Source organism: Mus pahari, chromosome 5 (assembly GCF_900095145.1).
Source record: "Mus pahari chromosome 5, PAHARI_EIJ_v1.1, whole genome shotgun sequence".
Lineage (NCBI taxonomy): Eukaryota > Metazoa > Chordata > Mammalia > Rodentia > Muridae > Mus > Mus pahari.
The window spans coordinates 107,113,444-107,215,943 of record NC_034594.1 but is presented as its reverse complement, the minus strand read 5'-3'; the positions used below and the strand labels follow the sequence as shown (position 1 = coordinate 107,215,943).

At 49.8% G+C, this 102,500-nt stretch overlaps 1 protein-coding gene across 1 annotated transcript; it reads right to left on the bottom strand.

Annotated features, from left to right (window-relative positions):
* Positions 1 to 28,747: 28,747 nt before the first annotated feature.
* On the bottom strand, positions 28,748 to 88,296 carry Lrrn2 (leucine rich repeat neuronal 2). The gene is made up of 2 exons (XM_021197874.1): positions 87,976 to 88,296; positions 28,748 to 31,742 (listed from the first exon to the last, which is right to left on the bottom strand). The coding sequence occupies exon 2, from the start codon at positions 31,534 to 31,536 to the stop codon at positions 29,344 to 29,346; it is 2,193 nt and encodes a 730-aa protein (XP_021053533.1). The 5' UTR covers positions 31,537 to 31,742; positions 87,976 to 88,296; the 3' UTR covers positions 28,748 to 29,343.
* Between the last annotated feature and the right edge of the window lie 14,204 nt (positions 88,297 to 102,500).

The following is a 102,500-nucleotide window of genomic DNA, read 5'->3' as shown; positions in this document are numbered from 1 at the left end:
GGATCAGGGCAAAACAAAAGCAGAAAAGACAAACCACTGCATTTGTGGAGCGCAGAGAAAGGTCATGGGAGGTCCCATGAGGGATGAATCAGGGCCGGGTTTGTGAGTGAGGGGACCAGGAGAGAGCCTGGTGAAGGCCACCATGGACATCTGAGGAGGGGGGAAGGATGGATCTGTTTGCTAGTTGTTGCCAGGAGGGGGAGTGACAAAACACTTCTGATTCAAAGACAGAATGCTTTGAATTTTACACCCGTTATCTCAAATTACCCTAAAAACTGCAGCAGCAATGAATGAGCAAGAGCTAGCTATTTCCTAAAAAAAAAAAAAATTATTTCCGTTTTGTGTTCTTCCTGCACTACTCTCATGCAGTACCCATAAGTGACCACAAGAGGGCAGTGGATCCATAGAATTGATTTATTGTGAGCTGCCATAGCGGGGCTAGGAATTCAATGTAAGTCTTCTGTGCTCTTTAACCTCTGAGGCACCTCTCAAACCCTGAGCTGGCTATTCCTAAGAGGTCTGTTTACCTGTGTTGTCCTGACACCAGCTTTATGAACAGGGGAGGCCACAGGAGGAGGGAGGCCACCATCATGGTCACTTTCCAACTGAAGTGAAGATGTGGAATCTGGGATGTATGTGGGTGAAGGATATGTGTCTGGTCCTGTGACATTGACCCTGGCTCTGCGCTGCCTGTTTGGTGGTGTGTTTTCCCTGGAAGTTTTCTCTTTTCTTCCCCCCCCCACCTTTTTTTTGATTTCTTTCTTTCTGTCTTTCTTTTTTAAAAAGATTTATTTATTTATTTTATGTATGTGAGTACACTGTAGCTATCTTCAGACACACCAGAAGAGGGCATCAGATCCCATTACAGATGGTTGTGAGCCACCACCTGGTTGCTGTGAATCGATCTCAGGACCTCTGCAAGAGCAGTCTTAACTGCTGAGCCAGCCCCAGAAGTCTTCAGTCCAAGATATGCCCAAACCAAGCAAAGAAAGAGTAAAGCCAGCTCAGGCTGCCCTAGAACTTCTTCCCAATGAACTCATCTGTCACAGAAGGGACTAAAATGTCTCCAGCCATAGCTATTAACTTTCTTTGAGGGGAGCCTTTTAGCCAGCCACTGAAAAGTGCAAAACCCCAGCCCCTTCCAGGCAAAGCCACCCAGCTTATCTCACCACTGGCACCTTGAGGCTTAGCCCAGTGTGCATGGCCAGTTCTCAAGCCTGTCAGCTGTACTCTGGCTTTGTACCTTTGATAGCCAGCCAGGCTTCTTGGTCACCAAGGCAGAAGTCCCTCTGTTGTCCCACCAGGGAGGAGGCAGACACAGGAGCCTTTTACAGTTCCTGGCTCTCTCTGTCCTCCATGTCCCCAGGATTGGGTCTGTAGTGTTGTCACAGTTGTCTTTAGCCGTTTCCCATACTCTGCAGCCTCTAACATACTGGTTCCCAGGAAGGGAAGGCTCTCCTGGTGCAGCTGTGGCAGCCTGCAGTGAACATATTTTTTTTTTTTCCAAAACAATTTCTTCGATGATCGTTGCTTTCTCTTCTCTTCCTTTCTTCCTGTGGGCTATTCAGACTGAGTCTGGGACAGTGACTGTCCCTTTGACCCAGCCCTGGGTCCTTCCAGCTTTCATACTACAAAGAATCTCACTGTTGGTCTTGGTACTAGATGCCAACCTGTGGCCTAGCTGTCCCCTGTATGAACCCTCCTTTCTATCTGTGTGTCTTGACCCTACGATCCCACTGGGCGACTCCTGCCTTTCTACTTCATGGAAATGACTTGTCTACCAGCCCACCACAGTCACAGAGTCCTTTGCTGGCAACAGATGGAGTGGAATAGACAACCTATTGACTCTGGCAGGCCAAACATGGATCTTGATTGAGCTGAACAGTGCCCTCCACCGATACTCTAGACTAGGGCTTGTCTGACCACGATACTTACCCAATGAATCCTCAACACACACCATTACCTGCGAAATTACCTCTTTGAAAGCTTTTTAGGATTGTGAGTTTGCAAGTGGCTACAAACTCCCTAGTGTTCCTTCTTCACCACCCAAGGCCCTGTGCAGGCAGGCACCCGGATGCTCTGTTCCCAGTGTCTGGCACGTGCTTATTTTTGGATGAATCATTACATTTAGACTGCCCTCAGTTCTAGTGACATTCATATATATATATTTTTTCTATTTAGAAAAGAAATATATGGGGCTACAGAGATAACTCAGCAGTTAAGAGCACCGGTTGCTCTTCCGGAGGACCCAGGTCCAGTTGCCATAGATAATGTTTGATAAATTTCACTGTGCATGGAGGGCAATCACATGTGTATGTAGCTCGGCTGCAGGATGGGCATGGTAGCGTGCATCTGATCCAGATGAATGGATATTTGGGTCCCTTCTGTGGGATGTTTTATTTATTTATTTATTTTATATGTATGGATTTTTATCTACATGAATATATGCACCACATGGATGCCTGTGTCCACAAAAGTCAGAAGGGAGTGTTAGATCCTCTGGAACTGGAATTTCAAATGGTTGTATGCTACTATGTAGCTACTGGGAGTTGAACCCAGGTCCTCTGAAAGAACAAAAAATGCTCTAAAATTCGGGTCATTTCTTCAGTGTTTCGGTTCCTTACAATCTACATAAAACTGCATTAAACATCCTTCAGGACCCATCCTTGTGGGGGTCTTGGATGTAAGATTTTCTATCAAGGAGAATTTCTACCAGATAATTAATTCCTGGGTAGAATGTTAAGGACTTTATATAAAGTAACGACTCTTCAGAGCCTTGGCATTGATCTGCAGGGCTCTGCTCTTGAAGGTATGAGAATTCTCCCTGCTAGAACACTATCATTCAAGGTAAAAGAATCCTCAAAAAACTATGGAGAACATAAGGAGGCTCTTATTTTGCTTGTCTTTGGTGCTGGGGCAATGCGCATCCTGGCAGGTGTCTCACCGGGGAGGCAAGCATGGGGTCTCAAGTCACCAGGGGTCCCGGATGGCAGCACTGGGCAGTTCTTAATACCTTGAACCAGATGATTCCTAACTGTATGATCTGTCCTGCATTGTGAGGTGGCTCGGGAGATCTGGCTGTCTATTAGATGGTGACACCCTTCCTTCCTGTCTTTATAACCCCCAAATACCTGTAGATATCCCCAAATGTCCCCTGAGAACAAAACCACCCCTGGTTAAGAATATCTGACTTACTTTATTGGCTTTGAGTAACAGAACCAAGTCTAAAGAAACAGGAGGAACTTGTACAAAATTCTTTTTTCTTTCCTTTTTGAGACAGGGTTTCTCTGTCTATTCCTGGATCTTCTAGAACTCACTCTGTAGACCAGGCTGGTCTCAGACTCAGAGATGTGCCTACCTCCGCCTCCTGAGTGCTAGGCTTAAAGGCCTGGGTCACAACCCAGGGGCATGAATGGGATGGACCTTCTCTCTGTGGATCAGATTCATTTTTTTCTTCTTGCTGCAGACTAGCTTTTTGTCCATGCTTTGGGACGTGGAAGGAAAGGGCACTTCTAGCACATCTGAATCTGAGGCTAAGGAGAAGTCAAGACTACAACAGAATCTCTTGGCTCTTGTACTGGATAGCTTTGTGTCAGCTTGACACAGTTGGAGTTATCACAGAGAAAGGAGCTTCCGTTGGGGAAATGCCTCCATGAGATCCAGCTGTGGGGCATTTTCTCAGTGATCAAGGGGGAAGGGCCCCTTGTGGGTGGGACCATCTCTGGGCTGGTAGTCTTGGGTTCTATAAGAGAGCAGGCTGAGCAAGCCAGGGGAGGCAAGCCAGTAAAGAACATCCCTCCATGGCCTCTGTATCAGCTCCTGCTCCCTGACCTGCTTGAGTTCCAGTCCTGCATCCTTTGGTGATCAACAGCAGTATGGAAATGTAAGCCGAATAAACCCTTTCCTCCCCAACTTGCTTCTTGGTCATGATGTTTGTGCAGGAATAGAAACCCTGACTAAGACAGCTTGGTACCAGCATATTGAGGTATTCCTGTGACAACCTGACCATGTTTTGGGGAGGACTGTGGAATGACTTTGGAACTTTGGGCCAGAAGATCCATTCTGTGTTAAGAGCTTTTTGGAATTGTGTAGGAGCTTGGAAGATAATGTTGAGAACANTGCAGAAGATGGAGGCCTGGCTTGTGTAATTTCAGAGGGAAAATTAAAGACTTTTTTCAGGACCATTGTTATTTTGGATTGTGAAGACTCTGTGGTTCTGGTTAGTTGGGGCTGAAGAATCAGCTGTGATTAACAAGACACCAGAACCACTAAAGTGAAAACTTTTCCTTACTGGGACTATTGATGCTGGTTAGCTGGAGCTAAGAAATTAGCGGTGATTCAGAAGAGACCAGCATCATTGAGGTGACATCTTCTGGGAAGTGTTTTCTGAGAGCACAGAGGCTGTGTTCCAGAGATAGCCAAGGTTGTACCTTGTGCTGTGGCTGGACTTGGTAATGTGTAAGAGTTAACCATGTAGTACTGGTTTTGAAGGCATGAAGGGGTCATGCAGAGCAGCTGAGGCCATGGAAGCACTGTGAGAGGCCATGGAATTCCATTGGTGAAGGTGCAGTCTCAGTCGCAATTGATGGCCCGGGACTGAAGGGATCACAGCAGTGTTTTGGAGATACCAGTATCAGGAGATGACCACCAAGAACAGCAGCAGCAGTGAAGTACAGGCAGCTGGAGCTGGAGCCGAGAAGACAAGGTGTGTGCTACGAAGGACATGGCTGGAGAAGTGACCCAATCCCTTGGAGGAGCCCAGAAGATCATGAGTTGGATCCCAGACATTGGATGGTTGGAGACTGATTTTTGCTTTTGATTGTGACTGTGCCCTGATATTTTTCCCTCTTGAAGGAAGATTTTTAGTGAAGCCCACAGTTAAGAGACTTTGAATTTTAAAGTACTTTGTATTTTAAAATATACTGGATATTTTAAAGGGATTGAACTTTTAATATGTAAAGACTGTGGGATTTTTAAAGTTATTTAGATCTTGGGGATGAATAAGAACTAAGGGTTGAGGCTTACTAGTGATGTGTTTGTGTGTCAAGTTGACAAGGGGTCAATTGTACTGGCTAGTTTTGTGTCAACTTGACACAGCTGGAGTTATCACAGAGAAAGGAGCTTCAGTTGGGGAAATGCCTCCATGAGATCCAGCTGTGGGGCATTTTCTCAATTAGTGATCAAGGGGGAAGGGCCCCTTGTAGGTGGGACCATCTCTGGGCTGGTAGTCTTGGGTTCTATAAGAGAGCAGGCTGAGCAAGCCAGTGGAAGCAAGCCAGTAAAAAACATCCCTCCATGGCTTCTGCATCTGCTCCTGCTTTCTGACCTGCTTGAGTTCCAGTCCTGCATCCTTTGGTGATCAACAGTAGTATGGAAATGTAAGCCGAATAAACCCTTTCCTCCCCAACTTGCTTCTTGGTCATGATGTTTGTGCAGGAATAGAAACCCTGACTAAGACAGCTCTGAATCCAGATTTGTAGGGAGGGACTCTGATTGGCCCGGACTAGGTGGGTTGCGCATGGCTTATCTAGTCAGTGCTGCTGTTAGGGGAGTGCAGTACACAGGGCCTCTGGGTGTCTTGCTGTAATTGCTGTGTGGCTATGCAATTTCTGGGAAGGAAACAGCCGGATCACTGGTCCTAGGAGTCCCCAAGATAGTGTACATTTGAGGGAGGTTTAGCAAGCACACACACAACTGCAAGCTGCAAGCTTCAAGCTGTAAGCTGCACGCTGCACACTGCCTGAGAGACAGCAGGGGTTCTCTTCAAACAGGTATCTCAGACCCAGGTTCCTAGCCTTAAGGACAACAACTACCGTGCCACCCAGGCTTTGGTTTAGGAGTCTCTGTGGGGGCTGTGTAGCTTACTCAGGCAGGCCCTCTCTAGAGAGAGAGAACGTTAGAATCTGGCATTTGCAGGTCCATAAAAATGTTTTATGAAAGAAAGCACTGCAGTCTTTCTTCAGGAGGCTGGCTGGAGTGTGCAGACACCAAGGCACAGGCCAACACTGTGAGCCTGTGGGCTCAGGGATTCAGCCTCCAAGAAGAGGGGCAATTGGTGCTTGATTACTACTGCCTTGAGGCCCTGGCCTTGGGTAGCAAAAGTATTGCTGTAGAGGATCCTGCCCTAGAGCTGCTGGATCCCTGGCCGTTGTTTTGACACATTGCTTTATAAGAACTGGTCACGGGCTGGCGAGATGGTTCAGTGGGTAAGAGCACCCGACTGCTCTTCTGAAGGTGCAGAGTTCAAATCCCAGCAACCACATGGTGGCTCACAACCACCCATAACAAGATCTGACTCCCTCTTCTGGAGTGTCTGAAGACTTCTACAGTGTACTTACATATAATAAATAAATAATTTTTTTTTTTTTTTTAAAAAAAGAGCTGCTCACCTCCTCTGACAAGCCATAAATATCCCAAAGGCTTGTCGTGATCTTGTCATCTCTGTGCCCAGAACTTGGGCAGTTCGTTGTTTTAAAGACTTATTTCTGTTTATGTGGATACCTGTTTCCCCTGCATACATGTCTGAGCATCACATGTCTGGTGGTCATGGAGGCAGAAGAGAGCATCGGATCCCTTGGAACTGATTTACAGATGGTTGCGGGCTGCCATACGAGTGCTGGGAATTGAACTCAGGTCCTCTGGGAGAGCAGCCAGGGCTTCGAACTGCTGGGCCATCTCTCCAGATCCCCGCCTTGTGCTATGAAACAGCAGAGCAGTAAGTTAGCCTCCCCCTGTGCCAGGGTGTGTATGAACAGCTCACAAGTCAGACACTTTTATTATGGTCATTTCACAGATGTTGGAGCATAGAAAGGCTAACATGTCCATGATCATCCAGTAACAGAGCCACAACTCGTCAAAGGGCTCCTGGGTTTCTAGGGGAAACGTCCCAGAATCACTCTGGCTTGAGAAGGGCAGTGCAGAAGCAGCATGTTCCTGCTCTGCCCTGTTGGGCGATGGGTAGACTCACTGACTTGACAATATCTCCTAAGGAGAAGTGATGATCATAAATACCTTTATTGCAATAAGACGTGTGTAGCTTCTGCAACATTTGTTCTTCCTAAGACAGGATCTCACTAGGTAGTCCAGGCTGGCCCCAAACCGGTGACCCTCTGAGTACTGGGATTGCAGGGACATTCCACCATGCCTTGCTTGTACCATGCTGTTGAAGGGGTTGGTCTTTTTTTTTGGGGGGGGGGTTGTTGTTTGTCTTGACTTGTTTGAGGCAGGGTCTTACTATCTAGTCTGGGTGTTCAATTTACTATGCAGCCTACAGTGGCCTCGAGTTCGTGAAAAGTCCTCTTCTAATCCTAGCAATCAGGAGTTCGAAGCCAGCCTGGTCTACATAGTGAGTTTCAGGCCAGCTAGGGCTATGTAAATATACCGTCTCAAAACAAAAATAAAAACAAAGTCCAAGTACTTTCCTATTTGCTATCATCTTAGATTCTGTGCAGCAGAGGCCACCATCATTTCCACCCAAGGGAAGGAATTAAATTCTAAGAGAAGTGACCACCAAGATCCCCACAGCCTATGTGCTGGAACCTCACTCACTGTGGCAGCTCATGAGAGTATTGGATTGTTGCCAGTTTGACACAGTATGTGAGGCTCGATTTGCCCAAGAACTACTAAGTAGGAGGGTTGAGGTTCAAGACCTGACTCCGGGGCTCCTGAGCACTGACTTGATTCTCAAGAATGGGTCATCTTTGCTGAATGAATGTCATGGAAAGAGATTGGGGATGAAGATAGAGGGAAAGGGAGAGGAGGAGAAGGGAGGAAACTGTCTGTCTATCTATCTATCTATCTATCTATCTATCTATCTATCTATCTATCTATCTATCATCTATTTTTATCCATCCGTCTGTCTGTCCATCCGTCTGTCCATCCATCTATCTATCCATCCATCTATCCATCCATCATCTATCTAATCTGTCTGTCCGTCTGTCCATCTGTCCACCCGCCCATCTGTCTGTCCACCTGCCCGTCCGCCTGCCTGTTCATCCATCTGTCCATCCATCCATATACCATTTATCTTTTCTCTCTCTCTCTCTCCATCCATCTACCAATCTATCATACTAGGATATGGTAGGGGAGCAGAGTAGATGCGATCAGTGTTTTCCCTGAAGGGAACCTGAGTGGTTACTGACTGACTGATTGATACACCCTGGAGCTTAAATATCTACCCTGTCTCAGCCCCTGCTTTCTTCTGGAGAAAATAATTGGTAGGGCAGAGCCTGAGTCTTTTCTGGCAGTGTGTTGGGAGGATGCCACCGGGCACATTAGCTTTGAGCTGCCTGGAGAGGAGGAGCCTAAGCGTCAGATAGTCACTCGGAGATGCCTAGGGCATCAATTAAAAATATTCAATCAACCATTTCTAGTGGCTACAGCTCAGCTACATCATGTTTTAGGTGAGGACACTGGGATGTTCAGAAAAGCTGAGACCTGAGGTGCTCCTCTCCTGAATCCCTCCAGGCCGAGGCCACCTCAGCGGTTCCTGCTGTTACATACTCTTGGAGAGTCCCCGCAGCCTTCCCAGACACCCCGTGCCAGAAAACCTTGCTATATATTCCAATATACAAAGGTCACTTTCCCAGGTGGTGAAAATATAATTGAGCATTTGCTCTTCTCCCCGGGGAATGCCCGGATGTCCTGTCCTTGATCTACGAGGCTGGTTCTATGAGTCAAAGCATCGCAGGCATCCCCGCCCTCCCAAAGAACAGGGAGATCCTCTGTCGAAGCCTGCGGCTCCCTAGCGTAGCTGTAGCCATTTTGTTCCATGCCTGCAAACGATTTCATATTGTTGCTGTAATTGTTGCCAGTAGTTGCTGCAGAGAAATAACTTAGAGCACAGTCATGCTGACCATGTACCCTGTTATGTTCTGTATGTTATGAGGTTTGTTAATCTTAAGAAATTCTGCAGCCATAAGCTTCACTTAGGAACCATCACATTAAAGGTCACTATGAACGGTTATGTCTGAGACAGATTGAGTGGGGGCTGACTGCCGGGCAGCACTGCCAGCACCTGCCTGTGAACTCATTGTGGCTTTTGCACTTTTAGCCTTTAGAAGCTGGTCTTGTGAAATGTTCGGGGTTGTAGCTTCAGCTCCCGAAATCCGAGCTATGTCCCTGATTAATCAGTCTTGGGGTATGCATTCATAAACCGTCCCTGTCTGACTGAGATCAGGGCTTGTGTGGTTTGTGGGGTGACTCCTGAACCCCAACAACTCCACATAGGAAACAGGGGTGTGGGAGTGATGGCTTTGACAGAGACAAGGGTCTGATTCACACAGAAGCTGAACTGAAGCCAGAGACCAAGATGGTACCCAGAACTCTGAGGAAGAGGGTGGGCCTCCGTGGGCCAGTTCCGAATCCTTTCCCTGGAGTCGTGGTAAGACAAGTACAGGATAACCAGGAAGATGGGAGGAATTGTGAGGCCAAGGGGGAATGGGGCGTCTCTTGCTTGGGAGACTGGAGGGAGACCACCCAAGGCCCAGCCCAGCAAGTGAGCAGGTGGCCAGCGCAGGCTGAGGATGTCCTTTTCCCGTGAGGAGTGACAATAGGACAGGGCATGGAAGTTCAGCAGTCTTCCAGGCCCAGGGGTTGGGGAGTCTGAGCATCTTTGGGTAACAGAGTTGAGTGAGCCAGGAGGGTCTTGGGTGACCTGTAATCAGCAGTAAGCCAGAATGTGGTGGCTTGTCACCTCATTGTATTTAGAGATTTCTCAGGGACTGCCCTCTATGAAACCTGCTCTTAAAAGAGAGAAACGATGCATGCACTGAGTTCATTTGCATAAGTTCTAGAACCATCAGTGTGAATCCACGGTGGTGGAAATGGGAGCACTGTAGATCCAGTGAGAACTTTCTGAAGCGACGGGGACTTTTATTCTGCGTATCTTGGTTTATGTGCTGGTTATTTGCCTAAGCATATTAAACTGCTCACTTAAAATTCATTTTACTGAACATAAGTCATATATCAAATAGATAAGCAAAGGCATCTTGTCACACTATCCTTGGGAGGGGAAAGATTTCTTTATTTTACTATAGAGAGGTAGATGGCTGCCTGCCCCCAAGACAAGAAGCAGTTGAGTGAACTTGAAAAGTCTCTAGCTTTAATCTTGTTCTGCTGTGGTCTTAGATGTCTGGGTTTCCTGTGTTCTAGCTCCTAAAATGGGCTTGGGGGGGGGGGTTCTGATAACCGAATGAGTCAGGATTCTTCATTCACACCATAGAAAGCCTTCCCCGACGCCTCATGGCCTCTGCGAGTGCCGCCCTCCTCCCCACACACCAGCTCTGGAACCTGTGCGATCCCCGTGTCTGTGTGGACGACAGTGCACTCTGACAGTTACAGAGCCTTGCAGTGTTTGGCCAAGAGCCGAGCTGTAAATAAGGAATCTGCAAACATCCAGAGCCTGCTGTATTATATTTTATCCTGTGGTCCCTGTGACAGCTGAGCTCGGTTGTCAACTCGAGTACATCCAAAATCAACTAAAAAACCAGAGCTGCTGGGAACTCCTGTGAGGGGTCAGGTTACTTGAAGCAGGAAGATCCACCCTAAATCTGGGCCATGCCTTCTGGTGGCCCCGAGAAGGTAAAAGGGCGTGGAAGGAAGGGGACGACTTTGTCTTCTCCCTGCTTGCTTTCACATGCTTGCTAGCGAAGTCCTTTGTCCTGTCGTCGCTGCAGCTTGTACTAAGTCCTAACTTCTTCAGGATTCTGACAAGAGATCAAAGGCAAGTAGCTCTCCAGAAATCCTCCAGGACTGCAGGGCCCATTGGGACTGCCGAGATATCTATCGAGTATGGGATTCCTGGCCTTTCTGCTTTGAGGCAGCCATTGCAAACCTAGCCAGACCACAGCCTTTGAGCCACTGTAATAAGTCTCCTTTAAATATATAATTAACTAATGTAATTATTTAATATGTTATATGATCAGTTTTCTTTCTTAGTTTCTTTGCTTCTTTTCTTCCTTTTTTTGAGACAGAGTTTCTCTAGACTAGGCTGTCCTTGAACTCAGAGATTCACTGGCCTCTGCTTCCTGAATACTGTGATTAAAGGTGTGCCCCGCAGTTCTGTTTTGGAGAACCCTAACACAGCCTGCCTCCTGCTATTCTCTAAGACCTGTATGTCGACTCTCTTCTCAACTTCCAGATCTTGGCATGGAGGCCAAGGCTTTGCTCAGCTCTGCATTGTCCTTATTTGTTTGTTTGTTTGTTGTTGTTTGTTTTTCAAGGTGAGGTTTCTCTGTGTCACCTTGGCTGTCCTGGAGCTTACTCTTCAGACCAGGCCTTGAACCCAAAAGATTGGCCTGTCTCTGCCTCCCCTGTGCTGGGATTAAAGGTGTGGGTCATCACCACCAGGCTAAATTCCTATTTAGTATAAGATGTGTTCAATAGGTGCTTAGCCAGTGAGTAACTAGTGGGTAGATCAGAGCACAGGTGACAAGGACAAAGTGCTTGGCAGAATGGGGAGCCTAGTGACAGCATGAATTAGTGAGCTGGTACGAGAGCATAAGTGGGGAAAGGTGACTCGGTGAGCACAAATTGAAGCTGTTAATGGAGGGACACTGGTTTCCTGCCAAAGACTGTATGGTGGTGGCGACCAAATAGTCCAGAGATACGAGTCCAGAAGGGGCAGCCTGACAGACAGCATTAGGGAAGAGTCCAGTTGCCCCATGTGTACTCCTGCTGAGGTGTCCCTCTGTCCCTCCATTGCTCCTTCCTCTCTTCCCTTTCTCCAGCCCACTGTCTGCTGCACTTCCCAGGAGATAGTAGTGTAAGAAGACCGAGTCGGGAAATGCCTCTGAGGGCCAGTGACTGTCCCTTCTCCAGTCTCCTTGCCTCCCATGACACCTCACCCCAAGCAGATGCCTCCCCTGTCTTTCAGCCACAGAGCGGGAGTGTCTGTCAGGAGTTTGCATATTTATCTGCTCTGTAACGTTTACAGGGATTTAGTGTTTAATAACTGTCACTCCAATATATCTTTCCTTAATCCCTTCGGATCTGCCGCTGTAGCAGTTTTAAATATTTATCAACACTGTTTGTGTGTTTGCTGGTTGGGCTGCAATCTTCGTGTAATTAAAGATTTACAAGACTCAGTTTGAGATTTGTGCAGGCTTGGTGAGATGACGGGGAAGGGAGGGGAGGTCTGGCCTTGGAGTCTGCTGTTTGGAACCTGAGGCTGGAGTTGGCTTTCCTGAGGAAGGTTCCACAGACCCTCTCCTTCCCCTCTCTTCCACACAGGTATTCGGTGAGGCTGGCATGTGTGGTAAGATGCAGGCCACGCATCCGAGTTCTGCTTCTCTTCAGCGGGTGGCGGGCGGCAGAGCAGAAAAAGGCTCCTGCTGATTGGCAGTTTCCGTTTTAGCTGCAGAGACAGACAAAAACTATGGCAATGACTTGTTCGTTTGCTTTGTTTTTTTTTTTGAGATGAGACAGGGTTTCTCTATGTAGCCCTGGCTGTCCTGGAACTGAGTAGACCAGGCTGGCCTCGAACTCAAGAGATCTACCTGCCTCTCCCTCTCCAGTGGTGGGATTAAAGGCGTGCGCCACCACCACCCAGAGGGAAAGTTTTGGGTTTTTTTTTTTAAACATCATTTTAGATCTTAAAAGATAAAGGAACGAGTTCCTTGGTTTTGTTTCTGTTGTTTGTTTTTGTAGTGCTGGGAATGAGAGCCAGGGTCTTCTTCTCTCTAGGCAAGTCCTCTACCACTGCGCACATCCCTAGCCCCAGAGGGGCTAATAGAAACTGGCTATGGAAAACCTGGAAATTTCTGAAAGAATGAGGAGAGGTCATAGGATCGAAGGGAAGCCAAAAGGACAAAAGAAAACATGGGTGGGCACTGGGTTGTGTTGGGGTCTTTGTGACAGGAAACATCTGACAGACACTCTGTCATTCTTTGCAGAGGAGGCCAGTGGGTCTTGACTGAAAGTTCTATCAGGATTATATCGGAGCATGGTGACAGGCTTTTAATCTCAGCACTTGGGAGGCAGAGACAGGTGGATCTCTGTGAGTTCTGGGTTACCCTGAACTACACAAAGAGCTCCAGGCCAGCCAGGGCTATATACAGTGAGACCCTGACTCAAGAAAAAAAAAAAACAAAAAAACCCAAAAAAGATTGTACCCACTGGGGAGGAGTGGCCGCCTGGTTATTGATGGTGATGCCTCAGTGATGGTGATGTCAAAGCAGAAGCCATGAGCAGAGACTGCTGAACACAGTTGGTTGGAACCAGGCCTTTCCTAGTATGGCTGTGCTGGACCCAAGCCGAGCAAGGAGCCACAAACACACACAAAGCTAGGAGAAGAGAATGGCCGGTGCAAAGGGGTCACTAAGCTTTTATGGGCCAGAGCGACTGCCTCCTCTCACAGACTGGGCTTGAGAAATGGATTCCTCTTCAGCGCTCCCTCTCCCAGTACCACATAAACAGCCAGGATGTTGTTTCTTCCAAATGGAGTAGAGGGCTCGGATCCAGAGGGCGGCCTCCCGGCTGGGAACTTCAGTTATACTAACTTCGGGAGGCCAGCAGTGGATGAGAAGCTCTATTAGTTCTGGAGATTCGGGAGTGTTGAGGTAGGAAGTCCTCAGAACATGCATCGCCCTGTGTTGAGTTGAGGACACAGATCCTTACAGTAGGCCGGTGACAGAGGCAGGTTGGGCTGGGTTGAAAATATCTTCTCTAAAATAGGAATTTACCGATGGAAATTCCCCTACCTACATCAATGGTGTTCACCATTTTGATATACTTTGTTTTTAGCATTTCCATTGCTTTGGACCACGGATAGACTAAACCCTTGGTCATTGGGCAGGTCATCATCATACAATTCAAGCAGCCCATCATGGCTGACCTAGCTGTAAGTTCAGCCACTGAAACAGTGCTCCATAGGTTAGGGCAAGTGTTAAAGGAGGTGATGGCCGCATAGATGCCAATGGTACCTGTGAATGAGAGGAGCAGGTCACCGAAGCTGTAAGCACACCTGCTCCAGCGCTGCCATCTTTCCCTCCGTCTATACCTGTGACTACATGGAGAATGACGGAGGGGGATGGAGAGGGATGGAGAGGGTTTCGCAAAATTCTTTATGGCGTGTTGATATTCACTCAAAGTGAACAACTCTGGTGTTGTTTCTCCTCAGGAGTAGCCACAGGGTAGAAAACAAATCTTCCAGTTGACCAGAATGGTTTGATAATTCATTTATTTAAAAAGACATAGCCTGGGACAAAGATCTCACGGATTCCTGGGCATTGTTGATGATTCAGCCAGGTGGCCAGACATTTGGGAGGGGTAAGAGCAAGGCTTGCTGACAAGGAAGTTTAGGAAAAAAGGTTTTGTATATGGGCCTCTAGGAGTGGGCACAGGATTTGAGGATATTTGTATTCACGGCCCATGTCTACTAAAATCCTGTTGGAAACTGGGTAGACAAGATGACCCACTTCACAAATGCTCATTAATCTTCATCCCCAATGACACAGGGTTTGTTTAGTCCGCTGAGGCACAGTGGCCCTGTTGACACAGCTAGACTTAAGCACAAGGACTCACCAGGATATTGCCATTTTAAAATGTTCAATATTCTGAAGCAGAGCCTGCCTGGAACTCATGATTTGATGCCACCAGCCAACTGATGATTTGAGATCCCAGCCATGAGAGAGTTTCAATTTGACCTTTTTGAACAGACCTTTCTAGTGGAATGGGGTTCACCATCAACCAATGACTTTTATAGTGATGGGGGTCCACGGGTCTTTTTTATTTGCTTGCTTCTTTGCCAAAGGTTAGATTCCTGATGAACTAGGAAGAGAGACCTTACTAAAGCAGAATTAAGATGTGCTGTAGTCAAGACTAATGACTAAAATTGATCAAGAGTCCAGAGACAGGTCTGGAGAGATGGCTCAGCAATTAAGAGCACTGGCTGCTCTCCCAGAGGGCCTGAGTTCTATTCTGAGCACACACATGGTGATTTGCAACAAGCTATAACTCGTAACTCCATCTCCAGTGGATGCAGCACCCTCTTCTGGCTTTCACAGGCACCAGGCACATTTATGGTGCACAGATATACATGCAGGCAAAAAGCCCCTACACATTAGATATTATTTAAAAACAAAAAAAGGAGCCCAGAGACAACCTGTGAGTTGTAAACGAACCAGGAGCAGTGGCCAGAGTGCATGGAGAGCTACTCACTGCATTCATGCTTGGCACAGGGCTCAAGTGTTGCAGCGTGACAAAGTGTATTGGGGACAATGCGTATACTGTGCTGGGGAGGAGGAGGGTGGAGGTCAGGATCTTGTGTGTTTTCCACCGCAGCGGTTCATACATTGAGTGGAAAAAGGAAAGGAAGGAATTGGTCTAGATGTCCCTTGTCCTGGAAAGGGCTTCTGAGATTGTCTAGCCTGGCCCTAGGGCGGGCTCTCTTTGTTAGCATTTCCCAGCTAGAAGCCACGATAGCTGAGAGCTGTCAAGGCATCTTGCTTTCTGTGCACAAACCTCAGGTGAGCTCAGACCTGTCACACATGTGGACCAGTGGTTAGGATGAGCTTTAAGGACTTCCTTAAGGTCACAGAATTCGTAAACAACAGAACCAGGAACCAAGACCAGAAGATATGGACCCTGCGGCTTAAGTGCTGTCTCGACTGCTTGAGTACATACTCCAACAGCGCCTGTCACCTCGCGGGATCCCTCTGTTAGCTAGCTTTGTTAGATAACGTCCACACTGGGCTGAAAGATGGCTCAGTGGGTAAAGGCACCGATGACCCGAGTTCAGTCCTAGTACCTGGATGATAGAAAGTGAGAACTGACTCCCTAGGCTGTCCTGACCCCCACATGCCCACCACAGGCTTATGCACGTGCACACACACAAATGCAATACAAACTTTTAGAAAGAAAACATCCCCATGTTGTTGAGTGGAAACCTACCTCCTTAAATAAAACTCACACGCAGAGTTCTGAGTGTCATCTGAGAATTCTTTTTTTTTTTTTTAATAAAATATTTATTTATTTATTTATTATATGTAAGTACACTGTAGCTGTCCTCACACACTCCAGAAGAGGGCGTCAGATCTTGTTACGGATGGTTGTGAGCCACCATGTGGTTGCTGGGATTTGAACTCCAGACCTTCGTAAGAGCAGTTGGGTGCTCTTACCCACTGAGCCATCTCACCAGCCCATCTGAGAACTCTTTACCTCTCTCTCCCACAGCTTTTTGGGTCTCACAGGCCACCGTACTACATCCTCATCCTACCTAGCCCCACACTATACTGAGTTCAAATTCCCCAGTCTGCGGCTCTCCCACCAAGCAAGGTGAAGTTAGTGTGGTTTCAGGGTCATTATCTGCTGTCTAGACACTGCAGTCATTAATGTCCTTTCACCTCACATTAGCTTTTTTTTTTTTTTTTTTTTTTTTTTTCTTTTCTTTCTTTTTTTTTTTTTTTTTTTTTTTTTTTTTTTTTGGCAAGAGAAATTCTTTCACTGGTCTGGCCTTCTTGGCTGAGTCACAGCAGAGTGTGACTCAAACAGGAAGTCTTACGAGAAAGCAAGACCTGCACGCTTCCCCAGGTCATGTGTGATCCTGGAACCAGTATCTAAGTATGAGGGTGGGGCAGAGGGGGCAGGAGGAAGGGGAAGTGGGCTGCACATACCTGAGTGCTACCCTGGTGTGGGGGTAATGGGCAATTGTCTTTTCTGAGGAGTCTGCAGATGTTTGTATGCACACGTGCACATGGTGGAGCAGGGGAAGCCAGAACAGCCGCCGAGTCTCATCTGTCTGTGTGTCTGTCTGTTCTCCTTTCGGACATCACTTGAAAGCCAATGTTCAGAGTGAACTGAACCTGGGACCTGCATGGTTTTCTTCATGTTCATCTTATCCCTCAGGGAGATGAAGAGGGCTGTTCCCACCTGTTCCCACCTGCTCACACCTGCTCATGCCTGTTCCCACCTGCTCACACCTGCTCACACCAGGGCGCCACTGAACAGGCTCTGCCCAGCCTCTGACTGGAGGCTTCAGTTCTGAGGCACACGTCTCCTACGGACTCTATGCTCATTGATTTTGATTTTTCTTCTCATTGAGATTTCATGTGGCTCCTGGTGGGCAGCTCAAGCAGGCCTAGGTGACTCCATTCCGATGGGGGACTTCCAGGGAGCCCTGGTGGGTGTACCGAGGAAGGCCAGGTAGAGTTCAGCTCCCCTTCTTCCTGGTAGTTGCTCATCCTTTCTGCCCTGGGTGCTGTCTGGTCTCTGAGATGGCCGATGGGAGAGGGAGTCTGAGAAGCCTGACCCCCTCAGAGAACTTTAGAGCCCCTGTCCCTGAAGCCCCTCTTCCCGGAAGGAGAGGAAGACTGTTCTGTGCTTTTTCCCTTATCATACGTATTTGTGATCCCTCAGCAGCTCGGAGCGTTGCCAGGACTCAGAGAAAAGCTTCGTCAGCAGCAGAGAAGTCTTGTGTGTGCTAGGAGAAATGAGGTCTCGGTTTGAGTCTCAGCTGTGTGACCTTGAGTAAATCTGAGACCCATGTTTCCTAGCCATCTGCTTCTGGGGAGACAAAAGCTGCCTCGCCCTCCTGATCTGTGGATGGGGAAAGGGTCTATAATGGGAGGTGCTGAGCCGGTGAGGAGAATGGCTGGGGTGGGGTGGACATTAGCACCCGTGTCCTGGCACTGCTAGCCAGTGTAGGCTGGTGGCTTCCCTTCCCCATTCTAGCTTGTTGTGAGTTTTAAGGATTATGGTGGGAGTCAGTGATGCTTAGAGACCATGATAGTGTGGTTGGTACCCGGTAGGAAGGATCATAAGCCTGAGTTTATGAGTACCCAGAATTCCTTGGTGCCAGGCACACCAGCTTTCGGGATTCAGATGGAATTGGGACCTGAATTCAGCCCTGGCCAGGTCAGGTGGGCAGAGCTGTGTGTGACAGTGTGGGCTGGACCCTGTGCCCTCGTCTACACAGGCTTGTGGCATCTCATTCCCATCACAGTGATGCCTGCTGTGGTCCGCTGAGTCTGGACTTGGGGCCCTGCAGCCAGCAGTAGAGAAGACTTGGCGTCTCAAACCTGGCCCAGCTGAAAGGGGCCCGGGGTGGCAGGGTTTCCCCCTAAACTGAGGAAGAATTATGTTCTGACATTTCCGCCTGAATGAACCCAGGTTTTCTCACTGGCATCAAGAGCCTGGGGTTTCCACCAGGGCAGGGAAGCATCTTAGCCCCACCTTCCACACTGTCCCTGTGGGCTGTGGCTTGGGGATAGCTTTTACCACACACCACAGGAAAGGGGGTGTCTGAGGTCACAGCGGCCACAGCTCTAGAACCATTAGACTGGTTCACACTCTGGGCTTGAGACAGGGTAAGTCATGTGCCCTTTCTTTGTAAATGAGGTGAATGCTTTCCACCCCAGCACAGTGGGTATTTCAGGCTGTGAAACTGCTCGAGGCAACACTGTTGTGGTCCACGCCATCATACATTTGCTGAATGAAACCCAAGGAATGTACAGAAGCATTGAGAGTGAGCCCAAGTGGGAGCCAAGAGCACTGTGTGGCAATGATGTACCCCGAGGGTGGATAACTGGATCGCCCTGAAGCGGGATACTGAGGAGGACACTGTGCAGAGGGGAGGCTGTGTGAGAATTCCGGACCTTCTGCTCGGTTTTTCTGCCAGCCTAAAAGTTACACACACACACACACACACACACACACACACACACACACACACAAAAGAAGGAAGGAAGGAAGAAAGGAAGGAAGGAAGGGAAAAAAAGAAAATTGAGAGATATAGCTCAGTGGTCATGGGTAATTGTCTTTCTTGCAGAGGGCCAGATTTGGTTCCTAGAACTCATATGGAGGCTCACAACCACCTGTAACTCCAGTTCTAGGGACCAGTGTTCTCTTCAGCACTGGGGCATACAAATGGCACTTAAACATATATGTAGGCAAAATGCTCATATACATAAAAAAATTAATAAATAGAGTCAAGGAATCAGTCAAAACCAAAACAAAAAAGCCATCAACAATGATGACCAATAATTACTAAATTTAGGCTTGAATACTGCTTTATTACATTATTTATTTAGTGTGTATGTATGTCGTATGTATGTATATAGTATGTATGTATGTATGTATGTATGTATGAATGAATAAGTATGCACACAAGCCACAGCACACATGTGGAGGTTAGAGGACAACCTGCAGGAATTATTTCTCCCCATCCACTGTGTGGGTCCTGGGAATCGAACGCAGGTCTTCAGGCTTGGTGGCAAGCACCTTTGCGGGCTGAGAAATTTACAGGCCCCTACCTTTCCTCTTTCATCTCCTTATCTCACGCCTTGGGCTGCACAGTCCTGTGGAAAGTTCAGGAGGGAGTGAGTCCCATCTGTCTCCAGAATCTGTTTGTCTGCTGAACACAGGAGGGGGTGGGTGGTGGGTGTGGGTGGGGACCATGCTCTTGGGGACCATGCTCTCGGGTTTATTTTATTCATTGCCTTCAAGGTCATTATTTTCTTCATTTCTCCCAGGCCTGTTAGAAGGCATGGTAACTCAGCGACTGAGGAATGCTAGGATATGCCTCCAGGCATGTGTGTGGGTGGGGTGGGGGAAGTGGGGGTGGAGAGGTGGGCTCCCAAGGGAAGGCAGAGAAGGGCTAGGGCAGCAGCTGAGGTCCAGGGTTCCCATTGCAAGTCCAGAAGTCTGGGGAGTCCTTGGCACTCAACCATCTTTTCAGATGCAGTGCAGGTTAGAGCCATGGGAACCCCTGTGCACGGTGATAGGAGGCAACAGGGTGCCTGCTGGCAACCCTGCCCCTGTGTGCTCACCCTCTGAAACTGAAAACAGTCTTGAAGAGAAAGGAGGGCGGAGCCAAGAGACCAAAGCAGCCTGGCCTACTGATGGGCAGCAGATAAATGAGACCCCAAGAAACTGCGCAGGGGAATTGCCATCAGCCTTTAAAAGGAGGACAATTCTGGGACCTGCTACAGCACACATGAACCAGGGACACTGTGCTGAGTGAAATAAGCCAGCTGTAAAAGGAGATGTAGTGAGTCCATGGCTAAATCTACAGAAGGTAGAATGGTCGTTGCCCTGACCCCAGGAGACAGCAGAGATACTCTTTGAGGTTTTAGGATAAAGGGCGTTCTGGAAACTGGTTTATAGCATGCACATAGCACTGGCAAGGACCTTTGACAACATAGACTGGGTCAGGCAGAGGCTGGGTTAGGAGGAAAGTGTAGGCACAGGGTTCAGATTATGGGGACAACTGGTCCACTGGTTAAATATTACATACACTTAGAGTTCAGAATATATATATATATATATATATATATATATATATATATATATAATGTATATATAATCATACACACACACACACACACACATATATGTATGTATGTATGATTAGCCTGGGCTCATATGGAACTCCTGGTCTTCCTGTCTTCCTGACTTAGCTTCCTAGGTGCTGGGATTACAGATGCATCTCTCTCTCTCTCTCTCTCTCTCTCTCTCTCTCTCTCTCTCTCTCTCTCTGTGCGTGTGTGTGTGTGTGTGTGTGTGTGTGTATGTGTGTGTGTGACGTTTAACTGCAATTACAAATAAAATAAAATAGTTGGAAATGGAGGCACAGGAGGCAGTCAGGCAGATCTCTGAGTTTGAGGATAGCCGGGTCTACATAGTAAGTTTCAAGACAGTCCAGGTTACATAAGTAAGTAAACAAACAAACAAACAAACGGATCATTTTTAATAATGATGAAAGCAGAGGTGAAGGTGGGCTAGCCAAAGCTTCTTCATGGATCAGCAGGAAGCAAGAGATACTTCTACACCTGTGCTGCCTCACAAACTAGGGTCTGGACTTCTCAGCCCCCGTTGCTCACTGGGGACCAGTGAGGACTCAGAGAGGCATCTAAAGGAGAGAGCCGGGTGGTGCATGGATGGCCAGGGGTCATAGCTCCTATGACCCCAAACTGTACCCCTTTCTCTCTCGTGTACACATTCATAACTATTTCCCACTTAATTTTGATCTTGTTTTATTTCTTCTCTGGAAAAGTAGCAAGCCCCAAACCCAGCTAGGGATTTGTTAACTTGCTCTTCTGGAGTCCAGGTGGAGGCAGGGGACGGGTGGAGTGTTAGGAAATCTTTCTTCTCTGGGAACACTGGTGGGGAAGGCGGGTGCTACTGAATTTCTTCAGGCTCAAGTGTGATTTTTTTTTTTTTTTTTTGCCCCTTCCTGTTCTCTTCTGGTGAAAGATCTACTGAAGACCCTGGGCATGGGTCAGCTGGCAGCTCACTCCATGCCCCGGGCTAGAATTGCCAAGGGGCCTGCATGGTCTCCTGAATCACAGAGAGCTCCTTCGTCTCTCAGCCTTCCTCGGCTACAGCAGGATCGTTGCATGTTTGTTTTCTTGAGCTATTGACCGTACACAGTGCAATTTGAGGTTTGGTACACTTGGCATATAATTGGCACTGAGGCTGCCTGAACCTTTAGGGCATCCGTTGACTAGAATATAGTGTTGTCCACTGAGGAGAGAGAAGGGAGGTGGCAGTGGCCATGGTGTCTGTCATCCTCAAAGGTGAGCTTGCTCCGGCCTCATGGCAAATTCTTTCTGAACCTCTGGGTCCCCATTGGTTCTTTTCCCTCCAAATCATAACTCACATTCTCCTTCATCTAAGCATGGGTTATCACAGGTGCCCTGGACACAAGATAGAAGTTCCTCTACTGGTTAACAAACAGTAGACCCATTATTCCTTCTTGACTTTTGTAGCAGAATCTTATTTTCTAAATTATTTTATTTTAAATTACGTGTACGAGTGTGTGTCTGTGTGGGGTATATGTGTGAGTGCAGGTGCCTGCGGTGGCCAGAGGTGAAGATGACCTGAGACTGGAGTCAGTAAGGGGGTTGTGAGTTGCACTGTGGATGCTGGAGACTGAACTTAGATCATCTGCAAGAGCAGTATGCGCTCTTAACCACCGAGCCATCTCGCTAACCCCTGAGCAGGATTGGAGAGAAAGACTCCGAGTTACTAAGCTGCTGCATGCACGTCCCAAACTGCCATATACTTAGGGAATAGGAACCTTGGGCTTTGGAACCTTATAACATCTTCCAGAACCTTTTGATGACTGCTTGCTCAAGCCCCCAGGCTCCAGCCTGAGGTATGACCCACTCCTTCATCGATGACGTGGGAAGACTTAGATATTAGCTCAAGGAAACCTGGACAGTAAGGATCAGCACAGAGACCTGAATGTCCATGCCCAGACTGGCCTGTCCTCCCTCTTTACCCACAATCCTCACAGAACATAAACACTTCTCACTGTGGGTTACTGGGGTCTCTTTCTCCTGTCTTGGCTTTGCAGCAAAGTTTAGCTCCATTTGGAGCATAATTGCTCTTGCCTCCGGGGAAGCAAAGGGCAGATCACCCCAGGAATCTTTCTAAAATGGTTTTATTAGGAGCTTAAAATAGCTTCTGGCAGATGGAGTGTAGAGAGAGAGATTGGCTCACAGTCGCCTGTGACATTTACAAAGTGTGTGTGTGTTCATGGGAGCACATGGACGTGCATGTGTGCACACAGTTCACCCACCTGCATAGGAGTGAGTCAGAAAGCCTAGGAGTTGAGAGAGGGCATAAGGAGGACGGGGATGATGGCTTCTGATCTCTGGCTAAGAAGGAGAGCCTTGTGCTAGGTTTACATACGGTGTTGTGGTGGTTCCTCTGCCTTTCCTGGTGCATGCTGGTCACTCAGCTGCTGGGGACTGGAGAAGGAAGCCTCAATTGGAGAAGTACAGCAGAGCTCCAGGACGCTTGAGGGTTTCTGTGGATTAAAAGCTTGAACTTTGGTTTGCTAATAAACATGCTAAGGTTTCCCTCCGTTTTCCGTATTTTTAAGGAAATATGTAAGTGTAAGTTCCATTTTGGTGCAGAGGTGGCACAGAGAAACTTGTCAATCTAATCCTTCCTGACAGGCTCAAATCGCTGTGGGTGGCTTTGTTTCCCATGGCAGCTCACAGCCTGCAGCACCAAGTAAGATTCTCAAACCTCTAAGGCAGGCCTCCTTGACCTGCCTTAGTTCAGAATCCCACTAAATCCAAGATGCTCCCTATAGCACATTTCACGCGTCCGTGTCCACGGAAAGGTCTGTCAGTACTTCAGAGGCCCGTGGTTCAGCTGTGAAATCACTCCATGTCGTGGAGGGACTGTGAGGAATGAAAGGCCTTCCAGCTTCCCCTACCTCCAACCCTGCCCTGCCTCAAGTCTCATCACTATTAGGTGACGAGAGACAGAGGTACCCAGGTTATACAGCATAGACCTGCCCCAGAAGGTTCTCTGAGCTGTGGCCATTGGGAATTCATTCTGGGGGGTACCTCTCAGATACCTCCCCCGTGCTGTCTCTGCTCTGGCCAGCCCCATGCCTGTGATCACACCGTGGACACGTTTCCCTTGTAGCTAGCTGAGAACGGGTCTCTTTCTCCTCCATAGCCACCACCTGATTCTGAATCTTTTTTTTTTTTTTTTTTTTTTTTTTTTTGCCTGGTGCTGCAGTGCCCCACTCCCCAGCCTGCTTCCTGGATCTCCATGGAGAAGGAGCAAGAATAGGAGAGTGTGAACTCAGAAGACTCGGGCTTGATTCCGGTTTCACTCATTTTGGTAGCGCGTGACCTTGGTTAAGTTGCTTAAATGTTCTTAGGCCTCACCCTTCCTCACCTGTAAAGGGGAGATAATAATATCTGTTCTGCTGATTCACTGACATTTACTCAGCAAATGAGAATCGAGGTTTGAGATGATCCTACATGTCTGAGTCATAACTGACATGGCCTCGTGTTCCTCTTGGACGTGAGGATAGGCTGAGCTCAGCTTCTTACAGGTTGACACCCTGGTCCTGCTGGATCCCCGAGGGTGGCAACTAGATAACTAATAGCCCTTAGTAGTCCCTCAACCTACCAGTGTTCTGTGGCCAAGCAAGCTATCGTTGTTAAAGTCTAAGATATCCAGAAGAAGGACAAACTGTGGTCGACAAACCGTGCTCCTTCTGTGTGCACTGGTGCTGAAGGGTGCATATGTATATGTGTGTGTGCACACGTGTGTGTGTGTGTGTGTGTGTATGCGTGTGTGTATGCGTGTGTGCACATGCTTTGATGCTTGGAAGCTTCTACTAACAAGGTAGAGGGTTCTCCGGTGGAAGATGCAGAAAGGGGACCCTGGAGGAGCATAAAGGCTTGCAAGGTGGTGCAGGCAGGGATGGGGTCCTTACTCGTGACTAACAGCACAATGAAAGACCAGGTCCAAGCAGCAGCCCGTGGGTGGGGATGAAAGGGAATGGCTCCAGGAGCGTTGGAATGGTTAGCTACATGGAAAACTCTTTTCTTTTCTTTTCTTTTCTTTTTTTTAAGTTTATTTATTTTATTTATATGAGTACACTGTAGCTGTCCTCAGACACACCAGAAGAGGGCATTGGACCCCATTACAGATGGTTGTGAGCCACCACGTGGTTGCTGGGATTTGAACTCAGGACCTCTGGAAGAGCAATCAGTGCTCTTCCCCACTGAGCCATCTCTCCAGCCCCGGAAAAACTGTTTTCCAATGCATACTTTCAGCATCCCAGAGGAAACAGCGATAAGGACCGTTCCCCCATCTGGATGCACACTTGGTGTATAACCATGCTTAGACTCCAGCCTCTAATAAGATCAGAACCTACCTAGCTGAGCCCTGAGCTCAGATACAAGAATACCCCTCAACACACACACAGACACACACACAGACACACACACAGACACAGACACACACACACACACACACACATAGACACACACACGATAAAGGCCATCTAAACTGACCAATGGGGAAGCAAGAGCCCCTCTGGAGGAGCCAGGACATAGCCTTAGAGACTGATCAGATGAGAAGGTGAGGGGGTGTGGTTAAGACCTGCCAAAAGCGCAGCTCTGAACGTCAGGGGAAAGAGTCATCAGCTCTGGCTCTCAAGACACCACCATCCAAGGGGTTGAAAAACTAAAGTCCTGACAATAAAACTGCAAGTTATCCTGATTTTTCTTTTTCTAATGAGGGCAGTATCTAAAAATAAAGTGGCTGCACAGGGACCTCTCTAATGCACAGAGCTTTGCGAAGGGTTCATGTGCTCAAAAAACTTTTGACACACTTTAAAAATACGTGAATTTGAAGTCGGGCATGGTGATACATGCTTATAATTCCAGTAATGGGCATGTGGCCTTGGAGGACCCAAGATCATCCTCGGCTACAGAATGAGTCTGAGGCCAGCTTGGGCTTCATGAGATCCTGTCTCAAAAATAAAAATCAGAATTAAGGTGTATGGATTTGTTTTTGCGTCTTGAGGTGGGACTCTCACTGTGTAGACCGGGCTGGCCTTGAACTTAGAGAAATCTGCTTGCCTCTGCCTTGGGAAGTCCTAAGATTAGAGCTCTGCACCATAAAGCACAGCCAGAAGTACATGGATTTGAATGCAGTAGAGCAGACTCAGCCAGCATTTAAATCTGCCCCAGACACTTAGAAGCTATGTGACCGTGGAGATCTCATTTAACACTTCCTCAGCTCTCAGGTCTAAATCTGTAAAACGAGGGTGATAGAATCTACTTCATGGGACAGTGGAGAATAAAATGACCCTGTACATGGGACCTCCTGCTACTGGGACTAGCACTCAGAAAGTGCTCTATACCAGCCATTGCTGCCTTCCTACAAACACATGCAATACTCTTCAACAAAGAGAGGCTGCAAAAGAATAGCTCAAATGAGTGAGGGCCATGCAAGGTAGACTGAGGCAGGTGGACTGACCCTTGTGACTCCCCTGAGGAGCACCCACTGGTAAAGTCACCAGGGAGGAAGGCAGGTATCGCACTAGACCAGACACTGCATTGGTAGCGTTTGGTGGGAGAGCAGGTGTGACTTGCTCATGGTGGTGCCAACTCCCTGGTGATAACACTTTCACAGAGGACACAAGTGATGTAGAATTGAGGGCTGGTAAAGATCGTTCCCACCACCTTAGATGAACTTCTACCTGTTTTATGAGATCGGCAAAGCGCAGCCTACACATGCCATGTGAAGGCGTGGTTAACAAGAACTATTTTGGAGAGTTGTGGAGACATGGACTGGAGTCAGAAGACAGTAAAAGACCACTCGGGTTTCATCTCCAAATACAGGGAAAGGGTACATTTAGAAAACACAGTTTAATGTCTAGCCCTTGCCAAGTCCCAGAAGGATGACTAAGCAGGTCATTATTGGGTTCCCCACTTCCGACACGTAACCCTTGCTGTCAGTCTGGAAATCCAAGGTGTCTTCTGACGTCAAATCATGCCATGTCTGCACACCACTCTCCAATGGCTCCCATCTCACAGGAAAGGGATATCATGTTTTTATGGTGGCCTACGAGGCCCAACTGTACTGCAGCTGCTCAGACCTCAGGCTGCAGGGTTACCCTCCCCCTCCATCTTCTGCTCCACCTTGCTCTTCATTCTTGATGTTCTATTGACCTGAAACACTCGCCCAAAGGAAAGGGAGTAGCTCCCCCTCCCAAATCTTTGCTCAAATGTCACAACCTTCTAACTACTCGAAAGCCCTCAGTTTCTACTCATTCCTGACATGTTTTTCCCCAGTGTCCTCATTTTGATCATATTGATCATTTTTTATTTCATTGTCTGTGTCTCCAGTTCTGAGGACAGTACCCAGAGTCATTGTTGTCTGGGAGGGAGTAGATGGAGAGAGCTTATTGGCCTGTACTGGCCAACCATGCCAATGTGTTCAGAGCTGAGAGAGTCTCTCAAACATGGAACTTTTGGTGCAAAGACCAGCAAAGTGCCAAGAGCCCTCTGTGCTAGACCTACAATCTCATGTGCTGCTATTCAATGACCGGACTGAGTGGGAGGGACGCCACAAACTCATTTAATCCTGCTTTGGCATGGCCCCTGACCATGTCCGCACGGATAGGCCTACAAGTGGCATGTACACATGTGGGCTTCAAGACATGTTTGCTTAATGGACCAGTGAAGGAGGTGGGGAGGCTGTAGCATCATAAAGAAGGCAAAGGAAGGTCTCACTGCCTGTCTTCTGGTGGAAACACACCTGCCCCTGACTCATGTCTAGCTTGGTACCATCTTAGGCAGAGGCAGCTCATTCCCATCTTGGTGACACAGTGACCCACATGCTTTCTCTCCATGCTCCTAACTAGATGCCCCCGGAGAATGGGATTTCTCTTTCCAAGAAATCAGTCCCTAGTTACCTTTTGCTCTTCACCTCACCCTGCTTAGTTCTTTGGAGGCAGCCAACCAGTAAATCATCAGAAGGGCGGGGCTTTGTTTCTAAGGACCTGTGAAGCTGGGTATCGACAGTGCTGGCTTCAGGATCTCTGTGGCTGGGTAAATGTCTCCCCCGGGGATGACAAGTTCCCCTGCTCTTAACTGAGACAGGGGGCTCATCTCTCTCTTCACTATTTAACCCATGACACCCCCTTCTACATCATTCAACCTGGGACACCATCTAACGTGATGTTTTCATCTACAGATCTAAATTTAGTCCCGTGGGGGTCAGGTTTTAGGGTCTTCCCACCCAGTCTAGGGCTTCCAGTTTGAGAACGGCCTGACTATATAGGCTCTGCCTCCAAAACCAAGCATAAAACAGAGGGTGGAGGATGGCAGAGGCATGGAATAGGTATGAAAAGCTCCAGTCATCCCAGACTGGGATCCAGTGATTCCCAGTGTAGTGGCCAGACTGGCAGTCAACTGCTTTAGAACAGCACATGGGAAACACAAGGGTGGAGGCAGCCATCTGTATATAACCTGGTCTGCAGGGAAGCCTGCGGACTGGTGTAAGAGTTCCTACCATGGGGATGGTAGTTTCTGGGCGCCCTGCTATGGGGGGATGCTGTTCTCTGATTTGGGGGAATCATCTCAGTTTATATTCCTGAGACTCAGTGTGTAGATCCTGGTCTGGTGCCCACCTGTGTCTATGTTTTCGGTCTTTGTGATGGCTTGGGTGTGTTAACCATGTCTACCACAGTTCTGTAACACAGGGTGACTCTCACACCCTGTGAGATTTGATGAATCTCAGGAAACTCCGTCCCAGAGGCCTCTGGCATCACCCGTTGCTTGGCCCCCCCAGCAATCCCTTTAGCCTTGTCCCTGTTGGGTTTCCAACAGATGTTCCTTCTCACTCTTGGTTAGCAGAGTTAATCAGTTAAGAACAAACTACCAAAGCAAACCAGGCTCACTGTGAACCACAGCAGAAAGGAATGCAGAGAGAAACAGTGATTTCCTCAAGCATCACCGTCCCCTCCTCAGAGCCTTAATCGCCCATGCTCGATCCTGCCTGCGAGCCAGAGTTCTTGCCACCTTCGGATTTGCGATTAGCGGTTCTCTGCCCGATTCTACCCCTTGGGTTTGTTTAATTAGAAACAGGCTGGGAAGTGCATCCTATGCCATGTTAACTGCCTATCAGGGGAGAAAGAGGGACCAGGCTTGGGGATGGAAATTTCCACTCTCTCCCCACGCCTGCCTTTGTCTCCAGTTTTCTCTCCCACTCTGCTTCTCCTTGCCCCTCTTCCCGCCTGGCGGTTTCTCTTCTCCCAGCTCTTGTGCTCCCTGTTTGGGGAAACTTTGGATCTGGAGCAGACCTAGGGGCCGGAAATCAACATGAAAAGGGAAAACCGCAGGTCTCTCTCTTCTCCAAGCTCTTATGGTGTCCAACATCCCCCCCACCCCCTCCCAAAGTCACCTTCAGTGCCTGAAGAGACCCAAGGGATTTTCTTATACCCAGCACTCTAAGGATCATCTTCTCCCCGTCGTTAATTGGCATTGTTTATTTTTATTTTTTACAAAACAGGAGAAAAGAGTGAATTGGGTTGGGGACAGGTGACACATTTCTCCACAAAGATACAAAATTGCCTATAGAAAGTCAACTTCAGAGCCCAGGCTATGAGATGAGGCATCCCTGGATACCTCTCTCCCCAAATATCCTTCAGCTCCAGCTGGGGACACTCCCACTTTGGGGGCAAGGCTCCCAAGACAAGTAGGAGAAGCCTCTTTCAGCCCTTGCCCAGGAGGGGGACGAGCAAGCAACTGAGACTGTACAAAGAAAGAGAAGAGGAGGGGGCACTTCCTGTGGGCCAAGGGCCTAGGGACACAGGCAGGGGACAGCCAAGCTGAGGCCCAGAAGCCTCTGGGGCGGTAGGAGGCTCTAGGCAGAGTCCTTCCTGTTCCTTGGACATACTCCTCAGAATCACAGCTGAGGACCCCAGAAAGCAACAGCAACCATTTGGGGGCTGTGAGAACATCCCCAGGAGCTGCCGAACCCCATCTTTCTTGGTTAAGCTGCCAGGCCTCAAGCACGTGGATCAATCAACGCCACGTTCCTGGCAGGCATCTGGCCCAGATCACGTCCCGTTTAGTGTAGAGTTGTCCTAGTTATTTCTCTACTGCTGAGACCTGGCGGAACTTCGGCAATGTTGAGACAATGGTGGTGGCACCCTCTTCCCATCTGACATCTGGGCTGCTTCCTCCCTGGATTCCAGGGCAGGACAAGGGGTGCAGACACTACCCGGACAGAGGGGGCGCTCCAGCCCCAGAAAGCCCAGACCGGAAGAAGAGGCTTCTCACCCACCACCCCCTGCTTGGACTGGCCTCTGCCAAGGTGGGCTGCAAGCCCAGCTGCCAGCAGGAGGACCGCAAGAGCCAGGATGGCTATGAGCCCGGGCCGGTCCCCCAGGGCTCTGTGGCAAGGAGAGGCCTCTTTAGTCCTGGCCCAAACACAAGCCAACTGGGTGCGGGCATCAGCAAAGGCCACTTTCAGGCAGGCCCAGTACTCTGTGGCCGGAAGGAGGCGGGTAATGTTGTAGCGGTGGGTGCCCCGCGGCAGTCGGGCCAAAGCAGGAGCTTCATGGTCCCGGAGGGAGGAGGCGCTAGACCAGGTGAGGTTGGTGGAGACTATATTGGGTGGGGGTGCCCAAAACAGCAGGATGTGATATGGGTGTGTCTCCTGCACGTGGAGCTCCAGTCCTGGTCCTTTGTCCCTGCCTGGCTGGAAGGGAGCGTGGCCAACCACAACACTCACTGTCTTAGTGTCAGCCCCTACCAGGTTCTGGGCCACACAGGTATAAAGGCCCGCCTCTTCCGCTGTCACCCTCCGCAACTCTAGGGTCCCCTCAGGGAACACCCGGTACCTCCTGCCTGAGCGAGCAGGTGTCAGTCGAACTCCAGCTGGGGTGACCCAGTAGATCTCAGGTTCTGGTTCAGCCAGTGCCCGACAGTGAAGTACCGTGCTCTCTCCCCTAGCTACCTGCAGGCTGGAGGGGAAGCTTCGGGGAGAGATGAGAGGCAGGCAGTGGTCTGTCATCTCCCGGAAGGGCACCTCCCGGACTGGGCGGCGCTGGAGGTCTGGAGGCTCAGCACACAGGGTGGACTGTGGTTCGATGAAACGGACGTGGGTGCCTGTGGCGTTGGCCCAGCGGATGACACAGTCGCAGCGGATGGGGTTGCCGTGGAGCCCCACCTCCTGTAGGTTGGGCAGAGACTCCACTGTCTGCTGGTGCAAGGCACTGAGAGCATTGTTGTTGAGCATGAGAGTCTCCATCTGGGGCAGGTGGTGAAAGGCGCGAGGATGGATGAAAGAAAGCCGTGGGTTGTTGGTGATGTCCAGCTTGGTCAGCTCAGGGAGATTTACCAGAGCGAACTTGTCGATGGAGACCAGCTCCTCCATGTTGTTCAGTCCTAGTTCCTTGAGGTGCAGCATGTTGGCAAAGTCCCCCGGGCCTACCCGCTGCAGTGGGTTTTTGTTCAGGTCTAGGAACTTGAGCCCAGGCACCTGCTCCAATGCCCGCTTGGGCACCTGGGCCAGCTGATTGTCGTAGAAAGAGAGGCTCTCCAGACTTTGCAGTCCCTCCAGAGCGTAGTCTGAGATCTCCCTCAAGCTCATGCCTGCCAGCACCAGGCTGCGCAGGTTGGCCAGGGGCCGGAAGTTCATGTCCAAGATGGCATCCACCTTGTTGCCACCAATCATGAGGATTTCCAAGTTGGGCAGCATCTCGAACCAGCGACTGTCGATGGTCCTAAGCAGGTTGGAATTGAGGTGCAGTCTCAGCAGGTTGCCGAGCCCTGCAAAGGCCCCTGGAGAGATGCGGCACAGCTGGTTATGGTTGAGATAGAGCTCCTGCAGGCTGCTCAGCCCAGCGAAGCTGTGATCCTCCAGCCGGCTCAGCCGGTTCTCTTCTAGATGTAGGCTCAGCAGCTGAGGCAGGGCTTGGAAATCGCAGTCTCGGGCATCTGAGAAGCTGTTCTGGGACAGGTCCAGCTCTGTGAGGTTGGCCAAGTAGGCAAGCTCGGTCTGGTCTATCCGGCTGATGCTGTTACTCTGCAGGAGCAGGGTCTGTGTCCCCGCAGGGAGCCTAGGGGGCACTGCTGTCAGGAAGAGGTCATTGCAATCGACAGTGGTGGCTTCACGGTAGGACGAGCGGGGTGTGTACCAGGGCCGGATCTGGCAGGCACACTGAGGAGGGCAGGGCACACGCCAGGGTACCACCGGCGCTGCAGCGGTGGTACCAACCACCCAAGATAGCAAGAGGGCAGCCACGAGGAGCCTCATGGTGGAGCTGGAAGGCAGGGGAAAGTCCTGCCCTTCACGACTTGCAGGCGGAGGTTCAGCAGCCCTGCCAAGGTCTGGGGAACCACCCTCTCAGGGCAGTCATTCTACACAGCGTGGGTGGACATCACTTTGTGCCGTCCTGGGTTTGGGTCCTCATCTTTGTGCACCGGACTGGGACTGCCCACTCATTTTGTCATCAGGCGGCCCTGGAAAGGAGACAACAGAGTTACGGATACAGTACACAGGGATGAGGGGTGTAATCGGTCCCTCTAGCCTCCCCTGGTGGGCTCCAGAAACCAGAGGAGTAGCCCAGGAGTTGGATGGGAACCAGGCCTCCCAGACCCTATCCTGCAGTCCTCAAGGTTTCAGAGTCCTCTCCTACCACCCTCTCAGGGAGGGAGCGACTCTGAGTCTTTGAGGAAAGTCTTGGGAATAACTTGTGTGTGCGTGTGTGTGCGTGTGTGTGTGTGTGTGTGTGTGTGTGTGTGTGGGTTTGTGGTGGGAGGGTGGTATGGTGGTGATGGGTGGCAGTGAGGGTCATAGTAGGTTATGTGTGAGTGTTTGGGAGGGAAGAAAAAGGGATGGGCTGAAATGGTCAACAATGAAACCCAGATAAATGTGGAATAGATTTTTTGACCTTTCCTACTCTCCCTCCTTCCCTCCTTGGCTCACTGGTTAAGTGAGATAAATGATCGTTTCTAGACACTTCTTTGATGATGCAGGAAAAAGGAGGTTCATGGAAACAGTCCCAGCTCTAAAATATGGGATGGGCTTCCTGGAACTCTGGAACCGAGCAGTGGGTCTTATCCCACATTCACGTGGGTTGGGGTGATCCTACCCGGGTCTGCCTAGGCTCTTTGGGTGAGCTTTGGAATATGGCCGCTTATGAAGGCATAGACCTTCCCTTCTCAACAGCCTGTTAGAGTTGTCCAGCAGATGTTCAGGGACCGGAGTCTAATTGCCTCAACCCTGTAGGTGCGGTCTTCTGTAATCTGGCCTGGCCCTTTCCGGTTTCTCTCCCACTCAGGTTGTCCACACCCACTTCTGTCTCATTTCTCTCAGACAACTTTGACTTGTTCTTCAAGGCTGAAGTTCAGCCACTTCTTACAGAATTTCTTTTGGGCTGTAGGACTTCTGGGGACAACAGACTGGTAGCCAACAGGGGCTGGCACTGTCCCGCTGCAGCGGTGTGCTTGCTGAGGTCCCAGCCCTGACCAAGCCATCCAGAAAGCTTCCCCTGGCTAGAGCCCAGGCCTCTCAACACACCTGTAACACAGGGTATGGCTGGTGCTTACTGTAGGGTTCAAGTTCGGTGTCCTTAGGGCCCCTTCCCCAGAAAGGTCTCTTTTACCCAGGACCCAACCCAGGATGTCCTCTTTCCTGGGTGTAGAGAATCAACCTGTCTTCTCTCTCAGACCAAGCAGTACTACCGTGACGGTACATCAAACCTCGGCTTAGAACAGAACACTTTCACAACACTGGGCCAGATTCCGAGTTCTGCTCTTTGGCCCGGTCTGCCTCCTAAGTAGAGGTCTGATCTGGCAGATCTTCAGTGGCCGGTGTACAGAAAGTGCTTACTAAGACGCTGACCAGCTTCTTCCGTACATAACTGTACTAACGGGCCTGTGAGTGAAGCACTCACACCTCCAGCTTGTATAGGTCCAGAAGAACTCAAAAGAACTAGGCATCACTCTCCATGCTGGGAAGCAGCCCTGCCTTGGAGGAATGCTGCTTAGACGTCGCTGATCCCACCCCTGGTTTGGCCCGGCCTGCTTTAGCCTAGAGCTACGGTGCTCTGGCTGCCCAGAAACAGATTGGTGCCATTTCTGTCCTCTGGGTGAGATCTTGCCAGGAAGCTGCGGGAGGCTGAGTGGTGTTTACCAGCAACACCTCTAGCTGGCCACTTGGGGCTCTTTGCCTCCTCATCCTGCTCCAGGATGCTGGGTGGGGAGCAGTGGGGGGCAGGGCAGCCTCCACCAAGGAGGAGAGCGGCAAGCCTGTGTACATCTGACTGCGGCCCACTTTTCTCAGCAGCTATTTCGGAAGGTGGAAAAACAACGGTGACTTGAAAGGCACAGAGGTTTGCGTAGGGGTGTGTGTGTGCTGTCACATAGATCTCAGGGCAAACAAACACACGTGCACACATACACACGCACACACACACACACACACACACACACACACATGCCTGCCTGCATACATGTTCAGAGGAAGCCCCGGGAAACCAGCTGCCCTGTGGGTAACTGGGGCTCATGGAGGGGGAGGGGAGCACGTGGTGTACTTTGTGTGTGTGGGAAGATGCAGGAAACAAGCTGAGAAGCACCTGTCATTCAGATGGCTCTAAGTGCCATGCTCCATACCAGATGCCAGGACACCAAATGCAGCTCTACCTCTGCCCTGGGAAAACTGTTCAACCTCTCCCAAGCTTTATGTTTCCTTTATTTTCTTACAGAAGACCGTGATGAGACTGAAATGAGCCTGTTGCTCATGTGGAGAGTCATAGAAATGTTAGCATCTCCTTTTCCAGGGTTGGGAGGTGCTCCTGCCACATAAGACCTCTTTTCACTCCTTCCTCCCCTGCTTCCCTCCATCCTTTCTTCCTCCCTCCCTCTTATTTTATAGTTGAGGCTGTCCTTGAACTCAGGACCTCCTCCTTCCATCTCCCAAGTGCTCAGAGTATAGGCACGCAACACTGTGCTCAGCAACCATAGGACATCTAAAGGAATGACAGCAGACAGTAGGGAGCAATAAGCTCCCTCCCTACTAAGCTTAGCTCCTAGGAGCTACCCCAAGGTGTGGTGGAGAGCTGTGAGCTGGTAACAGCCATCCAGCAAAGAATGCCAGCGGATGAGGAAAACCCTGACAGTTCCCAGCTGGAGAGGAAGGTGGGTCTGAGTAGGTAGCAAGGGCTCTTTGGAGGGGACCCCAATGTGTCACTGACCTTCAGTGTGTCACCTGAACCCCTGGCTTTCCTCTCCTCCTACAATACCTTTGTTCTGAGTGCCAAGGCAGCATCCAGTTGTGCTCAGGGCATTAAGAAGCTACCAAAACCTACAAAGTTCCACCACAAATATTTCCACTGCTGGCCTTATCTGTCTATCTGCACATGAGCAGCAGAGTATATTATTCCTTGGTTAAGAAGCAGCTGAATCTGGGACCCCAAAGTGTGGCAAAATCTCAGACCAGTCCTTCCCTTGTGGCTTAGCACACAGCTCCTCACTGCCACACCTTCAATGACCCCCCCCCAAGCTCCTCCCTTCCTAACAGCTTCTCCACCCCCTAGCTTTTTACCACCACAACTCCCCCCCCACCGCATAGCTTTTCTCCCCACATACAGCTTCTCCCTCCCACACACAGCTACTCCTCCTATACACAGCTTCTCCCCCAACAGCTTCTCACCACCAAAGCTTCTCCTCCCCCACAGCTACTCCTCGCACACACAGCTGCTCTTCCCCACAGTTCTGTCTGTCCCCCACCAATGGAGCCCAGAGCTGCCATTCACTTGCCACCATCATTAAAGGCTGACATGGCCCTACTCATTCAAGATGATTAGTGAGCTCTACAGGAGCTGCAGAGAAAGCAAATTGACTTTTCTCTATAATGTCCCAGGTGACCAGGGGTTCATGAGCACACACACGCCTCCCAGAAACTCTCTGCAAGCTCTCTGTGTCCACAGAGAACCAAGCGATGCAGAGTACTTGTGGGTGAACATGAATAATACAACATGCAGAACATGGCACATTAAGTTTCATATTCCCACCAGCTCCATGTGTAGGCAACAAAGGGATTCTTTACTTTGCTTTGTCAGTAGCACAGCTGAGGCTCAGAAAGGTTATATTAGAGGTCACACAGATTTTTTTCTCTTTTCATTGTAACCTGCCCTGCCAGCCTGGTCAACAGGGATCAATACCTGCTTGAGAGGAGCTGCGTGTTGGGCTGGCTTAGAACACTTGCCTTGGTGGTAAGTTCTTTCAGAGGTGGACGTGGGTCCTTAGGAAATTTATCTTGTTCCCTGATGGGTCCAGCAGACCCCTTCCTTGACTCCTGGTAAGACTGACCCCCCTTTAAGAACATGCAGGAAGGACTTTAATGTTTGAGCAGGGATGGGTCTAGAACCACATAGTCAAACAAAGCCAACTGCTGCACACGGTTCTGACCCTAACCCTCTGCCTATGCAGCCGAGGCCAGAAACTCTTGGAGTCATCTTCCAGGCCCCATGGCTGGTGGCTCTTTCCAAAGGCATACCATTAGCTTGTTCTACAAATCCAAGTAGACCCATTTCCAGTTGGATTCCCTCCAGGAATCATCTTTGGTCTTGGCAGAATGGGTGGAATAGGGGACAGTGTCATCCCATCCTTCCTTCTCTGTCCCTATCTCCTGCAGCACAGAGGTGGAGCCTACTAGTGCTCCCTCCCCCCTCCTTACCACTGTCCTCTGCCTCCTTCCCTTGTCCCTGCCTAACCCCTGGCAGCAGACACTTGCAGCAAGAGGCCAGTAGGCAGGCAGCTACCAATGGCCTGGCCTTGGCTGCATTGGTACCAGGTCCCCCCAGAGCTATGGAAACAGAGGGGCAGCATAATTGAGTGTAGCATTGATAAACCCCGGCCTCCTTAGCAGCAGATAAGCGCTGGGCAGGGGCAGCAGAGGGTGGGAGGCAGGCCTCCATCTGTACATGTGGCCTCCAGTTTCCCTGGGAGGTGAATAGGTCCATCTACCACTCAATCTCACATAGCCAGAGCTTCTGAGTGGGGAACCACCACGTTTATCTAGTCTTCCAGAGCCTGAATTTCATAAATGACTCTGTGAAGGGGGGCGGGTAGGACAAAAGGGACTAGGCTTTGCCAGGATGTTTGAACCTGGCTCTGTACTTTTCGTGTGACCCTAGGCAAGGTACCTGGCTTCCTGAGCCTCATGTGCTGCAGCTGTGGAGACTGGGAGGCAATGCCTCTGTTTGTTCCTTTTATTTCTCCCTTTATCTCGGCTTCTTGTCTCATCTCTGTTCACCATCCTTTGTAATGCTTTTGAGTCACTGAGGTGTTAAGATACTGCACAGGTCTGTCTATAAGGCACCATGAACTTGGGCAGATCTAGATGTGACTACCCCAGCACTCTAGAAGGTTCCCATGTACCCTTGCACCACACCCGTTACCCACTGTCCCGACCTCTAGGCTTACTAGTCAGTTTCATCTTTAAGCCCAGCATCCTATTTCTTTTCCATCCTAAGTTGAAAACCAAGTCTTTGGACCTGGGCAATTCACAGAATGCTTCCTCCACTTCTAAGTGGTCCAGAACTTCTCAGCCTCCTTCTGATGTTGTCGAGTGGGGCTTCTTTGTTGTTCTTACACCTAGAGATAGTTCTATGCCTCAGGCTCCCAGCTCTGGTGAGAACTCTCAGGGCCTGGGTCTGACTGTTCTGTTCCATGTCCCTTTGAGGCAGGACGATAGCTTGGTGACCTCCTGGCACCCATGTTGCTAGGGCTTCTCATCATGGAGTCCTGGGACAGTAGACATAGGATACATGGGAGTTACCCTGAACTCTTCGCTTCCCCTATAGTTCTCTACCCGGTAGTCCCAGAGCCCTTCACATTCTTGTCCCCAAGCTGACATCTCCCTCTCACCAACCTGCTGTTGCTCCTCTGGTCACATCTTTGTCAGCTTCAGCACCCTGCTGTGCCTAAGATTAGAAGATATCACCATTTTGAACTGCCCCTTCTCCCTTGGCAAATGTGCCTACCTTTTGTCTTTATTTCCAGTCTTGGCCCTTATGGTGGCCTCTCCTATGAACATCAGAAGGGCCCTCCATTCCCAGATCTGCCACACCCAACCTGTCCCCAGCACTGCAGGTTCTCTCCCTGACTGTAATGTCCTGCTTCCTTAGACTCTCAAACTCTTCTTCAACCATAAAACCCATCCCAAATACCACTTCAACTGCAGGAAGATGTGTGCCACTCCTGAGTAGTCATGAACCAGATTTCCTATATGCAAGCTGTAAAGGAATTCTTTATGGGATTCTTAGATGAGAAATGTAGCTCAGAGAAACTAAGGTACAAGATTGAGGTTTCACAGCTGGTTCACGAATGGCCAGGAGAGACCCGGGAGACTTCATTCACAGCTCTGGTGATTTCTGGGGTTTTGGTGCCAGAGCTCAGCTGTAGGGTGACAGGGTGGGGAGGGTAAGAGTCCTTTGTTTAACCTTGTTCTTTCCTTCTCCCAGGAATTTTAGAGGCCAAGGTTCCGGTAAAACCCCTTCATGGGTGGGGAGGAAAGGGTCTTGTTGTCAGGCTTGTCCATGCAGAGGGTATGAGAGCTCCAGGCTTGGAAGAGCCTGTCTCATTATTCCTTAATTGCAATGGAGTGTGCCAGTAGGTAGCACGTAATGTCATTTCTGTCTGATTGCACTGCACCAAAACAAGCTGCAGGGGAACGGGGCCAGCAAGCCCAGGCAGAGAGTGGCTCCGGCTGGGCCTACCTCTTCTTGCTACTTGGGCTTCTGCAACGCCCCAGGGACTGCTTCTCTGACCAAAGCTTCTCTCCTGAGCTCCTGGGGTGCCCTGCATCCCTGCGTGAGAGCCTGACTATTCTCCTGAAAAAGACTGAAAAGTCCACAGTGGCAGGAGCCTTGCTCAAGCTGCCAGCTCCAACAGTCCAGCACAGTAGGTACTTGGAACATATGTGGACAAGGGCCAGACCAGGCAGGGGAGTCCATCTGTCTGTCTGTCTGTCTGTCTGTCTGTCTGTCTCTCTGTGTGTGTGTGTGTGTGTGTGTGTGTGTTAGAGATCAGAAGCAACAGGGACCAATTGCCCAGAGGAGAGGCCTTTGTGTGGGTGATTCTTTCTGCCTCCATCCCATAGTCTGTTCCCCTCACCCTACCCCTTCAAGACTGTGTGGCTCTTTTGTCTTCCTGGTTACTACTCCTGGGTGGAGGTTACTTTGTTCTCATTCAAGTTTCTGCCTGGTTTAACCGGAATTTTTTTTTTTTTTTAAGATTTATTTTATGTATATGATTACACTGTAGCTGTCTTCAGACACACCAGAAGAGGGCATCAGATCCTATTACAGATGGTTGTGACCCACCACGCGGTTGCTGGGATTTGAACTCAGGACCTCTGGAAGAACAGTTGATGCTCTTAACCACTGAGCCATCTCTCCAGCCCCTGGTTTAACTGGATCTTACACTGGCCTCCCTTCACCCTTCTGGAGCTTTCTCCGGATCTCTCTAGAAATTCTCCAGACTCCACTGGATTCTGCTCTGAGCCAGTAGTTCAAACACTGCTTTGGAGGGGGCTCTGCAGTTGGATCCTGTTTCTGGCTGTCCCTGTGCTCTTGGGCCTTCTCGTCTGTTAGATGGAGAGGAATGTGCCCCTGGTAGAGTTACCACATTTCTTTGGCCGGGCTGTACCTTGACTTCTAGATCTCCTGTGTTTTAGGATCTAGGGCTCTTTCCTCTGCAGGTTGGCACCCTTTCCAAGAGAATCAGCCCTCTTCTAAGTCACTAAAAATACTCCCCGGGGCCTTTAACAGGGGTCCTTGGCTCTATGTTTCAGGACAGCTCAAGGACACTGTCCACCAGATCACAGGTCTCTAACGAAATAGTTACCCAATAAACAGGTCAGAGGCAGGTGGTGAGCAGCAACTTCTCCTTGGGTGCTCCCTGCTAGGGTCCAGGGGTGCTCCTAGGACAGGTCTGACAGCGTTCTACAGACATTGCACTGTCCCAGACACATGCCAGATGGGCAGTCTAGACCAGCTGCTGCCCAGGTAGAGGTGCCAGGCAGATTCTGCAGCCTTCTCCAGCTGCCTCCTGAGCCAGGGCCCCAAGATGGCCCTTAGCCACAGGGAACTAGGAACAGGGGCAAGGAAGGCACCAGAGAGGGATACAGGCAATGCTGTTCGATTGTCCATTCCTCACTACACAGCTAGGAAAGCCTAAAGTCTCGGTAACCCTGTGCCTCTGTGGAGCACTTACTCGGGGATGAGCACCCCTGCTCCCTCCATGCGCCACAGCCTGCGATCCTGTGGGGCTCTTGTCTCCTCTCTGTTCACTGAGTCCCCAGCTGATAGGAGTCCCTAAGTCCCCAGGTTATAGAAAGGCATGAAGAGGAAGGGATCAGCCATGCTCGGAAGAAGCTGTGGGTCTCCCTAGCACCTGGCTACACGCAGCCGGAGGTGGGGTGGCGGGTTAGAAGGCAGAGCAGATGTGGAGCAGGCCAGTTAAGCACGGAGAAAGGCTAAGCCCTTCCTAACGGAAAAGGAAGATGAAATCAGAATGAAAATTGATGAGGCGGGGAGAAAAGGAGACTCGTTTCATCAGCAGGTTTACCAGATGAAGCCCGGAGATAAATCACGACGCAAAGAAGGCCCGGGCTGGAGGGCGCAAGCCTTCCCTCTGTCAGCTGTGGCAGGCAGGCTGAGAGATAAATGGCTGCAGCTGAGGCCTTCGGTGGCCCCCCCCCTCTACCTCCCTCTCTCTCCCCCCTCCCCTCCCCTCCCTTCACTGCAGTGAGATAGTCTGTCAGCCCTCCACACCCTTCCAGGTCTGCCCTGGCCTGGCTCAGTCCTTCAGTCCTCCCTACCCCATCATAGGCCCCTAGAGTTCACCCCATAGGTGGCCTCCCCAGCTCAGCTCTTTCCTAATCACCTAGACTGCTGGCCCTACAGACCAGGGGAGACAGCACAACACAGGGCGTGGGGATTGGTGGCGAAACAGCCCAGGTTATGTCTGGGAATCAGCTTTGACCATGGCTTCATCCCTCCTCCGGCCTACTGGGCCCTGAGCCATCAGTAGCCACAGCTCCGAGAACATCGTCAGAAACGTACATTCCTGAGTCCACCCAGCCCTCCAGCATCAGAGTCTGAGGATGGATCGGACATGGAGACCCATGTTTGAGCTGGGTGACTCCTGAGATCCCCATTCTATAAAGCAAGGAACGGTACTTGGAAACCTCCAAAGCATTTACTCACAAAATGCTTGAAGTTGCTCTCCTGACAGGTAAGAATGGAGTCTTCCAGACACCCCCCACCCTTCTCTGTCCCGGGCACAGAGAAACTTCCAAGGTGCGTCAGTAAAGTTCCAGTGGGTCTTTCAATCACACTGGGCACTTCACACATGGGAAAGACAAGGGACACAGCGTACAGGGAGGGCAGGTGGGTGTTCACAGATTGAGAACAAAACAAAGGAAAAATCTCTAGGGAATATAAAGGTGTTATAGAGGGGCAGCAGGGCTCGATTGTGGGAACGGGCATACATAGTCCCCACACATGTAGGAAGTTAGGTAAGATTCAGAGGAAATATGCTGAAAATTAATGTGTGGGCTAGTTTTATATCAAATTATACTCTGAGATGGTTTGTATAAGCTTGGCCCAGGGAGTGGCAGAATTAGAAGGTGTGGCCTTGTTGGAGTAGGTGTGTCACTGTGGGCGTGGGCTTAAGACCTTTACCATAGCTACCAGTGTTCTGCTAGCAGCCTTCAGATGAAGATGTAGAACTCTCAGCTCTGCCTCTACCACGCCTGTCTTGATGCTTCCATGCTCCCGACTTGATGATACTGGACTGAACCTCTGAACCTGTAAGCCAGCCCCAATTCAATGTTGTCCTTTATAAGACTTGCCTTGGCCATAGTGTCTGTTCACAGCAGTAAAACCCTAACTAAGACATAGTCATTTGGAAAAGAAGGACTTAGAGTTGAGAAAACATCTACCCCGGATTGGCCATCTTGATTGATGATTGATGGGAGATGGCCTAGTTCACTGTGGGCGGTGTCACCCCTGGGCCAGTGGTCCTGAGTTCTGTAAGAAAGCAGGCTGAGCCATGAGGCACAAGCCAGTAAGCAAGACTCTTCCATGGCCTTGCTAGCTCCTGCCTCCAGGTTGTTGCCTTCTTGCCTTGGCTTCTTTGACGATGGACAGTATGCATAAATGGAAAAGGAAATTAACCTTTGCCTCCCCAAGTTGCTTATGGTTATAGTGTTTTATCCCAGCCGGTATCGAAAACGATGAGTGAGGTTAATAGGCACTTTGATAAGATTGTCTTTAAGAATCTCCCTAGGCTGGGAGGACCAAGCTCCTAGAGGGAGTCTGGACCAAGAAGGGTCACAGGAAACACAGATAATGAACATTCAACCCAGGAGGCACCAGCAGCAGAGGCCCAGGAGAAATCTATAGGAAGGAATGGCAAGGAGTGTTTCCCTGTGGCCTATGAGGAGAGTGGTAAAGAGCATTGCGAGCCAAGGGCCAGCATGGTCTGGACATGATTCTGTGTGTAATGTAGGCCTAGTGTAGTCTCAGGAGCCACAGAGGCCACCAAGACTTCAGCCATTGTTAATAATTCACCGAGCCAGCCTCACCTTGCAATTGAAATTCTACCCTCCCTCCTATCCTACGAAGCTATGGTCTGAATGCAGGCTCCAGATTCTTGAGTTAGAAACCCAACCCCCCGGGCTGGAGAGATAGCTCAGCGGTTAAGAGCACTGACTGCTCTTCTGAAGGTCCTGAGTTCAAATCCCAGCAACCACATGGTGGCTCAAAACCATGTGTAATGAGATCTGATGCCCTCTTCTGAAGACAGCTACAGTGTACTTATATATAATAATAAATAAATCTTTAAAAAAAGAAAGAGAGAAAGAAAGAAAGAAAGAAAGAAAGAACACCCCCTCCCCCGTGGAGTGTGGTGATTCAAGATGCTAATCCAAGCACTAGGGAGGCAGTGACAGGTGGATCTCTGAGTTCAAGTCCAGCCCAGTCTATACCGTGGCTTCTGGGACAGCTAGGACTACATAGAGAAAGTGGATCTTGAAAAAACAAAATAAAAAGAAAGAAAAACAATCCCCAATGGCTTAGTATTGGAAGGTGTTTTGGTCACAAGGGCTCTACTTTCCTGAATGGACACATGGCCTTTTGAAAGGCACGAGAGAGGGAGTTTTGTCTTTTCTGTTAGTCTGGTTTTTTAGATTTTTTTTTTTTCCCTCCACATGGGGATACTGTATTCCTCAGAGTATCCAGAATTCAAAAAGCTATCTTAAAAGCAGACAGCAGGCCTCCCTGCTTGTTGATACCTCGTTCTTGGACTTCTTGGCTCCCAAAATTGTGAGAAACAAACTTCTAGTCTTTATAAATGCTCAGTCTTTGGCACCACCCTCAAGCCGCACAAAGAGGACGTGTTTGATGGCCACAGATGCCACTGCCCTTGTTTTCATGGAAAGAGTATCAGGTAACTTGCTCAAGTTCACACAGCACACAGTATTGGGTCAAGACCAGAGGTACAGTCCATCCCCTGATTTCCCCAGTAAGCACTGAAAGAGCCTGATAGTGATCGGGGTCTCAGATGTCTGACAAGAGTGGCTGCCTGTGCGCTCCTAACACTGCTCCTAACACTGCTGTGACGAGGGAATGAGGCACTACGCTGCAGTGCAAGAGGGTGTTCTGCCCTGAAAGTGTTCATTGGTCAAGCCAGGTCATAGCTGGCTGGTGCCAGAGCCTATGATCTGGGACCTGATCCTTTGAGACGTTCCTGCCCCACTTCCCAGTTCTCCATCCTATAATGGAATGGGGGAGATTTCCAATTGACCTTCTCTTGATCAATTTCCTTTGGGTCTGGGCCAATGCAAAAAGAAGAAGCTGACCTCTGGCCTAAGTTTACAGGCCTTCCTCAAGGACGAGCCTTCCCCTGCCCTGTTACAGCATCTCCTTCATCGCTGTGCAGCATCACAGTCTAGCATGCCAGACAGGCGGACGGCTCGCAAGCCCTGAGCCTGGTGGAGGGAAATGCTTCCGACTGTGATCAATACCAGGCATAATTCAGTGACTGCAGCAAGTACAAAGGAGTGGAGGTTAAATCAATATTTAGAAGCTTCAAAATTAAACTAATTAAGAGCAAGCCTTAATGATTTTTTACTGTCTGTGAATAAAAAAGATGAAAAGCCCGCCTATATTTCATGATTCTGCTTTAGTAGCTGGGTAATAATTTGGAAGAGTCGAAGTGAACGGTGCTCTGGAGGCCCTGGGCTGTGCTGGAGAAGAAGGGCACCTTGTCTATGGAAATGGAAGATGGGAGAAACCGGAGCATCGAGGAAACAAGGGGACCATAGTGCAAGGCCATTAGCCTGGTGTCAGGCGTACTGTGCGCTGCATGGTGTCCCCACAAAAGATATACTGAACTCCCTCTCTGGGTACTTGTGAATGTACCCTTCTTAGAAAATAGGGTTTTCATAGATGTAATTAAACAAAGATGATGTCGTTAGGAAAAACCCCAATCCAATATGACTGATGTCATAAGAGGAGTAAAAATCCCACATGAGGCAGATACTCAGGGAGAAGGGACAAGACTCAGCTTCAAGCGAAGGAATGTGCCCTGACCCCGACTGATAACCTCCAGCAGAAGCCAGCAGAGGCAAGGATGAGCTCCTTTGGTCTTTAAGATTTATTTATTATTATATGTAAGTACACTGTAGCTGTCTTCACATACACCAGAAGAGGGCATCAGATCTCATTATGAATGGTTGTGAGCCACCATGTGGTTGCTGGGATTTGAACTAAAGACCTCTGGAAGAGCGGTCAGTGCTCTTACCAGCTGAGATATCTCACCAGCCCTCCTTTGGTCTTTTAGAGGAAGGCTAGTCTGCTGACACCTTGAATTTGAACTTGTAGCCTCCAGGTCTCAGACAATGTGTTTATGTTGTTTGAAGGGATGAGTTTATAGTGCTTTATTATGACAGTCTTAGGAAGTTAGTCCAGGAACTCTGGGTTCACGGTCCAACTCTGACTCTTACTGACCATGCCAACTAGGCTGAGATGCTCACCCTCCATTACCTCCTCTGAAAAATGGAGCTAAGACCTCACCATGCTCTTAAAAGCTCTCAACAGGAAGGCAAACGTGCAGAACAAGCTGCAGTGCTAGCTCAGTCCCTCCCGGGGCTGGGCGGAAGCTGGGGAAAGACTCAGTAGCCAGCTGTCAGATGAGCCTGGTCCTTGGCCCATTCTACAGATGCCATCAAATCACAGGCGTGTCCACTGTGTCACTAGAGATGCTGTGAACATAAAAGGTGTTTTTATTGTCATTTTTAGTTGGGTTTTACTTACTGCGAGCTGATCTTTTCTAAATCTGTAAGAGGGGAGGATTGGATAACATCATCTAAAAGATATTTTCACTATCACATGCATATATACATATATATATATATATATATATACACATATGCATACATATATGCATATATATGCATACATATACATACATATACATGTATATGATGACTTTCACCTGTAATCGCAGCACTTGGAAAGCAGAGACAGTAGGACCATTTCAATGCTGGACACTACTACATAATGGATTTGAGGCTAGCCTGGACTACATAAGACCCTATTTCAAACAAAAAACCCCAAATCAAAAACCCAGCATGTCTGTGCCATCCGGTCTTGTTCTCATCATTACATCTCTCCCAGAAGCCCATCCATCATGACATCTCTCCCAGAAGCCCATCCAGTAAGATCAATCCTGGGGGGATGTGGATGTTGATTGACAAGGTTTCTGGAATGTCCCGAGGCTTCACCAACTCTGCCCCTGGTGGCCGGGTTAAGGGAGGGGCCTCAGAGCAGTTTTCCTTTGTCTTCCTTAAAGCATACAGAGTATAAATGGACTGGGGAACAGCATGGGCCAGACATAAAATTCTATCCTCAAGGGCCACTCGAAGCAAATGTTCCTAATGGCTCCCCTCACTCAGCACCGGTACTCTGTCCCCAAGTGCAGCACAGCAGGGCAGCTGCTCTGTGGGAGACCCCTGTGGGGAGAGGTTTGTCAGGTGCTCTCAGAATTCAGAAGAAGCTGCAGCTTATAGCAGTGTGTGTGTGTGTGTGTGTGTGTGTCCATCTGTCTGTCTGTCTCAAATTGGGTCCCAGGGAACCAGCCTTCCTGCTACCATGACAGCTAACATTCTCCTCAGCTGGATATCGGTAGAGAAAATGAGCATGTGTTGGCACCTCACTCTCACAGGGGCAGGCAACAGCAACACACCATGACAGCCACCGCCATCTCATCACAATGCCAGCATCTGAGATTTCCTTCCATGCTATAACTGCAGCGCCAGCCCCTCCACCTCCTCTGTTAATGCCACCAGCCCCATGTCTGCCAGGACGTCTGTCCTCGGCTTTGGTGGTCAGTGTCTCTCTCTGTTTATCTGTCATCACCACCTATTTGAGTGACCTCGGCTGGTATCCTCAACTTCATCTGCAGTCAACATCCTGTGACTCACAAGACTCTGGTCACCATGAGAGAACATGGGGATACCTCACATCTGTGATGTGTACACACTTAGACCCAGATTCAGCCACTGGCAAAGACACATGAGACAGCGAGATTCCAATAACGAGAAGAGGTGGAGCACAGGAGTACCCAGAAGTGTGCACGTGGGCATGTGGAGCTCGAGTGCACTGAGCCGAGGAACAGGTATGGTATGGGAAAGGGCAGCAGGGGCAGGCCCAGATGCCAGGGGTTTCTTGTACCTCTGCACATGAGTGAAAGAGCAAACCTGGTTTCTTACCCAGCCAAGTGCCCTCTGAGCAAGGGTTTGAGGCGCTGCTGAGTTGGCACAGATGTGTCTGCACAGGGTATCAGGGAAGGTAGAGGGGGCTTCGTAGGAGATGCTGCTACCACCCCACAAGGTTGCTCTGTGGGTGGGTGGGGGGACTTGGCTGGGTCTCAGAGTCAAAGTAGGGAGCAGTTCTGTCCTATGTAACCAAAGGCCAACTCAGCATTCCCAGTAAGGAGTCGATTCCTCACCATGAAAGACAGATTCCTAGCTGACAAAACATAGTGCGTGGGGAGTGGACTGGGGGGCTGGGGGTAGTGCTTTGGGCATCGTGGTGAGGGGCTGGAAGGATGTCATTGGTGCCCTGGAGGCGGGAAGAGCTGCTCATCTGCATGCTCTTCAGCAGCCTGCCCTGAGCCTGCCCTGGCGCGAATACCATAGCAACACTGTGCTCTTTAGACGCGGGAGTTCGTGCTGCCATTGCAGAGAGAGTTGGGCAATTTAATTAAGGAGCTGGCAGCAGACAGACTTTGTGAGTTAAAGGCATTTTATTAAATCCCATTGTATTGTGCAGCTTGGTCCCCGCAGGGGCTGTGGAACTGGGAGAAGCCTGCAGAATTCGCCAGCGGTTTCTTTGCCCTCCCTTGCTGCTTCTGGTCTAGCTTCAGAAGAAAGCACGGGTGGAGGGGATCCCTACTGTGATTGCCTGGTCTCCCAGCCGTGGGCCCAAGGTAGCAGTGTGGGAGTGCAGTCCAAGTGCCACTCTTAAAGCTGTGACTTCTTTTTCAGGGCCAGGGTCTAAACCTGGCTTCAGTGTTACCAGTGCAGCTGTGGGTTAGATGGATCTTGGGGACTCCAAGGCCTCACCTCCTTGAGCACCTCCCCCCTCCTCTGCAGCAGGAACTACCAGCATTCCCATTTTACAGATGAGGAAATGGAGGTATACAGAGGTGAAGTAAACAAGCCTTTGACAACGATATGTCACAGAGAAGCTAACTCAGATTTGCCTGGTGGCAACATGACATGGTGGTCCTTGTGACCCCTAGTCTGTATTAAGTGGAGCATTACCCCTGGCTGGTCAGACTGCCTCTGAGAGGCCTTCCTGTGTTGGCTCGAACAGAGGCGTAGCTCAGTCCTGGCCAGTTCTGGAGGCCACTGGCTTTTTAGGGTGCCAGTGGGCTCCTTGGCCACAGGGCTTCCTTGGGCTCCCCAGGTGGTTAGACTTGTCTGATCTCAAGAGAATTCTTCTCCCAGGTGCCTGGCCCCTACGGCAAAGGGAAAGCATTACCCTTCTCTGAGCCTCTTGGACCTGGCGTCATGGATTTAGGCCACACAGCCACCTGGTTCTACACTTGCATAGCACAAGGGCAACCTTATGGACTTCATTTCCTCAGTTCTAGAATGGGGACAGTGATATATGAAGTAGATGCGGCCAATTTAGCAAAGTTCTCTGCTAGGCACTTGCCAATAACCGCTCTCTCTCTCTCTCTCTCTTTTTTTTTTTTTTTTGAGACAGGGTTTCTCTGTGTAGCCTTGGCTGTCCTGGAACTCCCTCTGTACATCAGGCTGGCCTCGAACTCAGAAAACTACCTGCCTCTGCCTCCCAAGTGCTGGGATTAAAGGCGTGCGCCACCACCACCCAGCTGCCAACAACGTCCTTATAAATCCTCACAGAGTGTTGTAATCACCTCCATCCTGGAGGCAAGGGAATAGGGCACAGAAGAAGGTAAGCCTCTGCCCAGCTAGGAAGGGCAAGAACCAGGACTGCCAATAACAAGCCATTGCATGTAGACACACCTGTAGCTATGTATCCGCACACCTGCGTGTGCACACACAGACAGACACATGCATGGGTCAGAGTTATGCTAATGGATTCTTTAGAGAGAATTCATGTGCAATGAGCTCACAGTCACCTATTTTATTGCTTAGCTGCATTGGCCACTGTCTTAGCCTACTTGGACACAATCACTAAGTTCCGTAAACCAGGAAGTTTATAAAGAACAGAATTGATTTCTTGGAGCTGGGTGGTCTAAGATGAAGGCAACAGCAGATGGCGTTGAGGAGTTGAAGGCTTGCAAGTATAGAGTGGGTCAAGGGGTTCTGGGCCTTTTATACCAACAGTTACCCACCTGTGATCTAATTGTGTCCAAATGGCAACATCTTGCAAATTACGTTTCGGCACTTGGGACAATGGGCACAACTACCCAATTACAGCAGTGCAGGAAGCCTTGGCAAAGCACATCCTGGACATGCCTTCTTCCAGCATGCTCCAGAGCTGCAGCCCTGGGGGCTGGCTATGAGGCTTTCCACTGTGGTGATGAGATGCCTCTCTCTCCCCCTTCCCTACCCTTGAGACCCTGGGGCTTCCACATGGTTGCTTCTTTGTCCCACAGCTTTGGGCACCAAGTGATACCCTGAGCAGTCTCCAGGTGAGTTATGAGACAGGACAGAGAAGTTGCCACAGAGGAAAGCCAAGTGGCCAAGTGGAAAGGAGCCAGTCCATAGCATCGCACAGGTCTTCCCAGAAAATAGCGACATTTGACAGTTTGGTGACATTTGACAGTTTGGTTTGTGTGGAAATCCAGACCAGAGTCAATCTTACCAAGCTACAATTCCCTTGCTTATGGAATGAGCATGTGAGTTATCTACCTTGAATGCTAGTAGGAATCATTTATTAAAAGCTTACAGTATATTGGGCCTTTATAAAGTTTGAAAAAAATTTACTGTGTGTGTGTGTCCTCTGAGCCAGGAAAGGGCACTGGGTCCCCTAGAGTTACAGCCATCTGACGTGGGTGTCGATGTGGACAGTGCCAGCATGTTTTCTCAGGGAATGAACAAGGGGACTGTTCTCCCGGTAATAGTAATTACAATCCTAATAATGAACACCCTACAGCTTCTATGTCTCCAGTGCTTCTCCAGACCTCAAAACTCTGGGCAGCCAATCTACCAACTGGCTCACAGCCACACAGCAGGGCCCAGAATGGCTTAGGTATGGCCAGACTTTGTCTCCTCCAGTTGGGAGAGAAGCACAGGTGCCTAGAGACCAGCCTTGGAAGTTGCTTTTGTGTGCCACATCACAGCTGGAAAAGGATTGTGGGTGTCCACTTCTTGTGGGTCTAGCTGCATCCACGCCCAAGAAGATCTGGTTGGCCGGGAGGAAGGTGTCAGCCCCATCCTTCAAACGCTCCCTCCCAGAGCTTCCCAGCTGCCTCTGCTCAAGCAGGGCTGTCAGTGTCTCTCAGCCAGTGGGGATCACATCCTGAAGGGCTTGGCCCTGCAGGGGACAGCTGATGGCTTTCTCTGGTCTCAGCCAGGAGTCATTACACACGGAATGCCTGCTTTAAACAAGTAATTAGGTGACTGTATTAGAAATGTACATGCTTCCCACCAGAGAAGGCTGGAAACTTCCCAGACCGCAGTAACAGCTGCTCTCCTGCAGAGCCTTTTCTGGGGGAGCCCTGCACCTTTCCTTCAAGCCAGGATTCAGAAGGGCTCTAAACTGGACAGGTTGTCAGCCACAGAACCCATTCCTGACTGCCTGGGGCATACCCACGCCTTTGAAAACACAAGGACCCTCAGCAGTTTAAACAATTGTAAAGCCCTCAGGGAGGCTGTACCCCTCACCCAATCCCCCACCCCACCCCACACTAGCAGCTGGGCTTGCTGGGGTGTCACATCTCCTTCACCCCCAGAAACTTTGCGGCAGGAAGGGGTCAGAGGGGAGACTGGAGATAGACTTCCTGATAAATTTGCCCCACCTCAAAAGCTCCGGGTAATCATAAGCTTTCTGAGTTTGGGAGCCCTCGGTGGGAGATTCCAGGCCAGAGCAGGGCTAGGTAAAAATTGTAGGTAGCCTCAGGGTTCAGTTTTGATGAGCTTCTCAGCAGCTGCTCTGTCCCCTATTCTGCTGCCAGCTTGATTCCGGATGCTGGCAAGCCTCTTGCCATAGCCGTAGCTTTTTCAACCTGCTGGAAGCCAGCGGGGCCTGAATGAAGATGACGGGCACTGAGGCAGTTTGCAGACCCTGTGTGGGGCAAGCACTGGCCTCCTCTACCACACAGGCAGTGATTGAGTGTCTTCCTCTGTGCCTCATCACCAGCTCCCCCCTTCCCCGCTGTGACAGCTCCATATCTACCGTTCCCTGTCACCACGCTGACAGCCTTTAATGATGAAAACAGCCCCAGTGTCATATAAATTCTTCCAGAATCCTAGCGGCTAGGAGCTCAGGTTTGGGAAGCTGGGAACCAAATGCATTTCACTGCATGGCAAGAGAGAACACAGCCTCCAAAACATCCAAGACTGGTGTTCAAATGCTGCCCTGGCATCTTTCTAGCTCTATAACCTTGAACAAACAACTTAGCCATTCTGAGTGTCAGTGTCTAGATCATGAAGCGAGAACAGTACTTCATACCATTGTCTTAAGCGTTAAATAGAATCATCATGACAGAGAATCTGGCATAAGGCAGGCCGGGTGTTCAACAAGTGATGTCTCTTCTCCAGTCGGCATTGGTAGGGACATTGAATTACTATGCTAGGTCTCAAATCTGGGACAAGCAGATGACTGAGGTGCCTATTAACATATCAAATCGGGCACTGCCTGCCAGCTTTCCTCAGCCTCACCAGTATCTGTTCTGGAGATAATCTAGCTGGCATACCCCACGGCCTACCCTAAACTCTCCAGTCCAGAGACTGGGCTGGCCCTTTCCCCAACCTTCTCTTCCCTAGTATGTACATATGTATGTATGTATGTATGTGTCTGTCTGTATGTATGTATATTTGCTATACTGAATTTCTTGGCCTCTTGGCTGCTGTTCCTGGTTCCTGCTCTCTGGGTTCCTGGCCTTCTGGCTCCCCTTTCTTTACCCCTAGTACTTTACAAGGACCCATTTAGTCTGCTGGTCATGTTCACTCTGGAGCCTTCCAGATGCCTCTGGCTATGTTCTCCTTCATACCTACAACAAAGTTTCTCCTCCACTCATCCCTAGGAGAGTTATGTTCTCTGTCTCTGTCTCTCTTTCTCTCTGTCTCTCTATTTGTGATCATTCTGGTAGCCCCCATGAAGTACGAGGGAAAGGGGGCCCTAGTGGGGTGGCCACTTGGTGGAAGTGGTAGGCAGAGGTACTCTCCCTCTGCTTCTGGCTGGAGCCTACCAGTCCTCACGGCTTCCCCACCAAGCTGTCCCTGGAGCCACTCGCTGACGTCCCACAGCAGCCATCTGGGCTCCCTTCTGTCTCTCATCTCTTCCCTCTGTCCTCATGAGAGTTGCTAATCTCCTTGGTGACTAGGGCAGATCCTCCTCCATTCCTGCCACCACCTCCGTCCCTGTACTCAGGCTCTAGATCTCTCCTGTGGGCTTCCAAGTCCTCAAATCTGTCCTTCTGGAGATTTCTTGTCTGCTCAGGAAATTCTTAGTTATTTGGCTCTTACCCTCTCCCTTGCCATCCTCCCTGCTGCCATAGTGCTGGCCCAGCCTTAGCAGGAGCTGGTTCCCTAGCAACCTTAGCTGCCTCCCCTAGGCTGAGCTCCTCAGAGCAGGGGCTGGGCACATGGCCAGTGTTCATCGGTTTGTGTTAGGTGGAATAGATTATGGGGGTACCCTTTGATGGAAGCTTCTTGTTAAGGGAACGGTTACCCTCCCACTTGGTTTTTACCAGAGCAAGCCTGGGCCTGTGTGTGGACAAGGCATGGGGACCAGGTCTGCTCAGCTGGAGGCGTAGCCACCTGGAGTCTGCAATTCTCTACTCCGTGCCAAGGCAGAGAGCCACCATAGCTCAGGTATCAGCCTTTGCACCTATGCAGCAAAAAGGGAGGAGGGGGATGAGGATGGGATGCACACGCATGAGAATTCACTCATGGTCTCATCTCCCTCTAAGCATGTCATCTTCCTCTAAGCAGTTACAGATTGATGAAGGAACTGAGGCAACTGGCTGGTCAAAAGCCACCTGAGAAGCTACATGGCTAAAACTGGAGCCAGACTGGTCTCGCTCTGAAGCGAGAGTTGGTTTCTAAGATGCTTCCTCCTGCAGAAATTGCAACACCGTCTCCACAGGAGTCAGGGGAAGGCTCACACTGAAAACCTGCATCTGTGTGGTTTGTGTTCCTGCTGTCTCTCTTCCATAGGCCACGGATGATAGGCATAAGAATGTACAAATGGATGGGTTGGTGGGTGGGTGGAGGGATAGATGGATTTGAGGGTGGGTGGATGGATAGATGGGTTTGAGGGTGGGTAGATGAATGAGTACATGATGTGATTGTTAATAGTGATTGTCAACTTGACAGGATCTAGGATCACTGAAGAGACAAGCTCTTGGGCATCTCTATGAAGGGTTATCTGGATTAGGGTAATTGATGTGAGAAGACTCATCCTAAGCATGGGGAACACCATTTCAAGGACTGAGGTGCCAGACTTCATAAAAAGGAGAAAGTGAATTTAACCTCAGGTCATTTCTCTTTGCTTCCTGACTCTGGATACAGTGTAAACAGCTGCCCAAAGCTCCTGTTGCTGTGACTGTCCCACATATAGCACTGCATTCTTGAACTGTGAGACAAAGTAAATCCCTCCTCCCTTAAGCTGTGTGGTGTCTTTGTCACAGTAACAAGAAAAGTAACTTATACAAGTGTGTGGACAGATAGATGGATGAGTAGATGTATGTATGGATTGGTGGGAGGAGAGATAGATGTATGGGTGGGTGGATGGATGGATACATCGGTAGATAAGTAATGAGTGAGCAAATGCATGGATAGATGGGTAAATGTGTGCGTGTATGAATGTGTAAGCATGTATGCTGTGTGTATGTGTGCTGGATAGTTTCATGTCAACTTGATATAAGCTAAAGTCATCTGAGAGGAGGGAACCTCAACTAAGAAAATGCCTCCATAAGATCAGGTTATAGGCAGGCCTGTAGGGCATTTTCTTAATTAGTGATTGTGGGTGGTGCCATCCCTGGCTAGTGGACCTAGGCTCTATAACAAAGCAGGCCAAGCCAGCCATGGGAAGCAAGCCAGGAAGTAGCACCCCTGTATGACCTCTGCATCAGCTCCTGCCTCCAGGTTCCTTGCCCTGCTTGGGTTTGTGTCCTGGCTTCCTTCAATGATGAACAGTGCTGTGGAAGTATAGGCCAGATAAGCCCTTTCTTCTCTAAGTTGCTTTCTTTGGTCATGATGTTTCATGACAACAGTAGGACAAGAATGGATTAGACAGGGTGGATACAGATATGTGGATGGGTGGGTGGGACACTAGATGGATAGATGGGTGGATGGCTGAATGTGTGGATATATGTATGTATATGGGTACATACATACATTCATATGTAATGTGGTGTGTGTGTGTATGTGTATGTGTATTGGTTGATTTAATTGCAGAGGAACTAAACAGCATGGTAGAACGTAGGTCCCAACATCAGCTTCTAAGACATCCTCTACAAGTGACACCACATGAAGCAGGGGTTGTCTTCTCTACTTACTGACAAGAAGCTCCTCTTCTGACTTGATCATATCCCTGACCAGTTATTGACTTGTCACCCCACTGTACGCGGCCACCTGTACCACCTGGTCAAAGCCTGCATGCCAAAGTATGGGAGGAGGACCCGAGGAGGAATGGGGAGGACGTCCTCTGTGGGAAAGAGGAGGAGCACCTCAGACACGGGAGAGAGAGGAAGGACTGGGACCAATCTGCTTGGCTCCAGCCAGCCTATCTTCCCAGGGTCTTGATGCCTTTATTTCTGGTAAGAAACATGTGATTTGGAACTTTGGGTACTTACTTTGGTTTTTGGCATTTTTCCTTTTTATATGGGTGTTGCAGTTTTTCTTTCATTTTTAGTGAATGTTTCTTAAAACAGACAGACAAACAAACAAATGAATAATCCACACGAGGGTCCCAGAAACACTCTCACACTCCCTCTGTGGTTAGGGACTGTCTAGAGAGTGGCTGGCCTGATTGCGGACACTGTGGGACTGGAGGCCTTTGGAGGCACTTAGAGCTGGCCTGTATTGACCAGAAGACAGCAAAGGGATGGGGGGAGGGGTGACAAAGGCTAGAAGCGGGCAGGGGGACCTGAGGGGCTGGGCCTGTGGGGTTAGTGGCTCATTTCCTGCAGGAGATTTCATGGCGCATTGAATAAATAAAATACTATGCAATTGTAAAAGATGTGTTCCACCATGCATTGATACACCACTCTGCCACTGTGTCTGTCAGCCACCCTCAGAGTGACGGATGGCTTATCAAAAGCCACTCTGACATTTCCAAATGTGATGTTTTGATAGAGGTGCCACTCAACAGGCCAGAACCTCAGGTCCATCCTGAATGTAAATGAGGACCGTTTTGCCTCCTTTGTGTCCTGACATAAAGATGAGAAAATCTGACAAGTCTTCCTTCAGGACGGCCAAGGATGGGAAGAGGGAGTGGTCCGGAGACAGGCGGTAAGTGGGTGGGAAGGAAAGGCAATCCCCAAAGAGTTCAAGGAAGAACAGCAGAGGCAGGGCAGTCTGGAGTCCAGAGGAAGCCAGGCCAGGCGAGGTGGCTTTGGGTTTTGAAGTGAGTCACCTTGTGACTAAGAAGAAAGGAACAGCACTATGCAGCACCTGAACTGTCTGATGTGGCAGCCTCACCTCCCAGGTGGCCTCTGAGTAACTGTGATTGTGGTGAGTAGCTGTGATTGTGGTGAGTAGCTGTGATTGTGGGGTTCCAAATGGAGCTGGGTGTGCACGCAACTACACACCCAACATGAGTACTGCTAACAGAACCCAGGTCTTCTTCAAGAGTAGTGCCCCCCCCCGTGTGTGTGTGTGTGTGTGTGTGAGAGAGAGAGAGAGAGAGAGAGAGAGAGAGAGAGAGAGTGTGCTTAATTGAAATAATATTTTATATATAGGTTTAGTGACAATAATTTCTCCTGTTTCCATTTACTTATTTAATATGTTCATTCGAATACTGTCATTACACTGTATTATACTCTAGGCTGTATTCTATTTCTAGAGGACATAGACTGTGGATTAGAGACTTAGGTTCGAATCCTACCTCCACCAACTACTTGGGGACTCAGCTAAAGCTGGGCTGTTAGGAAGAGCACAGGACTACGGCTGGCTGAGTCAGGGGCTGGCAGTGGGGACATAGAGAGAGGGACCTGGGTAGGCCATAGGTGAAGGGGGCCACCTATAGCCTGCCCTCACAGCCATGGGTCTTACTGCAGACTCCTAACATGGCAGAGCTAGAAGAAGCCTGAAAGACCTTCCATCCTAGGCTCCCCAGGAAGGCAAGCAGGACATTCTTTCCTTTCCCTATGTCCAGATCGACACAAGTTCTAGCCCTGCAGAACCTCCGGTTAGATCATCCACTCCCAAACCAGTTACATGGCCCTGTCTGCCCTGCAGAGCAGGCTCACGGGCCCCAGGCCTACTTGTTACTACACAGTTGGGCCCTACCACGCTCATTTTCAGATGAGGAGCCTGAAGCTCGGACACTCAGCGTTGCCGATGGTGGTCTCAGGCCTAGATCTCCACCTCCGAGCAAAGAAGGAACCTGGCCTATCTCTGCTATCCCACTAGCATGTGAGAGGCAGCCGGCTGGCTAGGTGAGCTGCTTCCAGGATCATCCACAGCCTGGTGGAAGCTCAGAGCCAAGGCCCTGCCTTCAATTTGGAAGAGAGCAGAGGACAGGATTTGTAGATGGCCACAGGACAGATCAACGTCAAAGCCAGCACCAGAACTCGGGATTCCTATTCCAAACATGTCCTTAAGCCACAGGGACTGGGAGGGGTTGATAAGTGGCCCTCACTGCTGTGAGGGGCAGAAGCTGGGGAGACAGTACAGTCGTTTCTCTGCTACTGTTCAGGATCTGGGAGCGGGGGGGTGGGGTGGGGAGACAATTATGCCAGTGACTACCTCCCAAGAGCTGGGGCTCTTGGCTGGATGGCTCCATAGCTAGAGGAGATTAGGGAGGTTGAAGGGCAGGTGAGGGGATTAATCTTTCATCCCCAGAATGTAGCATGGTTCTCTCAGCACACAGCTGCAGTACAGAATGACTGCATGGATAGATGGATGGGTAGATGGGTAAATAAATCAAGCCAACCTAATCAGGTGTGAGGCTGAATGGTGGTGAGGGATGGGTCAAAGCAGAAGAATGTGTGGACCAGGGAGATGGCTCTTCTCTCCTTCCTTGCAGCCTTGGATGAATGCAGCAGGCATTGTGGGGTGTGGACCACAAGCAAGCATTTTAAGAAGTCAGAGGGGAGAGGAGATTCTGTAAGCATTGGCAAACAGCAGGGAGAGCTCTGGGGTCCTACAGAGGTCTGACCTTGACCTTGACCAAGACTGCCCCCCCCCCGCCTTGATTTATCAGGAATTAGGGTTAAACTCATCAGACCAAGGTCACTTCCTCACTGACCCCAACAGCTGGCAGATGGGACACTATGCATTTCTTCAGCTACTGGGTCACAAGTCGGGATGGTGGGGGGGCGGGGCAAGATCAGGTAGAGCCTCTCTGGCAAGAGGGAGGCCGACAGATGTTGCGGAAGCAGGCCCCCAGAGATTGCACGGTTAGAGGTAACTGGCTGTGACAGGGCTCAAGCCTGTAGTCAATTCCATTCAATAAAACCTTGATTGCCTATGAGCCTTGTAAACAGGCAGCTTCCCCGTGGGCCAGAGACTCTCTTCCTTTTCCTCTTCCCGCTGTGCCCACCCTGGGCACTGTGCCAGCTCTAAAAGGTCTCTCAGCCCCAGTAGCAGGGTGGGCAGCTGAGGGTTAAATAACCACTGGCAGGTGAAGGCCTAGGCCTGGGGACAGTGAGAGGCAGAGGCAGCCGGAATCACTTAGCCCTCATTAGTCCAAATTAAAATCAGGAGCGAGATGACAATTACAATTTGCAGTGGGCTAATTGTTTTTCCTCAGAAGCTGATCGTTTTGCAGATTGGGGAAATTAATTGTTTGAAATCCCAGGTGGACCGTCTTTGAACCCAGTGGAGGGAGGCGGGCCCTGCCTCCACCTGGACAGCAGTCCCTAAGGCAGTCGCTAGCAGTCACTGCCCTTAGACGTCTCATGCAGCGCCAGGGCTGGAAGGAGCTTTGGCCGGCATGACCCCATCTGCCGTCAGACTAGAGGACTCTGGGCCCTGGGAAGCCAGCTCGGGTTTGCCAGATGTTTGTTTCCTTTGGGGATTTAATGGCCACCAGAATGTTCATTCACATACTACACCCAACAGCCCACTGTGCGCCAGGCACTAAGGGGACATTGCTATACACACCACAAATACTGGTCTCATGGGGGTGGCATGGGATGAGGACACTGTGTGTGACAAAGGTAACAAGGGCTCAGAAGGCTCTTAGTAGGCAGAAGAGTCCTCCAAAGTCCTCCATTATGAAACCTGGTGATCCTGCTGCCTTACATGGTGAAAGACTTTAAGGTTAGAGACTGGGACAACTCTAAACTGTGTCTAAAGCCACACCTACTCGACCGAGGCCACACCCACTCCAACAAGGCTACACCCACTCCAAAAGGCCACACCTCCAAAATGTGCAGCTCCCTGGGCCAGGCAGATGAATCCCTTAGAGGAAGGCTTTTCTCCTGCTGGACGCAGAGGAATGCCAGCGATTTGGAATTTGATGTACATCTCACTGTTTCTGAGGTACAGGAAACTATGCAAAAGGCAGCAGAGAGTCTCTGGGGGCTAAGGGTGGCCCTCAGCTGATGGCCAGCATAGAAACAATGTTGGTCCTTGTCTTCCATAGGGTTTTACTGCTATGAACAGACACCATGATCAAGGCAACTCTTATAAAGGACATTTAATTGGGCTGGCTTACAGGTTCAGAGGTTCAGTCCATTATCATCAAGGCAGGGACATGGCAGCATCCAGGCAGATATGGTGCAGGAGGAGCTGAGAATTCTATCTTCATCTGAAGGTTGCTGGGAGAAGATTGGCTCCCAACATGGCTAGGATAAGAGTCTTTAAAGCCCATGCCTATAGTGACACATCTACTCCAACATAGCCACACCTACTCCAGCAAGGCCACACCCACTCCAGCAAGGCCACACCTCCAAACAGTGCCACTTCCTGGGCCAGGCCGATTCAAACCACCACAGTCCCACAATAGGACCTGATGACACCAACCACACAAGTAGGGTGTAGAGCAGATCTCCTCCCTGGTCTGCCTGACACCTTGGTTTGGCCTTTTGTAGCCTAAACCTGAGAAAACAGTGGGTCATACAGCTGGACCTTTTGAGGGGCAGGACCATGAGACAATAGTCACTTGCAAGGCTTGAAGCCATTACCAGTGGTGGCATAGAAAATAGAAACCTGAGCTAGGGTAACCAACTTGTTTCTACCTTCAAGTGTTAGTGTCGAAGTCCCGCACCCCCAAACTTTTCCGACCCGGGAACTAATGAGGAAAGGTTTGGAATGCAAACTGAGTAACTGAGGAGATAGCCCCTCCCCCCAGCTGTGTGCCAGGACGGGCACCACTGTCAGCCTACCCTACCCTGTCCTGCCCCGTGCCACCTCCCTCCTCTCTGCTCCCCTTCCCTAGCTGGCCCCCTACTAGTGCTCAGGTGTCTCCACGTGCCAAGGTACCAGGTGCCTGCTACTGCCTTCACCAGCAGGGGGTTGGCACACTGCCAAGCAGCGCATCTCACAGGGGAGGAGGTTTCAAGTCTTCTTTAATTAGGGAGACAATAGGAGGCTGCAAAGAAGGAAAGGGAAAGGTGGCGGACTGTTTCAAGGTTTGTCAAAACAGTGGCTGTACACCTGAAGAACCTCATGGAAGTGGAAAGAGAGGGAAGGAAAGACAGGCAGGCACTGGGACCCTCTGCTGCTGCCCTGTCACTCACTCTCTCCTCCCATCTATGAGTGGGTGTGTGGGCACTGTGGAAGAGCAAAGGGCTGGGTACATATTCAGCTTCGTCTCATTATGTTCCGTGTCTGGCAAGTTAATGGACCAGGATCTCAGTTTCCACTTCTGTACAGTTAGACTAGAAATTCCACTGAGATGTCAAAAAGTGATCCATCTGGAGTAGGGACTGGCTAAAGGGTAGCTGTTTCCTGGAGGAGAGCCACACCTCCCAGGGCTAGGTGGCAGCCCTCTTGATGAACAACAAAAAAAGACTGGGTTTGTATGCCTGTAATTAAGTGTTCACCTAAGTCGGGAGGATTAGCAAGTCAAGGCTATCCTTGGCTACAAAGGAAGTTCAAGGTTAGCCTGGGTTACCTGAGACCTTGTCTCAGAAAGAAAAAAACAGCAAAGCAAAGGCAGAGCATGCCCAAGAGCCTCAGAGCCCTGCTAGCGTGCAAACCCCATGCTCCTTCATGGGGCTTCGGGCTGCTCGGAGGGTGGGGTCCTATGAGAGAACTAGCCCCAAGTAGATGACTCAGATGTGAAGCTGTGTCCACCCCACTGTCTCGGGGCAGTGTCTCCAGAGCCACCATTCCCTGGAGTCAGCTGGCTCCACTTCTACTCACTCCTTAGAGCTTGTTGCCTGGGCAGCTTTGACCCCTAAGCAAGGGAAGCTCATCTTCAGTGCTTTTGTTTTATTGGTATATTTTTTGTTTTTGTTTTTGTTTTTTTGTTTTTCGAGACAGGGTTTCTCTGTGTAGCCCTGGCTGTCCTGGAACTCACTCTGTAGACCAGGCTGGCCTCGAACTCAGAAATTCGCCTGCCTCTGCCTCCCGAGTGCTGGGATTAAAGGCGTGCGCCACCACGCCCAGCGGGTATATTTTTTTAAAGATTTATTTATTTTATGTATATGAGTACACTGTTGCTGTCTTCAGACACACCAGAAGAGGGCACCAGAGCCCATTACAGGTGGTTGTGAGCCACCATGTGATTGCTGGGAATTGACCTCAGGACCTCTGGAAGAGCCGTCAGTGCCATCTCTCCAGCCCCAGGTCAGTGCTTTTGAGGCAAAGACCTGCATCGGCCTCACTCTACTTTCTAAGGTAAGAAATTGAGGGACCAGGTTTGTCCCCTACCCCCCCCCCGAAGCACACACCCAGAACTCAGTATCTGCCACTCATGGCAAGATGAAAGCACAATGCCTCTCCACTGAATTCTAAATGTCAGGGATGCTCACACTCTTCTGGGCTCCACGCCTCCGCTATGAAGTAGCGAGAAGCTGACCCTTACACTGGGGCCTGCCGGGGGCTGTTCCAAGTACTTAGCATGGATGGACTCTTGCATCTAGTCCTGTGATGTGTTTATCTCCGTTTGTAGGCATGAGTGTAAAGAGACAGGGCCATGCAGCTAAAGCTGGGATTGGAATTTGCACAGCCAAGCCTCAGGGTCTGTGTCCTTAACCCTTCACGCCACACGTGGGCACTCTCATGCCACACGTGGGCACCCTCCTCTTCCTCACTGCGAATCCTGTCCACGTCAATGTTACCTTCTCTCTGCCAGAGACAGGGACAGTGTACAAGCTAAACAGGGTCCAGTGTCTGTCCTGAGGAAGCCTTTTATCCAGCAGGGTAGGCGGGCAGAGGTGGCTTAGGGTTGTGACATGTTGCACGGGCACCTGCAATCTAGGACGCTGGCTTTGGGGACAGTGACTTTAGAGCCACCCATCTCATCTTAGCTTTTGATATTTCTGTTTCCTCTCCTACCCTCTGGCTCTCTCTGTCTGCATGTGACAAATCACACCCATTGCTAGGTACACAATAACATTACTCTTGAAAAATGAGAAAACACAGAAAACATGGAGGAAATTTAAGCTATGCTCCACCTCCCTTCCTGGGGCTAACTGCTCTTCTTCTCTAATACAATCTCGCCAGCTTTTTCCAATGGTAATAAACATTTTTTAACTCTCTGTCTCACGCCATCTTTTTTTTTTTAATCTTGTTTTTTGATATAGTACATCTTCCAGTTTGCTTTAAAAAATTATTCATTTTTATTTCATGTGTATGAGCATTTTTGCCTGCAGGCACATATGTGTACCACAGTGCCCTAGGAGGCCTTCAGAGGGAGTCAGGACTCCTGGGACTGGAGTTAGAGATGATTGTGAGCTGCCATGTAGGTGCTGTGAAGCAAACCCAGATCCTGTGCTGTGGGAAACAGAGGAAGGCCCACAGGGATTAAGTTCTGAGTGAATGTGTATTGGTGACAGGGGTATAGCCGGGTCAAGGACCCCAATATCTCAGCCTTATGAGACGCTCCCGGTGAAGAGCAGAGGTATGACAAAGTCTCCCTTGGGGGTCCAAGTACAAATAACAGTGTGTGCAGAGAATGTCCAGCCATGCCTGGCTCTGCCTCACACCACGACTGCAGCTGAATACGGTTCCCTTACAGAGGCAGCTCCTACCAAGATTAGGTAAACCTGCTTCCTTGATTTGGCTATACACAATAAATAAACGCTGCCCCCCTGATTCAGTTGTGTGCAATAACCCTGCCTCTCCACAGAGTACACAGGCAGAACTTCCAGGGTGCTGAGGGTTCTCTATCAGAGTCCAGACCACGCAGTCCCAGCTTTTGTGTGGGGTTGTCTTTTCTTCGTTCCTTCACTGCCCCAGTCAGTCCCTACAGCCATGAAAGAACTTGGCATAGTACAACAGCAGTAAGTGTTCTTAATTGCTGAGCCATCTTCCCAGACCTTCCTGATGCTTTGGGGGGTGAGAGGGAGAACAGAAGAAGTAAGTTTCTTGAAAATTTGCATGTGTACACATCTTTCAATCTGCATGGCTAACTGACATAACCTGCTCCCGGGCTTTTAAAGGTTCTGCTCCATTGTCTACTTGCTACCAGAGTAGCTGCTGAACAGTCTGCTGTACCCCCAAAGCCTCTCTTTGTCTTTCTAGATATTTGCAGAATCCTGATATTTTATCCTCGATATTGTAAAGTTTGAGGCAGGCTCTTGACACGTTACTCAGGCTGGTTCTCAAACTCCTGGATTCAAGCAAGTCTCCCCTACCTTAGCTTCCCAAATTCTGGACTTACAGAATGCAACAATGTTGCTGCATTCAGCTTTAGTGGAGCTCTTTGTTATTATTTTTAATTGTACCCATCACTGAGAGGACCCTTACAAGCTAAAAGTAACCATCATTATTTAGGGAAAGAACACCCATACAAGGTATGCTGGATAAGTGCTGGAGACCAAACCTAGGTAGGGTCTTGTGCATGCTCGGCAAGTATTTTTCCACTGAACCATACCCCAGACCTTAGTGTATCAGGAAAGAGTCTTGATATGTAACCCAGGCTGGCCCAGAACACTTGACCCTACTGTTTTGCCCCACAAATTGTGATTCAGGTGTGAGCCACCACACCCAGACAGGATATACATTTTAAATTTCCAAGAGCTCATTCTTCCTTCTTTGCATCCAACCTTAAATACCTAAAAGCATGGATTAAATGTAAAACAAGTAGAATGAGATAAATTCGTGCATTGCAGTACTGCTATCCAATCACACCAGGAACAAAAGTAACCATGTATGCAGCAAGATGAAACCTTGAATGAACATGAGTGCAAGAAGCCAGATATGAAAAGCTATACACTAAATGATTCTGCTTATATAAAATGTCAGGGCAGGCTGCTTTGGAGATATAGAAAGGAGTTGGTAGTTGCTAGGGATGCGGGATGGGGGAGTAAATGCCTATTAATAGGCACAGGGTTTCCTGGGGAGGGTCATAAGAATATCCTAGAATTAGGGGTGATGGGTGCATAACTTTGTGAATCCACAGGAACCCACTAAATTATGTGTGATAATAGAATGCCATTTTATGGAGTCTGAGCTAGTCCCTAATTTTACAAAGCATCCCATGCTCTTATTTTGTGGCCATAATATCTCCCTGGGGGATATCACCTATGGTGGCCCCCACACCTTTCACCATAATGTTTGATTTCTTCACATCATATTTTATTCAATTTTACCTTTCCCCCAAAATATTACATATTTTCTTTTAGAATCTTGTGGTTCAAAAACCATTGGCCAAAGCCAATTTAAAACCTTCCACGTGCCCAAGCGCCCATGCAGAGCTGTGAGCTGGCAGGTACTCAACACCCATGTTTCCAGCATCCCCAGTGCCCCCAGAGCTGCTGGAGAAGGGGAGGGGCAGAGACCTCTTCATGTGGCCTGCAAGCGGTTGGCAGCTCTCCATTTCCCAAGCTTGCCTCATCTCCATTTGTGTTTGTACTCCTGTCCCCAAGCATTCACTTCTTGGTCGGTGTCTCGGGGTCTCATTGCTGTGAAGAGACACCATGACCAAGGCAACTCTTTTTGTTGTTGTTGTTGTTGTTGTTTTTGAGACAGGATTTCTCTTTGTAGTCTTAGCTGTCCTGGAACTCACTCTGTAGACCAGGCTGGCCTTGAACTCAGAAATCCTCCTGCCTCTGCCTCCCAAGTGCTGGGATCAAAGGCATGCACCACCACCGCCTGGCCCCAAGGCAACTCTTATGAAAGAAAACATTTCATTGGCTTACAAATTCAGAGGTTTAGTCCATTATCATCATGGTGGGAAGCATGACAGCGTGCAGGCAGACATGGTGCTGGAGAAGGAGCTGAGGGTTCTACATCTCAATCCACAGAGAGCAGAAGGGAGCCACACTGGGTATAGTTTGAGCATAGGACATCTCAAAGTCCGCCCCCAACAGTGGCACACTTCCTCCAACGAGGCCACACCTCCTAACACTACCACTCCCTATAGGCCAAGCACTCAAACACAGGCATCTGGGAGTGGGAGATTTGGGGGAGACATTCCTATCTAAATCACCACAACCTATCTGGGAAACAGTTTTCTCTAGGGTGCTTTGGGGGTAAGGGAGGGACAGTCACAGGCTGAGATGCGGTTAGGTGACCTAGGGTGTTACTGTTCCATACCATTATGTTAGGGCTGTGGAGTTCTGAGCCTGTGTGTGGCTCTGTGGCAGGAGTAGCCCAACCTTCCTCTCTGCCCTCCCTGTACCCCTCTAAGAGGCTTTTTGCTCTCTTCCTAGTCAGTGGACTCTCTTCAGTATCCATAATGGGATGGAAGCTGCTCATCAGCTCTGCTCTCCCTGCCCTGCCCCTCCTTTACGTTCGTTTCAGTACGTCTTAGGAGGTGACAGGGAAGGCTCCTGGATGTACTTAGTCTGATCTGCTTAACCAGAATGTCTTCCTAGCTCCCACTGTAGCAGACACTGGCATTTCAGGTTCAGGATAAATTTGTGTCTGCTGTCCTGACCATGATCTACCATGGTATGGTCCATTTGCAGACCTGCAAGGGTTGAGATTGGTACTGGGAGGGCACCGGGACAGCTAGAAACTGGGAACTATGCCCCTGCTAGGCACTCATTACAGTTCCAAGCCATACTTTAGTGTGTGTTATGGGGGAAATGATGTGGTCCTCTCTAATCTATAGACTCAAGGGCTAGGCTGTATCCCTTGAGAATGTCAAGGGTCTATTGTACCTCTGTCGCTATGGAAACCCATTCCCTTGTGGCAATCATGTTTGTAACATCCTCAGTGATGTGATGCACACAGATTGGAGCACAGCAGTCCCCAGATAGAAAGCCACTTTCCCCCTAACCACTGGCCACATCCTTTCATGGTGTCTCTAGGGTCTCTGAAGCCTGAGTGCCTTGCTGAAAAGTGTGTCAGCTCAGAAGAAAAGGAGAGGATGAACCTGTTGGCCTGCTAAGGACCAGAATTACTCGAGGCTACTTAGAACTGCTTTGAAACCCACTTCCTAGGACTTCTGCTTTCATATTCACGTGTGTGTGTGTGTGTGTGTGTGTGTGTGTGTGTGTGTTTAGGCTTAGAACAGAGCTCTTAGACTGTGTATGGGTGTAGGATAGTTCAAAAGCCATTTCTGTTTGGTTTTGAAATGCATCATAGGTTTTTTTTTTCTCCCAACATACTTACTATGCAAATGAGTTAATATGTGTGAAGTGCTTAGAACAGCCCGGCTCATGGTAAGTGCTTTATAAGTGTTTGCTATTATTATTATTACTAAAATTGTATTTAGCTTGGGTCCGTATGAAAACAAATTTGCATTCCCTGCTTCTTTGCAAGAAAATGGATGCCACAGAGGCCCGGAGACTAAGAAATCCTGGGTCTTTGGACTTCTTTACATAACGGGATAAGACACCATCTATCATTTGTCTGTCCTCTTGATTTACTGACACTGTACCAAGAACTAATGCTGGTGCCTGCAACGGTGTCTGTGGCGTCTTTGCAGGGTGTCCTCCTGGCCACCCTTCTCTGGGGCAGGGAGGACAGGGCCCTCTGCTCCTCCTCTCGGGTTTCCTGCCCTGCTCACTGCTCCTCCCAGCCCTTCTTTCTCTCACCTGTAACTGTGTCTCATCCCCCTGCCCTCTCTACCAGGCACACCATCTCTTTCTTTTCCACCCCTGGTCTAAGCACTCTTAGTGACTGCTCTTGTTCATTTTTACAGTCAGAATACCCAGCATGGGGCCTGGCATGTGTAGAAATTAACAATGTTTGTTTTTCTTGGGGGGGGGGTAATAAATGTAACCTTACTTCTCTAGCAGCTGCCCAGTGTCCTCCACCTGTCCCCTTCCTTACACACACACACACACACACACATACACACACACACACTACCTTCCCCTGGGCGGCGGCTCCTCTGCCCACCCCTGTGTGGGAGGTGACCGTGTTTTCCATTGCCAGGAAAGCCCTTCTGACCCAGCTGGGGAGAAGGGCTGGAAGTGGTTCCCCTGCTCAGCATGTCAGCACTGATCCCTCCACACCGGGGGTGGGGGTGGGGGCTTGTTCTGTGCAATTTCCATCTCATTTGTCTCTTCATTTGTAGCTGAAATTGGCCAATTTCATCTGGAGTGTGCCTGGACTTTCCAGCAACCTGCACCCAACAAATGAATAACTTTAGTTGCTGTCTAGAGAGGGACTGGCAGGAGCTGGCCCAGGGTCTCCCCAGCTGAGCCTCTCCTGGTTTGAAGAATGACACCCCTACATGTGGTCTCCACACCTGAGTGTAGTCTCCACAAGGGTGAGCCAGGAGGACTAGGACACTGAATGGCAGGGGTTTAAGGTTAGGCCTGACTTTTCTCTGTGTCTCAGGAGAAGCCAAAGCACACAGGATAGGAGAGAGGTGGCCCCATTGAAAGTAGGCAACATAGACATGAAGGAAAGAAGTCAGATTCTATTCAGGTGAAGCTAAGAACAGGTAAGATGAATCTGTGTGGACAGGCTCCAAATTCACTTTCCTTGTTAAGAAACATAAGGGAACAAGGGTGGCACTGTGTGTTGTAGGCCTTGATCTGGGAGTGATAACATGGGGGACACTGCATACCTCACGTTCATGTTAATCAAGTTCCATACTGAGAATCTGCTTGTTCTTTATGAATTCTGCCACAATAGAGCATGGGAGGGGGAGGCCCCCCAGTGTTTTCCAAACTTTATTGTGCTTATTATCTCATTGGAGCATATTTGAAATAAAAGTTCTAGATCCCTGGTCTGAACTGCAAAGTATTATTCATTTTTTTCATTGTGTATTCACTATATGGCTGCTAGATCCTTGGACTTCCATTCACAGCTGCTGCTGACCATTGTCGGGGAGTTGGACTACAGACTGTAAGTCATCATCAAATTCCTTTACTATATAGAGACTAGCCATAAGTTCTGTGACTCTAGAGAACCCTAGTACAGTGGGGAATCTGCATTTTTAATGCTCCCCACCCCGAGGATAGAAGCTGATTAGTGCACAGGCCATATAAGAGCACAGAGAACATTGGGCAGCTTTCTAGACAAAGGGGGGTCTAGATTTTGCCAGGAGTCACATAAGTGGTTATGTGGTGAGGGGTCCCCAGTTGCCCATGGCAGGGAAGGTCAAAGGTTGTCCAGGCTGTCAATAAAGGAAAGGCTGTTGGAACTGCAGATGAGACAACTGACTAAACTTAGATCAGAACAGGATGAATACTAGGGGAGAAATATTCCTCCATGCTAGGAGCCTTTTCCAGCACTCCTGTCCCTGGCACCTACCAGAATGACTGGGCAACCTCATCAAGGCCAACTGCCCAGGGAGTGCGGTTCCCAGCAGAAGGATGGCATGAGATTGTAGGGTCTGCAGAGTGGACTTCATCAGTCTGGCATTCTTCAGTGTGCATCTGCTGTTCAGCAGGATGAAACTAGATCCCGAAGACGTGTGCCCGGAGGATGTGCCCCCGGGGAAGGTACAGACTAGGTGGCACTTCAATAGAGAGATGCCAGGGTAGGCTGGGTGTCTGAAAGTGTGTGCAAATGATGTCTGCTGAGCTGCCTTTGAAGACCTGAGAGGGCTCGGACGACAGTGGGAGCAGTGCCACAGGCATGGGACAGATTTCCAGTATCAGTCCTTCACAAGACCACCATACACTGAGACTCGGACAGAGGGAGCAGCGCCACACACAGGCATGGGACAGATTTCCAGTATCAGTCCTTCACAAGACCACCATACACTGAGACTGCTCCATTGCTTCACAGATGATGGCATCAAGACAGGTCACCAACCCGTTCAAAGCCACAGACATACACAGTGGGAACTGGACTCACATCCATTTGGCTCAGGACTGGAATCTATCATCTAGCCTTACTGTAGTTTACTAGCATGTTACGTGAAGTGGACACTGAGCTCTATGCTACTGAGCAAAGATAAATCTGCAGTCAAAGATTGACAAACCCAAACTGTCAGTGACTGGGACCTGGCCTGAAACAGGAGGTAGATACTCCTAAGTTGGCTGCAGTGTCCATTCATCACTGGGGATGGGTCTTCTCAAGATACAGCCTATCTCACAGGTTTTAGAAACTGACTTTTCTGAGCCCTTTCTTTTCTCAGAATGACTAAGGGGACCGGGCTGAGGAAATGACCTTCATGGGGAAACAGAGGTTCAAGGAGCTTTGGTGGGGTCAAGGTTACATAGTATTATACAGAACCCCAAGCTGGAAGTGAAACACGGATCCGTGTTTCCTTCTGGCTTTACTTCCACAACCTTTGAGATGTCCCTTCAGGCCATGTCTTCTGCCCCAGGTGCCCTCCCATGTCTTTCTTTTGAACCTAAGATGCCAAAGATGCAGTGAGGCCATCAACAAGCGCTGGGGTGAGGAGACAGGATAGCAGTGCACAGGCCTCAACTCATGGCCATGGGGCATGTCAGCACAGGGAATGGGCAGAAGGTGTCATCTGCACGATTCTTCCCACTAGGTAACCTGACTTGCGGGGAGGCACATGAGAAGCTGACGGTTCTGGGGTCTCCTGCGGTAACTGTGCTCATTCAGTGTTCAAAGTCTTTGAACAAGGGCAGCTTGGGCATGCATGTGGTTATTGTTCCCTTGTTCCTTCGCAGCAAACATTTTGAGCCAAATGTGGTTTTTCCCGGCTGCTCACTTTACACTGGGAAACGCACCCTGCCTTCTCCGCCTCGGCGCTAATTAGACCAGTGACTGGGGGCTCTCCTGTCAACACAGCACGCTTCCGCATAGGTGGACATTCTGCTTTATCCTACAAGCTGTTTGTAATGTCTGTTCCTGTTCTTCATTCTTTGCACCCTGTCTTCTATCACCTCCCTAATGGAAAGGCAGGACACAGCCCCCACAGGCTAGCATTCATCTTCCCAGCCTGACCCTTGGGAAGGCTATTAAACTGCTGTTGCCAGATATAGGCGGAGAGGGAAAAAAATGAAAGAGTGCTCAGGGGAGCAGTGGAGGGCAGAGGGACTCAGAATCTGTGCCATCCATAAGTCAGGCCAAGGAGAAACAAGGTGAGCTTTTAAGGGAGAGATATCTCCCAACCAGCAAGGCCAGGGGGAATGGCCAGACTCTGCAGGAGGGTGAGGTCACTACTGTTCCATATCAATTAAAACATTAGAAACCATCCCCTCCCACAAAGCATTGCAGAAGAAAACACGGAAGCTGGTAGATCGGCCCTATAGAGATGTATGGTTCCAGCTCATCCTTCTTCCTCTGGCTTCTGCCCCAGCCCGCTGCGCAGCCTGATGGAACACACTCTGCTGTGCACCATCTGCACCGTAGATGCTGGCAGGTGTGGTCTCTGCTGTCCTTTATGCCCTCTCTGCCAGCCTGTCCCTTCCACCTACCTTCCCTATGGCATACAGGGAAACCATCCATCTTCATCCCTTCCCACCCCAGGAAACTCAATGGCTTACTCTCCTTCCTCTGCCTTTAAGAGGAACAAAGTGTCCCCTTGGTCGTCACTCCTGTCCACAGATCTCTCCTGCTTAATCTTCCATGATTTGCTTATGTTGCTCCGGGCTCTTCTTTATTTATCCTTATCTCCCCAACCTCCACCCCCTGGGAGCTCTAGGAATCAGTAGCAGGCTAAGAACCCTGATTCCTGACTCCTCGCTCCGTGCCTCCCTTGAACTCTGTTCTTTCTGGGCTCAACCTCTGCCCACCCGCAGGCCCAGTCTCCTTTTTCACAGGCTCTCCTTAGAACCGCTTATAATCTCTTACTGCCAGAGTTGGCCCAGCAGCCATCTTTTGCACAGATGTTTTTCCTTCCCGTTCTGTTCCCTCAAGCACCAAATTCTACTTGTGTTTTTAGATATTATACTTATGTATCCTAAATCAGATATGTTACCCCTCTGCTCTTGTGGTGGCCCCACTTCCTAAGAGTCCATTCAATATTCCCAATTACAAGTCTGTCTGCTTTGGTCAGCTTTCCGCTACTGTAACAAAATACATGTGATACCTTAAGTTACAAAGAGGAAAGGTTTACTGAACACACAGTTTGGGAGGATTCAGTCATGACTGATTGGTCCTGTTGGTTTGGATCACTGGTAAGGAAGTCATGGTGGGGAGCATGTGGTGAAACAAACTCTTCACCTCACATCGGGATAGGAAAAGAGGAAGAGACTGTGGTTCCTATAATCCTTCCCTTTTGAGGACACACCCCAGTGGCCTAACCCTCCAATCAGCACCACTCCGGGGAATACACCTCTAACACACTGTCCTTTGGGAGCCCCTCCTCAGAGCATCATACCATCTCTTTGGTGCCCCGATGGCAGAGTGCTCATACGTTCCGGGGCCTGAGGACACAGTTCCAAATGGACACCAGGAGGCCACAATTACCATCGAGTCTCGTTTTAAACTGTTTGTAAAATAGACATCTCAGCAGACGGTGCTTGCTTTCCTCCAATGTTTTCCCCCTGAGTTTGTGTGTCCCTGGGGCGCCACTGCTGAAGAGGAAGTGATGAGAACTGTCCTCCAGTGCCCAGCATGAGCTCAGCAGACAGGAGCCGCCTCCAGGATCCTGCTCAAAACAGACTCTTTCCCATATACAACTATGGGCACTAGAGCCTTTGCCACTAGGTCCAATTATCCAGAACCACTTCTAGGGGGAGTCTAAGCCATTGGTCCTTCCTTGAGCCCAGTTATACCTTGGCCCTTCGTAAGGCTTTGGTTGAGCCAAACCATAGGTTTTCTTCAAGGCCATGTACCCATTTCCATATGCTCCCCGTATCAGTCCTACCTTAGTGTGCCTACAGGCAGTGATTGGTGGTTCTCATCACCCTACCAAAGAGAGGGAGGCAGAAGGAGCTCAACAAGATGTCTCCTGGGTGTTGTACCCACAGGCAGGGCTGGTCCACCTCGTGGTTCCTTTCCAGTCACTTAATGCCTTCTGGCACTGCACACCTCAGGTTGAGGACTAAGAGCTTCACAAATCTTCCCTAATTAAACCTCCTGGGGCCCCTGCTGAGTGGTAATGACTTGTCACCCCTTCCAATGAGCAAAAACACCCAGGCCGATTTTGCAGCTTTACGGTGGGCATGTTCAGGACCCAACAGACTGTTTTTATAGGCAGAACCTGCACACCTTGACTCAGGACCACTCAACCTGACCCAGGATCTAATATCTTGACCCAGCGCTTCCTGGGAAGGCAACGGTGGCAAGGAGCAGGGGCTGCCAAGGTTGCTCAGCATTTTGATTAATGGAGCTTTTAGATGCAAACTACCATGCAAATATGGAAATTACAAGACAACCAATAGTTTTGGGCATTTTAGGCAATAAAATGGCAGACCTGTCTGTGATCAGCATTTACAGTCCCAATTTTACTTTCATTCCAAGTAAAATGGGAAGTGTGGATGTCGGACACAATACTGAAAAGATCCAGTCTTGTCCTGCAAATGGTGGCACTCAGGGCAAGCTGTATGTGACTCGCACTCATGTAAACACAGGCGCATCTCATCGGCAAGCATTTACTGAGGACCTACTGTGTGTAGAACAACTTTCCAGGTGCTAGAGCACGCAATGTCCTTGTGCAGCAGAGCTTAGTTTGTTTTCTCTCATTTGATATTCGCTAAATGCCGTTTGCCGCTCATGGGACCCTGAGCATGTTAGTCTCCTCACTTGTAAAACCGAGTGGCACAGTTATCTTCTGCTGGCTGAACGGTTCAACAAATGGTAGCACATCTAACCCTCTCTTGGAATACTACTCAGCAACAAAGACGGACAGATGATCGATGCTGGCCATGACCTGATGGACCTGAAGGAGAGTATGCTAAGTGCAGGGGGGAAAAACTAATGGTAAAAGATTACAGCCTGTACGACGATTCATCTTGTGGATCATCAGGACATCCTATAAACTGCAGTGACAGAACAGAACATCTGGACATCATATAACTAGTGGCAACAGATTGGCAGGGGTGCACTGTTATAAAGGGGCAGCAGAGCAGAGTCCTGAGCCTCTAGTTAACTTACATTAACTCTAGTTAATGTAAGTTAATTAACTTACATTAACTCTAGTTAATTTACATTATTCAGTAACATGAGATAATGTCTCATTGTGTAGCTCAGGCTAGCCTGGAACTCTATGTAACATATAGGCTAGCTGTGAGTGCTGAGATTGCAGACATGTTCACCATGCCTAGCTTCTGTTCAGTATCTTGATTCTGGTTGTAGTTACACAAAGCTACACACAAACATACACACACATACACATACACACACACACACACACACACACACACACACACACGAACATGAAATATGGATAAGGGCTATGGGTCACACCAAGTCAGTTTCCTGGTTTCCTTCCTTCCTTCCTTCCTTCCTTCCTTCCTTCCTTCCTTCCTTCCTTCCTTCCTTCCTTCCTCTCCCACTCCCAAGACAGGGTTTCTTCATTAAGTTCTGGCTGTTCTGGAACTTGCTCTGTAGACCAGGCTGGCCTCGAACTCAGAGATCTGGCTGCCTCTATAAGCAAAGGTGTGTGCCACCATGGCCAGCTTAGTTTCCTGGCTTTAATATTGCAGTGTAGTTTAGCAGGATTTTATTTGTTTTTTCTTTTTTTTTTTTNTTTTTTTTTTCTGTTTGATTTAGCAGGATTTTAAATGCAGGGAAGCCAGGATGCAGGGTCCTTAGGACTTCCCTGTACATTTCTTTGTACCTCCAGTGGATCTATACTTGGTTTAAAATAAAAAGCTGCTTTAAAATTCAGTGCATCTAGTCCACAGCAAGTGTTCAATACGTGTTATTTTATTGCTACTGTGGAACGCCAGCATGGGAGTACCCTTGTGAATAAAACTGAGGCTCTGTTGTTGAGGAACTTCCGACCCAACAGAAGCAAGAGACCAGCAAAGAAGGGCATTTCGTAGACTGTGCAGAGTGTGCTCAGTATGTGGGAAGGATTTCCTGGAAGGCGTGTCAGTAGACATGCATGCTGAGATGTGGGGAAGAGCCAACCAAGAACCAACCAGGGTCAGAGGTGTGGAGCAGCAAGGAGTGGCTGGGGGAGCAGGGCAGCCGGCTCAAGGCAGTGAAGGCTGAGGGGCTGGTAGCATGGGAGAGCATGACTTTTGGTCTCCAGGAGATGATGTGAGGAACCACTGTCCTCTGTTAGCTTCCATGTCTTTGTTCTTCACTATGGGTTCTCTGGGAACCTCTGCTTCTGGATGGGACACTGTCCCCAGCTTGGAGTGAAGGTACTGAGGAGCTCTGAGAAAAGTGCAGGGCTGGCTGCCCTCAAGTGCAGGTTGTACCCCAGGTCTTGTCTTCCACAGGGGGTTTGGGTTTGGTGGGACTCCTCCATCTTTTGCTGTGGAACATCTTGAGCATACAACAGCCTTTTCTCACAAGCAAAGCCATGTAGCAGCAGGGATAGCATTGGAGTCGGACCCCAAACACCAGGCCAAGATTCAAACTCTGCTTGATCAGCCATGGACTGCATGTTTGAGGAGGTGAGGGTCGGTTTCCTAAAGAAAGGCAATTGGAGCTTATACCTGAATTTCAAGACAAGTATAGGATCGGAGTAGCTAAGGGACAGGGGACAAAAGGCATGGAGGCCATGAGGACATGAAAGATGTGCAGGCTTAGAACTGGGGCTGTGGCTGTCAGTAAAGAGCCTGCCTCACCAGAATCAGGACTTGAGTTTGGTTCCCGGCACCTGGGTTTTTACCAAAACAAATCTAGGCATGGCAGTGTGCACATGCAGTTCTGAGGTTGGGGAGGCAGAGAACCCTGGGGTTCCTGGCCAGCCAGCCTAGCCTACTTCATGAGTTCTAGGCCAGTGAGAGATCCTTTCTCTAAAATAAGGCAGTTTTTGAGGAACATAAAGACATCTGAGGTTGTCCTCTGGCCTCCACATGTGCCCCTGCACAAATGTACACACCTGACCCTGCTCTCTCTCGCCTCTCGCTCTCACTCACTCTCTCTCTCTCTCTCTCCCTCCCTCTCTCCCTCCCCCCCTCTCTTGCATGCACAGGCATGCATACCCACACACACATGCACACACATGCTTGTACACACACAAGCATATGCCGAGAGCTCAGAGCTCGAGAATCGCTTTGGGGCAGGCCTGGGTCAGGTCCCACATGAGGCGATGTCCTCCTGGCCATTCAAGAGAGCACTGGGATACCCTTAAGAGTGCTGAGGCTATGACAGAATGTGCCCACATGAGATCTGTATTCAAAACGTCACTAGACCAGTGACTGACAGGCAAGACTGGAGATACAAGGTGGTCAGAGCCAGGGAGAAAGGTGATCCCAGTGGCTGGAGTCAGAGAGGCAGCCTGGACTGAGTTGCAGCTGTGAAGAAGGGGCAGTTAAGTGGCTACTCAAGGGGAGATGGGACCTGGCCACATACTGGACCTAGGTAGGAAAGGAAGAATGGTCAACGCACGCTTGCAGAACAAGCAATGAGGTGGTACTGTTCACAAAATCAGTCACGGCAGGCAGGGGTGGAAAGGGCCTGGAGAGATAGGAAAAGCAGGACTCTGGCTGAGATATGCCAAAGTCGAGTTTCCTGGCATACCCTTATTCACCTCAGCATGTAGCTATGAGGCTACAGAGCTAAGATGGAAAGACAGACAGACTAGAGATTTGGGTGTTATCTGCTTGTGGATGATAAGGGGAACTCTCCCTGTGAACTCATGACCTGGAGACAGGAGCTTCCGTCCGGAAACAGTACGGCCATCAGAAGGGACGGCAGGGAAGGCTAAAGATGTAGAGGAGACGCATGAGTCAGCAAAGACCTGGGAGTAACCAGAAAAGCCAGGGATGTGGGGTCAGAGAAGCCCAGAGAGGGAAGTGCCAGGAGTGAGGGGGAAGTGCATCCACAAAAGGGGGCCTGTTACCCCCCCCCATCTTGAGCAGAATGGAGAGCTGCTTCCCAGGGCTGGGGGAGGAAGCCATACCCGAGTGGGGCTGAGGAAGGTGTGGGTGGTGTGAAGTAGAGCACACTGGTGGCGCCAAGTCTCTCAAGACACTTGGCTGGAGAGGATGAAGATGGGGGTGGGGCAGAAACTGGGCTTGAGGGAGGAGTTCGATGTTGGTTTGTTCCTCCCCCCCCCCCCCGAAGCCATGAGAAACTACTGGAGGGCTGAAGGAAGGTTCTAGAACCCATCCGTGGCAAGCACTGACTGACTGAGGTGGCACCTGTGACCTTGGCTGAAACAAGAGGGAGTCGGGGAGGATGGTGAGAGGCAGCGTGCCTGAGGGCTTGGGAGGGCCAGGCTGGGAAGTTCTGCCTGAAGTAGTTCTGCCTCTGTGAAGTGGGAGGTGAGGTCCTCAGCTGAGATCACCGGTGGAGGCAGGCGGAGGTTTGGGGAGGAGGGTGTGAAACAGTCATCTTAGACTCAGCGGGGAGGACCAGGGAATGTGAGAGGAATACCAGGCACTTTTGAAGAACAAGTCGTGTTGGTGATGGTGAGCTCGTAGATGTCCCCATCTGCCTCTGTGAGTGTGCGTCTGTGTATGTGTGTGGGGGCACGTGTGTGTGTGTGTGTGTGTGTGTGTGTGTGTGTGTGTGTGTGTCCGGGAGTTTTGATCTCAGGTAAAGGCAGAAGAAAGAGTGATTGATCCAGAACTCGGACTTTGGGGGGCGATAAAGAGAGACAGGGTCAAGATAGCTTAGATACTGGCAGGAGGATCCTTAACACAGACCTTGGAATCTGTATGGAATCAGAGCAGCGAATGAAAAGGGTCCCAATGTTCAGGAACAGTGCTGTGAGGGTTCTTGGCTGAGAAAGCTGGGAGAGCAGGAGGTGGTCATCAGAGAGATGGATGCTCCTCTAAGTGACTTGCAGGTGATGGTCCTGATGGGGAGGAGCCACTGAAGGGCTGCTGGGCCTCAGGGAGGATGTGCTGTCCACAGAGTCATTGATCTTACCAGGTGACTGACAGGCTTCAAAAGAGATGGGTATGTGAGGGTCGCTCTGGGGTGGGGGTGGGGGGCGGGAGAGAGGGTAGGTATGGGGGAGGGGAAAGGGGAAATATGGGCGGCGCCAAAGGCCATACTTAATAAGGAGAGTGGCTAGCAAACAGGCAGGGAGAGTCAGTGTGACTACGAGGTTTAGCGGAATGGCCTCCCCTTGCATCTGACGTTCCCTGGGAACTAGCTCAGGAAAATGGAGAAAATCAGGAAGGGCAGGCAACAGATGCAGCACAAGGCCCCAGTTAGAAGCTTTATGTCTAGTTCCCGCAGTGCTAAACACATGGTGTGACCTCAGGCAAGTCATTTCCCTTCCGTGCAGCTGAACTTTCTCATAAATAAAAGTAGGTCTCAGGAAGTGGCTGAGGTCTGGCTTCCAGCCCAGGTTACAAGTGACAGTATGGTGTGTTCGGATAGTAATCCCATAGTTTCTGGGTCAGCAGGAACCCCTAACCATTGTCACCTGGATATGAGCTACAGTGTGAACCCGACTGGTGAGCCAGTCCCTGGGGCCCAGCATCCCTGCCATTACACCAGCGTCTCCACTGTGCCTTCTCAGAGGTGGCTGTAGGCGGGCTCAGGAAAGAACAGACACTTGCTGCAGGCAGAAGCCCATCTGCTGGCACAGAGGAAGCCAAGTGTCCTAGCTCCCCTTGTTCTCCTATATTCCGTTCTTGCCGCAGTCAAAGGAGCTGTGACATGCTCATCTGACAAGGAGAGAGCAGGTACTCCCCGCTCCTCTTTTAGCTGGTAGCTGAGGTGGTCCTTGGTGGCCCTTTGCTGCTTTAGAAGTTCTTCATGGTAGCGGAATGATCACTGCTCAGCTCCTTAACCCCAAGCCCTTCTCCTCAAGTCAGCCCTGATGCTTACCGTTTCTCTGAGTTGGGCAGCATTCTCCCCGTGCATTGCTTAGAGCCTTCCCAAGGCTGTTCTTCATCTAGGAGTCAGCTACTTCCAGGGAGCCACATCAGGACCACTTCCAGGGTGCCAGAATTCTGAGAGGTGTTACACGTTCGAAGGAGGCACAAGTAAACTCATCCAACACCAACACACCAGGAAAAACCCTGCATCTGGCTGGGTGCTCGTACTCAGCACCAACACACCAGGAAAAACCCTGCATCTGGCTGGGTGCTCATACTCAGCACCAACACACCAGGAAAAACCCTGCATCTGTCTGGGTGCTCATACTCAGCACCAACACACCAGGAGAAACCCTGCATCTGGCTGGGTGCTCGTACTCAGTAGTAAATGTTCAATAAACATTTGCTGAATAAATGAAGGCATTTCAAATATTTAAAGAGGAAAACCTCACCAAGTCCACCAGAATTCTACATTATCGACCGAATTGCTCCTGTTTATTTGGGTAGATAATTAAAAGTCTGCTAAAAAACATTCTCTAATATTTATCAGGGACAACTACGCATCACGAATTTTACAAATGTGAGCTGATTTTATTTTACGACCCGGTGAGCTGGGTATGTCAACGCCACTTTAGGAATAAGTGAACTGAGGCTTAAAGAAAAGTTAAGAGCCTGTCTCGAGGCCATAGAGTAAGTAAGCAGTGGCCCCTGGCGCCTAACCTAGATTAGGAGCTGATTTTAAAGGTGAAGCTGTGTTCAGAACACTAGCTGCCTCCCACAACGTCACAACACAGTGGCATCAGGAGTGACAGGAGTGGAGGGGAAGACTGAGAAATTGTGTGAAGAAGGCAGTGGAGGTTCCCCACTGCCTCTTCCCATGGCCTTATCCTGGGGAAGCTGCACATGCTTCAAGATTGGGGACCTTTGCCCAAGCAGAGTAGAAAAGGGTGTGGCTCCTGCACGGCTCTCCTTCTCTGATGACTGGGCTGACTCTCCCTTCCCAGTACCCTCTCATACTTCATTCAGAACTATACTTCTTAGTTCTCCGAATGCTTCAGAGACCCAGAAACAAGCCAAGTCCTAGGGCCTGAGGACACTGTCCCCGTGTCCCCTGAGGTCTATGACTCCTCCTCACCCCAGAAGGGACCCCTTGTTCCAGAGCCCAGGGGAGCAGGCAGGAGTGTCCCAGAAGACATGCGTGGTTCAATCTGCTACAGCTTGAACACAGCTGTCAGCTCCCCCACACCTGTTCAAGCCTGCCTGACAGGTGAGCAACTGTGTTCCACATCTGCCTGTCCATCTGTCTCCTTTGCAGGGCTGTGGGGACAGCCGATGCTCTTCAGAAGGGAGTTCCTAGAGGTCTGAGGCAACACCCTCACTCGGACTACTACTCCAAAGGGACTAAAAGGATCGAGGAAGGAAAACTTGTGCCTCAGTCTCCATTGGACACCCTGAACCCCTCCCCATGGCCAAGCCTCTCACTGCCTCCAGCTCCTCCTCCCAGCTTCCCAAGCTTCTGCCTGCCAAGCTCTGCAAATTACCACACATGCCAATAAGTCATTAGAAACCAGAACGGCAAATGTGGGGTTGCCATGGAGACCAACACCAGGAACTGGCAGCCCTGGGGGCTGGCCAAAGGCTCAGGTGTATTAGGGGGAGAGACAGGAAGGCCGACCTGCCTGACAGAGGCCGATAAGGTGTACGCTGAGGTGCTGCCGGCTCTGCCTCCTTTCTCAACTTCTCATTCCCAGGGCCTGTGTGCTGTTCACCTGCAGCTTGCTAGGATGATGAATCCTGCACAGGCATCGGTGGGTGGGGGAAGGTACAGGCTGTGATAGTGCCCAGCTGGCAGCCAGCCCCAGGGCAAGGAGTACCGTAGTCCTAAGCAGCCTGGGCTTGGTTACAGATGTTTTGGAAAAACTAAGGGCCCAGTGAGGGTCTAAAGGCAGGGTGGAACCCAAGCAATACTGTTCTGGGTCTTTACTTTGGCCAGGTACTTAGCACAGCACCCTTTGTAGGTAAGTACACACACTCAGACACACACACACACACACACACACACACACACACACACACCACATTGGTGAGTGGAAGAGAGACTTCATGTAAGCAGGCAGGATTTTTGACTAGATAAAAAGTAAGCCCTAGGTTGTAAGCTCAACTTCTTCAACAACTCAGTGTGACCTTCAACAATGTCCCTTCTCCCTGTGCCTTGGCTTCACCGTCTGGAGGACATGGAGGAGGTACTTTAAATCTACTGTTTCAAACTAACTTTCAGGCCTCAGGATATAAAGCGATTCCCCCAGGGTCACTGGTCAGCAGGAACTTGAGTCGAGTTCTGGTCTACCTCATTACAGTTTTGGCCTTACACTCACTACTATAACAAATTAACATGAATTCTGTGTCTTACGTGAGTTTATTTATTTATTATAGGTCGAGAAGTCAGACTGGAATGGGTCTCTCCGAGTTAAAGTCAAGGCATCTAAAGGTTCATTCCTTTCTGGAGGCCCCAGGGGACAACACCTGATGCTTTTCCCTGCTTCCAGAAGCTGTCTTCATTCCCCGGCCTAAGGCTAGCAATGACTGCTCAAGTCTTTCTGAATCGCACCTCTCTAGCTCTGACTTCTGTCCCCTCTTCACAGGACCCTGCGGTCACACTGTACTCACCAGGATAGCTCAGGACCTCTCTTGATTTGCAGGTCGATCGGCACCTTTCATTCTATTCGCAGACCTACCCTCTTTTTCCTATGTAACAACATAGTCATGAGCTCTGGGGACGAGTGTAATACAAAAGGCCTCTTACCCTGCCTGTCATACACTGCAGTTTTGTTTCAAAACAAAGCAGAACACCCGATTCTAAAAGCACTGGAAAGCACAGGGCCAGACGACTTTCAGTTATAAAGTAACCGAGGCCTGGGTTCCTCCTCTCTTCTCTTGGGATTTCCTTCTGAGGAAACAACATGAACTCTGGAACCTGCATGTCCAGTGGCAATGATGACAGGAAGTTGCAGGGCACACAGAGATAACTCTAGGGTCACCAGAAAAGGGGATCTAGGGAGGATGAATGAGAACCATTCTAAAGAACCCCCTTAGCTCCACCCCACGTTCACCTTGACATTCAGATTGTCCTGCAGTGTCTGGTCTTGGTTTTCTTTCCAGATAAGGTCAGCTGTGTGTGTAAGTCAGTGCAGGAGGCACACTGATTCAGCGGTCATGAAGCTGGGATACCAGCCTCTCTTCCACGCCCTTCAAAAACCATACCCAAGATCGGAAAGCTCGGTCTTGGAACGTTCCTGTGAGCATCTTGCCAATCCTAGGGGTCATTTCCAGAACTGGCAGGTGAGACAGTTTCCTCTTTGCTCTGGGGGGAGAGATGGGAGCCTCCTCTCTCTTCCCACCTGACCTCTGTCCATGCCTTGGCAGATATAGTCTGCCAGGGCCTGAGACCCCGTAAGGCTCCATCATTCTACACCGAAAGGTGGGACGTAACAGTGGGCTGGTGTCTGCAGATTTTATTCAAATGGTTCGCTCTCTTCAGCCCTGTTTCTTCCTCATTTCTACCTCTCCTGTTCCAGGGGACTCTGGGAAGGGAATGCAGAAGGGGAAAGCTGATCACTGGAGGAGCGGCCCTGGGGAAAAGGAGGGAGAGGAACTAACATTTATTGAGCTTCTACTTTGTAGTAGGCACTTTACACAGATTAGACCATTTAATGCGGTAGCTAAGAACCAGAGCTCTGGAGTCACAGCGATGTGGGGCTGCATCCTGGCTCTGTCACTTGCCGACTGTGTGTGGCCTCCGGCAAGTGACTTAAAGCTTCCCGGCTTTAGTTTTCCTCAGCTGCAAAATGGGGGAAAATAATGTCTGCTTCCCCGCGTTCTGTGGATTAAATGAGATAAATGCAGGAAAGCCTTGGGCGCCGCAGAAGCACGCACAAGTGTTAGCTATTATTACTAACAACCCTGGGAAGTAGCTGTTATTAACCCAGACTTAACACAAGCCCAGGGTGAGGCTCAGAGAGGTTAAGCTAAAGTGCCCAAGGACAAGTAGCGAGAAAATGGGGCTCTCACCCAGCTCTGGCTGACTCCACTTGCTGGAGACTGTGAGCCACAATGCCCTTGACAGCTGTGGCCTTAGATGCAGCCCTGAAGCTTCAAGGAACAGGACCTGAGCCTCCTTCTTAGCTCTTGAGGGGCCCAGAACAGGAGAGGAGAATGTTACTGAATAGTGGCCATTTTATCCTTGTAACTCCTGGCTTTTACTCGTTGGCTGAGGTCCAAGCAGAGGTGCATTTTTTTTTTTTTTTTTTTTTTTTTTTATATTTCAAATGTTATCCCCTTTCCTAGTTTCCCTTCCAAAAATCCAGTGTATCATAAAAATCTCCAGGGTTACTTTAAATTTTTGTTATAGTCATTTAATTTTTTTTTTTTTTTTTTTTTTTTTTTGCTTATACTTTGAGTAGGTGAGGGTACCCTAGTAGATTCTCTTACCCTCTGCTGCAGAGGTGAGCCACCCTCTGTTCCAATGGAGCACTCCCTACTCGGGGAAAGGAGCAACTACTTCACTAACCACCTGCCAGACAGGAGCTCAGAGCCACTAAGATGCACTAGGAAAGGCTAGCTGTTGGCAAGATAGGAAAATGGAGCATTTTAGAGCAATGGGCCACAGACACCAAATGGACTAAGGACATCTGTGGACTGCTCCGAGGGATTCTGAGAACAGAGCAGAAAGCACCTGGACCTGGGAAAGAGGCGAAAACCCTGGAAGTCACTATGAGAGACAGAGGTGACCGGGAAGGGACTTGCTCCCACCCCTAATGGGACCCCTGGTTCTTCCCTCCTGCTTGACCACCCTTTCACTCCTCTAGGTATAGATCCATCCCCCTGCCGAGTGGAACCCCACTTTGTTCTCCAGGCCCCGATCCGCTGCACCTCCCGAGGAAGCGTTCCCTGTGTACTCCCACACAAAGCGCACAGTTCTGATAACATTTATAGTCTAAATCACACAGTTTAGCACTTGGTTTTAAATACTGTCTGATATTATTCCCTCGTTATTTCAGAATATGAGTTCTGCCTCCCCAACTCATCTACCAGCAGCGACTAGGTCTTACACGTTTTCACACCCATACCCCAGCCCCGCAGACCAAGTGCCACAAACCGGTGAGCACATACTGATTGACCAAAATAGTTTTGATGGCAGGAGAAAACTGGAACGATGGCCCAACCTCGGGGTTTCAGAAATCCAAATCCTGAAAGGTCTCTATCTCATCCAGAGAAGCCAAAGCCCTCAACCAGAACCGTAGCTTTTTTGGATATTCCCCAGCCTCAGCCTCTTCCTTTCTCAGCACGACACTCTCATTGGCCTCTCCTTTGCCCCTCTCCAGCATGCCAGGCCCCATCCTGCCTCCCAGCCGTCACACCAGCTAATCTATTCCTCCTGCCCAGCACACATTTCACGTTGTCCAGCCACCTGTGGCCACCCTGAAGGACCCCCACCCCACCCTCTTCCGGCCCCCAGGCCTCTCATCATCCGTCTATTTCTTTCTCTGGCTATATCTTTCTCTGGAACACTTTACACTCTCTAATATGCTGGTTGCTTTCTAAGTTTACTTTGCTGTATCCCCAGATGGCAAAATAAAAGCTCCTTAAGGGCAGAGCTCTCCGTTACTCCCTGCTGCCTGGTACTCCTGGGGCAGGCACCGAGGCTTGATAAACACTGGCTAATGAAGAGGCTCACCATCCAAACCCTGATTATGAAGGCAGAGGAGTGGCAGTGCAGAGATGGGCTGTGGGTGGAGCCATTCCACAGATCCCCTGGGGTATGGGAGTCCATGCCCTTCCTTGCCTGGGCCATCCTGAACATCAGGTTGAAAGGCGGCCTCTCTCCTTTCCCCTTCCTGAGGCATAGCTTTTGCATCTGCTCTGCCTTCAGGACATAGTGACTTTAGCCTTCCCCAGCTTGACCTTTTCTCCCCTCCCCTGCATGCTCAAGTGCAGTGCTTTGCAGACATAAACTTTCCTTGCTGTTATCTCTCTGCTTCCGGAAAGGATCGGGAAGGATCAGATAAGACAGCCCCACTTCTCCTGGGGGACCCAAGCTGGCTGCTTCACAACCATCGCCCCCTCCTACCTCATGTTTTCTCTGAAGGAGCTGCCTCAAGAGATACTTGTAAACAGAACCGGCTGCACTGGCTCTTCCCAGCACACTAAGCCTGCCGCATTAGCAGCTGCCCACTGAAGGCCCCTACATGGCCTGCCTGTCTCCTTTCACCTTCGGTGTGTTCTGTTCTCCCCTCCTCCAGAGAGCCATGTTTTGGTTGGGCCCTCTCCTGTGTCCATGGGCACTGAGCCAGGGTCAGCTTCTTGGAGGCCCTGGAGGCTCTGACCGAGACAGAAAGAAGCAGTGTTACATCTTGTGTTTTGTTTTGTTTTGGTTTTGTTTTGTTACAGGGTCTCACTGCGTAGCTCTGGCTGTCCTAGAACTCTCTGTAGACCAGGCTGGCCTCAAACTGAGAGCTGTGTGCCTCTGCCTCCTGAGTGCTGTCATGAAAGATGTGTACCACCCTGTCTAAACTATCAGATCCTGGGGGTTGCACCAGTGGCTCATTGTCAGAGTGCTTACTTAGCATGTGAAAGATCCTAGGTTCGAATCCCTAACACCACCAAGAAACAAACAACAAAACCAGGTTGATGGTATTGAATATCACAACCTGTGGGGGATAGAAGAAGGGATCAGGGAGACTTTGTTAGAGGGAAAGGTGACCACTGGCTTGGACAGGTCAGGCATGGGGACCTTGTTCCTGTAGGAAAAAGTTAGCAAAGGGAGCAGGCTACATGACTCAGGGTACCTCTAGGCCAATAACGGCTAAGTCCTGGGGGTGGTGAAGGGAAGTCAGAGAAGGGTTCAATCCTTCCCTCTTTTCATGTCTACTTCAGCAAGTCCAAGCCTCAATTGTTCTGTGTTTCAGTTAGGGACAGGAAGCCGCCCAGCTAATAGGGGTATTTAGGGTCTAGTTGGGCAAGCACTTTGCACAGTGCCTGGCACACAGTGCTCAGTAGATGCGAGGTGCTGTACTGTGTGTCATGACAAGTTGAGAGGTGGAAGCTGAGAAGCTATTTTGCCCCAGGAACTCTCTGCATGCTCTTCATGTCGGAACTTGCTTCAAGTCCATCAAACGCTGAACAGCAGGGAAGATGTGGGTGGAAGAAACACGTGGAGACAAACTGAATTCTAAAGCAGACCTGGTTAAACTCACCTCCTACAAGGCAGCTCTCTAAGGCCAAAGCATCTCCTAGGTCCCCAGAAAGTACCAGAAGCCAGAGTACAAGGCCTTGGGTAGAGCAGAATCTGGACACTGATGGCTTAGACATGGGTGGGGAGTCAAGGTCACACAACCAAACCCAGCAGGGCTGCACCAGGTCCCCTGCTTAGAAGCTCACTCTTTTAGACCAAGGGGTGTGGGGCTGATCTGGGCAGCTAGCCAGCCCCACTAGAAGCTCAGCTCCTAGCATCAGGAACAAAAAGGCTGAAGAGGGCCACTAAGTGGTGTTAGTGATGTCCATAAAGGACAACACATACACTCCTTGGTGCCTTTTCATATACAACTCCTGTGCCCCAGACACCTTCAGCACCACTGTCCCGAGATTCTCCACTTCTGCTATCTGGCCCCCTTTCTGGCCTTGCCCCAAATATCAACTGCTTCAGCAAGTCTTTACTAGTCTAAAGACACGAGAACCTTCTTCTATTCAGCCCTAGACTATATAGCACCGACTCCTTGCTAATAATAACAACTTATATAGAACTTACTATATTCCAGACACTCCTCTGGGCTCTTTGGCCTGCGTTCCCTCCTCTTATGAAGTAGGTGCTATTATCATACCAGTTATATACAGATAGAGAAACTGAGGCTCAGAGAGGGTAGATGAGTTTCCCAGCGTCTCCCAGCAACAAGTGGTGCAGCCTAGGTAGAGCTTGGATGGGTGGCTCCAGAATCTTTACCTTTACTGTGAGTTCCCCGAGGGCAGAGACAATAGCTGATTCCTCTGTTTCTGCACAGAGTAGGTGCTTTAGGGAAGATGGGTTGACTGAACAAGTCCAAATGAGAGAAACTCCACACCTTCCCATAGTCGAGAGACAGCTGCACTATTCAGGAAATCTAACAGTTTCCTTTCTGGTCTGGCCTCTCTTAGATGCTTCTGCAGCAAAACCTGTCTCGCTGTAGCTGGTTTTTGTTTTTGTTTTTTTTTTCCTGAACCCCTGTGTTTGTTTTCAAGTCATCCTCTATCACTGTCTTCTTCCTGTTTGTGTCCCCATAGCCTGTCCCCCTTCCACCTTCGACCACTGACCTTGTCCCAGCCTGCAGTCCTTGCAGGCACCCAAGGCTACCCACTCCCATTCTCTATCTCTGGGCTTTTGTGACCGTGAAGGCTTAGCTGAGGAGGCCAAGAACAGGAGCGACACAGACTCAGGAGGCAGACCACCGATGAAGCTCCAACGCTGGCCTCAGATAAACACAGCAATGACCTCCTCACTCTTCACCCCGATAAAGGTGGAGACCAAGGGCGAGTGCCTGCTACCTACTTCTGTAGGTCGGAAGGATTCTCTGCCCTCCCTGTGTCCTCTGCAATGCCCTCTCTCCTATAGGAAGCCTTCCTGCATCACCTGAGAAGGTTTATTCATGCAACCATTCAGCAAATATAATCTGTACTCTAAGTGGAGGGACAAGACACACCCCTGAAAAGCTAGGGCGAATGTGGGCTCCTTTGCAACCGTAGAATTTAGCAGATGTCGTTAAGTATCATGAGGCAACTGAACTGCAGTGGTGGTTTCAGAGACCATGGAGCGCAAGTGGTCCATCCTCTCTAGGGCCCAGACTCCCCAGCTAGAAAGCAGAGACCAGGATGCAGCCCTTTAGGAGGACTGAATACGATGATTTCTGTAAAGCTCTTCACAGAGCCTAGTGCAGAGCAGCTGCTCCGTAAGCTGTCTTTAATTCCTTTCTTGTGCAAACCACTGACTTCTGCAGAGTCCTGGCCTCCGAGATAGATGATGATATACAAACCACTTCATCCTTTGAGGTTAGAAAGGACCTAATGATACATCGTATATAGGAAGTGATAGAGACGATACATTGTATATAGGAAGCATAGAGATGGAATGTTAAGGGCCATTCTGTGATTATGATGCTAATTTGCTGGGGTTATTAATACTCCTCATCTCCCTCCACCACACATTTGAAAGAAACTGGCGGGCATGGAAGTAAATAACTATCAAGTTCAAATCCAAGCTCAGTTCTGCCTGCGACGTGGTTTGTCTATTACTTTTATCCCCCCAAGCTTAAAACAGTCACATAGTAGGTGTTTAATAAGTAGTTGTTGGACAAATAAGTTTTACAAAAGCAAGGAGTTTCCTCCTTCCCTTCAAATAAAAAGGAACAAGGGGGTAGAGAGGANGAGAAGGAGCAGGTGAGTGAATGGTAGGGCAAAGGGGGTACCAGGAAACAAGGAAGTGCAGGTGCCAGACCTATCGGCCTGGGCCTCTCTGCAAAGGGGATGCGACAGGGACAGTGGGACCTGTGCACCCACTGTCAAGAGGCGAGGAAGCCATTGTGTGCCTGGCCTGTGGTTTAAGCTGCATTGTTCAGAAAGGCAAAGGTGGAGATAAAAACCTGGGAGAGAGGAAGGAAGGTGAACTTGGAGGGTGGTCGGGAGAGGATGAGTGTGAGAGCAAAGGGAGAGGTGCTTCAGGAGGAGGGAAGAGGAAAGGAGGGACGGGGCAAGGGGAAGAGGGGGCTGTTAAGTATTCTGCTGGCCTAGCTCGGCTCAGTGAGGCCCAGATCTCTGAGTTCTTATTGCCATTCCATGTCTCCCGCAGGGTAAGCTCTGGCAGGAGATCTGGTTTGGGGGTTCTGCTTCTAGGTGTCAGACCCTGGGAATGGTTAAAAATCCCTGAGGTGCCAGAGAGTTTTTCAACTCTACCCTTTTCAAGTAACATTCTGCCCTAAGCCTCAGGCCCCCTAAACAGGCAGCAGGCAACATCTGAGGCGGTTCAGGGAAGGAAGGCCAGAGAGACACAGACCCCGAGCGATGCTTCTCTCTTCCACTGCTTCACAACGTCTCCTGGCCAGGAAAGTGGGTCAAGCCACCATAAGGTAGGTAGAAGACCCATTGGCCAGGGAGCCTTCGCGTTGTGGCCCTGGTCCTCCCTGCTCTTTTGGAGGACTGTTCAAGGAGCCCAGCGGCCAAGGACAGGAGGTTGCTGGCTTCTCCCTCAGAAAGGGAATACTGTCCAGAGTGATGTCGAGGCGAGGCGCATGAAGCCTGTCAATCATTCTGGATAAGTAAGGACGCGTAGATCTTTGCTCCTGGGCCCCCTCGATAATGGTGAAGACGCTGGCAAAAGGCCACTCCTGTTGTCCTGACCTGGCTGCTCTCTCCAGTGCCCTCCTGCCTCCTGGGGTCTTCAAGCAGACGGCAGCCAGTCCATCTCTGGCAACCAGCGCTGTGCCCAGCCCACCCTCCTCCAAGCCCTGCCAGTCGCCCAATTAGAAGCTGCGTTGGCTTCAACAGATGGGAGCTGCGGCAGCCTGAGGAACAGAGCACAAAGCCCAGCTGACATTTTCCTTCCTGTTCATTTGGTGGGGGAGGAAGGGCAGGGGCAGCCGGGAGCATTGCAACACCCCGCTCGGGCCCACCCCCGGGGTCCAGTTCTCTCCTTCAGCGGCTCAGTTCGGCTGCCTCACCCCGCCGCTCGCGGATCTTGGCTGGCTGGGCAGTCTGCGCCCGCACAACCCTGTCATGCCAGCAGGACAGACGGCCCACCTGTGGCTGGCCAGCCCAGCCTGTCCCTGGCGTGATGCGGTGGCCTCAGAGCTGCTTTAAACCGCACAGCGCCGAGGCTTGGCCCGGCCGACCCCTCCCCCACCCAAAAGTCCCATCTTAGACTGCAGTCAGACCCTAGTCTCCCGCCCGGGAGGAGCCTGGCTCTCGGTGCCAGATACTTTGTACAGACCCAACCAAGGCCACCCTGTCTTTTCTGCACGGCCACCACCCGAGCTCCCTGGAAGGGAAAGTCCCCTAAGCTCTAGTGCGCTTCCATCCTGCGAGTTCTCCTCTGTCACGCCCTCTCTAACCCCGGGGCCACCTCGTTGGTTCCTCTGCATCTCCAGGGCTCCCCGCTACCCAGCAACAGTTTGAGGGGTTGGGGCCTCTCCCAGTTGGTTCAGGCCCCGACCCCCTCCCCCGCAGCTCGGGTCCAGCCAGCGCAGCGGCCACCTCCTTTGCATTCTCCAGCTCTCCTTCCTTCGCCCCTCCCGGCCTTCTCCCCAAATCACCAGCTCCCCTGCAGGCATCTCGGCGACCGCCGCGGTCGCGGCCGCGCTCCCCTCCCCCACCGGGTCATCAAAGCCCGGGCCGCGGGGACGGGATCTCGGCGACCCTCAAGGCCACGCCAGCGTCCTCGGAGTCCACAGCCCCGGCCACCAGGGAGCCGCACACTCACCGCACGGGCGCTGTCCTATGTCTGTCACTCGCCTCCCGGTTGGGATCGCTGCTCCACGGCGCGCTGCTACCCAGGCCCGGGAGGCTCGCCGGGCGCCTTCCCCAACCTGCACTTGTTCTGGGAGTGGTCGCAACGCTGAGCCTGTGAGGGCGTCAGCAGAACGACAGTGTTCCCAATCCTGCGCGCCGCGGCCGGAGGTTGGCGGCCAGGGCCGGCGCTCCCGGAGCGCCGCGCGTCTGCGGAGCACGGAGCAGGCCCGCGGCGCCCGGCGCCCCCGCCGCGCCTCCTCCCTCCTGGCTGCTTGCGCTCGTCCTCCTCACTAGCTGCTCCGCCGCGCTCCCAACCTCCCTAGCCCACTCCGGTCGCCTCCTCCCTGTCTGCTTGCCACGCCAACCCCCTCCAGTCCCGCTGCCATTTTAACTCCTGAGTGGCCAGAAGCCCCTTCTGCCTCACTTGCACACATCCCAGAGGAAGGAGTTGGGTGGGGCCCGATGCTGTAGTTTGAGCGGTCCTTCTGCATCAAGACTCGACCCAAGGCTTACGGAAGAGGGGGAGAAGGCATAGCGCTTGGGGGTCAGGGGAGAAATAAGTGGCATTTCGGATGCTCCCTCCCACCCTCTTGCAAAAGCCAAGAGAACAGATGGGAAATTCAGCTTGTAGGACAGGTGTAGCTCATAGGCACCGCTTGTGGCTGTGACCACATTTTTTTGCACGGTACTACCCTCCCCAAGTTAACGGTGGATAGGACAGTAGCCGTGGGTGAGTTTGTGCATGGGCACTGGCGGCTCTTCTGTAGCCTTTCCAGTACTGCTTCCAGTCTCCTGGCACATGGTTAGTCTCAGAGGGATTAAGGGAGGAGCTGACAGGTCCACACAGGTACTTGGCTGCAGGGTTCTCCACCTGCAGGCTGGTCATCGTGAAGCCATGTAGCTAGGAGGTAAAGCAGGACCCAGAAAATGGGTGGGTGCTGGGTTATTGCTTGGTGGCTTAGAAAATTGGGGTCACCGGCACACATTGGGGTAGGTCTCCTGCTGCAGTGCCGGCTTCAGGCCCAAGTCTTTGAGAGGCCTTCAGTGTGGCCCACTCAGAATGGATAGCAGAGCTAAGCTTCATAGCAGGCCACACCCAATCAAAGCCTGGAAAGTCAAGATGAGAGAAGATGGGGGTCAAGGTGTGGGAACTTCTGCAAGTCGGGGCTTCCTTAGGGGGCTGTTCTTCGTGACTGGCTTCAGCTTAGTGTCCCTGGCCAGACACAGGGCTTCTGGGTTCTGTCTTTTCTAAGAATACAACCAGCAGTGACAGCCATGCCTACAGGCTTAGAGTAGTCTGGAAGTTCTGTGTTCTGTACAGACAGAGTTGGCTCCTTAATCCTTCCAGTAAGCACATACTAAATACCAGCAGAACTACTCGCCGGCCTCCACCCGCCACCCCTGCTGTGGGATATAATGGCCCTCGGGAGCTGAGACGGAGGGGTGGAAGTACTTGAAACAAATTTTAGCATTTCAAGGCAATGGAGGGTGCCATAGAAACACAGAATGAAAACGCCGTTCTGGGCTCTGGTTATTCATGGGAGGTTTTATAGAGGAGCCGAGCTTCCAGCTGAGCCCAGCTGGACGGACAGGATTTAAACTGGCAGAGAAAATAGGGACTAGCAAGGCAGGAAAGTTGAGGCAAGCAAAACAGAATAGGTTGTCTGGAAGGTGGGGGGTGGGGGTGGGGGTGGGAGGACCAGGCAGTGGAGGAAAGCTAGAGATGAACTAAGATACACCAAGCCCTTTCACACAGCTCTGTATCAAGCTGTCATACGTCCCCATTTAACAGCCCAGCAAATGGAGGCTGGGAGCAGGTGGAATTTGGGTCCTCATCCTGGCAGCACTCTTGCACGGGTAGTATGACCTCAGTTATGCAGAGTGGGAGAGCGTGCGACCAAGATCTAGAAACTCATCTGTGCCCCTCCCCCCCCCCCCATACACAGTGATTTAGGATGAAGAAAGGTCAGAGGCTGGGAGGGTGGCTGCTGTAAAGACAGGAAGTGAAGGGGCACTGAGAAAGAAGAGCCTTTGTAAGGGAGACTGGGTTGGGCCCAAGGGAGTAGAAGGATTCTGCATGGGGGCACCAAGCTTTTGAGTCTGATCTTGATACTTGTCAAGTCAGTGGAACGACATTTCCAGCCTCAGGGCCATCAACGTATGCGGATGGATGTCCAAATAAGAGGAGATTTTTGCCAACTCCTTCCCCAGCTCCAGGTCTGAGCTGGCACTCACAAGCCCCCTGCCTCCTATTACCCACACCACCAAGTGTGTCTTAGCCCGACTGGAGCACACACTCTGGAAGGCTGTGCCTGACCCAGGCAGCACTGAGATGAAACCAAGATGTTACCGTGGATACCCAACAGCTGGTTGCTTCTGTCACTGTTGCAGTTTTTGAGACAGGATCTCTGTAGCCCAGGCTATCTGTGTGATCCTCCTGCCTCAGCCTTCTCAGTGCTGGCATCATGAGCTTGTGCCACCACACCTGGTAATAACTAATTAGTGAACAAGTAATATTAGCTACTGGCTGATCCCAGAGTGGCAGACCCTGATACACACTAGGCATATAGGCATGGGAAAACCACATGAGCTATTAGGACAAAATTTCTTATAATGTAGTGGGAAAGAATTTAGACTCAGTGAGATCTGGGCCTGAAACTTGCTGGACCACACACTATGTGGCTTTGGGAAGGTTATTGAGCTTCTCTTCCTGGTATAAAAATATTAATGTTTAAGTTAATTCATAGAGATCTCTTAGTCAAGAGTAGCAATGGGCATTTGCTGTCTGTGTCCTGTAGGCAAGGGCAGTGATCTCATTTATGTATCATCTAACTGAAAAGTCCCAACAGGCATAGAGATGCCGCAACCCCAGCTGTTTTAGCGGATGAGACAGAAAGACTATACACCTGGGTAACTTACCAAGACCTTGCTTCAAACCAAAAGTAAAAAAAGGGGTGCATGTGGCTCAGAGGAACAGCGCTGGCCTGGTGTGCATAAGGCCTGAGGTTCAATCCTCAACGCAATACAAAAGAAGAAAAATTCCCACCAAAGCCCAGGACTCTGGAAATAGAACAGCATCCTTATAATTAGAACATAGTAGAGCTGATATCAGAATTCAAGGTCATTGTATGCAGAGTTCGAGTATGAAGAAGTGCCTGTTACACTTCTTTTAGAAGGAAGGGAGCAATCCAGTCACAAGTGTGCATTCAAAACTGATCTGCGATGGAACAGGGGCTCCACATATCTGGGGTGAGCATGGCGTCTGGACACAGCATCTCTTTCAGCTCCCTCCGCGCTATCATCTTTCCCTTCATTTTTATTTCATGTGTATGGGTGTTTTTGCCTACATGTATGATGGTGTACCACATGTATGCAGTGCTCACAGAGGTGACAAGAGGACATCGGATCCCCTGGAACTAGAGCTATAGATGGTTGTGAGTATGGGTGCCTGAAATTGAGTGTAGGATGCCCTCTGGAGATCAGCCTGGGGTCTTAACCTCGGACCTATCTCTCCAGCCCTAAATAAACTTTTTTTTTTTTTTTTTTTTTTTTGAGACAGGGTCTTGTTCAAAAGTCTTGTAAGGGACACCTGGCCTAGCAGAACCCAAGTGAGTAGAGGGTTCAGATTTGGCCCCAAACTTTTGAGTCTGGTCTTATGGGACACTGTGGTGTCAGTGGATCACAACCACCAATGTACGCAGACTGATGTCAGACAGTGGTGGTCTGAAACATACCACGTAGACCAGGCTTGCCTTGAACTTACCGAAGTCCTCCTACCTCTGCTGGTATCGCCATTCCCAGGCAGACGCTGCCCTGGGAAGAGACGGGGACTCAGTGAACAGTCCTTTGGAAGTATGTAGGTAATTACTCAGAGGATTTAATGGCTCTGTTATTGACCTTTTGCCCTCCAATTTAATCTCGTGCTTAGTAAATACAATGTCCTGCCAGGAAGCCTCAGACTCTAGAACATCAGAATGTCTCAAGAGAGGGATGTTAGGATTACGTACCCCTAGGAAAAATCCTTGGTTCAGCTTCACTCGGCTATTTAGTGAAAGAATCAGGTTCGTGAACTGGTGCGTGTGCTGGCTGTGTATGAGCCTGAACATACAACATGGAAGGAGTGTGCCTGGCAGATGGTGCGGCACAGAGGAGAGATGCTGGGGTGTGGTAGCATAGTCCTCCCTTTCAAGGACCCTCTCCTTTCCTCAGCTCCCATCCCAGGAGGTGTAGGATGGAGCCTCAGGGGTCAGTGAGGATTTTTGTTCCTCCAGTGACTCAACTATGGGGAGCGTGACCATAGAGCCGTTGGCTTTAATGTGGAAGTCACGCAGAATGATTGGACAGATCTTGCTTTCAAACATGCTGGCTGGAATGTCCACTGCTCTCTGTTCTCTTATCCAGGCTTCCAGGGTCGTAGTCATTGTTCTATTGCTGTGAAGAGACACCACCGCCTAGGAAACTCCAGTAAAAGAAAGCTATTGGGCTAGTGGAGACTAACAAGAGTCAGGCTGAATAGCAACTCAGCCCTAGGCAAATGCATAGTGAAGCCTAAGGTTTCTCACCTGTGGGGAGCCAGGAACATCAGCTTGTGGGGTGGGAGTTGTAGAGTGGTCTTGGTGGGGAGAGAAAGCCAACTTAGAAACAGGAAATACTTTTATGTAGGCATTTCTGATAAACTGAATGAAGGGTTATCAAAAGAAAAAGACCTGCATTTCTAAGGCTCATGCATTTTGCTATGGCCTTCTGTCTAGTTCTAATTAAAAATCACCACTGGGAGTCAGGGAGGATGGGTACTGGAGAGATGGCTCAACGATTAAGAGCGCTGGCTGCTTTTCCAGAGGACCCAAGTTTGACTCCCAGCATCTACATGGCAGTTCACAACCAGCTGAAACTCCCATTTCAGGGGATCTGATGGACTCTTCCGTCCTTCTCAGGCACTAGACTTGCAAGTGGTGCATAGGTATATAAGCAGGCAGAACACCCATACACATAAAAATAACGAATGTGTTCTTTAAAATTACCATTGGAGCTGATTTTGTGGGTGTTTTGTTTCTTTGGGAGTTACTGTTGTTTATTTGTTTGTTTTCTATGGTACTGGTGACCTAACCCTGGCCTCATGCATGCTGTGTAAGCACAATATTAACTAAATCATGTCCCCAGCCTCAGAAGCAACTGTAATTCTGTCCTCTGTTTCTTAAGAGGCCCCCATGAAGCCGAGATCTTCTCTGGTCACCTGTCCTCAGGAAGCTGCCAGGACCCACAGATGCCCTGGGAACTCAGTGAACCAGAAAGGCAGCCAACCATGTACTGCAGAGAGCGAAGCTTGTGGAGCTGAAGGCAGCCCTTGAGTTTAGCCTGGGTTATGTTCCTGGAAATGGCACTGCTGGTAAAAATGGTATAGGATGAATTTGTTTTTACTCATACACAATGTGATAACAGAAATTACATTCCTTACTGAGATCCCAGTGCCCAGTTCTTTGTAGGCGTGAACATAAACACCATATTTAGTCACCTGTAAGCGATACACCTGTACTTTGTGTTTCTAAAATGGAACCCAAGTTTCTAAAACAGTTAGACTGGGCAATATGGTAACCAAATCTCATTTTGTTTAATTTAATGTATTAAAAAAAAAAAAAGTCGGCTGTGGTGGTACTCGCCTTTGATTGTGGCACTCAGGCAGAGGCAGAGGGCAGAGGCAGAGGCAGAGGCAGAGGCAGAGGCAGAGGCAGAGGCAGAGGCGGCGGGCAGAGGCAGAGGCAGAGGCAGAGGCGGCAGAGGCAGAGGCAGAGGCAGAGGCAGAGGCAGAGGCAGAGGCAGAGGCAGAGGCAGAGGCAGNGAGGCAGAGGCAGAGGCAGAGGCAGAGGCAGAGGCAGAGGCAGGCAGAACTCTGTGAGTTTGAGGCCAGCCTGATTTACACAGTGAGTTCCAGGGTACATGGTGAGATCCAACTTTTAGAAAAGAAAAGAAAAGAAAGAGAAAGAAAGAAAGAAAGAAAGAAAGAAAGAAAGAAAGAAAGAAAGAAAGAAAGAAAGAAAGAAAGAATAAATTGCTGGTGGAAGGGAATGCTATTTTGGGGAGAAGGAACATGAAGCAAACAAGAGAGTACTCTTTCTCCACAGAGGCCTCCATAGACAAGAGGGTAGCTCTCTCAGGAGTCTGAAGCTGAATGTAGGGCTCTGTGCCACACAGCACATCTGGAAACAGACTGGCCGGGCAGCTTCAGTGGTGGTGGTGCTGACCCATTCCACTGATGCATAAACCAGGACCTGGGCATCAGTAGGGGATCCTGGAATGCCAGAGCCAGAGTGACCCTGGACCTTGGAGTTCTGCTCTTGGAGTTCACCTCTAGCTCTGTGTTTTTTGGAGGCATGAACTTTGTACATGCTCCAGGCAGCAGGAATGAATGGTGAGACTTACTGAGAGCTCAAGGCCCTGTAGACTTAACTTCTGGCCATATCACCATAGTCTACAGGCATCAGGGAGATCACCCTCACAGGCTTGTCACACACCTCTCCTCTACTTGGTGGTGTTGAAGCTGCAGGTGGAGACCCACGAGTGGGTTCCAGTAAGCACTAAAAGCAGATGAAGAGGGACATATTTCAGCGATGCCTCTGTTCCAGGTTCACAGAAACATTTTGTGGATACTGAGTTAGAGAGTCCCGTGGATTCTCCCTGTTGAACTTTGGCTATTTAATCCCAAAGCCTGCAAAACAAGTTACAAGTCTGGTGTTAAGAAGGAAGTATGAAGCCGGGCGTGGTGACGCACGCCTTTAATCCCAGCACTTGGGAGGCAGAGGCAGGCGGATTTCTGAGTTCGAGGCCAGCCTGGTCTACAGAGTGAGTTCCAGAACAGCCAGGGCTATACGGAGAAACCCTGTCTCGAAAAACCAAAAAAAAAAAAAAAAAAAAAAAAAAAAAAAACCAAAAAAAAAAAAAAAAAAAGAAGGAAGTATGTGTCTACGTGTCTCTGTGATTGTCATTATTACTTTGAACACTGTTGTAGTGGTTTGAATAGGTTTGTGCCACCCCCCCCAACAGACTCATGTGTTTGAATGCTTGGCCCACAGGGAGTGGCACTATTAGGAGGTGTGTCCTTGTTGGAGGAAGTGTGCCCACTGTGGGGGTGGACTTGGCCAATTTTCTCCAGTTGGCCTTCAGAACAAGATATAGAGCTCTCAGCTCCTTCTCCAGAACCAAGTCGGCCTGGATGCTGCCATGCTTCCCACCATGATGATAATAGATTAAATCTCTGAAACTGTAAGCCAGCCCCAATTAAATGGTGTCTCTTTATGGCAATGGAAATCCTCATTGAGACAACTGTCTTCTTTTCCAGTCGGATGTTGTTCTGAACACATCATTTCTGAAATTGTTCACAGGTCAAAGACCCTGGGACCCCAAGTCTCCTGATCTTGCTCTTTAAAAACAAAAACAACTTTTCACTATCTCTCACCAGTACGTATTCCTTCCTATTTTACTTCTTGTTATCTCAAAAACAAAACAAAATGAAAACAAAACCCAAATAAAAGGTTAGTATGGTCTTGCCTCTATCTAATATTTTAATGAATTCCAGCATCTGTTTTAGGGATCTCCAAAGATCACATGTATAGTATGTCCCTTCAGCCACTGGGTCTACTTTAAGTCTTTATTCATATTTATCCCCATGTTATACATTTACATATGCCAGGAGTGTGCAGGTGAGTGTCCTCAGAGCAAACAGTGCTGCTGATTGGTGAATTGGCTCTGTCTGAAGTCTTGTCCTTAGAGATTTAGGGGAAAGTGAATGGGTACAAGCCACTGGGTCCGTATGACCCCTGGAACTGCCGTACTACAGCCTTCCTTTTTTTTTCTTAAAGATTTATTTATTTATTATATGTAAGTACACTATAGCTGTCTTCAGACACACCAAAAGAGGGTATCAGATCTCATAATGGATGGTTCTGAGCCACCACGTGGTTGCTGGGATTTGAACTCAGGACCTTAGGAAGAGCATAACCACTAAGCCATCTCTCCAGCCCTCAGCCTTCCTGTTTTAGTAACCCATCCAACAGTCCAGGCAAGGGTTGAGTGAGTGGTACCGAGTTTCCTCAAGTTAGCAAGGTAGCTAAGTGCACAGGGAAGGGGTGCCTTTCGGAGCCATCCTACACAGGCAAGATCCCAGAAGGCGTGCCTGCTGAGCTGGCCCCATGCCCGCTTTGCCTCACCTCAGTCCTAGACACCTCAGGGCAGCCTGAGGCGTGTTGCTGGGTCTGACCCTAAGACCACTCACTGCCTTTGGGCTTGTTTTGTTTTTTTTTCTCCTTTTCCCTTGAAATGCTCCTGTCTCTCGTGACAGAGGTTCCACAATTCCCAGAGCTGCCTCAAAGGGATTAAAGTGGTGAGTCAGAAGCGCATCCTTCTATCAGATCTGTATTGCTCCTCCCTTCTCAGTTCATCTGCCCCCCCTTGCTGGGGGTGGGCAGGGGAAGTGTACATCAGCCAGCCACTGGCCACAGCTGCTGCTGGTGGGCACCTTGGGAACCTTTCCTAATGTGGCTTCTGCTTCTTTTCTTCAGGTACATTGAAATGGAAACTTCTAGTTCTTTGGAAAGTTAGTTACATCAAATGTTTTGCCGGGGCACACAGGTGAAAGGATGTCTTGCTAAGGCAAACACATAAAAGACTGTTTGCCAGAAGCAGACACAGGTAAGGACACTTAATGAAGGAGTATAAATATAACCCCACAGACAGAGGGAGATGGGCACTGAGCTTTGGTTTGCTCTGCCTCGCTGTTCTTCACTAAAGACACGCATGTATTGGTTTGCCTTACATAGCATTGTTGACCTCAACTTGCAGTAACACTGCTGCCGTTGAGAGAAACTCACCCAAGAACTGCTCGTGAGGTTCCTGCGGCAGCTTGCTGCCTTCAAGGCCTCGCCTAGGCTGGTTGGCGAGCCTGGTGGTTTCTTCAGGATTGAACTACAGCTGCCTGGTGTCTGCTCGTTGAAAGGATTGGACTGTAGCTGCTGGTTCGTGCCTGTCTCTGCCTGCCTAGGGGACTGCTTTGCAGCTGCTAAGTCATATTTGGTATTTGCTACAGGACTGAACTGCTTGCTGTCAAAGAAGATCAAGCTCACCCCCAAAGAACTATTGCTGAACAGGTCCACTTCCCCCATATCCTAATAACTTTTCTCTAACCCCAACCTCTGCTGGGTGGTGGGCCAGAGGAGAGGTTGAGCCTTACTAAAAGTAGGTTGCAAAAAATTTATGCCTACAGTATAAGCAACCTGTTTCTTCACCGGAGAGTTCTCTCTGTCTGTCTGTCTGTCTGTCTGTCTGTCTGTCTCTATCTCACCTAGAAAAGAAAACTTAGAGGAAGAAAAGTAGGAGGACGAAGAGAAGAAACTTTTACTTCCCTGGGTAAGGAGTCTGAAGGCAGAGGCATGAGGTCACCCCTGAAATACTGGGCAGAGTCCAGAGCCCTCAGCCCATGTGACTCGGTTCCACATCACTTTAAAGTCCAGAGACTGCAGAGACCCCAGGTCCCGGCTTTTCTCAGGGAGGCCCCACTCTAAAAGGAAGGTGATTCCCCCCCCCCCCCATGGGACTCATCTGGACATCCCAGCCACAGAATAGTGGGATTTCAGACACCTAGTGGGAAAACAGAAAGCCAAGGACCAGAGTCAGACACTAGCTCATCTCCTTCCCTGGCATTGTTACACAATGTCAGGTAGTGTGAATGAGTGACTAGTGTTTGTCACTTCCAGGCTGTTCTCTGTACGAGAAGGCACATTGAGATCCAGGTTTTAATTGTGTGTGATTTTAGCTGAGATGGCGTGAATGTATTTCCTTTGCCACTTCAGCGTGCTTCCTTCTCCTCCATCCTGGTGAAATTATCTGGAATGCTTCTTTCTTAGGGACAAAGAGAAAAGTGCTGATCTGGCTCCTCTCCCACTGATTGAAGCACAGAATATGTTAGGGGCTGCCAGATGGCCGTGAGGGGCCGGTCTCTCGCTACCTGCCCTCCTCATGTCACCCTTGCCCAGCAGAAGGCTTCCTGCTCTAGGCGGTGCCATCGGGTGGACACCAGGCATGTCCCCAACTGAGGAGACCTGCAGCTAGGGCTACTTCTGTTTCCAAAATGACAGGTCTTCCTTCTCTCAGCCTTTCAAAGAAAGGAGCAGCTTGGCACCCCCAGAGGCCTTAAGGGACAGTGTTAACCTCAGAGAGAGAGAGAGAAGAGGCAGCAAGAGTCTCCAGAGTGGTGGTGTTTTAAATAGTATCCCTTTTCATTCACATTCTTTTTGATATAAAAATAAAACACCACTCCTACAAGTGGAGATTCTGCTCCAGAGTTTTGTTCTCAGTTACGAGTTCCTGATTTTCTAAGTGTCCTGACTAAAGCTAAGGCCAGAATGTGGACCCTGACTCACTCCAGCTTTTGCTAGGCCAATTAATAAAAATAAAATAATTTTTATTTTCCAGATGTAGTCTTTTGAGTATGTTTTTTCCAGCTCCAGTTGAGTCCCCCTTTGGAGGATAAGCTTTCTCCACTTCCCACTGGAGAACAGGAGAACAGGCCATCAGAGGAGGCCTGGCCATGCCTGCTAGGGACTGATCAATGGACTTTTTATCCCTTGTCCAAGTCTCTTGCTCATTCTGTGAAATCTTTGATCATTCTGGCATCTAGTAGGAAGTTGAGTACATACATGTTTCTCCGATCTTAAGGTATTAAACCATGAAAACATGGGGCTGGAGAGAGGGCTCAGTGGTTAAGAGTGCTTCCTGCTCTTCAGCTCCTGGCGCCCATGTAAGGTAGCTCACAACTGTATATATAACCCCAGCTCCCAGGAATCTAGTGCCTCCTTCTGACCTCCACGGGCACCCCACATATATGTCATTCACTCACACATATACATATACATACACTCATATATGCATACCTGTAACAGAATCTTTAAATTATCACAAAGCGCTTGACACTGCACTGGTGCCCAGCACCTGACAAGCTGTGCAACGTAGCCTTTGCTGCTAAGGCTCTTGATACCCTGCTGTGTCCACATGCCCTCCTGTCTGCCTCCCATTAGCTGGACGGATGTTAATTTTCTTTTTTTTTTTTTTTTGTTTGTTTTTGTTTTTGTTTTTTCAAGACAGGGTTTCTCTGTGTAGCCTTGGCTGTCCTGGAACTCACTTTGTAGACCAGGCTGGCCTCGAACTCAGAAATCCGCCTGCCTCTGCCTCCCAAGTGCTGGGATTAAAGGTGTGCGCCACCACGCCCGGCGGGTGTTAATTTTCTTAAGGCATCCTAAGCCTTGGCAAGACCTCAGACCTCCATCTTGATTTACCTCAAAATGTGACCACCTGCTCACGTACCTCCTCCTCCTTTGGTGCTGGCCAGGAGTGTAGCCTATAGCAGGCCTTCCTCGGATGGCCATCAAGGAGGAGAAGTGGTCTGGTGCGTTCTATTTAGCAGCCCTCCAGGTAGGTGAGCCTCAGAGAAGCTGGACAATGAGACTTCCTAGTGAACAATTCAACCTCTTTGTGCACTGTGTGTACCAGGGTCTGATTTACCAGCACATGATTATGGTGTGGATATCATCTGCAGCACCCCATCTTTCTAGTATGGTTAGGCATTTATTGGAGGCCAACATCACTCCGATGCCTAAAATGTACTCCTAAGTTTTCCCCAGGTTGTTCTGAATAGCTCTGGAGTGTGGGTAGTTCCTCCTGCAGTTAGTCATTTCATTTCGCAGCCGTGAGAGAGCAGCGCTCCTAGCCTCTCAAGAGCAGTAAGTACCTGTTTCTTTCCCTGTGGAGCCCCATCCCAGGCCCAGTGGACAGCTCTGAATGTATCGTATAGTAGCTAGCTTTCTGGTCCCCAGATGTGCTCGCTGCTCACGCACCCCTAACTGGAACTTCTTTCAAAGCAAACATACTTGCTGGGGTGGGTAATCTTGATCACCAACTTGGTGGGCTTTAGAGTCATCGTGGGAAGCAGTCTCTGAGCATGCCTATGTGGGAGAAATCGAGCTGAGCACCGCGTTGTCATTCTCTGGTTCCTGACTGTGGGTGTGTCCTGCTCCTGTGCTGTCCCGGTCATGATGGCCTGATCCCCTAGAATCCTAGGGCAAACAAACCTGTCCTTCATAAGACAAACAAATCTGTCCTTCTTTCCGTTGCTTCTCTCAGGTGTTCTGTTGAAGGAAAGAGAAAAGTATCTACTCCCCTCGTCTTCCTAAGAGTGTCATGGGACATGGGTCATTCAAAAACCTGTACAAGTCATAGCAGCTTTATTTATAAATGGCATTTAGTGGGTGAATGATTGGATCAACTGTGGTACCACAGTGTCACAAAGTAGCCCAACAGCCAATATATATATATATATATATATATATATATATATATATATATATATTACCTGATGCATGTGGCAGCTTGGGTGTCAATGGCACAGTGCTGAGCAGAAAAAAACAACGGATTTCAAAGGTCACATACTGCATGATTCTGTTCCCCAAACATCCTCAAAATGGCAGAATTATACAAATGGAATACAGGTGAGCGCTTACCAAGACTTGGGAGAGAGAGCATGTCATGCTATGACCCCAAAGGGACAGCATGAGGGGTTTTTGTCGATGGAACAATTCTGATACACACACTCACACACACTCGCATGTGCAAACACGCATTCACACATATGCACAGGCTCATGCACACAGTCGCATATATCACACACATGCTCACACCCATAATCTCATACATACATACACATACACACTCACACAGGCTCATGCACGTGCACACACTCTCACATACCACACACAGGAACACACATGCTCACATATCACATACATGCACACACACACACACACACACACACACGCACACGCGCGCGCACACACACACACACACACACACACACACACACGAGCACATAAAGCCAGTGAGAGCTGAACAGGTCTGTGGATTGTCCAACATCCATCTCCTGTCTGATGTTTGATGTATATGGTCAGTCAATATGGTTTGCCATGGGAAAGAACTGGGCGAAGAGTCTATGGCTCTTTCTCTACTATTCTGCAAATTCCTGTGAATATATAACACTAATGAAAATAAAACATTTCTTTCTTTTTAATGGGCCTTCTTTCATCTCCCCTTATCATTGTCTTCAAACCCGGACCTGCCCTGATCTTTCATGGTGTTGAGGTGATTTGGGAAAGGCAGAATCTCCTGTCAGCTTCAAGTATTAGGGACAGAGTTACACACTTGATTTCTCTTTTTACCTCCAGTGTGTCTGTTTTCTCGACTCATCATAACCGCGTTTGGAAGCTCCAGAATCTCAAGTCTGTGCCTGCTCATGGGACATTGCATTCTAAGTAGATTACCTTCCCGGTGAATTGCGATGATAAACTAGATTTGTTTTTGTTTCTCTTAAACCTAATCAGCTTCACCTTCAAGTTGGAGAAAGACCCTGGAATTCAATTATCGTAGAACAGCATGTACCCAGCTGCCTTATTTTAGAACCAAGTCGGCACTCCGCGCTCACTGAGCCTGCATCCCTTCTGATGATCCCAGCCTCCACCTTGTCCTGGGCATGGAATACGTGTTGCTCCTCCCCACCTGGGAGCCTGAATGAGCTATTCTAAGTCTTGATTAGTTTAACACACCTTCCTTTCCCCTTCAAAAACCTAGCTCACTCTGCCTGCACAGATCTCAGGAAGGGAAAGGGCTCCCCCAACCTCCGCCCTTGCCACCATTGAACAGGTCTTTTGCAGCTTGACCTTGCAGCTCCCAGGAAGGTAGGCAATCAAACCACTGGTGTCTTCCCCTTCTTCCTGGCTACTTACAAGCAGACAAGACTCATTTGGACCCAGTCCACATGTTGTGGGTGGGGCCGAGTCTCTTCAGTGGATAAAGGCAGTGCAGGCCTGCTGACTCCTGAACACTTGCTTGTGGTCCACATTTCTGGTTTGTTCTTTGGGGGTGTCTGGCAAAGCAGCAGCAGGTCATGGGACATGAGCCATCTGAGACATGTGGGGAAGGCTAAAGAGCACCTGTCTCCCTGCTCCCTTTGGGGCTGATTCTTCTGGAACTGGGGGAGCTGGGTAGGAAAAAGGAAAAGTCCTAGACTCTGTCTTTCTATGCTCTGGTATTTGGGAACTCTGAAGTGTCATTCTTTCCCCCTGTAGGGTGGCCAAGCTCCTGAAGGTATGGGTAGTTAGTGTGACCTAGAAAGGACTGTGAGGAGCCTAAAACGTCCCAATGTGTTAACCCCACCCCCTACCCAGCACACACTGGCAGGCAGGCAGGCAGACAGACAGACAGACAGACAGACACAAACACATACTCACACTCCCTCCCTCCTGTCTTCTTTCATAGCGACAGCAAGGACTTGCAGGCTTTCTGGAGCAAGGGACGGGATTGGGTCCCTTCTCTTCTCTTCTCTTCTCTTCTCTTCTCTTCTCTTCTCTTCTCTTCTCTTCTCTTCTCTTCTCTTCTCTTCTCTTCTCTTCTCTTCTCTTCTCT

Coding starts and splice junctions, on each gene's coding strand:
- Lrrn2 (XM_021197874.1), bottom strand. CDS start 31,536: ATGAGGCTCCTCGTGGCTGCCCTCTTGCTATCTTGGGTGGTTGGTACC.